Below are 142,064 nucleotides of genomic sequence, written 5' to 3'. Positions count from 1 at the left end.
CTGTCATCAACATAAAAATGTCTCACTACAAACTGCTTGGCATCAAACCCGTGTTCTCTCTCACCTTCAGATGCAGCTCGCCTCCAGATGCAGCTCACCTCAGGCAATAGATAGCAACAGCTGGTGAGGGACTATTTCCAAACACGTGAACTTTCATTCTGTAGTCACTCATGTTCTTGCTGAGGTTGTCATCTTCATGCCAAAGGAATCTGAGGTAGTCTTTGTGGTCTTCTTGTACCACAAAACAGTAAAACATTTGCTGTACATCAGCTGTGCATGCTACAGACTATTTTCTGAAATGTAGGAGAACCCTCAGAAGGGTGTTATTTAAATCAGGTCCACTGAGAAGCACTTTGTTTAAAGACACTCTGTCATATTCGGCACTCAAATCAAACACCACTCGCAACTGATCAGGTTTTTGGGGGTGGTATACACCAAATGATGGTAAGTACCAGTGTTCTTTATGTTGCTCCAATGGAGGAGCAGGCTCTGCATGGTCATTTTCAAGCATTTTCTGCATGAAGTCAATGTACTGCCGCTTTATGTCAGGTTTTCTGTCCAATGTTTTCCTAAGAGAAAAAAGACACTTCAGTGCTTGGTCTCTATTACTTGGAAGTCGCTGTCTGGGGGAGCAAAATGGTAATGGTGCCACCCAGCTATTTCCCTCATCTTGATAAACTTCTCTCTCCATTATGTCAAGAAAAGCTTGATCATCAACTGAAAGTGCTGGCTTGTCATCATCCTTAATCTTCTCAAAAACTGCAGATCCCAGCTTGTCTGTGTTCCCCAGAAGGTGGTCTTCCTTAGTACACAAAGCTGGAGAGCAGCTGAGATGAGAAAATATGTGATTGAGATTCTCCTTCACCAGGATTTTGTTTGGGCGTGGGCGGAGGAACAATGTACAACCATTACTGAGCACAAGGGTTTTCAGCACATTAACACTTGCTGGCTTGTGTGTTGTCCCCAGGCAGGTTTTGCCCACAATGACCCACCCAAGGTCAAGCTGCTGCGCGTAAGGAGCACTGTTAGGTCCATTAATTTGCTCCCTCACCTTGTGCAGTTGCAGTATATCTCGACCCAAGAGCAAGAGGATGTAAGCATTTGGATCCACAGGTGGAATCTTGTCTGCAATTTGGTTTAAGTATGGGTGCTGATGTGCCATTCAGAGATTCCATCTCAGGAGATAGACTCTCTCTCCGGTCATTGGGAATCATGTCACATTCAATTAAGTTTGGGAGGGGAAGTCATATTTTGCCATCCTGAGATTCGATCATGAAGTTTGCTGCTCTTCTGCCCCTAGTTGTGGTTACTCCAGATCAGGTTTTCAGCATGTATGATTCTGCTGAGGTTGTGATGTTGAAAAGATGAAAAAACTCAGATTTGGCAGGTGACTTATTACTCTGCTCATCAAGCAGGGCATACATTTTCTTTGCTTCCTCCCTCTTTCCGGTAGGATACACTTTCACCAGGATGATTTTAGAGCATGAGCATTGATTGTCTGCATTACCGAATCCTGTGCATTTGGATGTGACTGGAGTGACTGCATTGTCACTCACCTCCCCGCCATCATGTTTTTTAGCTTTGCTGGTTTCTTGTTTAGTGGAAGGAGGACTAGGATGTAGTGCTGAAATGTGTTTTTCACTGCCACACTCCATACACTTAATTGGCTCTTTGCAGTCTTTTGCCACATGCCGAGTTGACCCACAACACCTGAAACAAATGCAATTCTTCTTCAGGAATAACGTTCTCTCCTCCACAGGCTTAGCTCTGAAGTTCCTACATTTTTTGAGTGGATATGGCTTTTTATGTATGGGGCATTGTTTGTCTAGACTTTCTATCCTCTTCTCAAAAGAGTCACTCTGGATGGTTGAGGACTCCTGTGGAACATCAGTTTTGTGTACATTAACAGAAGCTCTGTTGCCACTTTTTGTGTATTTCTCAGTTTTTGAGCTCTGGTTGCTAGGGGATGTAAAGGTGAAACTGGGGTCATTTCTTACTTTTGCCTGTTATCTCACAAAGCTGGCAAAGAACCCGAAAGGTGGAAATGCAACTCTATAATCCTCCTTATATTTGGCTCCCACAGCAATCCATTTCTCCTGTAAGCTGTACGGTAACTTGTCCACGATGGGATTTACCCCACAAGCTGTGTCCAAATAAGACAAGCCTGGTAGATATCCACCTTCTTTTGAGCAATCTATCACCTGAAAAATGTCCCCCAACTCTCATAGCTTGACATTATCTTTGTTAGTGAGTTTAGGAAAAGATTCAACCTTTTTTAGCAGTGCGTGTTCAACTACTTCTGGTGACCCATAAAATTCTTCTAGTCCTTGCCAGACTAGGTAGAGAGCTGCTGCAGGGTTGAATACATGCATAGAGTGAATTCTCTTTGCTTGCTCTGAAGACTCTGAATCAAGCCATTTTGTTATCAAATCTAATTCCTCTCAGGCTGAAAGGTTGAGATCCTTGGTAGCACTTTGAAATGATGCCTTCCATGACCAATAGTTCTCAGGGCTGTCATCAAATTTGAAGAAACCTGTGCTCAACATTTCCTGACAAATTAAATATTTTGTTATGTCTTGTACCCCCTGTGGCTCAGATGAATGCTCCCGTAGAGGGTAGAATGACTGTCCTGTAGATCCTGAGGAGTACCCTTTATCTTGTAATTCCTGTCTTTGTTGTTCTTGTTTGATATTAGCTTGTCTTTCATCAGCATCTCTGTTTTTGTCATTGCCTTGAGTGGCTGGTTCATTTCTGGTCATTGCACTTTGCTCATGCACCATCTTGTAGCCGCTTGGAGGATTAGCCTCAAACGATATTTCCCTTAAGTGTGCCTCTGAATGTTGCTGGACATAATCAGAGGTGCACTGGGCTGAAGTAATAGGTAACTCTGATAAGCCGAGACTGAATTCGCTCCTATTAGATTCATCAGTTTCCTCATAGGCAGCAGCTTCAGCTGTAGCAGCAGCAACAGTTCTTTGACTTTGCAGAATATGAAGCTTTGCTTCAAGGTCGGCTTTCTGCTTTATGATGCTGGCCTCTTTCTCTGTGTAAGAAAGCTGAGCATGGGCAGCCTCTGCTTTAGCATGAGATTTTAACATTGAAGAACTAGATGAGGACACTCGACTTGACTGCTTTGATGACCGAGAATACACTGACTGTGGATGGGCATCAGTAATTTGCTTAGCCTCTTGCTGATTTTTCCACTTCCTCATCCTTTTACTGAGGAGCTTGCTGATACTGTTTGGCTGACCGTTGACTGATTGTTGCTGCACATTGTCTTATCTCATTCAGTTGTGCTCACTGTGCTGTTGTCCTTTTGCTATACTGCCCTCGCAATAAGTGTCCATTTTCAAAGCTAGTCAACTTACATTTGATGTCCCTCAATAAATCACCAGATGGAACTTCTCTAGAGAATCTTAAGGATCCATCAATTTATTATTTTTTGTAAAACAGAAACAAGCACAGAACAAACACTAGTCTTAAAAAAATTGCTGCATCACATAGCAAGGCAGGCTAGTTAACATGCTAATCATCAATTAAATCCACTTTAAGGTAAAACAACTATGTAGCAAACAAATTATGGATTTAACAAGAAAATATCAATAAAACAAATACTTATGGACAAATAGTGCCCAATGCAACAACATTGAAACAAATAGTTGCAGAAACTCAAAGTCCTTTGGATGCCCCTGATGTGTCCTTACTACTGAGGCACATTTCCTGCTCTGCTACTTCTGTGGTCAATTTACCAATAGGGGGCACTGCAGTCCACAAAACGTATTAATTAACAACTGCCATTAAAATCAGAGGGCAGAACACTCCCCACCTGGTACAATACAATTGTACCACTAAAACACAGAAAATGAGAAACAACCATAAACATGTAAGACAGTCCATTTCCTATTGTCCCTCAGACAAAAGGACAACCATATCAACCATTAATTAACAACTGCCATTAAAATCAGAGGGCAGAACAGGGGCCTTTCTGTGTGGAGTTTGCATGTTCTCCTCATGTCTGCGTGGGTTTCCTCCGGGTGCTCCGGTTTCCCCCACCGTCCAAAGACATGCAGGTTAGGCTGATTGGAGGCTCTAAATTGACCGTAGGTGTGAATGTGAGTGTGAATGGTTGTTTGTCTCTATGTGTCAGCCCTGCGATGATCTGGTGACTTGTCCAGGGTGTACCCCTCCTCTCGCCCATAGTTAGCTGGGATAGGCTCCAGCTTACCCAAGACCCTGTATGAGATAAGTGGTTATGGATAATGGATGGATGGATAAGCTTTACAACTGCAGTCTTATTTTTATGCTTTAATCATTCATAAATTTCATCAACCCATTCAGATCTAAGGGTAATTAAACTTAGCCAGTGACTAAAAACCATGAATGTGTGGGTGCAATCAGTTAATTATTGAAATTAAGTGATCAATCTCGTTAAATCAGTCTCATTAAATTTTGAAGGTTAATAATTAAAATGAATCAATCCCATTGAATCATTTACTTTGACTCGTTTGAATTGAATCATACCATAGAATCAGTCTCAGTGAATCATTTAGTGAATCGTTCAATGAATCGTTTAGTGAATCATTTGGTGAATCGTTCAATGAATCATTTAGTGAATCATACCATTAATCCTGGTGCTTAATAATAAATTACCAAACAGCTAAATTATGGTATATTTCCAAATTATTACAATCACTTACCACATTACATAACTTTTATATGCACCCTTTTGAATTCGAGGGAGATTGGGGACTTCATGTATATATTGTTGTTCACACAAATAAACACAGTTTGTTTAATAAATGAATTTATTATACAAAGATAAAAAGAAAAATAATAAATCAATATATACAAGCAGTGAGGTGTGTGTGTGTGTGTGTGTGTGTGTGTGTGTGTAGGACTTGACCATGTGTTTAGCCTCGTGTAGCTAACTACACGTGGTGGAGGCCTAGCTTGTTGGTAGCTAAACAAAAGAATGTTATCTAAACAGAACAAAGGATTAGCTCTGTGCTTAGCCTTGTGTTGCTAGTGTGAGTTTGCTAAAGGCCCTATGGCCTAGCTAAAGTGTGTTTGTTAGGCCTGGTGAGGCCTACTGAGCACGTGTTGCTAAAGACAAGGGTATTAGCCGTAGCTAACTAAAAGCTAGCTTGTAGATTTCTAGCTGAGGTGTGGTTTATCAGGCCTGATGGCCTGCTGAGCACATGGTAGGCCTTGATTAGCTTTGTGTTGCTAAGCAGACAAAAGGGAAGCTGTAGCTAACCCACTAGCTCATAACCATACTGAGTCCACTGAAATCTTGAGATCAAGATGTATAATAAGAGAACTGTATGTTAGTAGTAAAGAAAAGCATGCACAGCCTATCTATTAAAAAAACAATTGAGAGAACATAGAACAAAAATCAACACGCTGCGTGTCTAACAGTGTAACAGATAAACCTGGGTTTAAATTCACACTATTTCAAATAAAGCAAATTCCTAAGACTATCCTAATTATGCCCAAATGCCAAAATCTTACTTAATCCTGCCTTTAGCAAGATATGAAGAACTATTCGCCGGTGTAGCTTCAGGCCTCGCCGTGGGAGCACGTGAGCCGCTCGTGATGGAGGCATAGAAAACTTTCTGGTCCAGCGGAGCACTTGGGTGGTTCCCGTGGAAAGCAGAGGATTCTTGGTCCGAACCTCAGCGTTCGTGAGGAAAAGTCTCTGATCAGAATAAGATGCACAGCGCTTTTGAGTTAAAAAGGATTCAATCGCTTCTTAACTTTTGACTGCCTGGGCTGCAGTCGTGACGTCACTTCTAATGCAAGTAAACCGGTTGTAACTCGGGTTGAGTTTAAAGATCGCGCGACTCTAGAGTTCACCTTTGCCAAGGGTAAGAAAGAAAATCGCGCTAAGTGATGGATCTTGCAAGAAAGAAGACGTCTTTTTGGGGTGGAGAGCGCCTCTTTATACGTCCAGATTCAGCGGAAGCCAGACGAGAGAGACAAAGATGGTGGAGCTTCCGCTTGGATTTATGCGTGCATGGCAGACTGGCGTAGATGATCCCGCCCACGTGTGACGTAGGTCACACGGAAGTTGCCTGGGAATTGTAGTTCTGACACAAGATGGCGGCATGATACCTACAAATGGCATGTTTCATTCCATTCTATGGAAATGAAGCCAAAATTCCTCCAGTGTTGTGTCAAATTTAGATCCAGAATCTGTGCAGTAGATACAAGAATCAAAGTCAGGTACCCTCTCATTTGGTAGCCTGGCCCCTTCGATCTATATCAATGTCCGGCATGTCACCAAGGCTGTCAATCATTTAATTCCAAAGTGTATCCACACCTTCTTATGATATACAGTAGTAGAATAATGATTTCAAAACTAATTTCTGGGAGGAAATGTGCAGATATCAGCATTGAGAAAATTCACTTTTCAATTAGACACTGTAATTCAAGATAAGACAATTTGGATGAAAAAATTACATAGAAAACAAACTCTTTTGTTATTGAAATACATAAGGCTAGTGGACAACCGGTGGTGCTACAAACCATTCATTCCCTCCGTTATCATGGGGAATGTGAACTCGCTGCCGAATAAAGTCGACAAGCTTTCCGCTCTGAACAACCAGCAGATTTATCGGGAGAGCAGCTTATTTATCTTTACAGAGACATGGCTAACACACTTTGTACCAGATGCTAACGTGGACCTGTGGGGATTCACTGCTGTGAGAGCCGACAGAGACACTAACACATGCGGGAAAAGCAAAGGTGGGGGACTCATTTATGTTAACAACCACTGGTGTAACCCGGGACATATCTCCGTAAAGACAGTTTTATGTTGCCCGGACTTGGAGCTGCTAGCTGTTAGCCTGCGGCCATATTATCTGCCGAGGAAGTTCAGTCACGTGATCACCATCTGTGTTTGCATCCCTCCGAGGCCAGACACAGCCGCTGCATGTGAGAAGATTCACTCTGTCACAGCAAGGCTGCAGACACAGCACCCTGAGGCATTTATCATCATTTCTGGGGACTTTAATCATGCTACTTTGGACTCTACTTTGGCTGCTTTTTACCAGGCTGTGGATTGTCCAACAAGGAACAACAGGACAATTGACTTGCTGTATGCTAATGTGAGGGATGCATACAGAGTCACACCCCTCCCCCCACTAGGGAAGTCTGACCACAACCTGGTTCTTCTACAGCTGAAGTACACCGCCCTGGTTCAAAGGCAGCCTGCAACAACTAGCTCCATCAGGAGGTGGTCCCCTGAAATGGAAGATGCCTTCAGAGACTGCTATGACATCACGGACTGGGATGTGCTGCTTAGCCCACACTGTGAGGACATAGAGGGGCTGACACACTGTCTGACAGATAACCTCAACTTCTGTGCAGACATAGTCTCCCCGCTAAGACTGTACAGTGTTACCCTAATAACAAGCCATGGGTAACACAGGAAGTCAAAGCTGTCCTCAACAGGAAGAAGGCCACCTTCAGGAGCAGGGATAGGGAGGCGATGAAAGCAGCACAGCAGGAGGTGAAACGCTGCATAAGGGAAGCTAAGGACAGCTACAGGAGAAAGGTGGAGCAGAAGCTGAAGGAGAACAGCATGAGGGAGGTCTGGGAAGGTGTGAAAACCATCACAGGCCACAATTCAAAGACCAGAGTTGTTGAGGGGACAGTGGAGAGGGCGAACAAGTTGAATGACTTCTTCAATCGGTTCAACCAGCCCACGTCCCCACCCACCGTCTCCCTCACTGCAGCCATCTCTCCTTCTTCCTTCAACACACCTCCCCCCAGTCATCACAGCAGCCCCCTCCTCCCCCTCCTCCCCCACCTCAACACAGACTCCTCTATGCATTACTGCAGACCATCTCAGAGGTCAACTGAGGAAGCTTCACCCCAGGAAAGCAGCAGGCCCGGACAAGGTGTGTCCACGACTACTGAAGACCTGCGCTGCTGAACTGGGTGAACCACTCCAATGCATCTTCAACCTTAGCCTGCAGCTGGGGAGAGTGCCAACCCTCTGGAAGACATCATGTATCGTTCCAGTTCCCAAAAAGAATCGGCCCAGCGAGCTGAACGACTTCCGACTGGTGGCACTCACTTCACATCTGATGAAGACGTTGGAGCGGCTCTTCCTCAGCCTCCTCAGACCCCAGGTACAACATGCCCAGGACTGTCTGCCGTTTGCGTACCGGGCAGGTGTTGATGTGGAAGACGCCATCCTCTACCTGCTACACCGAGCCCGCTCGCAACTGGATAAGGGAAATGGCACAGTGAGGATCCTCTTCTTGGACTTCTCGAGTGCCTTCAACACCATCCAGCCCCTACTGCTTCAGGACAAACTGAACAGGATGCGAGTGGACCCCTGCCTGGTCACCTGGATCTCCAGCTACCTCAATGACAGGCCGCAGTACGTCAGGCTGAAGGACATCACGTCTGACACTGTAATTAGCAGCACTGGAGCACCCCAGGGCACGGTGCTGGCCCCTCTTCTCTTCACCCTGTGCACCGCGGACTTCTGCTACAACTCGGAGCTGTGTCACATTCAGAAGTTTGCCGATGACACAGCCATTGTTGGGTGTATCAGTGATGACAGAGAGGAGGAGTATAGGAGCCTGGTGAGGGACTTTGCTGTGTGGTGCAACAAGAACCATCTGCAGCTCAACACCTCGAAGACCAAGGAGCTGGTCATTGACTTTGGGAGGTCCAGACCAAGGTCACGACCAGTTCTGATCAAGGGAGATGAGGTGGAGGCTGTGGATTCCTACAAGTACCTTGGGCTGTGGCTGGACAGCAAGCTGGACTGGACTTGCAACACCAATCACTTATACAGGAAGGGACAGAGCAGGCTATACTTCCTTAGGAGGCTGTGGTCTTTTAACATCTGCAGGAAACTCCTGTGGATGTTTTATTAGTCTGTGGTCACCAGTGTCCTGTTTTACGCTGTGGTGTGCTGGGGGGCAGCACATCCAAGAAGGACACATCCAGGCTGGACAAACTGATCAGGCGGGCCAGCTCTGTGGTTGGCATGAAGCTGGACTCTCTGGTGACGGTGGCAGAGAAGAGGCCTATGGACAAACTATTGAACATCATGGACGATGCCAGTCACCCTCTGCACACCGTCATCAGCAACCAGAGGAGCCTGTTCAGTGACAGAATGCTCCTTCCCAAGTGCAGGACGAACAGACTCAAAAACTCCTTTGTCCCTCATGCCATCAGACTGTACAACTCCTCTCTGGGGGGGAGGAGGGGTAACAGGAGGACAGAGGATGGGAAGGAGCAGTAGCCTAGCCTAACAATAAGCAATACCGGACAATGTGCAATATAATGTGCAATATAAAGTGCAATATCTTTCCTGCTTACCCGCCACACACACACACACACTTACCCTAACCCCACTTCTTCTCCCCTTCCTCTCTTCCCCATATCTTATTCTTTTATATTTGTATATGTAAATACTTAATTTATTTTAATTTATCTATAAGTTTTCTCTATTTCTTTTCTCTGTTTATCTGTAATGATGCTGCTGGAATCTTAATTTCCCTGAGGGAACCCTCCCAAAGGGATCAATAAAGTTTTATCTAATCTAATCTAATCTAATCTAATCTAATCTAATCTAATCTAATCTAATCTAATGAGGATAGGTGGTGCTATAGATTATACCACCACCCATCGGGGGCGCTAGATCCATGGTTGTTTCACTTTTGGAGACATTACATTGTGTCCTTTTTTTTGGAAGGAAACCAGAGAACCCAGAGGAAACCCACATGGACATGACACTTTGTCAGTTTATGTCCCTGGTGATATTTAAAACTAGACAGCCTTTCGATTTCACAAAATCGGTGAAATTTCGTTCCCTTTGAAATTTGGTCAGTGTGATATATGTTTATTTCTGTAATATCTAAAAAAAAACCAGGCCATTCTGTGGCTGGGAAGTTATTTAACTTGAGGGGATTCCCTAGCAAATAATGTGCATGAAATCACTCACTTCTTGCAGTCAAGCAGACAGAGGAAGTCCGTGTGCGGATGCACACGCTTACCTTCGTCTTCTTCATCTTCTGGGTTTTACGGCAGCTGGTATCCAGTGTTGCATTACTGCCATCTACAGGTTTACCTTGACCATGCACTGACAGTTACATCATTCTGTTGCTAAACGACCAGCTGATCACACCGAGGTGCTCGCTGACTGCCAATATTTATTGGTTTGGTCCTGAGTTTCCTTTCCTTCGCAACATAACATCTTTTCTTCTCACTTTCTGTTATCGGTCTTTCCAGTTACATTTGCATCCTCCATTGTTCTCTCCTGTTTCAAATTTTATCTCACAATGCCTTGCACAGATAGGGAAAGCAGTCTTTCACTTGGAAATGCATGTACATACAGTGAGGGAAATAAGTATCCAACACATCAACTATTTTTCTATGAAACATATTTCCAGTGCAGCTATTCACATGAACTTTTAAGCCGACATTCGTGTTAATGGAATACAACTTCACATCAAAAGAAATCATAATATTCCCATCCATGAAAAGTTATGTGCAATAAAGTGGAACGATACAGGAAAAAAGTATTGAACAGTCTCATCTCATCTCATTCTCGTTATCTCTAGCCACTTTATCCTGTTCCACAGGGTCGCAGGCAAGCTGGAGCCTATCCCAGCTGACTACGGGCGAAAGGCGGGGTACACCCTGGACAAGTCGCCAGGTCATCACAGGGCTGACACATAGACACAGACAACCATTCACACTCACATTCACACCTACGGTCAATTTAGAGTCACCAGTTAACCTAACCTGCATGTCTTTGGACTGTGGGGGAAACTGGAGCACCCGGAGGAAACCCACACGGACACGGGGAGAACATGCAAACTCTGCACAGAAAGGCCCTCGCCAGCCATGGGGCTCAAACCCGGACCTTCTTGCTGTGAGGCGACAGCGCTAACCACTACACCACTGTGCCGCCCAGTATTGAACATACTAACTAAAATGTATTATACTAAGATAATACTTGGTGGAGAAGCCTTTGATTGCAATGACAGCTTCAAGATGCTTCCTGTATGAAGAAGGTTTCAGTGTGGCAACTGACTCGGCCATTCCAACACCTTTATTTTTTTCCTGTGGAAACAAGTGAGCATCTCTGTAGCAGTTCGGATGGGTGGGTGGAGCACAGAAGGATGGCAGGCCAGAACTGAGTTCACAAAACTCTTTTATTTTCACTTTTCAGCGTACTTTCACTCTCTCAGCCACACACGCGCACACACACACTCCAGTCGTCTGGTTGGGGAGAGAACTCCTGCTCTCGCTCTCTCTCCTTAAATAGGGCGCGGTCACTGGGGAAGACACACAAACACATTAATTAACCTCAGGTGCAGTGATTCTGCCACTTACCTTCCCTGACTCTGCCGTCCCGGTCACAGACCGACGCTTGGCCACGCCCCCATTGCCACATACCCCCGGCCTGCAGCCGACTCCCCCCCCTTGACGGGAGAGGAAGTCCGCCACAACCATCTGCGCCCCCGGCCTGTGGATCACCTTGACGTTCAAGGGTTGGAGTGCCAGATACCAACGGGTGATCCGCGCATTGGCATCCTTCATGCGGTGGAGCCACTGGAGGGGCGCGTGGTCCGAACAGAGGGTGAAAGGGCATCCCAGCAGGTAGTAACGGAAAGCGAGGACTGCCCACTTGATCGAAAGGCACTCCTTTTCAATGGTGCTGTAGCGCCCCTCACACACCGACAGCTTCCTACTGATATACAACACTGGGTGATCCTCCCCCTCCACCTCCTGGGACAAAACAGCCCCCAGCCCTCTGTCCGACGCATCCGTCTGTAACATAAAGGGGAGAGAAAAGTCAGGGGAGTGTAAAAGTGGCCCCCCACACAGTGCAGCCTTTACCTCAGAAAAAGCCCGCTGGCATTGCTCCGTCCACTGGACCGGATCTGGTGCCCCCTTTTTAGTCAGATCAGTCAGCGGGCTGGTGACATCCGAATAATTAGGTATAAACCTACGATAATAGCCAGCCAGCCCCAGGAACTGTCTCACCCCCTTTTTGGTCTTGGGCCTCGGGCAGGCCGCAATTGCCGCTGTCTTGTTAATTTGGGGATGCACCTGCCCGTTGCCCAAGTGGAAGCCCAGATACCGTACTTCCACCCGCCCAATTGCACACTTCTTCGGGTTGGCTGTGAGACACGCTCGCCTCAGCGACCTAAGGACGGCCCTCAGATATTGGAGGTGCCTCGGCCAGTCATTACTATAGATAATGATGTCGTCAAGGTAGGCAGCCGCATAGGTGGCGTGGGGGCAGAGGACCCTGTCCATCAGCTGCTGAAACGTAGCGGGTGCCTAGTTGATCGAGCAACTCATCAATACGAGGCATTGGGTACGTGTCGAATTTAGACACCGCATTGACTTTCCTATAGTCTACACAGAACCGGACCGACCCATCGGCCTTGGGTACCAAGACCACCGGGCTGCTCCAGTCACTGTGGGACTCCTCAACAATGCCCATTTCGAGCATGGCCTCGAGTTCTTCCCGAACCACTTTTTTCTTGTGTTCGGGTAGCCTGTAAGGGCGGCTACGCACTACCACCCCCGGGGGCATCTCAATGTGGTGCTCTATGAGGTCGGTGCGGCCGGGCAGGGGCGAGAACACATCCGAAAACTTGGTCTGCAACTGGGCAACCTCCGCGAGTTGTGTCGGGGAGAGATGGTCTCCACAGGGGACCGGAGAGGTACGTGATGCCAATGTTCCCTTTTGAACCTCTGGCCCCAGCTCCGCCTTCTCTGGAACCACCAACACCAATGCCACGGGGACCTCCTCGTTCCAGAGTTTGAGCAGATTGAGGTGGTAAACCTGTAGCGCCCCACCCCTGTCCGTTGGCCTCACCACATAGTCAACGTCCCTGACTCGCCGTGTGACCTCAAAGGGTCCTTGCCACTTGGCGACTAATTTGGAGCTCGATGTGGGCAACAGTACGAGTACTTTATCTCCCGGTGTGAACTCCCTGAGGCTCGTACCCTTGTTGTACAGGTGGGTTTGTCGTTCTTGGGCCTGCTGCAAATTCTCCTGGGTTAGGTGGGTGAGTGTGTGGAGTTTTGCGCACAGGTCAATAACGTATTGGATTTCATTTTTACTTGGTGAAGGTCCCTCCTCCCAATTTTCCCGCAGCACATCTAGAATGCCGCGCAGCTTACGCCCATATAACAATTCAAATGGGGAGAACCCCGTGGAGGCTTGGGGGACCTTTCGCACTGAAAACAACAAGGGTTCGAGCCACTTATCCCAATTACTTGCGTCCTCACTTATGAATTTTTCAATTATATTCTTGAGGGTGCGATTGAACCGTTCAACTAAACCGTCCGTTTGTGGGTGATACACGCTGGTGTGGATCGGCTTAATGCCCAACAACCCATACAGTTAATTTAGTGTACGTGACATAAACGAGGTGCCTTGGTCAGTCAGAATCTCTTTCGGGATTCCAACTCGGGAGATAACGCGGAAGAGCGCTTCCACAATACTGCGTGCTGAGATATTGCGAAGAGGCACCGCTTCCGGGTATCGTGTTGCATAGTCCACCAGAACTAATATAAAGCGTTACCCTCGTGTTGACCCATCTAATGGCCCGACGAGATCCATCCCAATTCTTTCGAATGGGGTCTCGATTAATGGGAGAGGGCACAAAGGCGCTTTTGGAATGGCCGCTGGATTTCTTAACTGGCATTCGCAGCACGCCGTACACCACCTACAGACATCGCCGCGAATCCCTGGCCAATAGAACCGGGCCATTATTCGGGATAGTGTTTTATCCTGCCCTAAGTGTCCAGCCATGGGATTAAAGTGAGCCGCCTGGAATACCAGTTCCCGGCGGCTCTTCGGAATCAAAAGCTGTGTGACTTGCTCTTTAGTTTGAGTGTCCTGCGTCACTTGGTATAATCTATCCTTCATAATTACGAAGTAAGGGAAGGACGGGGTGGCGTTTGGCTGGAGCATTTGACCATTGATTACTCTCACTTGGTCAAATGCATGCCACAGAGTCTCATCTCACGACTGCTCTAATGGAAAATCCGCTAGGGATTCCCCAGTAGAGAGAGGATGAGCCAGCGGCTCCTCACTCTGACGCGGAGATGATGTAGACGGCTCTGTGACAGCTGCTCCCACCAACGCTACACCAGGACCTCCCCTTATTAAACTACAGCAGGACCCACTCTTCACTAGATGACTCATTAATTCCCCAAATCCTGGCCAATCCGTCCCCAAAATTATCGAGTGGGTAAGGCGAGGATTAACCGCCGCCTTCACTATAAATTTTTCCCCTCGAAAAAAAATGTGGACCGACACTAAAGGGTAGTTGTGAACATCCCCGTGCACACACAACACCTTCACCAATTGTGCTCCCCCCAATGCCTCATCTTGCACCAGGTTTTGGTGGATTGATGTCTGATTACAACCAGAATCCACCAACGCCTGATGTGTATCCCCTTGGATACTCACTGGTATGCGATATGCTCCGGCCCGATCGAGGGCGGCTCCTGGTGCATCGAGGATCCGAACCACTGTGCCCACCTCCATTACTGAGCACTGCTGTTGGAGGTGGCCCGGCTCCCCGCAGCACCAGGAAACCGGCCCGGGCTTCCTCTCCGCACTGGTTCTCTAGGGCTCACTCACCTGAGGGGGGGGGGAGAGACAGACACAGAAGGGAGAAACGGGAGGGCACCGCGGGTGCAGTGGGCCAGCTGGGGTGGGGCCGGCCCCCGCCTCCGCGGTGGGGGAATGGGGCAAGGATGAGACACAGGAGGAGAGGGAGAGAGAGAGAGAGGGGAGAAGAGGTTGTCTGCTGTCCTGCCATTGGGACAGCCGCAAAATGGTCCTCTGCCAGCTCGATTGCCTGATCCAGCGATGCCGGGCAGTGGCACTGGATCCACTCTGCAGCTCTGGCTGGTAGGATGAACTGCTCCAGTACCACCTGGTCGATGATCCCCTCGGCGTCACGGTTGTCAGCCCTCAACCACTGCTCGCAGGCGTCCCGGAGTTGCTGGCCAAACGCGAACGGCCGGCCGACTTCCTCCAAGCACAAAGCGTGGAAGCGCTGCCGTTGTTGCTCAGGGGTGCGCCCCACATGCTGGAGGACAGCCCGGTGAAGGTCCGCGTAGGCCAGCCGGCGGTCGGCGGGGAGCTGTAGCGTGGCCAGCTGCGCCTCTCCCATTAGCAGGGGGAGGAGGCACACCGCGCGCTGTTCCACCGGCCACCCCAAGGTCTCTGCTACCTGCTCAAAGAACGTGAGGAAGGCCTCAGAGTCGTCCTGTGGGCCCATCTTCATCAGGGTGATGGGGGACGGGCCCGCGGTGGTGGACCCCGCTGACGCGAGGAGGTGCCGGAACGCCTGTTGCTCTTCCTGCTGAGCCAACACCAGGCCCTCGAACCACTGTTCCTGCTCCTTCTGGAGGGCGACTAGCGCCTCGTGCTGGCTTTGCTGGGCCATGGCGAGGGCGTGGACCAGGTCGGCGAAAGGGGAGGACTCCATGGGGCTGTTCTGCTTCTGCGCTCCAAGTCCCGGGTTTTGGCACCACTGTAGTAGTTCGGATGGGTGGGTGGAGCACAGAAGGACGGCAGGCCAGAACTGAGTTCACAAAACTCTTTTATTTTCACTTTTCAGCGTACTTTCACTCTCTCAGCCACACACGCACGCACACACTCCAGTCGTCTAGTTGGGGAGAGAGCTCCCTCTACTCTCGCTCTCTCTCCTTAAATAGGGCACGGTCACTGGGGAAGACACACAAACACATTAATTAACCTCAGGTGCAGTGATTCTGCCACTTACCTTCCCTGACTCCGCCCTCCGGTCACAGACCGACGCTTGGCCACGCCCCCGCTGCCACAATCTCCTTTGCATTTTGTTTCGGATCATTGTCCTGCTGGAAAGTATCAGCAGTTCTCAAGAATTTTCCAGTATGTGACTCTGTTCATTTTCCCTTTGATAATTTGGATTCTGCTGGTACCACAAGGAGAGAAACATCTCCTTGTGGTCCATGACACGTCCACCTGTAGGTATGTTATCTTTAGGGTCATATGCAGAGCCAAATATAGTGCTTTGAAAAAGATTTTTGTCTGTCTTTTTTTTTTAATGTGGAAGAAAAGTCTCCTTTTACCATGCAAGGACTTTAGACAACCACCCCAAAGCCTAATTTATTTGTACGAGACAAGATGTTTACTTTCTCCTGTGGCCTATTAGGTCAAACTGGATAAAAGTGAGAAGGAATGACGGACTTTCTCATCGATTACAAATATCTGGTGTGATGTTTCAGGGGTGGCTGAAGGCCAATCAGTGGCACTTTCCAATCTCATACTGTAAGTACTATAGTTAGTGAGTTTCTTGTTGGAGTGGCAGTTTATTTCTGCTTAGAATAAACCTCACATCAATACACTTGTAAGCACCGAGTGGAAGCTGTCACATTCATATACCTTCATGTGTGAATTTTTGCAACTGATTTTTTTCCCTCTAGATGATCTGAGTGAGGAAACTGAACAGTTATCTATGTAACCTTCCACAGGTAGTCTAGTGTGAAGCTCTTGACAGCTGTGCATACTTATTTTCTGCTCGAGTAATTACACGCTCTTTGTGCACGATGCTTTGAATTGATATTACAGCCTTGGAATTTGCTTTTGGAATCATCAACCAAATTTAGATGAGCGTGCTGGTGCAATCAAATAAAATATATCATTAGTAGTGTCATGCGGGGTTAGGCTTTCATTGCAATAGTATAGTATTAACAGTTAGGAAAAAGGAAATCTCAACATGTGCAAGGGGTGCTGTTTCTATAACTGGAGAAAAAAAAAGAGAGAGAGAGAGAGAGAGAGAGAGAGAGAGATAGTTTTTTAAACTACAATGCCACCACCTGGACAAATGTTTCAACTTTCAACATCAACTCAACTCAAGAATTAAATGGATTTGATTTGAGAACAGCTACTACAACAGCATCAGCTACTGTTACAGGTGACCTAATAATTGTACAACATGAAAACTGTTGCATTTTATTGATATTGGAATTACTTTCAGAAAATATAATGAAATAGGATATTGCAGAAGTGCTATGGGTGCTGTGTTTCCTAGTTTCCTTATCCAGATGTGCCTTTTTATGCTCACATGTTCATTTTATATGTAGTTTTCAGACATTTTAAATAATATAGATATTTTGGCACTGCCTACAAGCAGAGCTCCGGATGAGTGTATGAGCAAAATATTTGCAAGGGCACAAAATCAACTTGATTCTAATAGTAATAATAATATTATAGAACCATAAACGAACCATCGAATTGTGTAGTGTGTATTTCATGTCAATAAATTGCTGCATTGTCTTGTCACAGTGATACCAATAATGAGATGTGCATCGCAGTTACGAAAACATACTTATTCCTTTCTTTGACACCGCATGTCATGTGACAGAAACAACACCATGACATTTATTATGGTGTAACTCTGCTGGATGCCTGGTGGACAGCGGTGAACCAGCGTTTTCACTTTACATCATTACTGTATAATTACTATCCAATATCAAACTTGATATGTCAAACAATTGTCTGGTTACACTGGTCATGTCCACACAGGCGCACTCATGCAGGGCCATTAGGACTAATTACCATGCACCTGTTCCTGATTAGAGTGCAATCACAGCGCATACATATAAGAACCCTCAGTAACACATAGACTTTGCAAAGTGTACACTCTGTATCCTGTGTCTGACATTACCAAGCCTTGTATTTTGTATTGCTTTTCTGGTTTTGACCCTGTTTGTGTTTCTGGACTGTGAGTATTGTATGACCTCTGATATCCTGTCTGTGCCTGTTTTTTGGCTCTGCCTTTGGCTACACTTTGGATTTGTTTGCTAGCATGCTTTCAGTAAAACTCTTCCTGCACTTACGTCTATCACCCTTACATGACCGAAACTGTCAACTGTCCAACAAGCTAGTGGACTAATAAAACTGTTTTAACTAGTTTTACATGAAACTGTCGTGAATATTTTCCGTAAAATGTGTTAGTAAATCATCCCATGTTTGTTTGTTTTTAAAGCTAATTAAAAATAAGCACTGGATAAAAACCCATCTATCTTATGTGAATAAAGATACATACTTCGTTGTTCGGTGGTCAAGTGTATATGAGATATGTTGCCTTGCACTTATGATCAGGTTCCCTGTGGTGGCACACGTTTGTACTTACAGACGTTGTACAGTCAAGCCATCAAAAATCAGGTCAGTGTGTTCTCTTAACTATGGGGCTCCACTCCATGTGCTTTGTGTATGGGGAGCTCCGCTATTACATCTTTCAAATGTGATTTTTTTTCCAATGAGTCATTTACATTCACATGATATTTTTTGCATTTGTGTAGGATGGTGCCGTGTTGAACTCCAGCGTTGGATCCTAAGCTTCTGTTACTTCTGTTATATAACCGAGCACTCGTGGGCTCAACAGTAGCATCTTGGTGGTGCTGTGATCTGAACTTTTGATCACTAGCCCAAAGCCTTACGCTCTGACCATATTACTCACATAGTCACATGGGACAGATGTATGATCATCTCTGAAATGTATGCAATGCTTCATGTCTAAGGTAGTTAAAGGAAAACTCCTTGAAACATGTTAAATATGTTAACATTGAAATATATTTGTATATTTATGTATTCTGGTTCTAGTTTGCTATTGAGCCATTAGCTGGTTAGTGATCTATGAGATCATAAGAGAAATACTGTTGAAGCTTTGGTAGCTGATGTGTTTGAGTAAAGTGGAGAGAGCTGGACAGAATAAAGGACTAAAGTGCCGCTGCAGCGATCTCTTGAGATAAAATGAGGGCAAATTCTGCTTTATAGTTGCAGGGGCTCCATAAGGCTCCTTATGGACAAGTTATTTGTCTTGTGGGAACAATATATTTTTAATCTTGTGCACACAATTATCTCATCTCATCTCATTATCTCTAGCCGCTTTATCCTGTTCTACAGGGTTGCAGGCAAGCTGGAGCCTATCCCAGCTGACTATGGGCGAAAGGCGGGGTACACCCTGGACAAGTCGCCAGGTCATCACAGGGCTGACACATAGACACAGACAACCATTCACACTCACATTCACACCTATGGTCAATTTAGAGTCACCAGTTAACCTAACCTGCATGTCTTTGGACTGTGGGGGAAACCGGAGCACCCGGAGGAAACCCACGCGGGCACAGGGAGAACATGCAAACTCCGCACAGAAGGGCCCTCGCCGGCCACGGGGCTCGAACCCGGACCTTCTTGCTGTGAGGCAACAGTGCTAACCACTACACCACCGTGCCGCCCTGCACACAATTATCTTGTGACAATAATTTATTATGTTGTTTGCATGAGATAGTTGTCCCAAAAAGTGATTATTTTTTATCTCATACACACAAATTAATTATCTTATGGAAACAAGTTATTATCTTGTGCACACAAGATAACTGTCATGAAAGGTGATTCTTTTTTTAACGTGTTCCCACAAGATAACACACAAGATAACAACTTGTGCACAAAAGATTAAAAAATACCTTTCAGGGCTTTAGGGGCTCCTTATGTATAAGTTATTTGTCTTGTGGGAATGCAAAAGTTTGGGCACCCTTACTGAAAATGTCTGTTACTGTGAATAGTTAAGTGAGCAGAAGATGAACTGATCACCAAAAGTTATAAAGGTAAAGACGAGACATTTCTTTTCAGCATTTTTTGCAAGATTTGTGTATTATTTTTGTTTTGTACAATTGGAGAGTGAAAAAAGGAAAGGAACACCATACGAAAGTTTGGGCACCCCAATACATTTGAGTTCTCAGGTAACTTTTACCAAGGTTCCAGACCTTAATTAGCTTATTGAGCTGTGGCTTGTTCAAATTCTTCGTTAGGAAAGGTCAGATGATGCAGATTTCAAAGCTGTATAAATTCTCTGACTCCTCAAACTGGTCCCTAAAATCAACAGCCATGTGCTCCTCTAAGCAACTCCCTCGCATTCTGAATAATAAAATAATTGATGCTCACAAAGCAGGAGAAGGCTACAAGAACGTAGCAAAGTGTTTTCAGGTAGCTGTTTTCTCAGATTGTAATGTTATTAAGAAATGGCAGTTAACAGAAACAGTGGAGATCAAGGTGAGGTCTGGAAGATGAAGAAAACTTTCTGAAAGAACTGCTCGTTGGATTGCTAGAAAGGCAAATAAAACCCCCTGTTTGACTGCAAAAGACCTTCAAAAAGATTTAGCAGACCCTGGAGTGGTGGTGCACTATTCTACTATGCAGTGACACCTGAACAAATATGACCTTCATGGAAGAGTCATCAGAAGAAAACCTTTCCTGCATCCTAGCCACAAAATTCAGCATCTGAAGTTTGCAAATGAACATCTAAATAAGCCTGATGCATTTTGGAAACAAGTCCTGTGGACTGATGAAATCAAAATAGTACTTTTTGACCACAATGTGCAAAGGTATGTTTGGAGAAAAAAGGGTGCCAAATTCCAGGAAAAGAACACCTCTCCAACTCTGAAGCATGGGTGTGGATCGATCACGCTTTGGGGTTGTGTTACAGCCAGTGGCACAAGGCACATTTCATTGGTCGAGGGAAGCATGGATTCAAATAAATACCAGCAAATTCTGGAAGCAAACATCACACCATTTGTAAAAAAGTTGAAATTAAAAAGAGGATGGGTCCTACAATAAGACAATGATCCAAAACACACCTCAAAATCTACAATGGAATACCTCAAGAGGCACAAGCTGAAGGTTTTGCCATGGCCCTCACAGTCCCCTGACCTAAACATCATTGAAAATCTGTGGATAGATCTCAAAAGAGCAGTGCATGCAAGACAGCCCAAGAAACTTGTAGAACTGGAAGCCTTTTGCAAGGACGAATGTGTGAAAATCCCCCAGGTAAGAACTGAAAGATTATTAGCTGGCTACAAAAAGTGTTTACAAGCTGTGATACTTGCCAAAGGGGGTGTTACTAGGTACTAACCATGCAGGGTGCCCAAACTTTTGCTTCGGGCCCTTTTCCTTTTTTGTCATTTTGAAAATGTAAAAGATGAAAATAAAAAATTGTTTTTGCTTAAAATATAAAGGGAATGAGTCATCTGTAACTTTATGCCTTTTGGAGATCATTTCATCTTCAACTTGCTTAACTGTTCACAGTAACAGCAATTTTGACAAGGGGTGCCCAAACTTTTGCATACCACTGTATATTTTAATCTTCTGCACACAAGTTGATTATCTTGTGCACTCAAGATAATTGACCCAAAAGGTGATTTATTTATTTTTTTAACTCGTGTGCACAAGATAATTGTCCTGTGGGAATGAGGGATTACTTGTTCACAATACATGAAAACAAAAACACCTTTCAGGACATAAGGGGCTTCTTATGCACAAGCTATTTGTCATATGGGAGCAATATTCTTTTTATCTTGTGTGCACAAGTTGAGCATCTTATCAGAACAAGTTCTGCACAAGTTAATTATCTTGTAGGAGCAAGTAATTATCTTGTACACATGAGATACTTGTCCCAAAAGGTGATTCTTTTTTTATCTTGTGGGAACAAGTTATTGTCTTGTGTGCACAAGATAACGGTCATGAAAGGTGATTTTCATCCTGTTCCCACAAGATAATAACTTGTACGCAAAGATAAAAAAAATTACCTTTCAGGGCTTTAGGGACTCCTTACGCACAAGTTATTTGTCTTGTGGGAGCAAAACTTTTTATCTTGTGTGCACAAGATAATTGTCCTGTGGGAACGAGTGATTACTTGTTCAAAAAACATTTTTAAAAAACACCTTTCAGGACTTTTGGCACTCATTATGCACAAGTTATTTGTCTTGTGGGAACAACATTCTTTTTATCTTGTGTGTGGAAGTTAATTATCTTGTCAGAACAAGTTATCATCTTGTGCACATGAGATAATTGTCCGGAAAGGTGATTTTTTTTTTAATTGTGTGCACAAGTTAATTATCTTGTGGAACAAGTGATTACTTGTGCACACAACAAAAAAAAAAATCACGTTTCAGGTTTTTAGTCACTCCTTATGCCAAGTTATTATCTTGTGCACACAAAATAATTGGCCCAAAAGGTGATTCGTTTTTATCTTGTATGCACAAGTTAATTATCTTGCCGAAACAAGTTATTATCTTGGGTGCACAAGATGACGGTCATGAAAGATAATAACTTGTGCGCAAAAGATACAAAATTACCATTCAGGGCTTTAGGGACTCCTTATGCACGAGTTAATTATCTTGTGGGAACAAGTTATTATCTTGTGCACACAAGATAATTATCCTGAAAAGTGATTATTTTTTATCTAGTATGAACAAGTTAATTATCTTGTGTGCACAAAATGACTGCCATGAAAGATAATAACTTGTGCACAAAAGATAAAAAATTACCATTCGTGGCTTTTGGGGCTCCTTATGCACAAGTTAATTATCTTGTGGGAACAAGTTATTATCTTGTGCACATGAGATAATTGTCCCAGAAGGTGATTCTTTTTTTATCTTGTACGCACAAGTTAATTATCTTGTGGAACAAGTGATTACTTGTGCACACAACAACAAAAAAAATCATGTTTCAGGTTTTGAGGCACTCCTTATACCAAGTTATTATCTTGTGCACATGAAATAATTGGCCCAAAAGGTGATTCGTTTTTATCTTGTATGCGCAAGTTAGTTATCTTGCAGAAACAAGTTATTATCTTGTGTGCACAAGATGACTGTCAGGAAAGATAATAACTTGTGCATAAAAGATAAAAAACAAGTTATTATCTTGTGCACACAAAATAATTGTCCCAAAGGGTGATTCTTTTTTATCTTGTGTGTGCAAGTTAATTGTCCTAGGGGAACGAGGGATTGCTTGCTTACTCACACAACCTTAAAACACACCTTTCAGGAATTTAGGCGCTCCTTATGCACAAGTTATTATCTTGTGCACACGAGATAATTGTCCCAAAATTTGATTCTTTTTTTTATCTTGTGTGTGCAAGTTAATTTTCCTGTGGGAACGAGGAATTGTTTGTTCACGCAACATTAAAACACACCTTTCAGGACTTTAGGCGCTCCTTATACACAAGTTATTATCTTGTGCACATGAAATAATTGTCCCAAAAGGTGATTCTTTTTTATCTTGAATACGCACATTAATTATCTTGCAGGAACAAGTTATTATCTTGTGTGCACAAGATGATTGTCATGAAAGATAATAACTTGTGCACAAAAGATAAAAAACAAGTTATTATCTTGCGCAGATGAGATAATTGTCCAAAAAGGTGATAGTTTTTTTTATCTTGTGTGCGCAAGTTAATTTTCCTGTGGGAATGAGGGATTGTTTGTTCACACAACATTAAAACACACCTTTCAGGACTTTAGGCGCTCCTTCTGCACAAGTTATTATCTTGTGCACACGAGATAATTGTCCCAAAATGTGATTCTTTGTTATCTTGTATGCAAAAGTTAATTATCTTGCGGGAACAAGTTATTATCTTGTGTGCACAAGATGACTGTCATGAAAGATAACAACTTGTACACAAAAGATAAAAAAACAAGTTATTATCTTGCGCACACAAGATAATTATCCTGAAAGGTGATTCTTTTTTATCTTGTATGAACAAGTTAATTATCTTGTGTGCACAAAATGACTGCCATGAAAGATAAAAACTTGTGCACAAAAGATAAAAAATTACCATTCATGGCTTTAGGGGCTCCTTATGCACAAGTTAATTATCTTGTGGGAACAAGTTATTATCTTGTGCACACTAGATAATTATCCCAAAGGGTGATTCTTTTTTTTATCTTGTGTGTGCAAGTTAATTGTCCTGTGGGAATGAGGGATTGCTTGCTTGCTCACACAACATTGAAACACACCATTCAGGACTTTAGGCGCTCCTTATGCACAAGTTATTATCTTGTGCACACAAGATAATTGTCCGAAAAGGTGATTATTTTTTATCATGTATGTGCACAAGTTAAATATCTTGCAGGAACAAGTTATTATCTTGTGTGTACAAGATGAATGTCATGTCATGTGCCCAAAAGATAAAAAACAAGTCTTGTGCACACGAGATAATTGTCCCAAAAGGCGATTGTTTTTTTATCTTGTGTGTGCAAGTTAATTGTCCTGTAGGAATGAGGGATTGCTTGCTTGCTCACCCAACATTAAAACACACCATTCAGGATTTTAGGCTCTCCTTTTGCACAAGTTATTATCTTGTGCACACGAGATAATGGTCCCAAAAGGTGATTCTTTTTTATCATGTATGCACAAGTTAATTATGTTGCGGGAACAAGTTATTATCTAGTGTGCATGAGATAATTGTCCCAAAAGGTGATTCTTTTTTATCTTGTGTGCACAAGTTAAATATCTTGCGGGAACAAGTTATTATCTTGTGTGGACAAGATGACTGTCATGTCATGTGCCCAAAAGATAAAAAACAAGTCTTGTGCACACAAGATAACTGTCTCAAAAGATGATTCTTTTTTATCATGTATTCGCAAGTTAATTATCTTGCGGGAACAAGTTATTATCTTGTGTGCACAAGATGACTGTCATGTCATGTGCCCAAAAGATAAAAAACAAGTTTCGTGCACATGAGATAATTGTCCCAAAAGGTGGTTCTTTTTTATCATGTTTTCGCAAGTTAATTATCTTGCGGGAACAAGTTATTATCTTGTGCACACAAGATAATTGTCATAAAAGGTGATTGTTTTTTATCGTGTGTGCAAGTTAATTGTCCTGTAGGAATGAGGGATTACTTCAACATTTTAAAAAAACACATTTCAGGACTTTAGGCGCTCCTTTTGCACAAGTTATTATCTTGTGTACACCAGATAACTGTCCCAAAAGGTGATTCTTTTCTAATCATGTATGCGCAAGTTAATTATGTTGCAGGAACAAGTTATTATCTTGTGTGCACGAGATAAGGTGATTCTTTTTTATCTTGTGTGCAAAAGTTAAATATCTTGCAGGAACAAGTTATTATCTTGTGTGCACAAGATGACTGTCATGTCATGTGCCCAAAAGATAAAAAACAAGTCTTGTGCACATGAGATAATTGTCCCAAAAGGTGGTTCTTTTTTATCATGTTTTTGCAAGTTAATTATCTTGCGGGAACAAGTTATTATCTTGTGTGCACAAAATGACTGTCATATCATGTGCCCAAAAGATAAAAAACAAGTCTTGTGCACATGAGATAATTGTCCCAAAAGGTGGTTCTTTTTTATCATGTTTTTGCAAGTTAATTATCTTGCGGGAACAAGTTATTATCTTGTGTGCACAAAATGACTGTCATATCATGTGCCCAAAAGATAAAAAACAAGTCTTGTTCACACGAGATAATTGTCCCAAAAGGTGATTCTTTTTTATCATGTTTTCACAAGTTAATTATCTTGCGGGAACAAGTTATTATCTTGTGTGCACAAGATGACTGTCATGTAAGATAATAACTTGTACACAAAAGATAAAAAAACAAGTTATTATCTTGTGCACACGAGATAATTGTTCCAAAAGGTGGTTCTTTTTTGTCTTGTGTTAACAAGATGACTGTCATGTCATGTGCCCAAAAAATAAAAAACAAGTCTTGTTCACACGAGATAATTGTCCCAAAAGGTGATTCTTTTTTATCATGTTTTCACAAGTTAATTATCTTGCGGGAACAAGTTATTATCTTGTGTGCACAAGATGACTGTCATGTAAGATAATAACTTGTACACAAAAGATAAAAAAACAAGTTATTATCTTGTGCACACGAGATAATTGTTCCAAAAGGTGGTTCTTTTTTATCTTGTGTTAACAAGATGACTGTCATGTCATGTGCCCAAAAGATAAAAAACAAGTCTTGTGCACACGAGATAATTGTCCTGAATGGTGATCCTTTCTTTTTGTCTCGTGGAAACACGTTATCTTGTGTGCAGAAGATAAAAAAAAGATCATGGGGCTCCGTAGGTGATTGTTAAATTGGACACTAGATGGTGCAGCGACTCCACTTCACATTTCACAGGTTTAGGAAACAGCAGAAATCTCCGGGTCGGCGCGAGCTGCGTTTAAACCCAACCTCCGGATTCACTCGGGTCCGAACACCGCGGTTTCAGCTGCTCACTGATTTCTTCTGTAAGGTAGGATGCACTTTGTAGTTGCACTGGCTCCTCCGGTCTGTACTGATCTCTCCTGCGGGGCATTTTCCCTCCAGCCTTTCAGTCCACGCTGTTTATTGCGCATTTAGTTATTCTGCAGGCGCGCGTGCAAGTCGGATTTCCTTTTCTGTTATGATGTAATGTGCAGATTTGTTGGGATGGAAACCTGGAAACACTAACGACTCATGATTTCTTTTAATATTATGGGATGTTCCAAAAAAAAAAATCAACAAATAGATCATGCGCCACTTTTGGGATGTGAACACGAGCGCACGTGATTCTTTAACAGGTTAATGATCAGCGGCTGTTTCTGTTGGTTTAGGGTTTAAAATGTGTTCACAGCTTGAGCTGAAAATATTTTGTGTGTGTGTGTGTGTGTGTGTGAGATACTGTACGTAAACAAATAGGCTGTTCCACACTAGTGTTGCTAACTATTTTCAGGGGAAAGTAGCTGATGCATGCCCAAGAAGTCACCAGATGACGTCATTGGACACATATTGCATAATTGCGTCGTTTCATGTGACATCACATCCACCTCAAGAGTTATTCAAAACTTTATAGGGTAGTCACACTAGAGCTGGAATGCTGTCGGAATGAAAATTCTTCGTATATTCCGGGATATTCGAAGAGCATTCCAAACATTCGAGCCCATTCTTGTGGCCGACCCGAATGTTTTGCTCATGCTCAAAGCGTTCGAGGTGCGTTCAAAGAGGAGAAATATCGAACGGCATTCGAAGTGTATTCTGACTGCATTCTAAATATTCTTATGGCATTCCAGCAGCATTCGAAACATTCTGATCGCGTTCGAGGGAAAAATTGAAATGGCAAGCCACTTCAAATCCTGCCCGAATGTCCCAAACATGCCTCGAATGAGCCGGGATGCTGTCGGAATGAAAATTCTTCGTATATTCCGGGATATTCGAAGAGCATTCCAAACATTCGAGCCCATTCTTGTGGCCGACCCGAATGTTTTGCTCATGCTCAAAGCGTTCAAGGTGCATTCGAAGAGGAGAAATATCGAACGGCATTCGAAGTGTATTCTGACTGCATTCTAAATATTCTTACGGCATTCCAGCAGCATTCGAAACATTCTGATTGCGTTCGAGGGAAAAATCGAAATGGCAAGCCACTTCAAATCCTGCCCGAATGTCCCGAACATGCCTCGAATGAGCCGGGATGCTGTTGGAATGAAAATTCTTTGTATATTCCGGGATATTCAAAGTGAATTCCGAACATTCAAGCCCATTCTTGTGGCCGGCCCGAATGTTTTGCTCATGCTCAAAGCGTTCAAGGTGCCTTCGAAGAGGAGAAATATCGAACGGCATTCGAAGTGTATTCTGACTGCATTCTAAATATTCTTACGGCATTCCAGCAGCATTCGAAACATTCTGATCACGTTCGAGGGAAAAATCGAAATGGCAAGCCACTTCAAATCCTGCCCGAATGTCCCGAACATGCCTCGAATGAGCCAGAATGCTGTCGGAATGAAAATTCTTCGTATGTTCCGGGATATTTGAAGTGCATTCTAAAATTCTGACTGCATTCTGAGTGCATTCCAAACATTCAAGCCCATTCTTGTGGCCGACCCGAATGTTTTGCTCATGCTCAAAGCGTTCAAGGTGCATTCGAAGAGGAGAAATATCGAACGGCATTCGAAGTGTATTCTGACTGCATTCTAAATATTCTTACGGCATTCCAGCAGCATTCGAAACATTCTGATTGCGTTCGAGGGAAAAATCGAAATGGCAAGCCACTTCAAATCCTGCCAGAATGTGCCTCGAATGAGCCGGAATGCCGTCGGAATGAAAATTCTTTGTATATTCCGGGATATTCGAAGTGCATTCCAAACATTCAAGCCCATTCTTGTGGTTGGCCCAAATGTTTTGCTCATGCTCAAAACATTGGAGGTGCATTCGAAGAGGAGAAATATCGAACGGCATTCGAAGTGTATTCTGACTGCATTCTAAATATTCTTACGGCATTCCAGCAGCATTCGAAACATTCTGATCGCGTTCGAGGGAAAAATCGAAATGGCAAGCCACTTCAAATCCTGCCCGAATGTCCCGAACATGCCTCGAATGAGCCGGGATGCTGTCGGAATGAAAATTATTCGTATGTTCCGGGATATTCGAAGAGCATTCCAAACATTCGAGCCCATTCTTGTGGCCAACCCGAATGTTTTGCTCATGCTCAAAGCGTTCGAGGTGCGTTCAAAGAGGAGAAATATCGAACGGCATTCGAAGTGTATTCTGACTGCATTCTAAAAATTCTTACGGCATTCCAGCAGCATTCGAAACATTCTGATTGCGTTCGAGGGAAAAATCGAAATGGCAAGCCACTTCAAATCCTGCCAGAATGTGCCTCGAATGAGCCGGAATGCCGTCGGAATGAAAATTCTTTGTATATTCCGGGATATTCGAAGTGCATTCCAAACATTCAAGCCCATTCTTGTGGTTGGCCCAAATGTTTTGCTCATGCTCAAAACATTGGAGGTGCATTCGAAGAGGAGAAATATCGAACGGCATTCGAAGTGTATTCTGACTGCATTCTAAATATTCTTACGGCATTCCAGCAGCATTCGAAACATTCTGATCGCGTTCGAGGGAAAAATCGAAATGGCAAGCCACTTCAAATCCTGCTCGAATGTCCCGAACATGCCTCGAATGAGCCGGGATGCTGTCGGAATGAAAATTATTCGTATGTTCCGGGATATTCGAAGAGCATTCCAAACATTCGAGCCCATTCTTGTGGCCAACCCGAATGTTTTGCTCATGCTCAAAGCGTTCGAGGTGCATTCGAAGAGGAGAAATATCGAACGGCATTCGAAGTGTATTCTGACTGCATTCTAAAAATTCTTACGGCATTCCAGCAGCATTCGAAACATTCTGATCGCATTCGAGGGAAAAATCGAAATGGCAAGCCACTTCAAATCCTGCCAGAATGTGCCTCGAATGAGCCAGAATGTTGTCGGAATGAAAATTCTTTGTATATTCCGGGATATTCAAAGTGAATTCCGAACATTCAAGCCCATTCTTGTGGCCGGCCCGAATGTTTTGCTCATGCTCAAAGCGTTTGAGGTGCATTCGAAGAGGAGAAATATCGAACGGCATTCGAAGTGTATTCTGACTGCATTCTAAATATTCTTACAGCATTCCAGCAGCATTCGAAACATTCTGATCGCATTCGAGGGAAAAATCGAAATGGCAAGCCACTTCAAATCCTGCCCGAATGTCCCAAACATGCCTCGAATGAGCCGGAATGCTGTCGGAATGAAAATTCTTCGTATGTTCCGGGATATTTGAAGTGCATTCTAAAAATTCTGACTGCATTCTGAGTGCATTCCAAACATTCAAGCCCATTCTTGTGGCCGGCCCGAATGTTTTGCTCATGCTCAAAACATTCGAGGTGCGTTCGAAGAGGAGAAATATCGAACAGCATTCGAAGTGTATTCTGACTGCATTCTAAATATTCTTACGGCATTCCAGCAGCATTCGAAACATTCTGATTGTGTTCAAGGGAAAAATCGAAATGGCAAGCCACTTCAAATCCTGCCAGAATGTGCCTCGAATGAGCCGGAATGCCGTCGGAATGAAAATTCTTTGTATATTCCGGGATATTCGAAGTGCATTCCAAACATTCACGCCCATTCTTGTGGCTGGCCCAAATGTTTTGCTCATGCTCAAAACATTGGAGGTGCATTCGAAGAGGAGAAATATCGAACGGCATTCAAAGTGTATTCTGACTGCATTCTAAATATTCTTACAGCATTCCAGCAGCATTCGAAACATTCTGATTGCATTCGAGGGAAAAATTTAAATGGCAAGCCACTTCAAATCCTGCCAGAATGTCCCAAATGTGTCTCGAATGAGCCGGAATGCCGTCAGAATGAAAATTCTTCATATATTCCGGGATATTCGAAGTACATTCTAAGTATTCGAGCTGCATTCTCTTTGAATTCTTGGACATTTGAAATATATACGGCCGCTATTCCGGGAGCATTCTGACTGCATTTGAGGTGAATTCGTACAGCAATCGAGGCACCTTCCGACCAGACTTCGGGTGGTATTCGGGCAGCAATCGAACCGCACTCGTACGGCATTCAAAGTGCATTCTTAACATTCTTACTGCATTCTAACAGCATTCTAGGTATTCCTACTGTGTTCCAACTACATTTGAACTGCATTCGAAAGCTAATACACCTGGAATGTGCAAGAATCATTCGAGGCGGGTTCGAAGTGCATTCTAAGTATTCGAACGGCATTCTTACAAAGCTGTAATAATGTTGGTCAGTTTGAAATTCCTGCCCGAATGTGGCACAAATTTTTTGAAAATTTTTTCATTCCGGCTGGTTCTGCTTGATTCCTGTAATTCTGAATAAGTGTGACAAGGCCTTTAACTGGTGGTCTATCAAAGCTCAGTTGGCAAAGCATTTATACAGAGAAGGTGCATTGCTCGCATGAAAAACCCCTTCCGCTTGCATTGTTTTAGGTTGTTCGAATTGATCAAACCGTGAAACGGATAAAAGTTTCTTCAGGGTTCCGCATGAACTAATAAAAAAAGGGCGAACGAACTCACAAAAAGACATTGAGAAAGATGGCTTTTGAACCTCTGACTGAAATCGAAGGGAGCTGAGTCGAGTTTGCAGTGATCACTTGAAATGTTTGTATCTCCCTCTCAGCTCTGTCCTTAGTGTTTTCCAAGTACTTTTCTTGCTATGTGTCATTATTTTACGGTACTTTTTTTTTCTATTAGTCACGAAGCACTAAAGTCCCCAGCTGTTTCTTTGTTCACTCCTCACAAAGTCCATATGCATGAAGGTCGCGACAAGATTCTTCCCCAGTTACAATGCGCCTTGATCACTTCTCTGTCTTGTTTAACTAAGATCCAGGTCTTGAAAGGGGTTTCTGATGATCTTTTGCCCCTTTTCCACCAAAGCAGTTCCAGGGCTGGTTCGGGGCCAGTGCTTAGTTTGGAACCAGGTTTTCTGTTTCCACTGACAAAGAACTGGCTCTGGGGCCAGAAAAACCGGTTCCAGGCTAGCAACAACTCTTTGCTGGGCCAGAGGAAAGAACCGCTTACGTCAGCAGGGGGGGATGGAGTTGTTAAGACCAACAACAATAACAAGACCGCGAAAGATCGCCATTTTTAAGCGACGAGAAGCAGCAGCTGTACAAACGTGAACTCATCCATTATTATTGTTGTTGTTGTTGCTGCTGCTGCTGCTTCTTCCGTGTTGTTTTTGCTTCGATATTCACGCGAAGGTTTATGCAAACATAGCGACGTAACTGATGTACACAGCGACATAATGACGTGGCTTCCCTTAGCACCGCGAGCTATGGAAAAGCAAACTGGTTCTCAGCTGGCTCGCAAGTTGAACGAGTTGTGAACCAGCACTGGCCCCAAACCAGCCCTGGAACTGATTTGGTGGAAAAGGGGTATTTGTGAATGATTTAGCCAAGAGATAAGAGCCAACACAAGTGAGAATCAAGCCAACTGTTGTTTGTTTACACTTCAACTTGCAGCACTTTGTTGTAAAGACACAAACGAAAATCTTAAAAAAAAAACATATTTACACGGGCAAAAACAATACAGGATTCATTCGGCAGCGACTTGATAGCGAGGTCCTTTACCCAGCCACATAGAAAAAAAAGTTGTAAGCCTCCATACTCTTCCACACTTTCATCTGTTTTGCGGTGTAGAAGGACGTCTGCAACAACAGATAGTTCGAGATGTCGGGGAACTCGACTGAAGGGTAGTTTTCAAGATCATATGACAAATCCTTCTTTCCCAGACTGTAGGGGTCGATTCCATTGCATATGGATATATCTTCTGAATATATCTAAAGCGAGCAGTGGCTTCTAGATTACGAGCATACTCTGATAAATTATCGTTAGTTGTTTGCACTATGGCAGCCGTTTAGACCACCAACTATTTCACTTCTGGTAAAACAGCTAAGGAAAGTCACGTGACTGAGACCCAGCAATACACTTAGGCCTTGTTCACACCTGGCATTACCATGAATCGTCAGATCACTGATCACAAGTGGTCAGCTCTAAGTACAGGTGTGAACAGGTCAAACGTGTCCCGAAGGCGCAATGAGATCCAGTCGCTTGGACCACATTCGGAGGTGGGCCGGGCTGCATTCTTCATGGCCACATTTGTTCAGTAGTGTGTACTTGAAGGAGTCCTGGGCCATGTTGAGGGACCGCCCACTTAACTCTCATGCTCTGCGTAAACGGAAGTATGTACGTACTCATTTGTGCATCAGGAGCGTCATATTAAAGTGTGATATTATGAACTTTTGATTTGTTCTTCTGGCGGCACGGTGGTGTAGTGGTTAGCGCTGTCGCCTCACAGCAAGAAGGTCTGGGTTTGAGCCCCGTGGCCGGCGAGGGTCTTTCTGTGTGGAGTTTGCATGCTCTCTGGGTGTGCCGGTTTCCCCCACAGTCCAAAGACATGCAGGTTAGGTTAACTGGTGACTCTAAATTGACCGTAGGTGTGAATGGTTGTCTGTGTCTATGTGTCAGCCCTGTGATGACCTGGTGACTTGTCCAGGGTGTACCCCGCCTTTCTCCCGTAGTCAGCTGGGATAGGCTCCAGCTTGCCTGCGACCCTGTAGAACAGGATAAAGCGGCTAGAGATGATATGAGATGAGATTTGTTCTTCTTTTAGATTCCAGCAGACTGCTGCCTCCCATCAGTTAAAACCAACAACGCATTTGGTATTTGCAAACGGAAATTATGTATGTGTTTATTTGCATATAGGGCGGGCAAGCGAGACCAAGTTTACATTAGACCGTATCTGTCTCGTTTTCTTCGCGGATGCACTGTCCGTTTACATTAAAATGCCGGGAAACGGGAATCCACCAGCGTCCACGTATTCAATCCAGATCGTGTCTGGTCCGGTGCTGTGTAAACATTGAGAATACGCGGATACGCTGTGCTGAGCTCTAGCTGGCGTCGTCATTGGACAACGTCACTGTGACATCCACCTTCCTGATTCGCTGGCGTTGGTCATGTGACGCGACTGCTGAAAAACGGCGCGGACTTCCGCCTTGTATCACCTTTCATTAAAGAGTATAAAAGTATGAAAATACTGCAAATACTGATGCAAATACTGCCCATTGTGTAGTTATGATTGTCTTTAGGCTTGCCATCCTTCCACTTGCAAGTGGTAAGTGACGCGCATGCCCGACATGCACTGAGATCACACACACAGCGGCTCAGTCCCGAATTACTGCTCGTGCACTTCACTCGCGCGCTCTGTGAGCTGCGCAGGGCCGGAGTGCGCACCCTCCAGAGGGCACTCGCTGTTCAGGGCGGAGTGATTTGGAGTGCAGGATGCCTGCGGAGCCGAGCGTATCCGTGTATTGGCGTTGCTTGTGCAGGCGAATCGTGTATTGGTGTTGCTGTGTGCATGTTAATCGTTTTAAAAACGTTAATCTGATGATCCGCTGATACAGTCTAATGTAAACCCCACCCGAGATCCGATTACAAATGGTCACTTGAGACATGTACTAGTGCCAGGTGTGAACAGATGGACTTTGAGTTGTCAACTTGTGACTTGATCACCCGGGACGCAGGTTAATACCAGGTGTGAACTGCCACTTAGTATAGCATAGAATTGTGTACTTTTTTTTTAAAATCAGAATAGAAAATAAGTGTCATGAAACACTTGGAGGCATGCTATTGTAGGAAAAGCATCTACACCATTGTGTGTGATGGATGCGGCCTCGTGTCAAGAGGAAGCCTCTTTACAGAAAACCTCATCATGTTGACATGTAGACGTTGTTTTTTTTAAAAAGCACTTTTTATTTATTATTAGGTTGCACAAGTTGTTACTGAATACTTGAATGTTGGATACTTGGCAGTCAAGAGCCTATTAGAGACTGTTTAACGTTATAAATGTTAATTTAAGCCTGTTGCGTTTGCAGGCGGAATCGATTTACGTTAATTACAGTGTACAATGCTGGTCTTTAATTCAGAAGAAAGGACATGATGGATTCAAAGAGTGTTAACCCACTTCACATGGCGCTTTCCGTGTTTAGCGGGTGATGGCTTTTATGTGTGAGACGATTGAGGTTTTCCTGTTCGACGAGGCTCTTGACCACAGTCAAAACAGTGCAAATAGCACCTGGTGTGTGTGCGAGTCTGTTAAGAAAAACACAGCAAGCTGAAGTGTTTCGTTTTGGATTAGATGTGCGGAAGCCGGTTCATGTTACGGATCTCTAGGGTAAAGTGCAAACCGAGATTACAGTAAGAACACGTATGGTCACACACACAAAAAAAATCAATCTGTATCAAATGCAGTCATGTTCATGCATGAGCAGTTGGTTAACTAAAATAACATTTTTCTTTATAGTATGGAAAATGTTTGGCCGAATACTGTTATGCCTGTGTTTACATAAGCACACAGTGATGGTGCTTATAATTCTTTTGCAGTTTTGTAACAATGCATTGGAAGTATATTTAGAAACTCTTCCGACACGTCGTTCAAGGACTAAAACATGACATCATGTGTCTCATCTCATCTCATCTCATCTCACTATCTCTAGCCGCTTTATCCTTCTACAGGGTCGCAGGCAATCCCAGCTGACTACGGGCGAAAGGCGGGGTACACCCTGGACAAGTCGCCAGGTCATCACAGGGCTGACACATAGACACAGACAAACATTCACATTCACACCTACGGTCAATTTAGAGTCACCAGTTAACCTAACCTGCATGTCTTTGGACTGTGGGGGAAACCGGAGCACCCGGAGGAAACCCACGCGGACACGGGGAGAACATGCAAACTCCGCACAGAAAGGCCCTCGCTGGCCATGGGGCTCGAACCCGGACCTTCTTGCTGTGAGGTGACAGTGTTAACCACTACACCACCGTGCCGCCCTACATCATGTGTCGTTACAGTAAATTAATCAACCACGGTGTGGTGTGTTGCAGCAATCATTGCTGCTACTGTAACTTTGATTATTTTTATTCCCCTTATACTACAGCATTTTCTCACCATTTTCTACTATTACACCTTTTGCTTATTTAAAAATAGTTGAGCATTCAAAATTTAGTGAGACCTAATCATAAGTATTCACCCCCCAAAGTCAATACTATGTAAAGTCACCTTTTGCTGCAATTACAGCTGCAAGTCTCTTGGGGTATGCCTCTATTAGCTTAGCACATCTAGCCACTGGGATTTTTACCCATTCCTCAAGGCAAAACTGCTTCAAGTTAGATAGGTTGCGTTGGTGTACAGCAATCTTTATGTTATGCCACAGATTCTCAAATGGCTTGAGGTCTGGGCTTTGACTAGGCCATTCCAAGACATTGAAGTGTTTCCCTTTAAACCACTCCAGTGTAGCTTTAGCAGTTGGTTTAGGGTCATTGTCCTGCCGGAATGTGACCTTTTGTCCCAGTCTCAAACCTCTGGCTGACTCAAACAGGTTTTCCTCCAGAATTGCCCTGTATTTAGTGCCATCTATCTTTCTTTCAGTCCTGACCAGCTTTCCTGTCCCTACAGCTGAAAAAACATCCTCACAGCATGATGCTGCCACCACCATGCTTTACTGTAGGAATGGTGTTCTCAGGGTGTTGGGCTTGCACTACACATGGCATTTCCCATGATGGCCAAAAAGATCAATTTTAGTCTCATCTGACCAGAGAATCATCTTCCATGTTTTTGGGGAGTCTGCCACATGCTATTGGGCAAACTCCAAAAGTGTTTTATTATTTTTTTCTTTGAGCATTTTTTTCTGTCCACTCTTCCATAAAGCCCAGCTCTGTGGCATTTATGGCTTAAAGTGGTCCTACGGACAGATACTCCCATCTCTGCTGTGGATCTTTGCAGCTCCTTCAGTGTTATCTTTGGGGTCTTTGTTGCATCTCTGATTAATGCTCTCCTTGCCCGGTCTGTGAGTTTTGGTGGGTGGCCTTCTCTTGTCAGGTTTGTAGTGGTGCCATATTCTTTCCATTTTGCTATAATGGATTTAATGGTGCTCTGTGGGAAATTCAAAGTTTGGGATTTTTTTTATAACACAACCCTGATCTATACTTCTTCACAAAGTCTCAGACCTGTTTGGATGCTCTTTGGTTTTCATGTTGCTTCCTTAGTGTTGCAGAGTCAGGGTCCTTCCAGAACAGGTTGATTTATGCAGACATCATGTGACGGATCATGTGACACTTTGATTGCACACAGGTGGAACTTAATCAACTAATTATGTGACTTATGAAGTAAATTGGTTGGACCAGCTCTTATTTAGATGTTTCATATGAAAGAGGGTGAATACCTCTGCACACTCCAGATTTCTGTTTTTTCATCTTAATTATTGTTTGTGTCACAATAAAAAAAAAAAACAATGTGCACCTTTAAAGTGGTAGGCATGTTGTGTAAATCAAATGGTACTAACCCTTCAAAAATCCATTTTAATTCCAGCTTGTAATGCGACAAAACAGGACAAACACCAATGGGGATAAATACTTTTGCTAAAACATTCCCCACCATGACCTTTATGGGGTTCTGTAGTTCTCTGCTTGTAGGTTTAAAATTTTCAGGCAATAGAACAAGACTTTGCAGCTGAGCTAACCCTTAAAATGTTTATATGTTTTTAAGAGCTATACAATGATTAGCATTTAAAATGCTATCACTGAATCCGTCAAATAACATAAGAAATGTTAGAACGTCCTAGAAAAAATGAAACCTTGTATCAAGGTATTAAAATTGTGTCAAATTGCAGCTAATGTGCAATTTGGAAACATTTTGTCGATCACTAATGTTAGCTAGGTTCGCAAGATTAGCTCGCATGCAGGTTCTGCAAAATTTGTTTATTTAGTGAAGTATAAAAGTACACTGTAATCCCATTCTAACAAACTCTTTTACGATGAACTTTTGCATATGACAAACTAAGTACATGTCCCCTGCCTTGAGTGACAATGAGTCAATCTTAAAAAAAAATCACTGAGTCATACTTCCTCTTCCCACCAGAGATAAACAATAAGTAATCAAATCTGCAGTCAAGTTAACAATACGCATTCACGCCATACAACAAAGTCTTAACTAGCCTCGCTTGGGTGTCCATCACTAACAGTTATCGAGAACGACAATCATTGACTTCAAAAAAATCCCTTAAAAGGACTTTATTTTATGAGCTAAAAGCAGTTTTACTGGAGTCTGTACTCCATAAGCATTATTGTCATGGGTACTCATAAACGTAAGACACTCTCCATCTGTCAGAAAATCCAGGCGATAGACAGATATAAATCACTGGAAGAGTTTTATGTAAAACATGCTGGCAAATCAGTGATCAAAAGTGTGCGCTGTGATTGCACACTAATTCGGAACAGGTGCATGGTAATTAGTCCTTATGGCGCTGCGCGCGTGTACGTGAGGAGCACTTTGAGCACAAACAAAGGACGTGACTCCATCAAAGACAAACTTTATATTCTGGATGGTCTAAAGCGTGGTCAGAAAGCAACAAATTAGTATAAAGAATATGGTATCCAAAAAAATTCAGTTTCATCTTTTGAAGCAGGAGAAAAAAAGCATAGAGACTTCATCTATAACTGCAATCAATATGATGGGCTGAAAAGAAAGAAGATACGGCAAGCAAATGACAGTGAGTATGGCTTATTTCCTTTACTTAAGAGTGACTTGTTCCCTTTACTCAGCGTAAATATAAATTAAATACAGTTGCAGTGTTTTCCCCAGAAAAAAATTAAAGCCCTAAATTCTGGCATGATAATACACAGACAATTGAGCGCCAATGGTGTGAAAGCAAGCGCCAAAGGTGCGAAGCAAAACTAGGGGGGTCCAGGGGCATGCTTCCCCGGAAAATTTTTTGAAAATAGATGCTCTCAGGTGCATTTTCAGGGTCTCTGAGAGGTTTTAGATCCATGATTATAGGATAGATTTTACCAGTGTTTCAATGATTTCTAATCTAAATAGTATTAATGTATACACATTTGAAATTTCACCTTAAAGTTCAGCATGCAAGTTAAACTGTTTTGTTATAGATTACTGAGGTCTATGATAGATTGAAAATCTATGGGGATCCCTTGATTACCTATGATCAAGTAGTGTTGTAACAAAAATGTGCATGAAAATATGAACAGTGGTTTGCTCCATCTTATGCAATCCAGTGAAGAGAGTCAATCATCATGACCTCCTGTTGATCACAAAGGGATCTGAACCTAAGACCTGCCACCTTAAAATAAGTTGCTGTATTACTATAACTGTAATGATTTAGAATGTTTCGGATGCAATTACCGTAATATATGTATAACTAAGATGCACTGAAAAGAAAAGTAAGGCAACTGCATATTATAAAGTTTACATTTTGGCACTTTATTAAATGGACTAGATTAAGATTAAAACATATATTTAAAGGAAAAGAAAACTTAATTTCTACAGTTTAAGTTTGCAGAAAGATTATGTGCTTTTAAACACATTTCATGAAGGGAATTTGTCAAATGCAGCATAATTGCGAATAATAATGATAAGCATATTTGGCAGTGTGATGTCACTGTGATCCTTTAACAAAAGAATAATCCGGAGCCTTCTTTTGTTAAATGGATCCCAGTGACATCACACTGCCAAAAATGCTTATGATTATTATTTGAAATTATGCTATATTTGACTCATTTGGACAGCTTCACTTCGTGAGAGTGTTTATAAGTACATAATCTTTCTGCAGTGCAAACCCAAACTAATGAATTAAGTTTTCTCCTCCTTTAAAGCAGATTAATTCTCCTTGGCTTTTGCTTGTCCCAATGTTGGGCAGCCCTCTCATAGTCCATCTCGCTGTCATCCATGCTGATGTGGATTAATTTGTCCAGCGAGTCTTCTCCTAGCTGATTAAAATCAGTCGGCTTTGTCCGTCCGGTGGGGGACAACATCGGCAGCCAATGAGATCGCCTATAATGAATCGGAAACTTCCGGGATGTCTGACGTTTGCTTTCGATATTTTTATTGGATGGTTTGAACACGTGATCTTGACACAGCCAACAGATTAGTTTGTTTACATCATACCACGCGGACATATTACTTTGACAGAATCAGCACAAACATTGGAAAAAAAGGCCGCTTGTTTAACACAAATATCAATCAGTATGTAAATGGATCTGTTATTTGCTCTCCTATGTATCTAGTTACTTGTGGGTAGGAAATTTAACATATCGGTATAAATTTAAGCGTATCGGATTTTAACTAAAGCGACTAAGCGTATCGGCAGGCAGAGCAAGCGTATCGGGCCCGACACACTAAAACGCTTTGGGGAAAACCATGAGTTGGTCTTGTTTTACGTAAATGAGTGTTTGGTGTGACAAGTGGGTCCATTTCCCTATTGCGAACTTTTCGGTATGACGAACTATTTGGACGCCAACGCCCCTCCCCCCCGGGAGTTTGTTATCGTGGGTTTGCAGTGTCTCTACAGACGTGTCCGTTTTAATGATGTGACGTCACTGCTGTAATTATTCAAATACCACCTTTTAATGCAACCTGCACACCCTGAGAATCAAGCAAATTAATTCAGTTACATGTTGCACCATGCTTATAAGTCATCAGTGAATTAATTAGTGTTTTCTTGGAACTTTCTGAAGTATTATTATGATTTATAAAATCATTACAAAGCATTGCTACCACATTACAAAGAAGTAAGCACCACTGTAAAGATTAATAAATAGTGGCTTTATATTCATAAGAGGTGCGAGGATTACTTTTTCTTTCGCTTCTTGTCTCCTTCTGTCTGGGCTTTAATCCACAGGCCTCCAGGCTGTTTATCACTTTCCTGTAATATTTTTCTTTGCCGTCCTCTCCCATGTCAGATCTTCCTTCCTGCCATTAACCTGTGGTGGGTTTCCCAAAAGCCTCTTAACACTAAGAGCATCTTAACTAGGAGAGGGTGTGTTCATTGTGCTGCTTGCTCTACCATTTAACAATGATCTGTGTGCCACGATGCTTTTGGGAAACTCGGCACTGGTTAGTCCACTTTTTTTTAAACAACTCCAAGAAACCATCACAAACATTTGCTAACATGCTTATTTGCTACAGAAGTAAAAATGAGTGTGACGTGGGACACAAGTGATATTTGCTGGCTGTATGAAAAACTGGGCAGAGCAGAGATCTCACTGTTCGTTCATGGTTGTGTGTGTGTGTGTGTGTGTGTGTGTGTGTGTGTGTGTGTGTGTGTGTGTGTGTCCGCTCGCCCGCCCATGTCACCACGTCTGCCAGTTTCAGAGAACAGAACAGGCAAACAGTGGCTGTAACTCCAGGCTTTAATGCGAGATCAAGTGACATCTCCTGACATGAATGGCAAAGGACTTGTGTGTGCGCGCGCGCGCACATAGAGATACAAAAACCCAGGCTGGAGAGTCAAATACCTGATGATGAGTTCACAATACAAGTTTTTTTAACACCTCCACAGTCAAAAACATAGACTGATAGCACTTGAGCTAACCTGACAGGATTTCTGTGAGAATTTTTAAGTCACGTGCATAAATGGTTATAACTTTCACTATTAACCCTATCAGCAAGTAAACCTGAGCTAAACTGACAGGATTCCTGACAGATATTTTAAATTTATATTCATAACCGTTAATAACACTTCATTCGATTTAACTTGGAAGTGGGAACTCGGACTTGTATCATTATTCGGGCTTGGTAGCCTACATTCAGGCTACAAACTACAACCCCGATTCCAAAAAAGTTGGGACAAAGTACAAATTGTAAATAAAAACAGAATGCAATAACTTACAAATCTCAAAAACTGATATTGTATTCACAATAGAACATAGACAACATATCAAATGTCGAAAGTGAGACATTTTGAAATGTCATGCCAAATATTGGCTCATTTGAAATTTCATGACAGCAACACATCTCAAAAAAGTTGGGACAGGGGCAATAAGAGGCTGGAAAAGTTAAAGGTACAAAAAAGGAACAGCTGGAGGACCAAATTGCAACTCATTAGGTCAATTGGCAATAGGTCATTAACATGACTGGGTATAAAAAGAGCATCTTGGAGTGGCAGCGGCTCTCAGAAGTAAAGATGGGAAGAGGATCACCAATCCCCCTAATTCTGCGCCGACAAATAGTGGAGTAATATCAGAAAGGAGTTCGACAGTGTAAAATTGCAAAGAGTTTGAACATATCATCATCTACAGTGCATAATATCATCAAAAGATTCAGAGAATCTGGAAGAATCTCTGTGCGTAAGGGTCAAGGCCAGAAAACCATACTGGGTGCCCGTGATCTTCGGGCCCTTAGACGGCACTGCATCACATACAGGCATGCTTCTGTATTGGAAATCACAAAATGGGCTCAGGAATATTTCCAGAGAACATTATCTGTGAACACAATTCACTGTGCCATCCGCCGTTGCCAGCTAAAACTCTATAGTTCAGAGAAGAAGCCGTATCTAAACATGATCCAGAAGCGCAGACGTCTTCTCTGGGCCAAGGCTCATTTAAAATGGACTGTGGCAAAGTGGAAAACTGTTCTGTGGTCAGACGAATCAAAATTTGAAGTTCTTTATGGAAATCAGGGACGCCGTGTCATTTGGACTAAAGAGGAGAAGGACGACCCAAGTTGTTATCAGCGCTCAGTTCAGAAGCCTGCATCTCTGATGGTATGGGGTTGCATTAGGGCATGTGGCATGGGCAGCTTACATATCTGGAAAGACACCATCAATGCTGAAAGGTATATCCAGGTTCTAGAGCAACATATGCTCCCATCCAGACAACGTCTCTTTCAGGGAAGACCTTGCATTTTCCAACATGACAATGCCAAACCACATACTGCATCAATTACAGCATCATGGCTGCGTAGAAGAAGGGTCCGGGTACTGAACTGGCCAGCCTGCAGTCCAGATCTTTCACCCATAGAAAACATTTGGCGCATCATAAAACGGAAGATACGACAAAAAAGACCTAAGACAGTTGAGCAACTAGAATCCTACATTAGACAAGAATGGGTTAACATTCCTATCCCTAAACTTGAGCAACTTGTCTGCTCAGTCCCCAGACGTTTACAGACTGCTGTAAAGAGAAAAGGGGATGTCTCACAGTGGTAAACATGGCCTTGTCCCAACTTCTTTGAGATGTGTTGTTGTCATGAAATTTAAAAATCACCTAATTTTGTCTTTAAATGATACATTTTCTCAGTTTAAACATTTGATATGTCATCTATGTTCTGTTCTGAATAAAATATGGAATTTTGAAACTTCCACATCATTGCATTCCGTTTTTATTTACAATTTGTACTTTGTCCCAACTTTTTTGGAATCGGGGTTGTAGGAAAAGAATAGGCACATCCATGAAAGTATGTTTTGTTTGCACAGAGCTAGCTAGCTAACATTAGTGATCATGTGTTCATAATGTGTAAATATATTTTCTCAAAACACATGAACTGCATGGCCAGTGTTATAGATTTGATCAACTGTCTGTCAATTGATGTCAATAAAGTTGTAAATGCTACTATAATTTGGATTAGAGACATTTGTTTTTGTTTGTTTGTTTGTTTGTTTGTTTGTTTGTTTGTTTGTTTCAGTTATATTTTATTTACTGTTGTTGGTCGGTTTCGGAAACATTCTCAACTTTTTGTGCAGAAATGCTAAGTTGAGGGGATGTTTTCCCCGAGGATTAGTTGAACACAGCGTTTCACCATCTTTGTCACTGCTAATACTAGCTAACAGGCTAATCTGACAGGATTTCTGACAGGAGATTTAAGTCCTATTCATAAATGTTTATCATTTTAACTTCTAACACTATCAAAAGGCAAACATGTGCTAATATGACAGGATTTCTCACTGAAGATTGAAGTCATATATACATTGTTTTAGATTCTTTACTCCTAATGTTTGCTATTGCTGACATAACAAGCTAAAGTACTATATGGCTAAACTGAACAATTTGCCCTGGGTTTCTTTGGAAATATAACGCACAAAAGTTGTGTTACAGAGCAAACAGCAGAAAATCACTAATGTGAACCATTTCATGTTCGACAATGTTATGCACACATTTCAGAATTATAGAAACAGAATAACTGCAGTGTTTGTGTTTTCAGATACAGAGGGCTGTGAGATGTCGTAAACCGCACATTGATATCTGCAATAATAAAAATTTGACGGCAATGAATGTGGGTCAAAATTGCTACAATTTCATGGATTTTGTTTTTTTTTTTTGGTTCAGGGCTGTGAAAAATCCGCGGATCCGCGGAATTCCGCAAATTTGGCCGCCAAAAATATAATTTTAGTAAATCATCTAATTTTGCAATAACAAATTGGGGGGTGGGGGGCGGCACGGTGGTGTAGTGGTTAGCACTGTCGCCTCACAGCAAGAAGGTCCGGGTTCGAGCCCCGTGGCCGGCGAGGGCCTTTCTGTGCGGAGTTTGCATGTTCTCCCCATGTCCGCGTGGGTTTCCTCCGGGTGCTCCGGTTTCCCCCACAGTCCAAAGACATGCAGGTTAGGTTAACTGGTGACTCTAAATTGACCGTAGGTGTGAATGTGAGTGTGAATGGTTGTCTGTGTCTATGTGTCAGCCCTGTGATGACCTGGCGACTTGTCCAGGGTGTACCCCGCCTTTCGCCCGTAGTCAGCTGGGATAGGCTCCAGCTTGCCTGCGACCCTGTACAACAGGATAAAGCGGCTAGAGATAATGAGATGAGATGAGAAATTGGGGGGTAGGGGTTGTTGTCTACCAATCGCTAGTAGTCTCGTACAGCGAGTGTCACCGAGCCGGCGAGTCTGGGAAAGAGCCTACTGCAAATTGTTCTTTCTGTAACGACATTGTAATTTTTTTGGTATCTTTTTTCATTTGCGACAATGACAGACCAGTTTACTGCATTTGTGCCATGCTTACAAACCATGGCGCGAATCTTGTGTTCTTTTCGTTTTACCATTGTGCTCTTTAAACACGCTTTCGATATCAACGGTTTTGAAAAGGAGAATTTCGCGGTATGTCCACGTCACGGAGGGACATCGTTCAGAGGGAGGACGGTGAGACTGACGATGTCAAAAACATTGACAAGGAAAACGGCATCAAAAATCCATGGAATTGGCGATGGCTGGAGTTTAAAGCCGGTAGTGAATATCTCCATGAGCACATACGGAAGATAAAAGAACCAGGGAAAGCTTACTGCATCTTGTGCCATCAGGATGTGAAGTACGGTTCCGGTGGAAGAACACGTTTGGTTGACCATGTTAAAGGAAAAAAAACATGCGGAATTGGTGAAATTGAAGCTGTTGAACTATAGATTACCAGGTAGACCATCTTGTTCACATTTATTATTTATGTAGTTTTAACTTGTTATTGTTCATAATGTTCATTGTTATCATGAATATGTAATGAAAGAGAGACCAAAAGAGCAAGGAAAAGCCATATAGAAAGTCAGAAAGAAAAGAGTAGGCTTTCTAAGCTGAAGAAACTGCTAACAAAGAAAAGGAAATAAATATAAATATTGACTTGTAAATAGTTGTATATAGTTTTTGACTAGAATCTGTCTAACATGAACAAGAAAGACATTTTGGTATTGAATCAGTTCAAAAACAAGAACATTAGTGACTATTATTTAATAGTCAGTCTAGAATTTCCCCCCTGGAAAAGACATTATGGTACCCAATGAATTGATACAAATCAACACAAGAATATGAGTGAATTTACACTATGAGGTATGTTATTGATATATTTTCATTCTTCAAGTGAACCCTTATCAGTTAAAAGGTAAATCAGTTCAAATTGTATTATTTCAACATAATAATAACAGTTCAAATTAAATGGCATGGTTGAGAAAATATTTGCTTTCAGGAGATGCTTCAAATCTATCAATATACACAAAATCTGTTCAGCTTCTGGGGCCCTGCGGCCCCCAGGCCCACGGCTCCTGGGGAGCTGCGCCCCCCAGACCCCCTGCTAAAATTGTTTCCTCGGATTTTGTCATTTCTATTTCACAGTCCTGTTGGTTTCATTCTTTCAATGAGGAAAGTTGTACATCTTCTGTATTGTAATATAATATGATTTCAACTTATTGGATGCACTGTTTGTGCTAGTGTATCATATTTCTTCATCTTTCAGGCTGAAGTACACCATTTTGTTGCAAAATACGCATCTTGTTGGACCACGCATGAAATGTCTGCAGTATTTTCTGTCAAATTTATCAAGCTCATGTCAAATTTGCATTTAATATCTGGTTTATAATGAATTTCTCATCTACAAAGTATCCAGATGGGAAAAAAGCCAAACATGTTCACAATATAATTTCCTAATACTACTGAGGTATGATTCAAAATGGTATGTCAAAATGACAAAAATCTCTGTAGTGTCCATAGGTCCCCCTGTACACAATGCTGAGAGACATACAATGAGCTCAGTACAATAACTATGAAGGGTCTTTAGTAACAACACAATATGTCTATATAGTATTGGAATGTCTTGCTGAATTACAAAATGCAGGACAATGAACTCACTTGTAGTGTCTGTAGCCTACCTGTAGTGTCCGTAGGCCCCATGTTATCTCATACAAAGAGCCAATTACATAAAAAGGTATAGGCAACTTATTGAAGTAATCAGGAAAAATCATTCATTTTCTCTGTATTTGACACAGAAACAAATACACAAGGAACATTCTTCATGATATTTGGAAGATTTAGTTACAGTTCAAAACACCACATGCCGAGAGTTCTGATCTTGCGAGAGTTAAAACAAAGTATTGGGATAGTATTGCTTTTTCATGGTAGCCGCGGGGTCTTAAAAAAGTCTTAAATTTAATATTCCAAAATTAAGGCCTTAAAAGGTCTTAAATTGCTTTGCCCAAGTCTTAATTTTTTAAACAAAGGTCTTAAATTTACTCATACTATTCTACAGTGCGAAAACGTGGGTTTTGCATAACATCAGTGAATTTCTTGGAGTATGCGCAAAGAAAGAAAGAAACAATATTGATACATTTTCACGCCGGCGCAATCGTCGGAGTCCGTGGTGGAGAGGAGACTCCGCGAATCGCAGCATGAGGAAGTGTCGTTTTAATCAGCGGTGGCTTTCAGATGAAAGATCTCGTGGTTGGGTGAGGGAGGTTCCTGGAAGCGACGTTGAAGCAAGATGCTGTGTTTGTCGAAAGACCTTCAAGTTGTCCACTATAGGTCATTTCGCTTTAGAGTCTCACATGAAGAGCTCAAAGCACATTGCATCTGCCCTCCACCAGCCCATCACTCAGTTCTGCACGGTTCAATCTCCGAATGCACCTGGAGTTGGCACTAGCACCACTGTCGAACGTCAGCAGCATCAGTCAAGCCAGACATCATCGGCAAGGCTAGCAACAACACAAGGGCCGAGCAGTGGCATGATGGGTGTCGGTGGAACCCCGACACTTCGGGCAGAGGTGCTCTGGATTTTAAAAACAATGACGGAACACCACTCGTACAGCTCAAATGAGGGCATAAGCGAACTCTTTAAGGCTGTGTTCCCAGACTCGGAAGTCGTTACAACATTCTCCTGTGGAAAAAACAAAATGTCTTACATAACAAAATTCAGTCTTGCTTGTCTTGAATGTGAAGATTCGACAAGCAATGCACATAATGACTTTTAAGTATATAACTTTTACAATAAAAGTATTTTTACTTGAAACATTTGTCATTATTGGGAATTTGATCTGGTGTTCTACAACCGCATAATGGGTGCGATGTATGTCTTAATTCTCATTTAAGTGGTCTTAAAAAGGTCTTAAAGTCTTAAATTTATGGTGGTCAAACCTGGGGGAAACCCTGTTTTTAAAATTGTAGACATGAATATTGTTAGTTAATCAGAACATGAAAGGCATATATCACATGTACAAAGTAATGTGGCAAAATGTAGTGCCCGTAGGCCCCTGATAGTGCCGTAACTTGAATGTCTCATCTCATTATCTCTAGCCACTTTATCCTCTTCTACAGGGTCGCAGGCAAGCTGGAGCCTATCCCAGCTGACTACGGGTGAAAGGCGGGGTACACCCTGGACAAGTCGCCAGGTCATCATAGGGCTGACACATAGACACAGACAACCATTCACACTCACATTCACACCTACGGTCAATTTAGGCCCTGTCCACACGGCAACGGATTCAGGTGAATCCGATACAATTGTTTATCGTTTAGGCCTGGCGTCCACACGGCACCGGCGTTTTGGGTGCCCCAAAATGCAATCTTTTGAGAACGGGTCCCAGAGTGGAAAGATCTGGCAACGTTGCCGTTGCGAAGTCGTCTGGATGAGTAGAACGGATTTGTTTACGATGACGTCACAACCACATGTGCTTCACGCCGGGTAGAAGTGTAACGAACTCGATGCGAGTTGTCAACAAATCCTATAACTTGGTTCATGAAACGCGCTTACAAAATATTTTCACTGTGAATATTTATTGTGTAATGGTGCAAAGTGAGAGAGAGAGAGAGAGAGAGAGAGAGAGAGAGAGAATAGCCCTTAGGGCAGAGTCAATCCCGCCAGCAAAAATAGGGAAAAAAAGGAGCGATCTCACCTCTTCAGATGTTGGTTTAAGTCCTACAATACATTCCTCAAAAAGGGCGTAGAAGAACAAATTAATCCATCAATGTGTAGCATTCAATTTATTCCGGACCATTAAAGACGCCGCCTTCTGCGTAGAATCATACGTCATCCTCGCCGCCATATTGGATGGGTCAAAGCATAAAGATGCCTCATTCATGTGCTGCGTTTAACTGTACCAACAGGTTTGCCGTCCAAACGAGATTACATGGGATTACCTTTCACAGGTGAGACTGGAAAAATACTTTTCATTGTATTTGGTCATTATAATGTAATTTTACGAACAGATTTTTCTGACTTTGTGGCTAATATGAAGTCTCGCGCATAATAGTTTATGCGCATGCGTCCTTACTTCTATTGTTCTGGTGTCTCCGAAGGGACCGTCTTACAGCGCCCCTAGAGGTGTGGCATGTGTATTGCATCGTTTTCAGCAAGTGTTGCGTTGCCATATGGACCTGATAGTTTACTGATCGTTGCCCATGTGGATGCGATATTTTTTTTAAATAACATCTCGTTGCCGTTGCCGTGTGGATGTAGCCTTAGAGTCACCAGTTAACCTAACCTGCATGTCTTTGGACTGTGGGGGAAACCGGAGCACCCGGAGGAAACCCACACGGACACGGGGAGAACATGCAAACTCCACACAGAAAGGCCCTCGCCGGCCACGGGGCTCGAACCCGGACCTTCTTGCTGTGAGGCGACAGCGCTAACCACTACACCACCGTGCCGCCCTAACTTGAATGTATGTAACTTTTTTTGCCATTGAAAATTAGTGAGAAAAATTTTACAGGTATATATTTGACATAATTTGTGGCAATATACCATAGGTTTCTGCTGGAAAGAACATGGTCAATTTTTGGCCCTCAGTGAGACACATTTGGTGCGCATTAGTGATTTTCTGCTGAAAGCAAGACCATATCCACAAATTGTTTTTGATATCATTGATTTTACATTTCTGAAATACGAGAAATAGATATGACTAATTGTGTTTACATTATATACATTATTTCTACTAAGCACAGTGCTACTGACTCATAGCAGGATGTAATTTAAGCCCCTCATACACCAAATTCAGGTGTAGATCAGCTGCCCTGAAGCATGAAAACAAATCACAGAATTACACAATGGAGACTATAAAGATGGAAAGGCCTTCACATGGCTTTTGTCATCAGGTGTAACACAAATCGCAACGCTGCATGGACCTTCAGAATAGAATTTTTATGTCCGCCAACTTTGTTGGAGGTTTTGCTTTCACCTCCGTTTGTTTGTTTGTCTGATCTCAATGTAACTCAAAAAGTAGTGAATGGATTTTGATGAAATTTGGAGGAAAGTTGGGCCATGGGCCAAGGAACAATTGATTTATATTTTGATGCAAATCCAGATATGTACGTGGATCCAGGATACAGCTATGTATGTGGATCCAGGAATTTTTTTTTTAACTGTTCCCAACATAACTCAAAAAGTAGTGAACGGATTTTGATGAAATTTGGAGGAAACGTGGGCCATGGGCCACATAACAATTGATTATATTTTGATGCAAATCTGGATATGTATGTGGATCCGGGATTTTTTTTTTCTGTTCCCAATGTAATTCAAAAAGTAGTGAATGGTTTTTGATGAAATTTGGTGTCCAGCTTTACTATTATCCTAGGTTCAAGTGATTTTGATTCTGATGTTGATTATGTGGCTTGGCAGAGGTATGCACTCTACCAAGTGCCCTTCTAGTTTCAAGATGTTTCAAAACCAACCAAAAGCTGAAGATAGGTTGTCTTTTCCATTTTCCCTTTTTTTAATCACCATTGTTCTGTGATATTCTTAAGGAAAATTTGATTATTATTTTTAAGGATTACACACCTTATCGTTTAACACTTCATGTCTATCATTATCCTGTTCTACAGGGTCGTAGGCAAGCTGGAGCCTATCCCAACTGACTACGGGCGAAAGGATTTATTTATTTATTTATTTATTTTTGTTAAATCTGATCTTTTGTGCATTTGGTGGTTCACATTTGCATGTCCTGAGTGTGAACGCAACGCACCTCTGCCCTGAACTGACATATTCCAGGAGTGATATGAGAAAATGACCTGAAATGATGTGGGGGGGAAAAAAATCCCCACGTGAATTTCAAGTTGACTGTTGTCATTAAGGTTGTGCAACCTTCTATCAGATATGTATCTAATCTAGGACTATATCTGCAAGGGGTTCAAATCAGATTTTTGTGTTTCTGTACAACTAAATCAGATTACAAATGCATTGTTATAAAGCATACATAATACTCTAAAATGCAACAAGTCTTAAAAAACATTTGTGAATAATAGAATTCTGTAATTATATCATTTTAACTATTTACAGTTCATGTTGTGCAACATCCATGAAACAAGTCAGTTCCTGTTATCACTTGCATTATAACTCATGTTCTAGCAGTGCAGCTTGGCGTGATGATTTAGTTTGCAACATAAACAAGATGACAGTCGTCTATATCCCCCACCCTATATACCAAGTTTCAAGATATTATTTGTTACATTTTTCAAGTTTTGCTGCAGGAAACCAACCCTACCTCTTTACACTGACCTCAGCAGCCCATGGCATAAACCCACTGGACCTTTGGTCCAGGTGAACTCATCTCATCTCATTATCTCTTGCCGTTTTATCCTGTTCTACAGGGTCGCAGGCAAGCTGGAGCCTATCCCAGCTGACTACGGGCGAAAGGCGGGGTACACCCTGGACAAGTCGCCAGGTCATCACAGGGCTGACACATAGACACAGACAACCATTCACACTCACATTCACACCTACGGTCAATTTAGAGTCACCAGTTAACCTAACCTGCATGTCTTTGGACTGTGGGGGAAACCGGAGCACCCGGAGGAAACCCACGCGGACACGGGGAGAACATGCAAACTCCACACAGAAAGGCCCTCGCTGGCCACGGGGCTCGAACCCGGACCTTCTTGCTGTGAGGCGACAGCACTAACCACTACACCACTGTGCCGCCTCCAGTTGAACTAAAAATTAAAATTTCTCACATTTCTTAGTATCAAAAGGCACATATACATTACTTAATCAACACCTATACCAACTTTCAAGACCATACCACTCATAGTTTTCAAGTTCTGCTCCAGAAACAAAGCCTACCCCTAAGACTAACCTGAGAGACTAAGTCTGAAATTGTTTCCATGGGAACATCTCATCTCAGTACACAGCAAATTCCTCAGTGTTGAATTAACACTTTCAGAGTTAATTTGTGTCCAATTGGACCTATATAAACACAGTTGGGTGTTAAATCAACACTCTGGGTGTTAATTCAACACTGGGGATTTTGCTGTGTATCTCTAGCCACTTTATCCTGTTCTACAGGGTCGCAGGCAAGCTGGAGCCTATCCCAGCTGACTATGGGCAAGAGGCGGGTTACACCCTGGACAAGTCGCCAGATCATCACAGGGCTGACACATAGACACAGACAACCATTCACACTCACATTCACACCTATGGTCAATTTAGAGTCACCAGTTAACCTAACCTGCATGTCTTTGGACTGGGGGGGAAACCGAAGCACCCGGAGGAAACCCACGCGGACACGGGGAGAACATGCAAACTCCGCACAGAAAGGCCCTCGCCAGCCATGGGGCTCGAACCTGGACCGTCTTGCTGTGAGGCGACAGCGCTAACCACTACACCACCGTGCCGTCCTCCATGGGAACATGAAAAATTAAAATTTCTCAAATTTCTTAGTATGAAAAGGCACATCTACATCACCTTGTTAACATGTATACCAAGTTTCAGATCCGTATCATGAATAGTTTGGGATATACAGTTGTGGTCAGAAGTTTACATCCAGTGACGTGAATGTCCTCTTGGATATGAATGTCATGGCAATATTTGGGCTTTCAGTAATTTCTTTGAACTGTTCTTTTTCTGTGGCAGAATGATTGCACAGCATACATCTTTAAATAAAATTTAAAAAACACTAGAATTTGGTGCACAAGTTTTAATTTTCTTTGGGTTTTCTGAACTCAACAAATGGTCAAAATTATATATACACAGTCAAAAATATACATACGGCACACCTAATATTTGGGTAAAATGTCTCTTTGCAAGATTCACCTTGATTAAACATTTTTGTTTACCATGAACAAGCTTCTGGCAGAATTCTGGTTGGATATTTCACAACTCTTCATGGTGGAATTGGTAGAGTTCAATTAATTAAAAAAAAAAAGTTTTTTTTTTTTTTTTCTTGGCATGGACTCGACTTATAAGCACAGTCCATATATTTTTAATAGGGTTGAAGTCAGGACTTGTTTGAAGCTTAATGTTAGCCTGCTTTATCCTCCACAACCAACTCTGATGCGTGTTTGGGTTCATTGTCCTGTTGTAACTCCCAAGTTGTGTTCAAGTTTCTGATGGTTTATGCTGAAGAATTCTGAGGTAGTCTTCCTCCTTCATTATTCCATCCACTTTGTGCAATGAACCAGTTCCACTGGTAGCAAAACAGCCCCAGAGCATGATGATCCTACCACCACCACCACCAGCTGGTACAGTGTCCTTCTGTACATGGTGGTCATTGTGGTCAGACAACTCAATCTTTGTCTCATCTGACCATACAGCTATCCTCCAGAAGGTTTTTTCTTTGTCCATGTGGTCAGTTTCAAATTTTAGTTAAGCTTGAAGGTGTCAGCAGGGAGTTATTTCTTGGATAGCAGCCTCTTGGTCCATGGTGATCTGAACTGTAGACAGTGATCCATCAGCTTCCAGTTCATGGCAGGGCTGTGCCATGGTAGTTCCCAGGTTGTTCCTGACCATCTCCTCTCATTATCTCTAGCCGCTTTATCCTGTTCTACAGGGTCACAGGCAAGCTGGAGCCTATCCCAGCTGACTACGGGCAAAAGGCAGGATACACCCTGGACAAGTCGCCAGGTGTTCCTGACCATCTAAACCAATTTCCTTTCAGCTGAGGGTGACAGTTTTGGTTTTCTTGAAGCAAAGTGGCTTGGCAAAGTGACTACACCTCACATTAACTTGGATACAATTGTTTGAACTGATCTTGGAATTTGCGGTTGTTTAGAAATGGCTCCAAGAGACATTCCGGAGTTGTGTAGATCTGCGATCCTCTTTCTCAGCTCTGCACTGAGCTCCTTGGACTTTCTCATTTTACTGTGTGTTGGTCAATCCAATGAGTGCTGTAAACAAACCCTTTTTATGAAGGCACAGAGAAGCTACCAGCTGTAGTCAATCACGATCACTAACAGGAAGTTAAGAGACCTCGACCTTGGCAAGATAAGAGACATTTTGGAAGTTTCAGCACCTCTGAATTGATAATCCAAGTGAGCATATGTAAATTTTTGACCCTGTGTTGATTTCAGGAAACCCAAAGAAACTTGTGCACCAAATTCTAGTGTTTTCTTTTTAAATTAAAGATGTATGCTGTACAATAATTTTGCCACAGAAAAGACCGGTTCAGAGAAATTACTGAAAGCCCAAATATTGCCATGACATTCGTATCCAAGATGATGTCACTGTATGTAAACTTCTGACCACAACTGTATGCTCCAGAAATGAACATTGCTCTTAGAAACTAAGTCAAAAGCTATTTTTTTAATGTAAAAATTTGAAAAATCTTTTTTTTTTTAAATCAAAAATGGTAAAAGGCACCAGTTCACATGTTGCTTGATTGTATACAGGGTTTCATGAAGATATCTTCAGTAGTTTTAAAGTTATGGCCCAGAAACGAAAACGCAGACGGACGGACTGACGGAACCCGTTTCTATATCCCCTGCCAAACTTCGTTTGGGCGGGGGATAATAAGCACAGAAAAGGTGCGGTTTGAGAACCCCTGATTTATTTGTCCACTAAATACATACTGAAGCTAGTTGATGATGTATTATGTAGTAAAGAAGCATGGCTATGCAATTGTCACCGACACTGACTCCGCTTATTCCAGAAAACCAGAATATTTTTATTACTGCTGAGATGCACCAAGGGGAATTACCATCAGCAGATAAATTGTAATGTAGATATTCACCAGTTATAATCTCATTCCGCCTGATTCATCCTGATATTCTACTTTCTGCATTTCTGACTCATCATCTGCAACTGTAGATGGTCCAACATGGATGAAAATTACAGTTTATTCCCGACTCATCCTTGTTTCAGTGGATAATCTCACCTGGAGACTTGTATCCAAGTTAGCCTTTACTCTTCTACACTCGTGATGAATTGTAATTCCACTATCTCTTGTGTACGATGGCGTATTAGGGTCATTGTAGGTAAAAGAAAGAAATACAAAGCTGAGGGAGGGGGTAATATTCAGAGAAAAAAGATTAAAGTCACAAATTTGTGAGGAAAAATCTCTGATATTCTCTGAGATTATAAAGTGATTTGTTTGGCATGCTCGCAGCTTGTTTTGTCTAGTTTCAGTTAAATCCTTGAAACTTATCTTTGCTCCCACATCTGCTCTCCTCTGTTTTTCATGAGTCTATCCTGCTCAGTAATTTTCCATCACCTGTTGAAGCTACCCTGTCACACTCGGCCAACTCCGCTTCCTGAAATTACATTTTCCAATCGTATTGCTACACCACACTCTTGAATGTGGATATATGTTATTCACGTTTGTCTTTCAATAAACTGAGGAACATCTCTGAACTGTTCTGTGTCCGTGATTGTTGCTCCTGGATATCTGTGAGACAGAATCTCCAAGGTGGGAGAGGACTTAAATTTCTAGATCACTCGTACTTTATTTGTTCAACTTTCTTCATGATTAGACAAATCAAAATCTATCAAGTCGTATATTTGTGAGAAAAAAACGCGGAAAAATGGTGTTTTGGGTTTTATTTTGTTTTTTTGGTCAAGTACCACAATGCAAGGTTGGATCATCACACCAAAGACTCCATGGCTGAGCTGAGAATTATAGGAAATGCAGTCTTTCCTCCTTGATTGCACAATATAGAAGAATAAAGCACTAAGAGATTTTCAACTACATTCCCCAGAATGCACTGCAGCCAGGAAGCATGTGATTGTTGTAAATTTGTGATTTTTTTTTTTTTTTTTTTTTAATATTACCACCCTTGGCACTGTCTCCTCACAGCAAGAAGGTCCGGGTTCGTGCCCAGCGGCTGGCGAGAGCCTTTCTGTGTGGAGTTTGCATGTTCTCCCCGTGTCTGCGTGGGTTTCCTCTGGGTGCTCTGGTTTCCCGCACAGTCCAAAGACATGCAGGTTAGGCTAATTGGTGGCTCTAAATTGACCGTAGGTGTGAATGTGAGCGTGAAATGGTTGTTTGCATCTCTGTGTCAGCTCTGTGATGACCTGGTGACTTGTCCAGGGTGTACCCCGCCTCTCGCCCATAGTCAGCTGGGATAGGCTCCAGCTTGCCTGTGACCCTGTAGAACAGGATACGTGGCTACAGATAATGGATGCATGGATGGATATTACCACTCTCCCTCAAATCCCAATTTTTTTTTTGAGTCTGGCTCCACTCAAGGTGGAGTCAAAGTCCTCATGTCCAGTCAAAGGTCAAAATCCCTCCCACACCAGGATCTGGTCTTCCCAGGTAGTCTCCTGTCCCAGTACTAACCAGCTCTTGAGGCGCATGGGTGCAATGCCGAACTCCGTTTCTATAGCCCTCAGCCTCTCGCCTATCACCAGGCTTGTAGTACTTGAATCCAGGACTCGGACTCGAGTCCGACTCGTGCCCTAATTTTAAGGACTCCTGACTTGACTTGGACTTGAGCACTGATGATTTGGACTTCTGCATTAACTGCATTCGGACTCGTAAATTGGAGACAAGGACTCAGATTTTTTTTCTTTAGCATTTGTAACATGCCATAATAATTTGGCATAAGATATTTACAGTATATCTACATAAATTTTTGTACTAATTTCGTGCAGGAGTATCGCACCTGCGCACCTTGACGCGTGCATCGGATAGACTCTCGGGTGCGCACCGGACAGCACACACACCAAGCAGACTCTCGCTCGTGCCGTAAACGGTTTCACAGAAAGGCAGCAACAGTCACTGTCAAATTAGGCATATCAGATATCAGACGCTCACTGGCCGTACTGTGAAAATTGTTCATGCAGACGCTCATCTAAGTTTCCAAATCTGTCACTGCTTAACTCTTGAATATTTTCTATCGTGAATACATTAAAAAGCTTATCTCTGCTTTCCAAAGAAATACATTTCATTAAGATCTGTTCAGTACTTTGGGAGTAATGGCAGGTTGAAGTTGGTACAACAGAGTTCACTATCTGCTCGCGTGATGTCGGGAAACTGACTGTGCTTTTTGAGTCACGGGAATGCAGTCAGTCTTTCTCTCTCTCTCTCTTCTGATCGGTTTCCAACTGGATTGCTCGTGAATATCAATCAGATAACTTTTATAGGGATGTTCTCTCGCTCTCACTGTTTCTGATGAAGGATTCAGCAAAATTTTCCATCTGCTAGTTTTGACGTTCTGCTTCACGGGAGACTTTTGAAATCAGTTTTCATAGTTTTACCTACTTATTTTTTTCAAATCAAACTGATTCATGTAAATAACTATTTTAGAATATAACTGCGGTTGTTTTGATAAAAAATATTGAGCTCATAGTGGTCGGAATATTTAAAAAAAAAAATGAAGTCAGAAACACGAGTGTCAATTTCAATTCAATTAACTGGAATTGTTTATTGGATGTGGCTCACACAGTTTTTTCAAGGTTTGCCTTGAAAACTGTGAATATTAATCAAAATAATAATTTGTATTCTTTCATGTAAACACTAATAGGCCCTACTTTTGAGAAATACAAAGGCCTACAGAGCACAAAGAGGGGATTAGAAAAAAATGTTGATTCCTTTTTTTATTTTGATAGAGAATGATAGATGTGAATGACATTCAGTGCTTCATCTCATCTCATCTCATTATCTGGCAAGCTGGAGCCTATCCCAGCTGACTACGGGCGAAAGGCGGGGTACACCCTGGACAAGTCACCAGGTCATCACAGGGCTGACACATAGACACAGACAATCATTCACACTCACATTCACACCTACGGTCAATTTAGAGTCACCAGTTAACCTAACCTGCATGTCTTTGGACTGTGGGGGAAACCAGAGCACCTGGAAGAAACCCACCGGACACGGGGAGAACATGCAAACTTCGCACAGAAAGGCCCTCGCTGGCCACGGGGCTCGAACCCGGACCTTCTTGCTGTGAGGCGACAGCGCTAACCACTACACCACTGTGCCGCCCCATTCAGTGCTTATTTATGCATATATTATAATTAACATTGATTTCTCCTTCTTTGTGATGTACAACCCCGATTCCAAAAAAGTTGGGACAAAGTACAAATTGTAAATAAAAACGGAATGCAATGATGTGGAAGTTTCAAAATTCCATATTTTATTCAGAATAGAACATAGATGACATATCAAATGTTTAAACTGAGAAAATGCATCATTCAGAGAGAAAAATTAGGTGATTTTAAATTTCATGACAACAACACATCTCAAAAAAGTTGGGACAAAGCCATGTTTACCACTGTGAGACATCCCCTTTTCTCTTTACAACAGTCTGTAAACATCTGGGGACTGAGGAGACAAGTTGCTCAAGTTTAGGGATAGGAATGTTAACCCATTCTTGTCTAATGTAGGATTCTAGTTGCTCAACTGTCTTAGGTCTTTTTTGTCGTATCTTCCATTTTATGATGCACCAAATGTTTTCTATGGGTGAAAGATCTGGACTGCAGGCTGGCCAGTTCAGTACCCGGACCCTTCTTCTACGCAGCCATGATGCTGTAATTGATGCAGTATGTGGTTTGGCATTGTCATGTTGGAAAATGCAAGGTCTTCCCTGAAAGAGATGTCGTCTGGATGGGAGCATATGTTGCTCTAGAACCTGGATATACCTTTCAGCATTGATGGTGTCTTTCCAGATGTGTAAGCTGCCCATGCCACACGCACTAATGCAACCCCATACCATCAGAGATGCAGGCTTCTGAACTGAGCGCTGATAACAACTTGGGTTGTCCTTCTCCTCTTTAGTCCAAATGACACGGCGTCCCTGATTTCCATAAAGAACTTCAAATTTTGATTCGTCTGACCACAGAACAGTTTTCCACTTTGCCACAGTCCATTTTAAATGAGCCTTGGCCCAGAGAAGACGTCTGCGCTTCTGGATCATGTTTAGATACGGCTTCTTCTTTGAACTATAGAGTTTTAGCTGGCAGCGGCGGATGGCACAGTGAATTGTGTTCACAGATAATGTTCTCTGAAAATATTCCTGAGCCCATTTTGTGATTTCCAATACAGAAGCATGCCTGTATGTGATGCAGTGCCGTCTAAGGGCCCGAAGATCACGGGCACCCAGTATGGTTTTCCGACCTTGACCCTTACGCACAGAGATTCTTCCAGATTCTCTGAATCTTTTGATGATGTTATGCACTGTAGATGATATGTTCAAACTCTTTGCAATTTTACACTATCGAACTCCTTTCTGATGTTGCTACACTATTTGTCGGCGCAGAATTAGGGGGATTGGTGATCCTCTTCCCATCTTTACTTCTGAGAGCCGCTGCCACTCCAAGATGCTCTTTTTATACCCAGTCATGTTAATGACCTATTGCCAATTGACCTAATGAGTTGCAGTTTGGTCCTCCAGCTGTTCCTTTTTTGTACCTTTAACTTTTCCAGCCTCTTATTGCCCCTGTCCCAACTTTTTTGAGATGTGTTGCTGTCATGAAATTTCAAATGAGCCAATATTTGGCATGAAATTTCAAAATGTCTCACTTTCGACATTTGATATGTTGTCTATGTTCTATTGTGAATACAATATCAGTTTTTGAGATTTGTAAATTATTGCATTCTGTTTTTATTTACAATTTGTACTTTGTCCCAACTTTTTTGGAATCGGGGTTGTATAAATGAGAGTTAAGATCAGATTTATATTGCACAAATAAAGCCATTTGTTGAAACTTTGAAGAAAAGAGTGCACTGATTTAACTTTTTTGTTTTTTTACTAATTTTTAAACTTTGTATTCAATATACAGCAATCTATGTGCCTGCCAATTTCCATGTAAATATCTTGAAAAATAAAAAAAATTATTACGAAAAAACATTTGATCTCATTGGTTAATGAGGCCCATTTTGGACCATGTGATCCTCATACAGGATATTATGGCAGTTTTCGAAAAAATTAAGCCGTTTTTTCAATCTTTGATTTGTAATATCTCAAGAACGAATAAGCATATTCTAATTCTGTAAAAAGTATGATGTTCTGCATTCAATTCTGAATTCAGTGAGACCAATTTTAAGTGATTTGGATTGAATTAGATTTTTCACCTGATATGCCTAGTCACATGGAGCGGTTGGAGTCTTGTTCTCGGACTTGACTTGAAATTTTCTTTAATGATTTGGACTTGACTCGGACTTGAACACTGGGGACTTGAGACCGGACTCAGACTCAAGGTTTAGTGACTCGACTACGACACTGCCTATTACAAAGCTAGGGTTACAGTGGGGGGCGTGTCCTCTGGTAACCACGAGAGTTTGACTCCCTCCTCGCATCTGTATTGCAGCGTGCCTTGCCAGATTGCTGTAGGTACCATTTTTATGATGGTCTTTGGTATGACCTGACCGTGAATAGATCTCCCAGTTGAGAGGCGGACATTCCTCATGTAGTTTCAAGATATTCAACTAAATCTCTATCCAGAAGATTTCTCTAAAGCTGCTAAGCAGTGATATCGATTGTAAAGAAAAAAAACCTGGATAAATAAAAATGACTTGAATTGAATTGAATGGTTCAGTTTACAAGACTGAATTGGTTTTCTCAAAAAATATAAAGTATGTTCCACTTGGAGCTTTGTTTTTATTGTGTTGTCATTAGGGGTGTTCACACGGCAACTTTTACTCCGGTGTAGCACCGGGGCTGCCCTGGTAGAGCGTTCACACGGTACAGTTATACCGGTGTAGCCCCTGAAAGCTGCTTAAACCGGTGCAAATCTAACCCTGCTCGGGAGGTGGTTTAAGAAATTTACTCCAGAGTAAATGCTAGTTTGCGGGGCAGCACCGATATAAAATGGGACGTCTGAACGCTACTGGGGTAGACTCTCTATGCGTGAGGAGAGTTGATTACATACGGGCATTGCATAATTTGCATCCTGGTATTTTGCACTTCCAAAATGGCGAATATCAACAACAACAGAACTGCGTGTCTTCATCCACGTTGTTTTCCCGGCGCTTGGTGATGCCATGACAACCGGGAAAAGGAAGTACATTTTCACGCATGCGCATATTTCATTTCCGCATTATTACTATCGTATAGCACGGTCGCAAAAACTGCCGTGTGACCGCAAGTGGGGCTGCACCGGTGCTAACACGCTTCTCTCTGGTAAGCAGGTTTGTGACGTGTGAACGCTCCACAAAATTTACACCGGTGTAAGATATATCGCAACAAAATACATCGGTTCAGCATTGATGCAAATATGTGCCGTGTGAACACCTCTATTGTCAAGTTGATAGGCCCCTGCACAAAGTCTACAAGCCCTGAACTGAACCGGGATTAAGTAGTAGATTCTGTAGCCGCCTCAGTGGAGACGAGGACGGCCGGAGCTGGAGTGGCGTAATTTCTAAACCTTTCAAACAGACTACCAGAACTACATTTGCACCTTCTCAGGAGAGCCTTTCTGAACGACCTAACCTCTATCTGACCTCCGTTGAGATGACCATACACAGGCTCTTCTCACCCTGCCCTCTAGCATCAGGACACCTTTTAGAGCATTTGATGTACAACCAGAGAAAAGTTGTTAAAAGAAGACTTGTGGCCATCTTAGCATTTTCACGTAATTGAGGTTAATGTTCCATTATGGTTTTTTTGCACCAAATTCCAACCAAAGAGATTCTCATGCACGCTGAGAGACCTGTGGCGGATGGTATGTAAAATGTCAGGATGTAATATAAGAGTTGTGTGTTTTGTTTTGTGCTTGTACATGTGTACGTGTGTGTCAGCGCAGCAAAAGGCAGAGCCGGAATTTATGCGTCCGTAGCAGACAAAGAGAACACGGGTGCTCATGTGAAAGCCGGGACTGGGGGAGCTGACAGACGGCTCATTAATTCATTGGGCTGTAAGGAGCTGCCAGTCAGCCTGTAGATATGCTAATGCTGCATGGCAGGGAATAGGACAAGAGGAACCGGCTAACACACACACGCACATACATCCTCCCCGTTCCCAGATCACAACCAGAGAGGACACTCCACGCTTTCTCTCAGAGGCATGTTGTGGATCTGTGAACAAGCCTGAATTGGATTTATTAGGTGTTATTTTTTGGATTAGGAAGACCCTTGGCAAAGATTGCGCTTCAATCAGTGATGAAGCTCCAGCTGTTTTTACAGGTAGGAAAGTTCCGTTCTTGTCTGTCTGGCCTCTATACGTCTCCATGAGTTTGTTATTTTAGTTGTTTGGGGTGGGGTTTTTTCCCCAAAAAAGTGGCACAGGTGATAATGGTGCATGATGATAACCACCAGATTCTTGGAAACCCTTCTTCTGCCACATGAGAGCAAGAGTGTAAGAGAAGTCGTCAGCTGCTCAGGGCTCATTAACACGAAGAGCTGGCCGTGCACTGAAAATCCCTGAGGATCCTTGAAGCCACGGTTCAACACATTGTTTGATTGATTGCTTTATTCACGGCTTATTTTGACTCTGAGGTAAGTGTATTTTAAATTACTGCGAAATTTCCATTATCGCTTTAAATATTTAGTATGTTATGTATTGGCACGTTCTGTTTTTCATAATTTTTATTTTTTTACTCCCACAGAAAGAGCAAGCATTAGCAGTAGTACTAGAGTGGATATAAAAAGTGTACACACCCCGTTAAAATGATAGGTTTTTCTGATGTAAAAAAAATTAGACCACAATAAATAATTTTAAAACTGGCTGCATAAATGTGCACACCCTTAAACTAATACTTTGTTGAAGCACCTTTTGATTTAATTACAGCATTGTCTTTTTGGGTCGGAGTCTATCAGTCTGCCACATCTAGACTTGGCAATATTTGCCCACTCTTACTTGCAAAAGCACTTCAAATCGGTCAGATTGCGAGGGCGTCTCTTGTGCACAGCCCTTTTCAGGTCACCCCACAGATTTTCAATTGGATTTAGGTCTGGGCTCTGGCTGGGCCGTTCCAAAACTTTTTTTGGGGTCATTGTCGTGCTGAAAGATGAAATTCCTCTTCAGCTTTCTAGCAGACACCTGAAGGTTTTGGGCCAAAATTGACTGGTATTTAGAACTGTTCATAATTCCCTCCACCTTGACTAAAGCCCCTGTTCCAGCTGAAGAAAAACAACCCCAAAACATGATGCTGCCACCACCATGCTTCACCGTGGGTATGGTGTTCTTCTGGTGGTGTTTCTGCACCAAACATACCTTTTGGAATTGTGGCCAAAAAGTTCAACCTTGGTTTCATCAAACCATAACACATTTTCCCCACATGCTTTTGGGAGAGTTGATGTTTTTTTTTTTTTTTTCAAAATTTAGCCGGGCCTCGATGTTTTTCTTTGACCCTACCCCATAGTCCAGACATATGGAGAATACAGGAGATTGTTGTCACGTGTCGTACACAACCAGTACTTGGCAGAAATTCCTGCAGCTCCTTCAGTGTTGCTGTAGGCCTCTCGGCAGCCTCCCTGACCAGTTTTCGTCTTGTCTTTTCATCAATTTTGGAGGGACGTCCAGTTCTCAGTCATGTCACTGTTGTCCCATATTTTCTCCACTTCTTGATGACTGTCTTCACTGTGCTCCATGGTGTATCTAATGCTGTGGAAAAAAAAATTTGTAACCTCCTCCTGACTGATACCTTTCAACAATGTGATCCCTCTGATGCTTTGTAAGCTCTCTGTGAGCCATGGATTTTGCTGGAGGATACAACTGAGTAAATGTCTGAACTTTATTTGGGGTTAATCAGTCATTTTAATTGATGACAGGTGTGAACCCAAAAAGACTGAATACTGTAATTAAATCAAAAGGTGCTTCAGTAAGGTCAAGCGAGGCACAAACAGAATATCGTAGACAGAAGCAAGGTCAAAAACGAGGAACAGGAAACAGAAACCAGGAAATCAGTCAGGAAACAAGGCTCGGTAATGCGTCACAACACAATACTTCGCAAAGTAAGTCTGCATTCTGAGTCCTTATCCAAGTGTGCTGATTGTACCTTAATCCTGTGCAGGCGTGAGTCAGCTCAGAGCATGCGCTGTCCAGAGCGCACCTGAGACTATAATATAATGTTATGGTCTAGTGTGACTTCTTGGTCAGTTTGTTTGCATTTCTCCATAAAAACTATGGCAATGTAGTATTAGAAAAGGAATCAAAATAAAGTAGTGGCTAGTTTATTGCCTGTTTTTATTTAAAAAAATGTACCTGCTTATCTTCCATCTGTTTGATGCGTGACACAGTATGCTGTCGTGCGGAATCCTACGTCACACAGTGCTACCCTCGTTTTCATCTCCTAATACATCCATCCAATGTATCTGGCTATTCCTGTACCAGTATGACCACAACGGACTGATGTTACAACTTTAACACGTTTTTTTAAGCTAAAGTCCATTTAATTTTTTTTCATCTAGGACATCTTGTATTAATGTATAATGATGACATTTCAGAACCCGGTAATTTCAAAGTTTCCTGATTAATCGCTTTAAATAACCAAAAAAAAAAGTATTTCCTCTCACTGTGTATATAGGCTTTAGAAAACCGCATATTAAAAGTATAAAAGATTATTATCCATACAGAACACTTTTTTCGATGGAATAAAAAAATGTGTTCTATTCCCTTCTAGTGGGTTTCATTCATTTGGTTTGATAGCGTGCAATATTGTTAGCATATCGCTTATCCTACATGTATTATGTCGTTCTACCCAATGGAGAATGAGCGTTGAATATGGTTTACAATATTCCATTGAGGTCAAGACAACATGACGTCACACGTCGGAGCTGATATGAATATTCAATGAGAGAGTTTTCTGCTGCGCATGCGCGGAAGCATTTCTTTGTTCGTCGGCAGTGAATTGAAAATGCCATAAGATGCGTATTACACGTAAAACTTCCACGCTAGCAAGCGACTGTGACAATTTGTAAACAAGCATGGCCACCAGGTTTGTTCCATCGAATGTGTATGTATAATAAATAATAATAATATTGGCTGGCTTTTTTCATGGTATATCAAATATATTCCATTCAGCTACTCGTCTTCGATTTGTTCAGTGTCATTCTAGTTGAATGGAACATATCTGATTTACCACAAAAAAAAAGCCAGCCAATGTTATCTAAATAAACCACTAAGAGATTTGACTACATTTCCCAGAATGCACTGCAGCCAGAAAGCATGTGATTGTCGCGCTGCTTGGATGCAACGGGCGCCAAAGGTATAAATCAACAGCTTGTCCAGCTTGATCTGTGTGCTGTTTGTAATTGTATAATTGTTGTGTAGGAGTTTCCCATTACTTTCAGTGCGTAGATTCTTCTCATTAGCCCAAATTTCTGTCACTTAGAAATGGCTGAGCTGAAAGTTATCGGAAATACAGTCTTTATAGTCCGTGTGCTTCCTTGACAAATTGTGGCTGGGTTTTTTTTTTTTTTCAGAATTTTATTTCTTGTCAATTTGTGAATTTTATACAATCTCTGAGAATATCTGAGGGTTTTTTTGTTTTTTAATAACTTCAATCTCGGAAATTCTGAGTTTTTTCCCCAGAATATTGCCACCCTCCCCCTACTCCATAATGTTTTTTTGGTTCAACAGTCATTTCGTTGTTGTTGTTGTTTTTTACCTACAATGGCCCTAATATGCCATCATACAAAAAGTAACGCTTGCGGGGACCTGAAGTCATTTTTAAACTTGCTTTATTTCTTAATTAACGTGTTATTCAATTACATTTTCGGTTTTAGTAACCTTATATCGTGACTCATATTGGCAACTAATTGCAATTAAATATTATACTTATCGGCCTATTCGGTTTTTAGCCATGTTGAATTTAGTTTGTTTGGTCCACGGCAGGCGTCGCTTATCCGCGCGATCTTCACGGGACTTGTGCGAGACTTCGAAACGTGAAGTATCAGCCAGGTGTCAGTGCCGCCATTTTGAAAACTGCTTTCCAAACGAAATATTGCACAAAAATGAGTTTAAATGACGATTACTGCCTACTTTTTTCAAAGTTTCCTGATTGCTATCAAAACGAACAAAACTTCCGGCTTGCTTACATCAGCATTCGAAAGAGGGCGCGCGCGTCTTTTGACGATGGTGGCAGATGTTGGTCGCTTTGATTTCCGCGGTACGTTTTACTTCCGTTCTACGATGTCTCGCACAGGTCTCAACGAATCTCGTTTATGGCCATTGCTTTGACATATGGACTGATATATTACAGAGCATATTTCAAACACTCATAACTTGCTCTAGCAGTGACAAAATAGCGATCAAAAATGCGTTCCTATATTTAATAAAATGAGAGAAATAGAATTTTGAGAATAAAAAATTTGCCTTCAGTTCTCCTTTAAGTAAGCCACAAGTCGCATACAGCAGTGTAAATGATATTTATTATTTACATATTTTAAAGCTGCATATTTTAGCTTTAGTTTGAGCTGTTGGGTTCGATTCAGTCATTTCAGGCTTCTGCTTTCAAGAGGTGATGTCACACAGATGGGAATTAGATCAGTGCTAAATTGTTCAATTTGTCCTCTGATTTTCATCATGCTCAAATTTCCATAATCGAGTAAAAATGGTTTCGATATAGTCTTTCTTATGCAGTATGCCATTATATGTGTGTGTGTGTGTGTGTGTGTGTGCGTGCGCGCGCGCGCCTATCTGTCTGGATATACTATTTCCATGTTAGTGCGTTATACTCCCTGCTCTATTCTCTGGAGACCTGATTAGTAGGTTTAAAGTTCAAGGAGCACCAGGTGTGTAATGAGCATCTAATGGTTTCATGATGGATGGTAACGGATGCAAGAGCAGAAGGTGCATTACAGTCCCAAAGCACATCATCACATACATGCTACAGAGATGGCTGTGCTGATTGGAGTGTCTTCTGCTTGCTGGAGGGTGACCGTTTTTCCAGAGGAGCGATCGTTTGCCACTCATTTTGCTTCACAGCGAGGTTCAGGCCCTGTCCACACGGCAACGGATTCAGGTGACTCCGATACAATTGCTTATCGTTTAGGCCTGGCGTCCACACGGCACCGGCCTTTTGGGTGCCCAAAACGCAATCTTTTTGAGAACGGGTTCCAGAGTGGAAAGATCTGGCAACGTTGCCGTTGTGAAGTTGTCTGGATGAGTAAAACGGATTTGTTTACGATGACGTCACAACCACATGACTGTGAGTGCTTCACGCCGGGTAGAAGTGTAACGAATATCACCAGGAAAAATCCTTACAGAGCACTAGTGAGAGTGAAACACGAGCTTGGATATTATTATTATTATTATTATTATGTTCAGTGTTAGTTCACAGTAGTAATGCAAGAAGCAGAATAGTGACAGTAATAGTGAAGCAAAAACATGCAATTGTACAAACACTGCAGCTCTACAGCAAAATATTCATTTATGAAATGGTCTGATTCTTAACACCAGTAGTGCCAATGAGCTTCTCATTGCGATGCGAGTTGTCAACAAATCCTATAACTTGGTTCATGAAACGCGCTTACAAAATATTTTCACTGTGAATATTTATTGTGTAATGGTGCAAAGTGAGAGAGAGAGAGAGTCAATCCCGCCAGCAAAAATAGAGAAAAAAAGAGCGATCTCACCTCTTCAGATGTGGGTTTAAGTCCTACAATACATTCCTCAAAAAGGGCGTAGAGGAGCAAATTAATCATTATTTAATTAGCATTCAATTTATTCCGGACCATTAAAGATGCCGCCTTCCGTGTAGAATCATAGGTCATCCTCGCCGCCATTTTGGAGAGGTCAAAGCGGAGAATAAAGATTAGCTGCGTTTAACTGTACCAACAGGTTTGCCATCCAAACGAGATCACATGGGATTACCTTTCACAGGTGAGACTGGAAAAATACTTTTCATTGTATTTGGTCATTATAATGTAATTTTACAAACAGATTTTCCTGACTTTGTGGCTAATATGCATCCTTACTTCTTCTATTGTTCTGGTGTCTCCGAAGGGACCGTCTTACAGCGCCCCTAGAGGTGTGGCATGTGTATTGCATCGTTTTCAGCAAGCGTTGCGTTGCCATATGGACCTGATATTTTACTGATTGTTGCCCATTTGGACGCGATATATTTTTAAATAACATCTCGTTGCCGTTGTCGTGTGGATGTAGCCTCAGTCAAAGAATTGTAAAGTGTACTCAATTAACTTGAATGTTTTAGTGATGGTTTGTAGTGAAGTAGGAATTCGACATGTTTGGGTCCTTTTATGTGGAGCATTCGCCATGAAGGTTCTTATGTTAAAGCGAGGCGGCCTTTCGATTTCATAAAATTGGTGAAATTTAGGCTACGTCCACATGACAACAGCAACGAGATTTTTTTTTTTTTAAATATCGCGTCCACATGGGCAACGGATCAGTAAAATATCAGGTTCATATGGCAACGCAACACTTGCTGAAAACGATGCAATACACATGCCACACCTCTACGTGCGCTGTAAGACGGTCCCATCGGAGACACCAGAACAATAGAAGTAGACGCATGCGCATAAACCCCTTCTTCTGTAGCATCAGCCACAAAGTTTTGATTATTAGTCAGTAGCGTAAAATAGTATCTATTGTCTAAGACACTTATTTATATTTCATATTAAAACATCTATGTAAATTAATATATAGAAAGCCTGGCCAGATGCTGAACGTTCTTCTGCCTTCACTTTAAGAGAAATTCAGGGCGAGCATGAGCCTAGGTTCTTCCCTGTCACTCACCCTGTCACTGTCACACGCACACACCTTCTCACTCCCTGTCCTATGGCTATAGTCCCTTTAAATCACATGCTCGTTTTTTGAATGGAGACGCGGAAAGAGGAATGAACGGGGGTAGATGGAGAGCGAGAGGAATGAACGGGGGTAGATGGAAGCCGGTATGCCAACATTCTGATATCCTCCAGAATTCTTTAATGGTCCGGAATAAATTGAATGCTACACATTGATGGATTACTTTGTTCTTTTACGCCCTTTTTGAGGAATGTATTGTCGGACTTAAACCAACATCTGAAGACATGAGATCGCTCCTTTTTTTCCTATTTTTGCTGGCGAGATTGTTTTTGCTTTTGGAAAGTGCACGGGCGGTGCGCAGTTTGGTACTGCTTCCGCAGTGTTTGGACTAAAGACTCTGCCCTAAGGGCTATTCTCTCACTCTCTCTCTCTCTCTCTGTCTCTCTCTCTCTCTCTCTCTCTCTCTCTCTCTCTCTCTCACTTTGCACCATTACACAATAAATATTCACAGTGAAAATATTTTGTAAGCGCATTTCATGAACCAAGTTATAGGATTTGTTGACAACTCGCATCGAGTTCGTTACACTTCTACCCGGCGTGAAGCACTCACAGTCATGTGGTTGTGACGCCATCGTAAATAAATCTGTTCTACTCATCCAGACGACTTCGCAACGGCGCCGTTGCCAGATTTTTTCACTCTGGAACCTGTTCTCAAAAGATTTCGTTTTGGGGCACCCAAAAGGCCGGTGCCGTGTGGACGCCAGGCCGAAACGATAAACAATTTTATCAGATTCACCTGAATCCGTTGCTGTGTGGACAGGGCCTTAGTTCCGTCTGAAATGTGGTCGTTGTGATGTATGTTTATTTCTGTAATATCTCACAAAATATCAGGGCATTCTGTGGCTGGGAAGTTCTTTAATTTGAGGGGATTCCTAAGCAAATAATGTGCATGAAATCGCTCGCTTCGTGCCGTCAAACAGACCGACGAAGTCCGTGTGTTCTTTTGGGTTTTACGGCAGCTGGCATCCACGTTCTGTCGCTAAACGAACAGCTGATCATGCCGAGGTGCTCACTGACCGCCAATAGAGCTGTAATGGTACTCCGCAGACCACCGAACTCCGTGGTTTAAACCTGCGGTTCGGAGCACGATACGACAGTGACATTTTTCGGCTCGGTTCAAAGTTTAGACATATTCCCGCCAGTTTACTATCCTTTCTTTTTATTGGCTAAATCGTTTACCGTAATCCAATCAGATCGACTGTTACAGAAAATCAGTCGGCACTTTTTACAAAATGGCTGATACTCCTGATAGTAACGAATCTGAATCAGCAATAAAGATTAAAGAGGCCCCAGCAAAATTCAGATCGCAAGTTTGGAATTATTTTGGCTTTCGAGAAGATGCAGGCACCAAACAGCAAACGATTTGCAAACTGTGTCACTCAGCTGTTAGCTATAACCAGTGATGGGAATAACGGCGTTAGAAATAAACGGTGTTACTAACGGCGTTACTCTTTTTAGTAACGAGTAATCTAACTAATTACTTTTTACATCATTATAACACCGTTCCCGTTACTTACAATAAAATACTATGCGTTACTTTATTAAAGCTGTTTTCATCTGGCACGCTGCTCGTTCAGCCTTTATTTACTCTGCTTTAGTGTGGGGTGGCGAGACGCAAGACAACGGCACAGTAAGCCAATCAGAGTAGATTTGGACAACATGCACTACCGTTCAAAATTTTGGGGTCACCCAGACAATTTTGTGTTTTCCATGAAAAGTCACACTTTTATTTACCAGCATAAGTTGTAAAATGAATAGAAAATATAGTCAAGACATTTTTCTGGCCATTTTGAGCATTTAATCGACCCCACAAACGTGATGCTCCAGAAACTCAATCTGCTCAAAGGAAGGTCAGTTTTATAGCTTCTCTAAAGAGCTCAACTGTTTTCAGCTGTGCTAACATGATTGTACAAGGGTTTTCTAATCATCCATTAGCCTTCTGAGGCAATGAGCAAACACATTGTACCATTAGAACACTGGAGTGAGAGTTGCTGGAAATGGGCCTCTATACACCTATGGAGATATTGCACCAAAAACCAGACATTTGCAGCTAGAATAGTCATTTACCACATTAGCAATGTATAGAGTGGATTTCTGATTAGTTTAAAGTGATCTTCATTGAAAAGAACAGTGCTTTTCTTTCAAAAATAAGGACATTTCAAAGTGACCCCAAACTTTTGAACGGTAGTGTACGTAGGTAGGCCATGTCTACTGCACTACTGTGCACTCTTTCAATCAGAAGACACAGCGATGGCGAGCGGTCAGCCCAACACTGCGTTTTCACATTGGAAATACAGCCATTACTTGAAATAAAAGGCAAAAATGTCTACGTGCAATGCACGTTATGTCGAGGAACAAAGCATTTGTCCTCGTCAGTGGCCAGTAATTAGTAACATAACAATTTTAATAACTACAAAAATATATTAAATTTGATTGATGTCTTATCTCACATTGTCCCACAAAAATATTAATATAGTGTAGATAATGTTACTAATTGGTTCTGTTTCCATTTCAGTCATTAAACACATTTAACATTCACTTTTATTATGATTACACTAATTGAATTTGATTTTTTTTTGGGGGGGTAATAAAATGTAACGGAATAATTACTTTCCCTGGTAATTAGTTACTTTTATGACAACGTAACTCCGTTACTAACTCAGTAACTTTTTGGGAAAAGTAACTAGTAACTATAACTAATTACTTTTTGAAAGTAACGTGCGCAACACTGGCTATAACATAGTTTTGTTGTTTAAGGGTTGTTGTTTAATTTAAATGTTTTCTGTTTTCACAAAAAATATCATTATATTTGTTTTGTTCGTTTCACCACTGAGATATCAGTTATAAATGTTTTTTTTTTGCACCATTTAAGTTTTATTGAGCAGATACCATATTGGCGTGTTAGGTTTATCTCAGAATTTCAGTAAATGCAGCTGTCTGTTAGAACAGAAACTCATTTATGTCTCACATTGTCTAGTCAGTAATTGTATGATTGTTTTATTGTTAAGCATAATAAGCAGTATTATACTTCAGGTAGAAGTTTATTTTGAGATGTTTTTATTGTTAACTATTGTTTAAGACTTATTTTAAATAAAAATATTTAAGTTTATATTCAACTTTTTGTGCCATGTCACTTTGCATAATATCGTATCGTAAATAATTGTATCGTGTTGAGAAAGTACGATACGTATCGTGAGAGGCGTATCGTTACAGCTCTAACCGCCGATATTTATTAGATTGGTCCTGCATTTCCTTTCCTTCGCAACATAACGTCTTTTCTTCTCGCTTTCCGTTACTGTAGTCGGTCTTTCACGTTTCATTCGCACACTCACGTCCTCCATTTTTCTCTCTTGTTTCAAATTTGTATCCCACAATGCCTTGTGCAAACGGGGAAAGCCCACCACGTCATGCATGACGTAGTATCTTGTATTGGGTCATGGTGAAGCAGGAAAAAATAGCGGAGAATTTAGGGCCATGTGGGCCTAAATTCATTAATTGTTCTATTTAAAAAAAAAACTAATAAAATTGGAAGTCTGTGATTCGAATTCAATAGCTTTCAGTCCACTGAACAAAAATAACTGGGTGTCGGGGAAAATTCTTTTTATGACCTCCACTTGAAAAATCTGAAAGGCAGTCTACCTTTAACTGTTACTATAGAAGGCTTTCAGTATGGCAAAACCCAGTGTTGTGATAACAATTAACAAATGATATATTGTGTGGTCTGACTCTACAGCTGGCTCAACAGGCCAGCATTTCTGTGCTTTTTTTTTTTTTTTTAAATCCATCTGGAGTTTTTGTACTTTTAGAGAAAAGCCTGGTTGCCTAGCTGCACCCAAGAGCCTGTTTGCTATTGTATGAAGTTGTGTTCAGGGCAACAAGGGCGGTAGAACATCTCCTTCAGTCTTATTCGTTTTTCTTCTGGTCAGGAAGGGGTTTGTTTCAGTCTATTACCCCAGTTTTGTTTTGTTTTTTGGTCTGATATAAATGGATTCTCAGATAAAAGAGAATTTGTCTTTTGAGCTGTTTTGAATTCTGGGGTGGTCTAGATGAGTGAACTGATGGCTCAGCTTTGTTTTAGAGATTTTATCCCTGCTCAGAAACTAACATCTCAGCCAGGCTTTGTTTCATCGGGATGGTTTAGGAATCTGAGCATGTCTTGTGCGATCTTTCTTGGCACAGAGACAAGCCCTCCTCTGGGATTTCACCCGTTCAGAGTCCGAAACTGCTGAAAATGTTCTGCAATGCTTTGACAATATACATTTTGTAAAAGGGTTCAGTCGTAGCTAGTAAGCTGTTGGGAGTAAATCTTGATTCAATTCAGTTTGTCTATTGTCCAGTTTTCCTCACCCAGAAGATGGTGGCATGGTCTGGATTCTAAATATCTATCAATCCCCCAGTGGTAGAGCGAATGCGTCTCTGTTGCAACACCACCATGGGGGAGGCCCTTAAGGGTGTCCAATTGCATGAACGCTCCAACTCGCTGATGTGTAACTCAAAAGGACACCTAGGGCTTCTTCACGCCTGAGGTTTATACCCAAACCGGAGATTATGTGCTTGGAGAATTTGATATGTGTGGTCAAGTGTGAAAGCTAGAAATAAATCCCAGATCCACCAGGAAAAGCCAGGCATTTCCATTTACAGCATTTAGCAGACGCCTTTATCCAGAATGACTTACAGAAGTGCTTTGTGGTCTCTATCAAAACCATATCCTTATGCTAGTTCACTAAATCTGGGCCTAAGAATACCATCAACCTAAAAGCCTGTTGATACGTTCATACAGCATGAAAAGGAACCACAGTGCACCTAATCACTCATAGTACTGATTCAAGTGCTTGATGAAGCAGTAGTGCTTTAATCTTTGTTTAAAGATCGCCACTATTGCTTCAGGTGAAATCGGTGCACAACATATGAAAGATATTCATTTTCAGGATCTGGTGTCAGATAACCTGATTGGTTCATCTTGTTACTGGGTTACTGTCATCAGCACACCTTCCTGGCAAGTGTTCACACCAAGAACGTTAGATAAACACATACCTTCTGAAATCTTGCAAAAAATCTCATGCAAGGATGGCCCGTGCATGGACATGCAATGGATGGTATCAGGACTAAATGAACAACACTGCAAAAAGTGCACGTGGCATATAGAACTGCAACAGCAGTTTGCATGGAATTCATTTGTGTGAAAACAAAGTAGCATTAATGATGTCCGTCCTAAAAAAAAAAAGAGCCATCCATCCATGGAGCCATCCATCCATGGAGCCAGCCATCTGTCCGCTATACTGCTTATCCATCAAGATCATAGAGGGAGCTGGAGCCAAACCCAGCTGACTGATAGGTCACCAATCTATCACAGACACGAGCATCCATTCACACTCACATTCACACCTATGAGCAATTCATCCAGTTAACCTAGGCTACATCCACATGACAACGGCAACGAGATGTTATTTAAAAAAATATCGCGTCCACATGGGCAACGATCAGTAAAATATCAGGTCCATATGGAAACGCAACGTTTGCTGAAAACGATGCAATACACATGCCACACCTCTAGGGGTGCTGTAAGACGGTCCCTTCGGAGACACCAGAACAATAGAAGAAGTAAGGACGCATGCACATAAACTATTATGCGCGAGACTTCATATTAGCCACAAAGTCAGAAAAATCTGTTCGTAAAATTACATTATAATGACCAAATACAATGAAAAGTATTTTTCCAGTCTCACCTGTGAAAGGTAATCCCATGTGATCTCATTTGGACGGCAAACCTGTTGGTACAGTTAAACGCAGCACATGAATCTTTATCCTCCGCTTTGACCCATCCAATATGGCGGCGAGGATGACGTATGATTCTACGCAGAAGGCGGCATCTTTAATGGTCCGGAATAAATTGAATGCTACACGTTGATGGATTAATTTGTTCTTCTACGCCCTTTTTGAGGAATGTATTGTAGGACTTAAACCAACATCTGAAGAAGTGAGATCGCTCCTTTTTTTCCTTATTTTTGCTGGCGGGATTGACTCTGCCCTAAGGGCTATCTCTCTCTCTTCCTCTCTCTCTCTCTCTCTCTCTCTCTCTCTCTCTCTCTCTCTCTCACTTTGCACCATTACACAATAAATATTCACAGTGAAAATATTTTGTAAGCGCATTTCATGAACCAAGTTATAGGATTTGTTGACAACTCGCATCGAGTTCGTTACACTTCTACCCGGCGTGAAGCACTGACAGTCATGTGGTTGTGACGTCATCATAAACAAATCCGTTCTACTCATCCAGACGACTTCGCAACGGCAACGTTGCCAGATCTTTCCACTCTGGGACCCGTTCTCAAAAGATTGCATTTTGGGGCACCCAAAACGCCGGTGCCGTGTGGACGCCAGGCCTAAATGATAAACAATTGTGTCGGATTCACCTGAATCCGTTGCCATGTGGACAGGGCCCTAATCTGCACGTCTTTGGACTGTAGGCGGAAACCAGAGAACCAGGAGGAAACCCATGCAGGCACTGGGAGAACATGAAAATTCTGCACAGCAAGGCCCCAGTCAGCTGCGAGGTTCAAACTTGGAACCTTCTTGCTGTGAGGCGACAGTGCCATGTATAGATTTTTCAAGGGTTGGGGGTGAAACGCTAAATGACCATGACTTACCATTTATGGTGTTCATTGCTCACATCTATCGATCTGTAAAAGGCTCTGTTAAAATGGGGCTATTCTGTGGTTCTGAGGTTCTTTCTTTCTGATTCCAGGGCAAAAGCTTTGAATGGCGATCTACTCACTAATGAGCAATAGGACCAGCATTTCTCAACCACTGAGCTGCGGCCCATTGGTGGGCCGCGAAGTGCCATCTAGTGGGCCGCAATTTTTTTTTTTCAAGTTGAAGCTAATTTTTAGTTGGGTACAGAGGCCTTTAAAGTGACGTCATCGCAACTGCGGATTTGTTTATGTGGCCATGTTGCCGGGCAAAGCTTTGTGTTTGCCAGCGACTGGCACAAGTGTATGTGAGTGATCGTAAGCCAAATTCAGTAAACATTTCCAGATAAGCTTGAAATTACATCTGAAAGAACAATTCCAGAGACCTGTAGTGCTTTTGGATGTAATAACAGATGTGGAGATAAGCCTGGTTTAACTTTTCACCACTTCCTGGTGAACCCAGAAAGATGAGAAAAATGGTGAGCTGCAGTTAAACTGGATGCCAACAAAGCATTCCTGTATGTGGACACTTTGTGTCAGGTTAGTGTGAAAAGCTCTGTGCAGCGTGAAAATGTATATCTGGATGTGGGCTTTAGACATGATATATTTTATTAGACTGAACGCTTGGCTCGACTAGCAGCATGTTTGTGATGTACTGATAATGTAGACTCTGCTAAACACCATAAAATATGCTAGATGTAGGCCCTGGCTTGTTTATTACTATTAGAAGTCCATGTTTGAGCTTAACTTTGTCATAGTAAGGTATTTTTCTTTATCAGGAGTTTCCTGTAACATTCTGGCATGCACGAAACCTGCCTCAAAATATTGGTAGGCATCTGTATTTTTGTTTGCCTTTAGCATCCTAACCCTAACCTGGTATTTAGAAGTCCAAATACTAAATAGTTCAGGATGTCATAGTGTCTCAAATCCGGGAGCTGGTTTGCCGAACACTTCAAGTGGAATAAATACATCCATCCATCCATCCATCATCTGTAGCCGCTTATCCTGTTCTACAGGGTTGCAGGCAAGCTGGAGCCTATCCCAGCTGACTATGGGCGAGAGGTGGGGTGCACCCTGGACAAGTCGCCAGGTCATCGCAGGGCTGACACATAGAGACAAACAACCATTCACAGTCACACCTACGGTCAATTTAGAGCCACCAATTAACCTAACCTGCATGCCTTTGGACTGTGGGGGAAACCGGAGCACCCAGAGGAAACCCACGCAGACACGGGGAGAACATGCAAATTCCACACAGAAAGGCCCTTGTCGGCCGCTGAGCTCGAACCCAGGACCTTCTTGCTGTGAGGCGACAGCGCTAACCACTACACTACCGTGCCGCCCTGGAATAAATATATTTGTGGGTAAATTAAGAAGAAGAAGAAGCCTTTATTTTTGTCACATGTACACTCAAGCACAGCAAAATTCCTCCTCTGCATTTAACTTGCGCGCGCGCACACACACCAAGCACAAACACGCAGAATAAATAAATACTTTTGTGGGTAAATTATATGGATCTGTGATACCTCCTGGAAGAGAAGAGCAGGGAGGATTGAGAATCGAGAGGCTGTGGTTAGTTTACACCCGATACTAAAACTTGTAGCGTCCTAGCAATCATCACAAATTTGCGTACAAAGCCCAGAAATTCTCCCTTACCCAGTCAGAAATGATACAGGATTTATATTGCTGTCCTGATCCCCAGATCTTTAACCCAGCCACATGTTAAAAAAAGTTGTACTCCACACTCTTCCAAGTTTTCATCTGTTTATTTGTGTAGAATGATGTCTGCAGCACCAGGTAGTTTGAGATGTCCAGGAACTCAAGGGATGGACAATTTTCCAACTCCTAAGAAAAATCCTTCTTTGTGAACGTGTAAGGATCTCGCCCATTGAGTGGTTTCTATATCCACTTCTTTTGAGTGTACTTCTTGGTTTTAATAACCTGCTTGTTTGCTGTACACAAACATGGCAATAAGTTCTTGTGTTAATCAACCAGACTCCACTTTTGGATCATTAATCCCTTTTGACTGAGAATGTCCTGCATGCATGGTTTTATATGCACATCCATACAGTTTTAAATACAATACCTACAATTAAAAACAGTTAGTTTTTACTGTATTTATTTAATTCCTGGGCTCCCATCTGGAACAGGGAATGATGTTGCATCCCATTAATACGCTTTACCATAGATAGATTTTAATAGAATGGATGAGGCAAAATAATTGGGGATCTTTTTTAATGAGCCCCAGCTCGTTACAAGTATGAATAGGTGGGCCTTAAAGTAGAAAAGGTTTAGAACCCCTGCAATGCACTAACTAAAGAGCATTGGCCTCTCTTAAATCCTGAGCTTCATCTCCTTGGTACTGCATGTTTCTCAAACTTCAGAGAGTTTAGCGCAGAAAAAACCCCACCAGCCTGTGAGAAAAATGTGTGATTGAACAACATGGCCTCTGAGGTTAAAGGATAACACCAGCATAGGAGTGTTGTGGTGAAGGTTTGTGCCCTCAAGATCCTCTAAATCTGACAAGTCAAAGCTAAAATTATGTGAAGAATTCGCATCGGAGAGAAATGTGTTCAGGCTTCTTTAGAGCAAGCAATAGCAGTACGTTTATGCCTGGAGATTAAGGAGGTATGTGAAGCTCTAAACACGTCGAAAGCCTTATCATCACAGATGTGATTTACTTCCATGTGTGACGGAAGGGCAACAAAATCAGATATGTAGGTGAGCCTCTAAAACGCAGCTCACACATACACAGCTTGTAGCACTAGTGCCTCCTTTTGGCATGGAAATCTTTGTGAAACAATTACGAGCGAAGCCTTGCAACATCAACAGCAGTATATTAAGGCCTGAAGTATATGCCATAATTACAACTCTTTACATGCTGCCTCAGACTCCATAAATAGAAAATTAAGGGATTAAGCACACTGGGGTTTGGGAGGTGCCTGTTGTGAATTACACATGAAAGACACAAAACACCAATGGCAATTTCCTTGTACGTTTATTTCTTTACAATGCTCATAATGTAATATTAACAGCTGTGTTACAAATGGTATGACAAGATAAATGGCTAAAATGGTAATTAGTCATTTTGGTCACAATTATTTATCACACTTACAAAGTAGTCTTGATGCGTGTAATACCACAGTATTATACCAACTGCCGTGGTATAAAATGAACAAACACATTAGGACAGTAGTTACAGGAAAATAACTGGAAGGGCACTTGGACAGCGCAGCCCTCTGCCAAGGACAATCGTTGACTCTTGGAAATCTGATGCATGCAAATCTTCATCTGCAACCACTTTTATATGTCTGGATACATTTCCAAAATTATTCCACTTACATGTGTATCCCAGAGGATTGCTGGTATCCGTAAATGCGGATTGTGATATGGCGTCATCATATTTCTACATTGGTTATGTTTTGTCACTGTTGAATTCTACGGTCATCTGCTGGATTGTAAGATGTATGGCAAATGTCATACCTTGCAACGTTAGCAAATAGATCATGGAGCTGCTCCGTGACCCATATCCACTAAAGAATTTAACAGGTTCTTCCTTGGCCAATGCTGCACCCTTCCACCAAGTTTCATGGAAATCGGGTTGGTAGGTTTTGCGCAATCCTGCTTAGTCAAACAGACAAGCTGAACTGAAAACCTCCTTGGAATTGTTATCCCCCGCTGGCCGAAAGGCCCAAAGGGGGATTATGTCGTGGCGATATCCGTCCCAGGAAGGGTGCTCACCTTCTGAAATCAACTCCTCTCTAGTCTGGTTAACACCAGACCATATCACAAGTGAAATATGGTCTGGAATCCACCTATTGAATTTCTCGTAGGGGAGGTGTGGTTTACGATTGCCAACGGCCGTTTATTGGATGTTGCGAATGTCTATCATTTGGCGTATACGTAGCCCATGGCCAATCATGGCAGTTGTACCCGGTGACGTAGTTAGAGCGACAAAGAAGACGAAGAGGCGAAGAAGAGAAGGAAAGAGAAAGAGAAGGCAAAACAAAAATAGGAAAACAATGGCACTGAACGATTACTGCCGTTTGTGCAAGACAAATATGAGAGAAGCTGGACCCTCCGTATTTGGACATTCAACGCCATGTTAAATGTGATCCGTAAACCGTCCCAAATAAACTACAAGCTTCCGTTTGTCGAGTAGTACGCGTCACCGTCTTTCCACCCCTCCCCACTCTCTCTGATTGGCTCCCTAACTCAGGCGAGCCTTTAGACCATAGTTTCCATGCTGTCTTTTCAGATCGGAACGATTGTGCAAAGCAGCATGGGATTTCCCAGGCTAACTCCTCTCACAATTTTTGGAGGAATTTCACGAAATGTGGCAGGATTCTTTGTTATATGTTGGTAGTACGCGTATTGCAATTTCGTTCAATTCAGTCGCATTTTACCACAGTTACAGCGCGCATCCTGGCAACGGTCGGTTTGTTTACAAACATGCGAAGGGGTCTATATGACTATTATATGCATATTGAAATTGTTTAATTTGGGCAAATTTTTACCAGAGTTATAGCCTTGATTATTAACAAACTTGTACTTTGGCAATTTCATCAAGGTGTGCTTGCTTTCTGAAATCAACTTCCCTCACAATTTTTATCCCCCGCTGGCCGAAAGGGGGATTGTTTTGTGGCTCTGTCTGTCTGTCTGTCTGTCCTGGGAAGGGTACTCACCTTCTGAAATTAACTCCTCTCGCAATATTTGGAAGAATTTCACGAAACTTGGCAGAATTCTTTGCTATATGTCGGTAATACGCATATTGCAATTTCGTTCAGTTCAGTCGCATTTTACCAGCGTTATGGCATAGTTGCCAGCGGGGGATATTGTGCTCTCTGAGCATTCTTGTCTACCCTTGGTGTAGCACAGTCTTCTGATGTATAAGAATACCCTCTCCTTAGATTCCTTAGCTCCATCATGCCTAGTGTTTTTATTCACCCTGTTCTGGCCAACTCATTAGACAAGCTGATGGAGTGTTGAAACCTACATGTGTTGTTAGAGTTGTGTGTGTAAATGTTAATACTTTTGAATGTTCTTCTTGGTTCTGTATCATGTATGTATGTTTAGAAATGTTGACTAGTAACCCATTTGAAAGTATTTTAAAGTGCGTATCACGGGTAAATTCAGGAACAAGATCAATGTAATTCTCCTATTTTATATTAAACTTTGGTCAAATATCTGTAACATTCTGCATTTTGTGCAATTTTTTTACCTTGTGCAATACCAGAAAAATTCAATTGAAATCAAGCCATTTGAGGCGAATTGGTCCTCCTCTGAAAAAACTTTGCATTTGGATTTCCCGGCAAACATTGATTTTCGTGACATCATCTGCGGGACGCCTCCTTCTGAATCCTACGTCAGCGCTGGTTTGTTTATGAGAAAACGACCTGGTTGTTTTCTGCAAATTTCTTCAACGTTATCGCGTAATTATTAAAATGGTTAACAGATGTATCGTAGGAGGGTGTAGCAACACCAATCTTGATGGGATTAGTACTCATCGTTTTCCAAAAGACCGAACAATGAGAGAGAAATGGGAGCGCTTGGTCTATACAGGCTGTGCACTTAAACCTTGCAAAGCTCCAGAGGCGATTCTAGAGTCTGTTGTGGCCCCAAGCAAAAATTTCCAGGGGGCCCTTCTGACCAGTGTTCATCACCAATATGTTATAAATAATCTGACACCAACGAAAAATGTATGAAACCAAAGTTTTTTTAAATTCCAAATGTGAAAATACAATGGTAAAGAACAATAAAAAACAAAATAAATAAGCCCTTGGGCCCCGACTCTCAGGGGGCCCCAAGCAGTTGCCTGTTCACAAGCTGTGCGTCTGCAAAGCTCGCACAGCCTACTCGCGCTTCCGCAGATAACGTCACGATTCTGGCTCCAGACTCCTTTGGGATTTTTCCAGACACGTTTTATTTTATTTTTTTCTGCTGTAGACAGATGGCCTTGTGCAAAATTACCCTTCTGGGTGAGTGTGTAAAGGGACATACTTTTATATTTAAAAAAAAAACGAAATTGGTCCAGAATATGCCCTTTAAATCTGCTTCCAGGTACTGGGCTGGTGGAGATAAAAAGATATGCTTGGTGGTGTTGTGTTTGCCTTAGGTATTACTTGGGTTAGTGATATACTGTATGTTTTTTATGGTTCTCTGCCAACTAAATGTTAAGTTAGTGTTTTTTGTTTTGGGTTCTTTTTTTGTTGGACTTCCTGTCTTTTTCTTGGTATGACAGTGCTGAGAGATGAATGGAAGTGGGTAATATGTCGAAACAGCTCCTGTCATTAGAATTCTAACAAATCTCCTTCACCCTGAGCACGGCGTTGAGTGGCTCCAGGCTGTTATGGGGTTGTCTGTGGTGAGGTGTATTGTATTTCAACAAGTTAACATTATGTCGCTGTTATTTTTGCCCTTTAGGAAGCCCCTGGTTGCTCAGTCATTGTTTAAGATACTTTTAGTGTAAATCTAGTTGTGTTTAAATTGCTAAGAACAAAAATGCAAAAAGGATTTCATGGCAAACTAAATTATATTTATTTTATAATACTCGTTATTAGAAAAAAAAATTGAGCTTGGGAGTCCACATATTGGCCCAACGGCCACCACTATATTCTCGGACATGAGCGCACACACACGTCATACAGCCTTCCTGTTTTCCACCTCTTTTCACACTCTCACGTTTTTGCCCCATGTGTTTCCTTTCCGTCCACAGGCCCCAATTGGGGACATGCCGCTTCCATTGCTCTAACATCTATAGTGCCTCTGCTCTATCTTGACTCTTTGAAGATGAGTTAGATTGGTCACGGTTCACCTCTGCTTCATGAGCCAGCAGGATGCGGCATCGGTACGTGCACTCTCTGAGCGTCTCCTGGTAGCGTCGCACAAGGGCCAGGCTGAAAATGTGGTGCAGCTGATCAACAAGGGCGCCAAAGTTGCCGTCACCAAGGTGAGCAGAGTCGCCAGGCTCTGGTATGTTTCTATAAAGAGCTTTGTTCAGTGGAGACTGAAAGATGGGTTTTGTAACAGGCATTGCTCAGTGTGCGTACTGTGTGTGGGGGGATTTTTTTTTTTAGATTCCTGGAACAGGATTTGCTATCTTTTACAGCATGGAAAAACCTGTTGGATGTTGCTGTAGCAGAATTCTGGCAAAAACAAAAATGAAGAATCAGATTTTGTTTTTCAATAATTTTCTTCCTGATTATGACATACTTTGATACTTCGACTTTAAGAAACCATAAATATATTTCACCAACACATTGTAGCACCAACACATTGACAGACAGATAAAAAACGCGTATTATCGCATATTACGCACCCTAGATTAGGCTCTGGACCTATCAAAAAAAAAAGCACTGAATAATACCATTTCTCAGATGATGTTCTAAATGGTAAGCTTCTGATAAAAAGGAAGGCAGCTATCCAGCTTCACACAGTAAATGTCACTCTTTAAACAAGCCACTGGATAGCTGCCTTCCTTTTTATCAGAAGCTTACCATTTAGAACATCATCTGAGAAATGGTATTATTCAGTGCTTTTTTTTTTTGATAGATAATACGCGTTTTTTATCTCTGTCGCACATCCACTTTTTGGGCGCGAGAGTGATATCGCGTATCTATTCATTTTGTCGCGCATTTATAAGTAGAGAGCGTGTAGTCGCGTTTGACTGAATCTTGTGTGTATCAATTTGTCAGTACCAGCTAGCAAGCACTGCGCTAAATATAGCGTTGTTTACACACCAATCGGAAAATATCGGAAAGGACCGAAGTATTCCGAATGGTTTATTTAGCGGGTAAAACAGTTTTGTGAACTATTATATCATTGGTCACTGAACCGGAAGACAGTGTATCTCAACCAATCGTGTGAAGTGTTTTAAAAATTCCCAAAAGCACATGGCATATCGTTCTGTCTCATCCAAACATAACAATGTCAAAACGCGTGGTCACGTTGAAAAACCTTTGGACGAAAAAAGGAAACAAAACGAAGACACAGAAGTGAGTATTATGTTATTAATCATATTCAAATAGTAAAGGTGCTTAGTTGATATATAAGACATATATATAAGTTTGTGTACAAATATGATCTTAGAGTAATTATGACAGTGTGAAGACATACTAAGTCATTTGATTCTGATTGATAATGGTTTTTGAAGTTTGAATTTGATATTATTTTCCTAATGCCAATATACAATTAGTTTGATAATGTTTGGTATTATGTAAGTTTTATTTAAAAATATTATGAAATATATTTAATCTGTTCTTGTGTGATTGTAGGTACCGTAAGATTGTAAATGATAGAGATTATATACTTTTTAGGAAGTCTGAATTTTGAGATTATCTCCAGTCGTTTATGTCAAAATCTAGTTTAACCATAGGTAGATTGTTTAATGTTTTTCACTTTCATGAAAGGTGGTCTGAACAAAACAAATATGATTAGCATTTTTAAATATTTGGTAGTGATTTTATTTTATTCAGAAAGTCAGATTTTTCATCTTATTATTAATTAATAGTGGCAAGACTACATGGATTTTAGACTTAACTATATCAAATGATGTAATATTAACCTAGTCATATTTGAAATGCAACATTATACTACTGGTGGTCAAATTGGTAAAAATCGGCTAGTCACATGATTTATAGTAAAACAGTAATCTAGTCATATAACAGAAAACTAGTCATATTTGTAAGGTTTTGCAGTATATAATTCTTCATATAGTTTTTGATCTAAAATCTTTACATTTTTGAAGTTCAGATCTGATCATAATGTTTGTGCAATACTATAAACTGTGGATAAGTGTTTGCTGATATGGTTTTCATATCACTGTATTAAAGGATATGTATAGTTCCATAATTATATTATATAGATCAACATCTGATACGAATGTTTGTTACATGTATTTAGTTTTATTAATAAAACTGTTCTGCTTATAGATGTACTCTTGAAAATATCTACCAATGTATTACTTATTTTTCTGTCCCCTGTTTCTACAACTAGTGAGGGATCTGTCCCCTATTTTCAGATTCCTAGATTAGGCTCTGTAGGTCTTGGATTTCAGTTGCTTCCTGCTAAGAAAGGGTGGTGGAATGTATGAGTGATAATAACATAGTGAAACCACTGTAGTGAGTAGGAGTGAAGTAATGAAAATGGATCAGGAGATTTCACAACTCTGACTAAAGGCAGGTACAAGGCAAGATCTGGAGCAGAGCCATAACCTTAAACAGCTTTCGTCTTTATGGGGTTTGACGAATGAGGCATAAAGCCAAGCAGTTCATCAAAGAACTGCTGCTTATCCATTCATCAGCACTAGGTACTCCAAGTAAACTTGTATTATACACCTGCTGCAAACTCCAGGTGGTGGTATTAGAGCCAGGAAATAGATCTAAATAGAAATAGATATAAATACTATATTGTGGTCTTTTCCATCATATTGGATCTGATTCGTAAAATGCACATTTGACTCATTTCTCTCATCAAGTTAGTTATTAATTGCCTAAATGAGCTCACTATAAGATTTTTAGGAATGTAGTTTCAAGAGATCAAAGAGAGGCAAATGGCACTGTGTGTGTGTGTGGCTGCAGGGCAAATACAGGATGGACTGAGATAATGTTCCGTGTCTCAGTGTTGGGGGTCACGCCAGGTCACATTGCTGTAGCTATGGTGCCTTTGTCCTTGGAACCCGCCAGGGGCCTCCACCTGAAATACGACAGGTGAAAATGGCAGCCCTCCAAAGCCAGGTCAAGGAAAACCAAACCCAGGAGACCAAACTGCTCTTGCCACACCTTGAAACCCCACACAGTATGACCTAATACATTTTTAAAAAAAAAACAGTTTTTCTATTCAAGAGTAAACCTTGGATGGATATTTCACCAATGCTTCTACAACTCCGATTCCAAAAAAAGTTGGGACAAAGTACAAATTGTAAATAAAAACAGAATGCAATAACTTACAAATCTCAAAAACTGATATTGTATTCACAATAGAACATAGACAACATACAGTATCAAATGTCAAAAGTGAGACATTTTGAAATTTCATGCCAAATATTGGCTCATTTGAAATTTCATGACAGCAGCACATCTCAAAAAAGTTGGGACAGGGGCAATAAGAGGCTGGAAAAGTTAAAGGTACAAAAAAGGAACAGCTGGAGGACCAAATTGCAACTCATTAGGTCAATTGGCAATAGGTCATTAACATGACTGGGTATAAAAAGAGCATCTTGGAGTGGCAGCGGCTCTCAGAAGTAAAGATGGGAAGAGGATCACCAATCCCCCTAATTCTGCACCGACAAATAGTGGAGCAATATCAGAAAGGAGTTCGACAGTGTAAAATTGCAAAGAGTTTGAACATATCATCATCTACAGTGCATACAGTAATATCATCAAAAGATTCAGAAAATCTGGAAGAATCTCTGTGCGTAAGGGTCAAGGTCGGAAAACCATACTGGGTGCCCGTGATCTTCGGGCCCTTAGACGGCACTGCATCACATACAGGCATGCTTCTGTATTGGAAATCACAAAATGGGTTCAGGAATATTTCCAGAGAACATTATCTGTGAACACAATTCACCGTGCCATCCGCCATTGCCAGCTAAAGCTCTATAGTTCAAAGAAGAAGCCGTATCTAAACATGATCCAGAAGCGCAGACGTCTTCTCTGGGCCAAGGCTCATTTAAAATGGACTGTGGCAAAGTGGAAAACTGTTCTGTGGTCAGACGAATCAAAATTTGAAGTTCTTTATGGAAATCAGGGACGCCGTGTCATTCAGACTAAAGAGGAGAAGGACGACCCGAGTTGTTATCAGCGCTCAGTTCAGAAGCCTGCATCTCTGATGGTATGGGGTTGCATTAGTGCATGTGGCATGGGCAGCTTACACATCTGGAAAGACCATCAATGCTGAAAGGTATATCCAGGGTCTAGAGCAACATGCTCCCATCCAGATGACGTCTCTTTCAGGGAAGACCTTGCATTTTCCAACATGACAATGCCAAACCACATACTGCATCAATTACAGCATCATGGCTGCGTAGAAGAAGGGTCCGGGTACTGAACTGGCCAGCCTGCAGTCCAGATCTTTCACCCATAGAAAACATTTGGTGCATCATAAAACGGAAGATACGACAAAAAAGACCCAAGACAGTTGAGCAACTAGAATCCTACATTAGACAAGAATGGGTTAACATTCCTATCCCTAAACTTGAGCAACTTGTCTCCTCAGTCCCCAGACGTTTACAGACTGTTGTAAAGAGAAAAGGGGATGTCTCACAGTGGTAAACATGGCCTTGTCCCAACTTTTTTGAGGTGTTGTTGTCATGAAATTTAAAATCACCTAATTTTTCTCTTTAAATGATACATTTTCTCAGTTTAAACATTTGATATGTCATCTATGTTCTATTCTGAATAAAATATGGAATTTTGAAACTTCCACATCATTGCATTCTGTTTTTATTTACAATTTGTACTTTGTCCCAACTTTTTTGGAATCGGGGTTGTAATAAGAAATCCCAGTTAATGGATATTGACGAGCAGAGGTGCCAAAATTTCAGAAATTCTTGAAGTAAAAGTGCAATTTAATATACACAGATAAAAACTAGAAGGGCAATCTGTAAAGTGTATACCTTCACCAAGCCACAAATTTGGATTTGCAACAAAATCTAATCAATTGTTCCTTGGCCAACGGCCCACTTTTCTTCCAAATTTCATCCAAGTCCATTCAGTACTTTTTGAGTTACCTTGGGAACAGACCAAAAAAAACAAAAAAAATCCTGGATGCGTATACATACATATCCGGATTTGCATCAAAATCTATTCAATTGTTCCTTGGCCCATGGGTCACCTTTCTTCCAAATTTCATCCAAATCCGTTCAGTACTTTTTGAGTTAAGTTGGAAACAGACAAACAAACGGAGGTGAAAACATAATCTCTTCCAACAAAGTTGGCAGAGATAAGAGGTAATAAGTACTCTGGTAAAAACTGAGGTACAGCTTCAAACTCAGTAAAAGTATAAGAAAGTTTCACAAAAGAAAAAAAAACATTTTGCCTCAAATCAAATCACATACTGATTTTAATTACTGATGGTAAATTAGTGTCCCTTTCACGAAGAAACCGACATGAAGGCTAGCTAACAGTAGCTTTATTTTTAATTCCAGTTTTGGCGAGAATATTGACACAAAAATGACAATAATAATTTAGCTGAATGAAACTAGTTAGCTATCTGTAGTGGGTATATCAGCAGACGGGTGATCAGCTAATGCAAATGCTAGGGGGTTTCATTTTTATTTATTTATTTATTTTATGATTTTTTTTTACACAATGTCAAAGATATTCCAGCACAGTTCCAGTATCAGTAAGTCTCCATGTTCACGTAGATAATTTGCAAATCTACAGCATGGACCACTGAACAGTGTTTGATGGCGTATTCACACCTATGTTGTTTGGTCCGGACCAAACGAACCAAATTTCCCTTGATCCGGACCTTTTGGGTTGGTCTGAATACAAACCACCAAACTCTGGTCCAGACCAAACAAGTGGACCGAGACCGAGCTGCAAGGTCGGACTCGGTCCGGACCAAAGGAACCCTGGTGCAGATCTTTTGGAGGTGTGAAAGCAGACCGGACCTAATCCGACAGTTTTGCTTTTTTGTACCTCGGGAGCTTCCGTCATTTGTCGAGCATTATGGGAAACAGAGTCTTGACACTCCACCGCAAAGTGCAAACACTGTTGCGGTTGTCAAGGGAGCCTTACAACAGTCGTTCAGTCATTCAGACCAGTGGTAGGCTAGACTACAGAGTACAAAAAATGAGTAGGGGGAAAACGTGGGCCGAGGAAGAAACGCGTACCCTTGTGGATATATGGGCAGATGTCCACATATCTGAGCTTTTGGAGAGAACACACAAAAATGCCGACGTGGTTGCTGTATTCAGTGAGAAAATGAAGGAGAAGGGGTTCACGCGCTCCCCAGAACAATGTCGGCTAAAAGTGAAGAAACTCCGTCAGACCTACATTAAAATCGGACATTCTTTCAAAAAGTGGCGGTACTAGCGACGCAAAAAAGAAATTCATCTATTGCGTGAAGAGCCAGAACTGTCACAACATGATGTGCGCTCATCTGCGCTATCCTCCGTAGCCACCTTGCCCTTTGTCGTCGTCGTTGATAAATTACTTGTACAACAGCATAGTAATCGCACAATTGTGAAAACAGTAAAAACTGGAAAAAACATATAGCTTTGATGACATTAAAAAGAATAACAGCACGGAAAGCCTCCATGACTACTTTTGAACTTAACGCTTTGTGTGCATGTCGTCTCTGACCAATAGCTGAACGACCTCAGGGCGCGTGGCTTTGTTGACAGATTTTGGTCCGCTTACTAAAATGTACAGTGTGAAAGCGAACCGCACCAAAATGAAAAAATAAAAAAAACATTTGGTTCGGACCAAAGCAAGTGAACTATCGAACTATCCTGGTCTGAATACACCCTGAGATTACACAGACAGAAGTGATACAATCTCTTCCTGATTGTTTTGACTGAAGAAGCATTAGCATAGCAGCTAATCTTGTGAAAGATCAGATCTAGCTCAACACCCTGATTCTTTCTGAATGCTTTTTCTTTCAATTCATGTTCTCGTGATTTTATAGAAATACATTTTACCCAGTTTTCTACCAATTTAGTTGAAGTAGGGGTGCATCATGATTTTCAAATGTTATTATTAAATGTCCTGGTAGCATCATACAGCCATGAGGACACTTCATGAACCTGTTCATATATGCATCTGCCATTTTAAAGATGATTCTTTTACCAATAATATACTTAAATATAACGGTGTTTAAGAGAAAAGACAGATGGGAAATCTCAAACTGAATTAAATCAATGACTTGGTGATAGATTTTGATTTGTCTATACCAGTGTTGTAGTCGAGTCACTAAACCTTGAATCCAAGTCCAGTCTCAAGTCCCCAGTGTTCAAGTCCGAGTCATTTAAAAACAATTTCGAGTCCGAGAACAAGACTCCAACCGCACCATTTGACGGTGGCTGCTTTAGCACCATTAACATTAGTTTGTTCCTGAACATGATGTATGAACAGGTGAATGTGCATTCTCTTTGTCAGGGAGTGCAAAGTATTCCATCAGAGATGGTTGGAAGACGGCTGTAAGTGCAGAAGATGTGTTTATTAATACAAATGAAGACAGGTAAACAATCCAGAATGGTAGGTAAAATTGTAAAACGGTGAAACAGGCGATAGGTCGAGGGAGGCACAAACAGCCTATCGTAGACTTGGCAGAATCAAAGACGAAAAACAGGAAATCAGGGATCAGGAAATCAAACAAGGAAATAAGGCTTGGCAATGTGTCAGCAACGCAACTCAATACTTCGCAAAGTAAGTGTGTTTTCACAGTTTTTATATAGGCGTGCTGATTGCGCCTTAATCCTGTGCAGGTGTGAGTTGTTCACGGCACGTGCACAATAGTCCGTTTGGCGCGCCCGAGAGTCTATCTGATGCACACGCCAAGGCGCGCAGGTGTGACACTCTTGCACGAAATTAGTACAAAATTAATGTAGATGTAAAAATGTTATGCCAAATTATTATGGCATGTTACAAAAAATAAAGAAAAAATCCAAGTCCTTGTCTCCAATTTCCAAGTCCAAATGCAGTTCATGCACAAGTCCGAGTCATCAGTGGTCGAGTCACAAGTCGGACTCGAGTACTACAAGCCTGGTCTGTACTGAAGAAAGATGAATTGATGACGTATGAGTGATCTAGAAATATAAGTCCTTTGTCACCTTGGAGATTCTGCCTCACAGAAATCCAGGAGCGCCAGTCGCTGACTCGGACACATCTGTCCAGAGATGTTTCTCACTTTATTGGAAGGCAAATGTGAGTATACACCATTCAGCCATAACATTTAAAACCCCTGACATGTGAAGTGAATAACATTGATTATCTCATTACAATGGCACCTGTCAAGGGGTGGGGATATATTAGCACAAACGGCTGACAAAGTTCATGGTGGCAAAAACAGAAAGGTGAACTTTTTCAGCAGTTTGCGCTACAGTAACTCTTCTATGGGATCAGACCATATGGGCTTGCCTTCGTGCCCTATGCGACTCAGTGAGCCTTCGACACCCATGATCCTGTCGCCAGTTCACCGGTTGTCCGTCCTTGGACCACTTTTGGTAGGTACTAACCACTGCATACTGGGAACGCCCCACAAGATGTACCATTTTGGAGATGCTCAGACCCAGTGGTCTAGCCATCACAATTTGGTCCTTGTCAAAGTTACTCAGATCCTTACGCTTGCCCTTTTTTTTTTTCTGCTTCCAACACATCAACTTCAAGAATTGACTGTTCTCTTGCTACTTAACATACCCTACCCTTTGATAGGTGCCAGTGTAATTAAATAATCAATGGTATTCACCTCACTTCACCCCTTTTTTTTTTTTTTTAAATGGCTGATCGGTGTATATCCGCCTTCAAGAGCGTGTCATCACGATATGATTTGGAAAATGTAATTTCAGGAAGCCGAGTTGGCCGAGTGTGACAGGGTAGCTTCAACGGGTGATGGAAAATTACTGAGCAGGATAGCCTTATGACAAACAGAGAGCAGGTGTGCAAGCGAAGGTACATTTCAAGGATTTAACTGGAGCTAGACAAAACAAGTTGCAAGCATGCCAAACAAATATCACGATCACTTAGCATGCTCACACAGTGTAGCATAGCTTAGCATTGTTGGCATAAATCAGTGTTTTAATAACACAAAAACATCTCATCTCATCTCATTATGTCTAGCCGCTTTATCCTGTTCTACAGGGTCGCAGGCAAGCTGGAGCCTATCCCAGCTAACTACAGGTGAAAGGCGGGGTACACCCTGGACAAGTCGCCAGGTCATCACAGGGCTGACACATAGACACAGACAACCATTCACACTCACATTCACACCTACGGTCAATTTAGAGTCACCAGTTAACCTAACCTGCATGTCTTTGGACTGTGGGGGAAACCGGAGCACCCGGAGGAAACCCACGCAAACACGGGGAGAACATGCAAACTCCGCACAGAAAGGCCCTCGCCGGCCACGGGGCTCGAACCCAGACCTTCTTGCTGTGAGGCGACAGCGCTAACCACTACACCACCGTGCCGCCCACACAAAAACATGTATACAGGTAAATGACTGGCCTGAGGATTTACTGCAGCTATATTTGAAGTATGTTCAAAATGGCCATCTTCAACTCGAACCTCCCTTTATTATGTGATGGACGCCATTTTGTGAGCGTAAAAGATGCTTCTGGACACTTAGATATTTGTGGCATTTGTAAGCCCAAGCCCATATATTCATTCATTCATTCATTCATTATCTCTAGCCGCTTTATCCTTCTACAGCGTCGCAGGCAAGCTGGAGCCTATCCCAGCTGACTATGGGCGAAAGGCGGGGTACACCCTGGACAAGTCGCCAGGTCATCACAGGGCTGACACATAGACACAGACAACCATTCACACTCACATTCACACCTACGGTCAATTTAGAGTCACCAGTTAACCTAACCTGCATGTCTTTGGACTGTGGGGGAAACCAGAGCACCCGGAGGAAACCCACGCGAACACGGGGAGAACATGCAAACTCCGCACAGAAAGGCCCTCGCCGGCCACGGGGCTCGAACCCAGACCTTCTTGCTGTGAGGCGACAGCGCTAACCACTACACCACCGTGCCGCCCACACAAAAACATATATACAGGTAAATGACTGGCCTGAGGATTTACTGCAGCTATATTTGAAGTATGTTCAAAATGGCCATCTTCAACTCGAACCTCCCTTTATTATGTGATGGGCGCCATTTTGTGAGCGTAAAAGATGCTTCTGGACACTTAGATATTTGTGGCATTTGTAAGCCCAAGCCCATATATTCAGAAGTGGACAAATTATAGATTTATTAACTAACTTCTTGTCTCACCTGGTTTTAGGGTGAGGTTTAGCTGTAGATATTTCAAGGGAAGTACTCCACAAATATATTAATAAGACTGTGTGTGTGTCTGCAGTATGGCCGGACTCCACTGCATTTGGCCGCCTATAAGAACCACATCGAGGTGGTGAAGATCCTTTTGAGAGCCGGCTGCGATCTGGACATTCAGGATGACGTGAGTACTCCAATCAGTAAACTGCTTGAAAAATATGTTTCAGCAATCATCACCACTTTGTTGGTGAAACTACTACTGATGGGGACTTAAAGCAGATACGCAGAACCATGGCCTCACTTTTTTTTTTTTATAAATGCCTTGAGACCTCAAGAATGGCACAGGAATTGTTTTAAGCATTACCAATAAATCTAATATCATCATTTTTACGATTAAAGTGATTCATATAGGTAGCGGTCTGAGTAACGTCTATAACGTCACAGCAGGAAGTCTGTCAGTCTCGTCGCCATTTCCGCGATACTAAAAAAACAGAGCTGACTGCAACTCTGATCCTCCATTTTGAGCTAATTTATCGCCATGCCACGTAGATGTGTTGCTGGCGGGTGCAGCAACACGACAGAAGGTGGATTTACGTTGCATTCATGGCCCAAGAATGTTCAAACTGCAAAGATTTGGATGCGTTTTGTGAGAGGTTCACGGGCACATTGGGCGCCTACGAAGTGGTCTCTCCTCTGCTCTGCACATTTTACTGAAGACTTGTACGAAACCTCTGATCTGTTGAGGAGTGTTGGCTATAAGCCCGTATTGAAAGAGGGTGCAGTACCAACAATTAAAGGAAAAGAAAGCTACAAGAAAAGGAAAGTAAGTTCAGTTGCACCAGTTCTCCCGGAGTGTGAGCCAAGGGTTTTGGTAAAACCCAGGATGGAACGGGATGTGACACATTATCGCTCGGGCAGTGACCTCCCCGCGGTTGTTGCTAAAACCGGTGACGTCCCGTCCCGGGTTTTAGTAATTGCCTGAGCTGAGGAGTAATGGCGGAGTACTCAGTATGGAGAAAATGGAGAATGAGTGGACCAGCTGTCTGATTTCTCCGCTGGATATTGCTGCCATCTCGCCCTTACGTGGAAGAAGTGAATGAATGGAGAACTGAACGAACAACTGAAAGTCAGACTGTTTCAAAACAATCGGCCACAAGATTGGCCTTCAGGAAGCGAGAACACAGACGGGTAAGCTCTGACTCTTATTTGGATACAAAACAACAAAAACAACACACGTTGTTTACCTGCATTTAGATTAATACATGTAACTTGTATTGTGTGTTTAAGTTACCGGTATAAGATTATTTAATTTGCTTCAGAATGTGATTGTCTCAGTTCATCTGGTTATTTAATTAGCCTTTTACGTTTTATCAGTGAAAATGCATGCATGTACATGTATGTTGCATAAGTTATAACACCCATCCTGTTTTAATGAGAGTCAACCCACAATCAATGAAGTCAAATCAGTCTTAGTTGAGCAAGTCGGTAACGGTATTTCTTACTTTCACCATACATTTTTATTTATATGACTTTTGGTCTATAGCTGTAAAAGGCCTCGGCCTTAAAACCGGTTACTGCAGTGATGTCACGCACTCAGGGCTGGCTGGCTCAGCGGGGCAGCTCAAATGCCAACGTTGTGGTCGATTTTAACTCTGAAAAATATATATTTTTTATTCCCATTTATGCAGCATACAAGAGTCAAGGATGGAGATACTATCCACTCAGAAATTTATTTAAAAATAAAGGTTCTGCGTATATCCTTTAAGAATCTTTTTTCTGTGCCAGATTGTCTTCCGATTGTCATGTATATGACTCGTTCCAATGTAATGATAAAACAGACCGATGACATGAATTGTTTATTATTCAAAAACTAACCTTGTACTCGTAGAGTCTGGTTCGAGTCTGGCTTGTTTTTTTTGTTGTATTCAAAGAGCATGAACCACTTTTGCATTTCGTGCTTTGCATGGTCTAGCAAATGTGGTTGGCTGTGGTGTTCTTGGCTGGTTTGTACATGTTATTTGGTGACGTTATATTAATGCCTGCAAGTAGGGCTTAATTTAGTGCTGGCTATTGCACAGTTCTGGAAGCATGCCTTAAAGCATACCTCGCTCAAAAGATTTGCCCCGATTCTCAGCTATAATCAAAACTAAAACCAGAACCAGCAGTCACTGTCTAAAAACTTTAATTCCTGGCTCGGGCGTATCGTTCCTATCCAATCTATGATCTCTCCATTGCTGTGGAGGAGGGATGAAAACAAGATAGAGGAGTATGCTGATGAATATTTTCAGTCATCCAGTTTATTTTGCAATAATGATAATAATTAGTTAATGCTATCAGAGCTCAGTGGGACGATCTACACCTCATCTCTCATTTCCAGCAAGTCTGCTTCAGGTTATCTTTGTAATGTAACACCAAAGAACAAAACGGCTGTACGTGTTCAACCAGTTCCTGGTTTGATGTAATTATTCCAAATGTTTTGTTAAATTGATGATGTAAATGTTGGTCTGTTGTCACCAGGGCGATCAGACAGCATTACACAGAGCAGCTGTGGTGGGAAACAGTGATGTCATCACAGCGCTCATTCAGGAAGGGTGTGCACTGGACAGGCAAGACAAGGTGAAACACGCACACACGTTTCAAATTTTTCTGCTTCATTATTGTTTCGAAAGGCTGTAACATAAATTCAGGATAACGTGCAGGAATCCGAACACTTTCTAATTACACCACGGTAGTTGCATGCATTGATCCATAACCATAGATGCACATGAACATTTATCTACTTACACACACACATGTCCAGATTTGTCCTGATATATTACTGTTTTGTTTTTGTTTTGGGGGTTTTTTGCACCCGAGATGCATCATTTACACAGAATCCTTACAGCATTTTTCTTCCGTTTAAACGGACAGGATGGAAACACGGCGCTGCACGAGGTTTCGTGGCATGGCTTCAGTCAGTCTGTCAAACTATTGGTTAAAGCCGGGGCTAACATCCATGCAAGAAACAAGGTACTTTTACAAATCGTGCCGTGATTTACTAAAGGTTTACGTGAGTTCAAACACCCACAATTAATGTGCAAGACTTTGGCAGCAAGGGTCATCTGGTTTTGCATGTTTTCCTTAAGAATACACGAGGTATTTCTAAATAAAAGCACAACGTACAGCATGGGATCTATACTCCTACTATTACTACAAGTAATAAAAATAATTTATACCACAGTGCCGTTGCATTCTCAAATCTGATTGGTCAGAAGCTGTTTATTAATTCACACAGCTTTAATATTAATACAGTGGTGCTTGAAAGTTTGTGAACGCTTTAGAATTTTCTATATTTCTGCATAAATAGGACCTAAAACATCATCAGATTTTCACACAAGTCCTAAAAGTAGATAAAGAGAACCCAGTTAAACAAATGAGACAAAAATATTATACATGATCATTTATTTATCAAGGAAAATGATCCGATATTACATATCTGTGAGTGGCAAAAGTATGTGAACCTTTGCGTTCAGTATCTGGTGTGACCCCCTTGTGCAGCAATAACTGCAACTAAACATTTCCGGTAACTGTTGATCAGTCCTGCACACCGGCTTGGAGGAATTTTAGCCCATTCCTCCGTACAGAACAGCTTCAACTCTGGGATGTTGGTGGGTTTCCTCACATGAACTGCTCACTTCAGATCCTTCCACAACGTTTCGATTGGATTAAGGTCAGGACTTTGACTTGGCCATTCCAAAACATTAACTTTATTCTTCTTTAACCATTCTTTGATAGAACGACTTGTGTGCTCAGGGTCGTTGTCTTGCTGCATGACCCACCTTCTCTTGAGATTCAGTTCATGGACAGATGTCCTGACATTTTCCTTTAGAATTTGCTGGTATAATTCAGAATTCATTGTTCCATCAATGATGGCAAGCCGTCCTGGCCCAGATGCAGCAAAACAGGCCCAAACCATGATACTACCACCACCATGTTTCACAGATGGGATAAGGTTCTTATGCTGAAATCCAATGTTTTTCTTTCTCCAAACATAACACTTCTCATTTCAACCAAAAAGTTCTATTTTGGTCTCATTCGTCCACAAAACATTTTTTCCAATAGCCTTCTGGCTTGTCCACGTGATCTTTAGCAAACTGCAGATGAGCAGCAATGTTCTTTTTGGAGAGCAGTGGCTTTCTCCTTGCAACCCTGCCATGCACACCATTGTTGTTCAGTGTTCTCCTGATGGTGGACTCATGAACATTTAGCCAATGTGAGAGAGGCCTTCAGTTGCTTAGAAGTTACCCTGGGGTCCTTTGTGACCTCATCGTCTATTACACGCCTTGCTCTTGGAGTGATCTTTGTTGGTCGACCACTCCTGGGGAGGGTAACAATGGTCTTGAATTTCCTCCATTTGTACACAGTCTGTCTGACTGTGGATTGGTGGGATCCAAACTCTTTAGAGATGGTTTTGTAACCTTTTCCAGCCTGATGAGCATCAACAACGCTTTTTCTGAGGTCCTCAGAAATCTCCTTTGTTGGTGCCATGATACACTTCCACAAACATGTTGTGAAGATCAGACTTTGATAGATCCCTGTTCTTTAAATAAAACAGGGTGCCCACTCACAGCTGATTGTCATCCCATTGATTGAAAACCCCTGACTCTAATTTCACCTTCAAATTAATTGCTAATCTTAGAGGTTCACATACTTTTGCCACTCACAGATATGTAATAGCGGATCATTTTCCTCAATAAATAAATGACCGAGTATAATATTTTTGTCTCATTTGTTTACCTGGGTTCTCTTTATCTACTTTTAGGACTTGTGTGAAAATCTGATGATATTTTAGGTCATATTTATGCAGAAATATAGAAAATTCTAAAGGGTTCACAAACTTTCAAGCACCACTGTAAGTTGGCATTTCTTTACTAGAGGCTTGTATGAATGGAGCTAAAAATGATATGATGAAGTTTTCCCGCAGGAGCATGCCTTATTTGTTAGCTAAATGCTTATTTGCATCAGATTTACTGCATTTTGTCAGCTTTAATTCAGGGCATCACCTTTACTGTGTAGCTCTGGGTGTGGCGAAAGGATGTTGAAATGCCTCCAAGGAGCTGTAATAAATCAACTGCATTTAATGAGAGTCATTTAGCACAACGCACACATGCACGTATATGCATGCGCACACACACACACACACACACACACCAGATACTAAGGTTTCACAAGTTTTACTTACATGACATGCAGGCACTGATGTAATGCTTATAAATGCAATGAAATGAATTCTTTTTTTTTTTTTAATGGTGTACTGTTTGGGTAAGGGGCATGGGTGTATGTTAATTTTTTTTTTTTTTATTGTAGATATCATACAAAAGCCATACTCACTTTTGTATGATATCTGGTACCAAACTTCAGCTTGGGGTTCTATGGACCTTGTGCACCAACGTCATAGGTCAGAGGTCAAGTTTGTTTATCCGCCATATTGGGTATCAAGCCGCAGCTCACTTCACACGCGGAAATTTTTGGAGATTGATTAAAATTTTCAGTCAGAATGGCTTGCTGTGTGGCAGTAGGGTGCTCAAACAGAAAAAGCACGAAGGGTTTATCATTTTACCGGTTCCCCGCTGATCAAGAACGAAGGAAGAAGTGGATTGCTGCCGTTAAACGTGTTGACTGGGAACCAAGCGAACACTCGAGATTGTGTGCCCAACATTTCGTGTCAGGCAAGTGGCTTCTACCCCTGTAACGTTAACTGTTTCAGTATAACGCGTAAATAATATACATTTCTGTAATAAACATGATACGCTTGTGCATTTTCAATTTTTATGTTTCCTAAATCCCTGACTCGTGGCATTCTACATCGCCATTACTAAAACTAGTAGTAGGTCTAGTAATATCTATAGAGAGCGTGCACGTGACATCACGAGGTCACGTGATATTTGTTTATCAGCCATTTTGGACGGCAAGGCCGCGCATAGAACTTGGACAAACCCGTTCTAATTATCAAGTGTGTGGGAGTAGATCTTTCGAGAATGGTTATATCTTGTTCAGCATTTGGTTGTACCAATAGACAGGGCCAAAAGGAGGGCCTGTCATTTTATAGATTCCCCGCAGACGAGGAGACGCGCAAAATGGGTGTCCGCTGTGTGAAGAGAAAACTGGAACCCCAGTTCTACCAGCCAAATTTGTAGTGAACACTTCATATCAGGTAGGTGTAATCTTCTAATTCAATACTCCTAATACATCTAAGTTGATTTTCGGATTGAATGATAACTGCATACTTAGAAACTAGACAGAACAGTGTTTGTGGCCGTCAGTCTGTTTGATCTCTAACGTTTAAAATGGCTATGCCTAGCCCTACTACCCTGGCCTAGTCTATGACAATGTTTTATCTTTTTGGCTCATATATGCCTTTGAAAGGCCAATCCATAGTAGGGATGGCGAAAACTAAAAAAAATCTTGACTGACCACCGAGCCTCATTAGCCGGTTAAAGTCGGTTAACCTATGAGTTTAAACAGGGATGCAAACGGCGGATGCCGCCTTTTTCATGGCTGAATCGTGCAGATCCGATTTTTTTTTAGGGGGGGGGGCGTTGGAGTGTCTGAATAATTTCATCAGAGTAAATTCTGTATTAAAATTACTAAATAAGCAAATGCCGTTACAGTCCATGAAACATAGGAAGTATGAGAAGAAAACAGTAAATCAGAAAGCTGCGCACGTTTTCGCGGAAGCTGCGCAAATGTGCGCAGCTTTCTGATTTACTGTTTTCTTCTCATATCTGGAACTGAGTTTAGATTTCGAACATTCTTACGATAAAACGTCCTGCATAGTCTCTTTATGATAAACGTCTTAATGCCACTTACCCGTGAGGTTATCAAGTAGACATTCTTCTTCGGAACCTTCCAGAGGTATAGTTGGGATACCCATCCCGCAACAAAATATTTATAAGCTTCCAGGCTCTTGTAAGCTTTGAGGGCTTTGCCAGTGTAACACGATTCACGATTAACAAGAAAATTGTAAATGTCGTGGTAGGCCAGATCGGGCAAATCGCCGGCACCGCAGCTCCGAATTTCCCTGAACAAGGATTGCGGCAAGTTGTACGGATCTGCAATCCCCAACCTGGAACACTTTTCCATGTAACGCTGCCTCACATAACCTTCAAGATGCTGAACAAACTTGGACAAGTTATCGTGCGATGTAGATGGGGTATTTTCCGAATTTCCTTGGGGATTACTCCCTGGATCCATTACGCTCACGCAAGGTAAACAATCCTGAAGCCGTCCAATATGGCGGAGTAAGCACGGACGGGTCACGTGACTGCACATCCTCTATACATAATAGTTAGTACTACTACTAATTAAAAAACAGTATCATGCTACATGATTCGTTGTATCACGCCATAATGATGGTATAAGTTATAACATGGTGATGTAAATGATTTTATGTAAAGAATAGATTTTAAAAATTACGATTTTAAAATGGACATTGTTCGTATGTTTCGTTTCAACATCGATAATAGCGATATGCAAATAAGATCGATTCTGAAAAGTCAACGTATGGTACGCACCTGTGAAGAAATAACAAAACGCTTTTCACGCATATGAACTAGCACGTTCCGTACTCATCCTGAGGAGAAACATCTGTACGCTTCTAGTGACTGACCACTGTAACCCCCTGGCGTGTTGATGAGATAATGATATACATCGGGGTAACTTATGTCTGGCAGCTCATTACTTGAACAATCAAGTGCAGATTTGGTTTCACTCTTACTAATCATATATGGGTCGACCCCTAAGACAGCAATCTTATCTCTATAACGATTTTTTGCTGTGATATCCAGGGATTCAGCATAAGTCGAGAGGCAGACTTGAGAAGAAGACATCGCGACAGTGGGTATCACTATCAAACTTGCGAAAGCGTGATCCCCAATATGGCAGTGTAAACAGATAATCACGTGACTGTGACGTCACGCGCACAAGGTCCATACCATGTATTCCATTTTCAGGTCTGTCGCACATTGACTTCCTGTTTACTGACTGAATGTATTTATGAAACATATTTACAAAATTTTCATCACACTTTTCTCAGCAACTACAAATCAGAACTGCTTGATATTTGGTACCGAGCTTCAGCTTGGAGTTCTATACTGTGTATACCGTTTTCAGGTCTGTCGCACATAGACTTCCTGTTTACCGACTGAATGTATTTCCGAAACATATATGGTGGATTTTGACGCTATTTCAAAATGACAGTTTACCAGGATGCTATTTGAAATCCTTGGAGAGAACACTGCTCTTTACTTACTTGTTTCAGGGTTAATTATTTGTTGAAGTCAACATTCATAATAAGTGTCCTTTTCCTTCGATTGCTTGCGTTCTGATCTAAGCAAGAGCGGGGGGATACATACGTGAGCAGTAGCTCACAACTGATCTTGTTATTTACGATTATATAACAGAACTGTCGATCTTGCTTCTAACTGGTCAAACGGTGTTGACGTGTTGCTTTAGCATTTTGGGAAGGAGTCTAGTGTCTGCACTTTGAAGCATTTCGATGTAGTGTTGTAAGTTTTCAGGACAGACGGCTGTGTTGTTTCTCGCTAACAAGACAAGCAGCATTTTTGTCTTATTAGTTTCAAGAATGAGAGAAAAAGAGAGGCTATAAAATAAGTGACAGCAGGAATGAAGTCGTTTCTCAGACATGACAAACATGGTGTTTTATTCTGGGCAGGTCTTACAGCATGTGAGGTTTGATGACTGAATATCTGGGGTCTTGGATTTTCAACATTCATTGCGATTGTCTAAATCTTAGTACATGATGTACAGTCAGCAAAAGAGAGTCTGAAGGGTTTCTTGATTGTTTCTCCTCGCTTAAAACAGTTTCTCTCTTAAAACGGGTTGCACTTGGGACTATCCAAAAAATCCTTGAAAGAACCCATTAACCTGTTCCAAAGACTGTACAAGGTGTGGCTATGAAATAAGGAGACAAATGGTCTAATACAGTTTTAATTAAAATTTTTCTTCATTTCAATTCCTTTCCCCTTCTGCAACTACATATCACTGCATCATGGTCTTCCATTGAACCTTCTTCCGTTAGTTTTGTTGGTTGTCTCAAAAGCTCTGTCATTTTCTTCTTCTCGGCACGGTGGTGTAGTGGTTAGCACGGTCGCCTCACAGCAAGAAGGTTCTGGGTTCGAACCCAGCCGCCGGCGAGGGCCTTTCTGTGTGGAGTTTGCATGTTCTTCCCGTGTCTGCGTGGGTTTCCTCCGGGTGCTCCGGTTTCCCCCACAGTCCAAAGACATGCAGTTAGGTTGACATGGGGCAGCCTTGGGCTGAGGTGCCCTTGAGCGAGGTAACGAACCCCTGACTGCTCCCCGGGTGCTGTGTGTGGCTGCCCACTGCTCTGGGTGTGTGTGCTTCAGATGGGTTAAATGCAGAGGATGAATTTCGCTGTGCTTGAAGTGTGCATGTGACAATTAAAGGTTTCTTCTTCTCTTCTAGAACAAACTTGAAATAGGTTGACTTGATTTTTAGGGAAAAGAAAAACATGGCATGGTGCCAGATCAGGTGAATAGGGAAGGTGGTCATGCACTGCAATGTGTTTCTTGGCCAAAACCTACTTCACTAAGAGCGCCGAGTGTGCTGGTGCGTTGTTTCTTCAATTTCACCAAAAATGTCAAATTGATTCATTGCTCGATATTTATTTATTTATTTATTTATTTATTTATTTAAACTTACCATTTTTACGACACGACAGAAGAACATGCCTACATCAAGTGATACGTAATCTTTCACTTTCATGGGTTCTTTATGCTTGCCAATCTATACCACATGGTTCATCCCAGTCTCCTGATTTAAAGGTGACATCATGTTTCTGTGAAGGTTCTCAGTCATCCAGGTCATCGTAATCCATAGGTGCTAAAGAACGCAACTGGACTTGTTTGAAATTCTTGAAGATGTTTCACCTCTCATCTGAAAGGCTTCTTTAGTTCTGTCTGACTAGTGGGGAGTTCCAGGTATTTATCCTGTAGTGGACCAAAAGCAACCCTAAGGAGAGTCGTTGAGGTCACATGGGTCATTGACCCTCCATCATCCTGCAAGTGTTGGGGTCACTGGAGGCCTGGAATTCAATGCTGTGAGGAATGCACAGACCTGTACGTTGGGGAAACGAAACAACTGCTTCACAAGCGCATGGCTCAACACAGGAGAGCCAGTTCCTCAGGCCAGGACTCTTCAGTCTATCTTCATCTCAATAACAAAAGACACTCATTTCAGGACTGCAGTGTACGCATTCTAGCCAGAGAAGACTGGTGGTTTGAAAGAGGAGTAAAAGAAGCCATCTTCGTCAACTTGAAAGACCATCACTGAACAGAGGAGGTGGTCTGAGACACCACTTATCAGCCACCTACAATGCAGTCCTTGGCACACTTCCCAAAAAACTAAATACACATCCACACCAAGGTGGTGTTTACATTAGACCGTATCCGTCTCGTTTTCATCACGGATGCACTGTCCGTTCACATTAAAATGCCAGGAAACAACTCCACAGGTGGAACAACTTGAATCCGCCAGGGCCCACGTATTCAACCCAGTTCGTATCTGATCCGGTGCTGTGTAAACATTGAGATACAAGGAAATGCAGTGCTGAGCTCTAGCTGACGTCGTCATTGGACAACGTCACTGTGACATCCACCTTCCTGATTCGCTGGCGTTGTTCATGCCACATTGGTCATGTGACTCAACTGCTGAAAAACGGCGCAGACTTCACTTCCTGCTATTGTTTCCGCCTTGTATCACCTTTTTGTTTTTCATTAAAGAGTATAAAAGTATGAATATAATGCTTTGCTTTGTCATTCTTAATGTTGTTCATGGTAAGATGCAAATACTGCCCATTGTGTAGTTATGATTGTCTTTAGGCTTGCCATCCTTCCACTTGCAAGTGGTGAGTGACTTGCGCATGCCCGATATGCACTGGGATCACACACACACACACACACAGTCAGTCCCGAATCACTGCTCGTGCGCTTCACTCGCGCGCTCTGTGAGCTGCGCAGGGCCGGAGTGCGCACCCTCCAGAGGGCACTCGCTGTTCAGGGCGGAGTGATTTGGAGCGCAGCCGCTGAGGAGGAAGCGCTGAGCCGCACTGACACATTTCAACTTACGTGCCGTCTAATTAGTCATGTGATTAGTGTATCCGTGTATTGGCGTTGCTGTGTGCACGCGAATCGTTTTAAAAACGTTAATCTGATGATCCGCTGATACGGTCTAATGTAAACACCACCCAAGACTCAGCTGACTTCAATGACTCACATGATAGCAGAGAGAGCCAACGACCCTCTAGGCTGCTAACACCATTCACACCTGGCCTCCAGTGATCCTAACACAGACAGGATGACCTGAGAGGGTCAACGACCCATGTGACCTCAATGACTCTCCTTAGGGTTGCTTTTGGTCCACTAGAGGATAAATACCTGGAACTCCCCACTAGTCAGACAGAACTGAAGAATTCTATTGAGAGGTGAAACGTCTTCAAGAATTTCAAGTAAGTCCAGTTGCCTTCTTTAGCACCTATGGGTGACATTATATTATATTATAACCCTTTTCCACACAGTTCCCTGAGGTCTTAATGAAATATCGGAGACGTGTTTTCATCAAAATACCACAAGAATAAAGCACCACAGCCCCGTTCAAAATGGCTAATTTGAGTACCTGTTCTTTTAAATGATAATGAGCCATTGCTCACCCCAACCCCTCTTACACCAGCCAGTCATGCAGCACTTTCCTCATTGATTGATTATTTGCAAAGGCAGTTCTCAAACCATGAGTGGAGGTACTCTGATGAGGGGGCGGGATTATTCTAATGAGCTCCACTTGCGATATGGAAACGGCTTGTTGAAGCACATGTATTCTGAATTGAGCAACACAAAAGAAACTGACCAGTTCATCTTATTTCAGTGTGTGCGGGTTGCCGGGCAGTCCAGATGCCTAAATGTAAAAGGTGAATTTTTAATATGATGTCCCCTTTAGTAGCTACACCTTGTATATTATGGCATGGAATACAGATGAAGGATATTTGTCTGTCTTTTTTTTTTTTGATGAATATTGTTTCGATTGAAAGAGTATATTATTGGGCTGTTTTTGAATACCTGTTGATGTATTGCTGAAAAATTTCATTGGGACATAGTTCAAGAGTGAACGGAGCATGACGTGACGCCTAATTACTTCCATTCTCTCTTGACGTTTTTCAGGCAGGGAACACGGCTCTACACTTGGCGTGCCAGAACGGTCACGCTCAGAGCACTAAAGTTCTGCTGCTGGGAGGCGCTCGTCCCGACAGCAAAAACAATGCAAGTGTTTGGGTTTTTTTTTTCTCTTTCATTTCATATCTTTCTCTACCTTTTCACTGTTCTGAGGATGTTTATGGAATCAATTTTGTGCCAAAATGTTCATACAATACTTTTGAAATATCAAACAAAAACGACAAATCAAAATACAAAAAAAAAAAAAAGTCAATTTTTTTAGACTGGCAAACAAATTATTCGTGTAATCGTGCAAAATATCAGTCTGTTACTCTTCAGAAACCTTTTATTTTTGTTCCGCGTCTTTCTCAGTTTTGTTTGACGTAATTTATTTTGGTTGCGATTCCAGCTTTCTCATTTGCGCTCCCTGACTTTTTGCTTGCAGTTTTGGCACAAACTTCCCGTGTGGGTGGGCTGTCCAGGAATGCATTCCTATTGGCTAACTTGTGTTTGAGTGACAGCTACGCTCAGCCATTCCCTGCTCGGATTCTGGCGGACTGTTTGACGAGTGACCGATCCATTGACGATAAACAAGGATCGAGTGGACTTCAGTGGCGACTATGATATTGAATTAATTCAACAAAGTGTAAGTACGGGACAAATGTGTTGTATGTGTTGCAGTAGTGCACATTATGCAGGCGTGTTTAACGTTAGCAAGACAGCTATTATATTGGGTAGTGGAGCTAAGGCTAACATTTGACTTGCCACAAAACACCTGCATAATGTGCACTACTGCAACACATACAACACATTTGTCCCGCACTTACACTTTGTTGAATTAATTCAATATCATAGTCGCCACTGAAGTCCACTCGATCCTTGTTTACCGTCAATGGATCGGTCACTCGTCAAACAGTCCGCCAGAATCCGAGTAGGGAATGGCTGAGCGTAGCTGTCAGTCAAACACAAGTTAGCCAATGGGAATGCATTCCTGGACAGCCCGCCCACACGTGAAGTTTGTGCCAAAACTGCAAGCAAAAAGTCAGGGAGCGCAAACGAGAAAGCTGGAATCGCAACCAAAATAAATTACGTCAAACAAAACTGAGAAAGACGCGGAACAAAAATAAAAGGTTTCTGAAGAGTAATAGACTGATATTTTGCACGATTACACGAATAATTTGTTTGCCAGTCTAAAAAATTGAGGGTTTTTTTTTTTTTTGTATTTTGATTTGTCGTTTTTGTTTGATATTTCAAAAGTATTGTATGAACATTTTGGCACAAAATTGATTCCACAGACGTTCACCGAAAACCTATCTTGATTCATTGATTAGCAGGACTGGAATGGAAAGTAAAATATCAAGTAGTGTGTCTGCAAGTGGCCAAATAATAATCCCTTCTTTCGTTCAGCGAGTTTAAATGCTTGTGCTTGCACACATAGTCCTGTTGAATGATCTATAATGCCCCGGTTCCTGTCTGTGCTGGTTGAGAGAGAGGTATGGCATGGTACTTATGCGTGCTTGTTTTCCTCAGGTAGGTGACACGTGCCTGCATGTCTCCGCCCGCTACAACCACGTGTGTGTTATCCGCATTCTGCTGGGCGCTTTCTGTTCCGTGGCTGAGAGGAATCAGGTAGGTTTCCTTAACTTTTCATCTTGGCTCAGTTCTACATGAAGCCATGAAAGGATGCAGAGACAGATGAACTGAAGAGAGAGCATGTTTAATTGTAATGCAGAATGCTCCATAAATACGTCATTTTCTACAGATATTAATAAAAACGATGCGTTCCTGTTGACTTAAAACAGCATTCTTGATAACTTGTAGCTAACCATGATCATTTTGTGAAGATTATTACATGCTGGTCATTACATAAGGATGAATAAAACACTTGGGGGCATGCCGTTAGAGTAAAATAATCAGCGACCCGGTGGTGTGATGTGGAATTACTTTCTTGTACGTAACAGCACGTCTGTATACACTCACCGGCCACTTTGATAAGAACTTGTTCTTGAGTCTAAGATTGCTGTTCTTGGCTGCAGGACTGGAACCCAGTGTGGTGTTCTGCTCTTGCATGCTGAGATGCTTTTCTGCTCACCACGGTTGTAAAGAGTGATTATATGAGTCACGATATCCTTCCTGGCCAAAAAGCTCAAACCAATCTGTCAATTTAGCTCTGACCTCTCTTATCAACAAGGTGTTTGTTTCCATCCACAGAACTGTCACTCACTCAGTGATTTTTGTTTTCCGCACCATTCTGTGTAAACTCTAGAGACTGTTGTCTAGGAGATCAGCAGTTTCTGAAATACTCAAACCAGTCCATCTGCCACAGTGAAAGAAAGTCACATTTTAAGATCACAATTTTTCCCATAAAACAGCAGGTGGATGTATGGGTGCTCCTAATAAAGTGCCTTCTTATCCATTTCTGTGTCTGTGTAAGGACGTGGTTATCACACTATACTGTATAACAGGTCGAACAGCTATAAACAGTCACTCCCAAACTATCTCTATCTCTTGATGTTAATAAGCGCTCACAAAGACAGTTACAGAATGCTGACACTGGAGACTCCTTACATAAATGTTGAAATAAATGTGTGTGTGTTGTGTTGGCGGAGTAGGCAGGAGATACGGCCCTGCATGTAACAGCTATGCTAAATCATAAGAAGACGGCACGTCTGCTGCTCGAAGCTGGAGCCGATAGCAACGTCCAGAACAATGTGAGTTCTCTTCCGCTCACTCACTCATTCATTCATTCATTCGTCCCTGTCTTAATCGGATCACTGCTTTGTGACTCGATTCACAGCTCTGCTGATTCAGGTTGATTTGATATACAGTTAATAATTAAATAATATTGGCTGGCTTTGAGTGGTATATCAGATATATTCCATTCAGCTAGCATGATATTGAATGAGTCGAAGACGAGTAGCTGAATGGAATATATCTGATATACCATGGAAAAAAGCCAGCCAATATTATTATTATTATTATTATTATTATTATTACACATTTGATGGAATAATTATAGATTTTACAAAAAGTTCAGAACAGGGCAGTAACTTGCCAATACTGAATGCTGATTCTGATCAAATGTAATTCAATGTTCTGTCAATCCAATGTGCTGTACAAAGTCAAAGTTCTAACAGTAAAAATGGTACAAGTCCAAAAAGCCTGAACAACAATCCAACTTATATACAAGCAATAACCAGGTCGACAGTTCAAAGTTACTTTTGGTCGGAGTCAATTGTTGCATTGCAGTCGTTCAAAACAAAAGGGCTTTGCTGAGTGAAGTCCACGAGTGAAGTCCTCTTGTATAAGTCTCCATCACTTTTCCTCACCTCCAAGTAGAGGTCTGCGCGGGACAGAATTTTCAGTCCCGCTCCCGCCCGCTCCCGCATTGTGCAGTCCCGCTCCCGCAAAGAATTAAGATTTTCAGTCCCGCTCCCGCCCGCAAATCCCGCATGATGCAGACTTTCGCGTTATTTCTCACGAAAGTTCTTGTCATTGGCTTGGGGAATTAAACATGCTGACCTTAGCTGAGCTCTCCACTGACCGATCCTTCACCTAGCGCACGTAGCGAGGGTGCGCGTTGCCAGGCGGCATGCGCAGCTGAGGCTTTACAGAGATACCCAACACACCTACCAAAATCTACAGTGGATATTAAGAATATTGTACATTGCACATAGCTTATATGTCTTGACTTTTTAATGGTAAATGTACCTCTTTTTAAAGCAGCACTTACTTCTGAAGCACTATGAGCTTCACTAGAGGAACTCTGCTCTTCTGCCATGATCGGAGATCTCAAACACGGAAGAGCGGAAAGGAATCGGAAATGTACGCGAGATTAGACCACATCCGCAAATTTAGGCATCTTAAAATGTTTTTATTAATGCCAAATAAAATATCCAGCACAAATTATATATGATAGACATAAATTAATAATTTATAAATTTTATTTTAAACACGTTTTTAGTTAGCGGGACTGCAGCTTATCACCTCTCCCACCCGCTCCCGCATTGTGCACTCCCCCTCCCACCCGCGCCCACAATGAGCTTTCAAAATTTGTCCCGCGCCGCACTGCTTTGCGTCGGGTCCCACGGGAGTGCAGGGCTCTACCTCCAAGTAAAACTTTGGCAACATTTCCACTACTGCTCTCTTTTCCAGTTTTTCGATGTCCGTTGGTATGTTTTTCTCTTGTAAATATGCATAATTTCAGCAGTTCAGCGCATCTTTCTCTTTCAAAATATATCTCCCGCTTTTAATGAAGCAAACCTCACGGCCATGTTTGTGTACAAGCTGTCAGTCACTCGCTGGCGCGAAAGTTTTACGTCTCCGACGTGTCTCTTTTCCAGTTTTTTGATGTCCGTTGGTATGTTTTTCTCTTTGTAAATATGCATGAAGAGTATCTAATGAAGTTTTGGTAGCCTTTCGGGTGTTCAGTGCGTCTTTAGTTTCAGTTTATTTTTTTAGTGCTTAATCCGAGCACTGGATTAGCCTCATTTTCTCTTTCCCGGACGACAAAGAAATGATTGTACGCATGCGCAGCAGAAAAGTTTTGTCATTGGAGCTTCGCATGAGCTATGATGCGTGACATCATGTCTTGACAACGTGCAATATTGTAACAATATTGCACGCTCATTCTCCATTGCGGAGAGTGGCGTAATACATGGAGGATAAGCGATATGATAATATTGCATGTTGTCAGTAAACCCACTAGAAGGGAACAGAATACATGTTTTTATTCCATGGAAAAAGTGGCCCAGATATATAATAACTTGTGATATACAGGCAGGAGAGACTGCACTGGACCAGGCCAGAGAGAACAACAACCCTGAAGTAGCACTGCTGCTGACCAAAGCACCACAGGTGACTACACATACACACGAGCAGTGTTATTTCCTTCCGATATTTTTACTGGCCATCCGTTTGCTGGAATAATTAACGATATTTGAATAATATTTACAATACTTTGCAGATGCATTGGCTTACTGTTATCAGGTATGGCTTTTCATCCCAACAGGCCAAAGATCACAGCGCAGACAGGAAACTGAAATTTAATACAAGTACAGACAGATGGAAGGCACACAGTGTGCCAGAAACCATAGACACACAAACGTACACATGCTGAAATCACAGTGTATTAAGTCTGTCAACTTTAAAATACATGTTTGGGAATCAACTCAGTAAAACAGTGATGTTCCAGCAAAATTGTGGTAATTGTGGTAAAAACATTCTTTTTGGCATTTACACACACACTTGTTCGTACCCTGGGGCACCTTTTTCCGAAGTATGACTCATGTATACGTGTGTGTGTGTTCAGATTCAGAGCTTCACTCGTGGGAGAAGCGTGAGGAAAAGGAGGGAAAAGTTGAGAGCTGAAGGACGAGCACAGTCAGTCCCACGCGATGACATGCTGCCGAGTAAGGTAGAAAGGAAAGGCCATACATGTATGCGCACCCACACACTTACTTAGCACTTATTCCAGGATCTATAAATGTTTACTTTTTTTTTTTTTAAACTGCAGACAAGCAGTATGACTCAAAACTGATGTATGGGTTAGAGGCATGTAACAGTATATCGTGCGACAATAAATCGCGATACAAATTTATGTCAATTCAAATCAAAATAAAAAATGAATTGTGATTCTCATCAGGCTGTGTAATTTCTTAGGTTTTTTTCGTAGCTGTAATTGTTTAAATAGCGGATGGCTACATAATGTACAATAGCGGGAACGCACGTGACTTCACTGTAGGCGGAAGTAACACAGGTCTAATGCTGCGAAAACACACACAAACATCTAAAATGGGAAAGAGGTGTTGTGTGATTCACTGTACAAACCGGTATAACAAGAAATCAGAGCCATCTTTTTACACACTGCTGAAAGATTAAGAAAAGAGAAGCAAGTGAAGGGAGTACACGTTTCTAAATGTTTAAGAAAAGGCCTATTTGTTACTAACTTCATGTTTATAAAATGAATATTTTAGTTAATAGGCTGGTTATATTTTACGCCATCCTTTACAGATGTGGGTAAATAACTGTTGGTTACTAAGAGAAGGAAACTTTTTTTTTTTAATTTAACAAAAGGAATATTTATAGCTAGACTCCCTTTGAGATTTTAAGTGTAGGTCATAAAAAGAATTTTCCCCGACACTCAATTATTTTTGTTTAGTGGACCGAAAGCTACTGAATTCGAATCACGGATTTCCAATTATGAGTTGTTGTTGTTTTTGTTTTTTTTAATGATTTAATGAATTTAGGGCCACATGGCCCTAAATTCTCTGCTACTTTTTCCTGCTTCACCATGACGCAGTATAAGATACTATGTTATGCATGACGTGGTGGGCTTTCCCTGTTCACCCAAGGCATTGTGGGATACAAATTTGAAACAGGAGAGAAAAATGGAGGACGTGAGTGTGCGAATGAAACTTGAAAGACTGACTACAGTAACGGAAAACGAGAAGAAAAGACGTTATGTTACATACAAAGGAAAGGAAACACAGGACCAAATTAATAAATATCGGCGGTCAGCGAGCACCTTGGTGTGATCAGCTGTTCGTTTCATGACAGAATGATGGAACTGTCAGTGCACGGCCAAAGGTAAACCTGTAGGTGGCAGTAATGCAACACTGTGGTTGGCAGCTGCTGTGAAACCCAAAAGATGAAGATGACGACGAAAGTAAACCTTCGTAAAAAAAATTTTTTAATATATTACAGAAATAAACATGTATCACAATGACCAAATTTCAAAGAGAACTAAATTTCACCGATTTTATGAAATCGAAAGGCCGTCTACTTTTAAGTTGATAAAGAATAGGAAAATAAATGTTGCTCTTTTTGCAATAATTTTTTTTTCAAAAGTATCAGAGGAAAATCGAATTGTGAATTGGGTGAATTGTTACATTACCGAATGTATCTTATATTTATGTGAACGTGATGCTTCTTGAATCTGGCGTGCTTGATATAAATCTCGTAAGATTTACAGAGGATCACATGACTCCGTTTGACTTCCAGGGAAGCGTATCTGCAGCGGAAGAAACTCCCAGCAGTGATCGTTCTGCGCAGAGACACGGGAACTGCAGGAACGGGTCACCACGTGGCAATCGGCAAAGAAAAAGCTGCGACCGGAGCCGCAGCGGAGTCAAAGAAAAGGTGGGGTCCGTGTTACTTTGTTATGTAATTCTGTCAGTTGAAGATGGAAAAACGTCCCCTGGTCTTTTTCCAGTCTTGCTGAGTCTGTACCCACAGGCTCAGATTGATTTTTTTTTTTTTTAATGTTTTTTTTTTCACCTCAGTGTTTGACTTGGTGTGTGTTCTGAAATGCTTTTCTGCTCACCATGGTTGTAAAGAGTGGTTATTTGAGATAGCATAGCCTATGTCAGCTTGAATGTGTGCGTTTGTTCGTGTTCTTGCAGCCTTCCCTGTCAGACCCTCTATCCAGCAGGGAGAATAAGTGTAAAGAGCAGAGAAAGAGGAGTAAAACGAGAGCTTCACCTCCTCGAGCTGTTCCTCCTCCGCACAGCTACAAGGCTTATCAGCTGTACACACTGTACAGGGACAAAGACGGCAAGGTCATGCAGGTAAACTTGGAAAACGCCATTAAAACACAGCGCTCTTGAATTCTCAAATCGGAGGTTCATATCAATGTTCTTGCTAATAATCTAAGATTAATAAAGTGATTTTTTTTAAAAAGAAAGAAATGTATAATCCATGATTATGGTGACATTTCTGTAAGGAGATGGAAGGAGTTGCCAGTGTTGGCGCTTTGTCAAAGTCAATACATTTTCCTTGACCTCCATGATTAAACTCGCACACTTCTTCCTGTTTCTGGTGCCGTTCAGTAAAAGCAGCATCTGGTGTAATACCGTTGTGTTACTCTCTCAAAGACCGACTTCCTGTTTGTGCTTCAGGCTCCTCTGAACGGCTGCAGGTGTGAGCCGCTTATCAGCAAACTGGAGAACCAGCTGGAGGCCACCAAAGAGGAGATGAAGTCTGAGATCCATACAGTCCAGGAGCTTATGAATAACAAGATGGGACAGCTGGACCGCAAGAACAAACACCAGGTCTATAGAACAGATGGGATATAATGAAGTATCTCCCCATAAGTACCCTTGTAGGTTTTTCCAGACACTTTATTAGTGGGAAGGTTTTGTTATTTACCACCACGCCATTACTGGTAGTGGAGGAAATAATGGAAAAATCGTTCAAATGATGATACAAGCATGAAACTTGGCATAAACAAACATTCACACTGAGGTACTCTTCAAATTTTTCTGATGAGCCAAATCCAAGAAAATTCAAGATGGCTGCCATTTTTCAAGATGGTCGCCAAATTTCTAGCCAAAATTCCATTCTTCCCCATATCTCTAAAGATTATTGATGGATTTGAGTGAATATTGGGTCTGTTAATAATTTTATTGACAGCCTTAATCTGATTTTGCCATTAATTATCACTCAAGAGACCTTTTGTGTCTCTAAAATTATTGCAATGTGTAAATATTCATATGGTTCATATGGCATACCACTTTTTCAGCATAAATTAACATTTAATTTTCTCTAGCAGGACAGGTACAAAATATTTTATGTGCAGTAATAAACTAAATTAATAGGTGGCGTTAAAATCTCATCTCATTATCTCTAGCCGCTTTATCCTTCTACAGGGTCGCAGGCAAGCTGGAGCCTATCCCAGCTGACTACGGGCGAAAGGCGGGGTACACCCTGGACAAGTCGCCAGGTCATCACAGGGCTGACACATAGACACAGACAACCATTCACACTCACATTCACACCTACGGTCAATTTAGAGTCACCAGTTAACCTAACCTGCATGTCTTTGGACTGTGGGGGAAACCGGAGCACCCGGAGGAAACCCACGCGGACACGGGGAGAACATGCAAACTCCGCACAGAAAGGCCCTCGCCGGCCACGGGGCTCGAACCCAGGACCTTCTTGCTGTGAGGCGACAGCGCTAACCACTACACCACCGTGCCACCGGCGTTAAAATCGGGCAACAAATACACAGGATGCATTTTAGCATGACAAGATTTAATCTTCATTCATTGTTACAATATACAATACAATAAATTTATTGGACGGAAACTTGTCATATGCATTTCAGCTTATGGCATTTGGACAGTTTCACTGTTCAATCACTTACTAGTTACATACAGTGGTGCTTGAAAGTTTGTGAACCCTTTAGAATTTTCTATATTTCTGCATAATTATGACCTAAAACATCATCGGATTTTCACACAAGTCCTAAAAGTAGATAAAGAGAACCCAGTTAAACAAATGAGACAAAAATATTATACTTGGTCATTTATTTATTGGGGCGGCACGGTGGTGTAGTGGTTAGCGCTGTCGCCTCACAGCAAGAAGGTCCTGGGTTCGAGCCCCGGGGCCGGCGAGGGCCTTTCTGTGTGGAGTTTGCATGTTCTCCCCGTGTCCACATGGGTTTCCTCCGGGTGCTCCGGTTTCCCCCACAGTCCAAAGACATGCAGGTTAGGTTGACTGGTGACTCTAAATTGACCGTAGGTGTGAGTGTGAATGGTTGTCTGTGTCTATGTGTCAGCCCTGTGATGACCTGGCGACTTGTCCAGGGTGTACCCCGCCTTTTGCCCGTAGTCAGCTGGGATAGGCTCCAGCTTGCCTGCGACCCTGTAGAAGGATAAAGCGGCTAGAGATAACGAGATGAGATGAATGAGATTTATTTATTGAGGAAAATGATCCAATATTACAGATCTGTGAGTGGCAAAAGTATGTGAACCTCTAGGATTAGCAGTTAATTTGAAGGTGAAATTCGAGTCAGGTGTTTTCAATCAATGGTATAACAATCAGATGTGAGTGGGCACCCTGTTTTATTTAAAGAACAGGGATCTATCAAAGTCTGATCTTCACAACGCATGTTTGTGGAAGTGTATCATGGCACGAGCAAAGGAGATTTCTGAGGATCTCAGAAAAAGCATTGTTGATGCTCATCAGGCTGGAAAAGGTTACAAAACCATCTCTAAAGAGTTTGGACTCCAACAATCCACAGTCAGACAGATTGTGTACAAGTGGAGGAAATTCAAGACCATTGTTACCCTCCCCAGGAGTGGTCGACCAACAAGGATCACTCCAAGAGCAAGGCGTGTAATAGTCGGTGAGTTCACAAAGGACCCCAGGGTAACTTCTAAGCAACTGAAGGCCTCTCTCACATTGGCTAATGTTAGTGTTCATGAGTCCACCATCAGGAGAACACTGAACAACAATGGTGTGCATGGCAGGGTTGCAAGGAGAAAGCCACTGCTCTCCAAAAAGAACATTGCTGCTCATCTGCAGTTTGCTAAAGATCACGTGGACAAGCCAGAAGGCTATTGGAAAAAACTTTTGTGGACGGATGAGACCAAAATAGAACTTTTTGGTTTAAATGAGAAGCATTATGTTTGGAGAAAGGAAAACACTGCATTCCAGCATAAGAACCTTATCCCATCTGTGAAACATGGTGGTGGTAGTATCATGGTTTGGGCCTGTTTAGCTGCATCTGGGCCAGGACGGCTTGCCATCATTGATGGAACAATGAATTCTGAATTATACCAGCGAATTCTAAAGGAAAATGTCAGGACATCTGTCCATGAACTGAATCTCAAGAAAAGGTGGGTCATGCAGCAAGACAATGACCCTAAGCACACAAGTCGTTCTACCAAAGAATGGTTAAAGAAGAATAAAGTTAATGTTTTGGAATGGCCAAGTCAAAGTCCTGACCTTAATCCAATCGAAATGTTGTGGAAGGATCTGAAGCGAGAAGTTCATGTGAGGAAACCCACCAACATCCCAGAGTTGAAGCTGTTCTGTATGGAGGAACGGGCTAAAATTCCTCCAAGCCGGTGTGCAGGACTGATCAACAGTTACCGGAAACGTTTAGTTGCAGTTATTGCTGCACAAGGGGGTCACACCAGATACTGAAAGCAAAGGTTCACATACTTTTGCCACTCACAGATATGTAATATTGGATCATTTTCCTCAGTAAATAAATGACCAAGTATAATATTTTTGTCTCATTTGTTTAACTGGGTTCTCTTTATCTACTTTTAGGACTTGTGTGAAAATCTGATGATGTTTGAGGTCATATTTATGCAGACGTATAGAAAATTCTAAAGTTTTCACAAACTTTCAAGCACCACTGTACATAAACATGACATGATTTATTCATCTTTCACTATTTTTAATATAAAAAACATTATGTAAAAGTGTAATGATAAAACAAAACTTTCAAATCCATTTAAACAGTTAAACCATTAACTTGTTAAACAGTTAAACTGTGTACTGGCAGCTTCTTGGAGCCATAGGTGAGAGTTAGGGTGTGTAATGAAGACCAGTGTCAGTAGCCCGTCTATAGGATGTGGCTGACTCCTGAAAAAGGTACTGTCTATTACTGCACCCCAAGTGAACTACAAATAAGAACTACTTACTACAACTGACATTGGTGTTTGACATAAAAATTTAATTTTATGGACCAAGTTGATACCTAAGAAGATGTTTATGGGTAACATCTGTTTCAGAATCAGAGGTGGACAAAGTACCCAACTTCATTACTTAAGTCAAAGTACAGATCCCACTGGTCAAATGTTACTCCGGTACAAGTGAATGTTGTACAGTCAAATTTTTACTCAAGTTAAAGTACTGAAGTACTTGCTTTTCAAAATACTTAAGTACTAAAAGTACATTTTGTCCATGCATTGTTGTATTATTGCCACAACACTGACAAAACCTAATGCCTCTGAAGCAACCGACTGGATTTACTAACTAACTTGTAGAACCTGTAGAATAAACACCTGGTAGAATGTTAGAAAATGAAACATAACTGAACTGAAAAAGAGCCATTGTTATTTTCTTTCTTTTTTTTTTTAATTGTAACACTCCTCCCCATTCCCACAAGGAAGTGTTCTGACCCAGCTCTGGCAGTGTGTGCACACATCAGTGTGTATGTTAATCAGGAAGACAGTGGAATAGTTGTAAATGCAGCTTGCTCAGAAAATAAAAATGACAATCCAACCTGATTAAAACCCAGGTCCACACCTCGAGCTTAATAACTGCCCAACAGCAAGACAAAAAAAATGCAAGACCATCATCTGACATCAAAACAAAAAAATTCCAGCAATTTGTTGTGACTGACTAGTACAATACTGTCCATCTCACAGGTCTCATGCACATGTGAATCTGCCTGTGGAATCATGCTAGTCAGTCAGTGAAGCTCCACTTGACATGCTAGCAAACGCTTTTCAAACTCAAAATCATATTGGGTAGCTAACGTTACGAGAAAAGAAAGATTTCTACATTTTGTTTATTTGGCAAGATTATGCTAAAACATTTCTGAAAACACTTCAGATAAGTTAACGTTATTCATGTTAGCGTAACTCCGTTTTTACATGCTAACTAACAGCGTCAAAGTTAACTAGCCATGTGTTAACGTTGGCCGTGGACAAGGCGACGGCAACTTGGCGGGCAAATCCATAGAAAGTCATTTGACTAACCAGACTGCATAGCTATTGCAGCATTATCGCTAGCTCTAAAAGCACAGACAAATTCATTGCAAGCTTTCTCTAGGAATAAAACGTTTCCATACCTCAATATGCTTCCGCAAGTTTTTGTAGGCTGTGATGTAGTCTGTTTTAGGCAAACAAAACAAACATTTCAAACGAAACGAATCCTTAATCCTTTCAGAAAACTGAAACATGGGGCCATGAGTGCATGCATTCCCCAGAAGAACCGCCTCCTTTCATTCTGCCATCAACTGATTGTGTTCAAATAACGCTGCGGAGAAATCATTGATCTTGATTTTATCCAGTCTATGGACGTGACCCCAGTGATTACTGATAGGCTGTCTCAGTGTCACCTGCGAAAAAACCAACCATGTTTTAGAAAAGAGAAAAACAAAAAAACCATCCAGTTTCAAAGCTGCTTCATAGTAACAAGTAACGAGGACCTTGATAGAAACGTATGCTGTGTTCACACTTATACCGGTACGAAAGTGGTATAACTGTATCGATACAAAGTATACCGGTACAGTTTAGTGCATCTGTCCACACTAGCGAGAAATGTTTGAGGTTTTCTTTCACGGTAGTTGAAATGCGCGTGCGCGAAATGTTTCCGCGGTTACCGAGTAACTTCCTTCCGAGAATATATGGCATCCGTTATTTTGAGATCTCGAGGAGAAAAAACAATTATTTCATGATCTCAGCTGGATCACTGTATCTCCGTCGGTAGAGACGAAGCCGGGCCAGTCTTCTGCGGAGGTGCCGCGGACTAATTTTGAAATTATCCCTTATTAAAAGACAATGCAATCTCTCCCTGTGTCAACCCCTGATCAAAATATTGCCTTATTAAGTGATCGATTATTCCAGACATTCTAATGACCAAAGTTACGTCTATACAGAATGAGAAATAGCCCCAAAGTCAGCATATCACAAGTCTCTTGGCGCACCTGAATGAACCATTTCTCAGCTGTTTACTCGAGATCATGAAATAATTTTGTTTTCTCGAGATCACGGAATAATTGTTTTGTTTTCTCGAGATCTCGAAATAACGGTTTTGTTTTCTCGAGATCTCGAATTAGTTGTGGTGTTTTCTCGAGATCCTGAATTAATTATGTCGTTATCTCGGGATAACAAGGTGAATAAAAAAAAGGATTATATGAAGGGCCTCTCTCGGCTTCCGTACAGATGAAACAACGCGTGTGTGCTTTTTGTTGTCAATGTACAGTCTGTATTTCTGGTGGTCATTTATTCAGTCGAATCGTATAAAACGCGCGAGGCAGTTGAGAAAGAAACAAACGAATCTCCGTTCTTCACTATTTTATTCAGCGAAGACATCGATTGAGGTGTGTGACTTTGCGCATGCGCATTATATTTGTATTGATACAGAGCCGCTTCATCTGTTCACACTACAGCGAAGCGCTACAGTACCGATACTGTACCGGTACGAAACCCATACATTTGTGGGTTTCGTACCGATACAGTTATACCGCTACAGTACAGGTATAGTTGCTAGTGTGGACAGGTGTTGCGGTACGAAAGTAGTTTCGTATCGGTACAAAATCCCTAGTGTGGACAGGGTAGTAGTGGAATGAAAAGTACGATATTTGCCTTTCAAACATGGTGAAGTTAAAGTCAAAAGTTGCCAAAAAATTACTCAAGTAAAGTACAGATACTCAAAGTGTACTTAATTGCAGTACTCAAGTAAATGTACTTCGTTACTGTCCACCTCTGTTCAGAATACTAAAAAAAAACATACGAATAGAAACAGTAATCATTCAAATATGTCATTTTCATATGATGTGTCAAATTTTGATTTTCGCCATCTTGGAAAAATGGCAGCCATTTTGGATTAGCTCATCAGCTAATTTTGAAGAGTGCCCCAATATGAATGTTCTTGCCAGGTTTCATGCTTTGTATCATCATTTGGTCAGCAGTTAGCTGCTTTACTATAGGGCCTGTCGCTGTGTCATGAAAGCATTGTTAAGACACGGCACGTCTGTAAAATACTGAGGAAATTCCCTGTGGTTGTTGCTGGTCTCAGATCCGAGCTCTGGATAAGATGACGGTAGAGAGAGTGTCCGCTGAAAGGATGGAGTGTTTACGTCGCATCGATGAGAGGACAAAACAGGAGCGTCTGGAGGGCGAAAAGAGACAGGTAAATGTTCACGTTACACAGGATGGAGCGCTAAACCATACTTAGTCATAACTAACCCATGAAGATGGCTGCAGTGAATCAGGTGTTAAGCAAATTGTTCAGGTGTGTATATTTATAATTTCAGTTATTCCACAAAATCGAGTCGTATATGAGCTGATAGCTGATGAGGCACGTAGCGCCGAGTCGGCTATAAGCCATGTACGACGAGATTGAGTGGAATAATTGTTTTATTCTACACACATTCACTGGATTTAAAGAAACTGAGTATTTTTTTTTTTTGCAAATTGGATCAATGAAAACTTTATACAACACGTCTAACAAAATCATTTCTGCTTTGGCGGAATTCTTAAAAACCTATCGATGGCTGCACAAACTGACTTTAGTGGGGGTTTTGTGTGTGTGTGTGTGGCTACTGCCTCATAGAGGCGAAGCGAGTCAGTAGCCACTATGTCATTGTGTTGTAAGAATGAGTGGAACAATAGTGCACTGCGGATACGATATGCATAAGCATTACAATCACCAGAACAGCTAATTGTGATCTCGAGATACGAACAGTTGATCTTGCGTTATCAAAGGTACACAAGAATGAGTGGTGAAGCCACTACAGTGGTGGTTGAAAGTTTGTGAACCCTTTAGAATGTTTTATATTTCTGCATAAATATGATCTAAAACATCATTAGATTTTCACACAAGTCCTAAAAGTAGATAAAGAGAACCCAGTTAAACAAATGAGACAAAAATATTATACTTGGTCATTTATTTATCGAGGAAAATGATCCAATATTACATATCTGTGAGTGGCAAAAGTATGTGAACCTTTGCTGTCAGTATCTGGTGTGACCCCCTTGTGCAGCAATAACTGCAACTAAACGTTTGCGGTAACTGTTGATCAGTCCTGCACACCGGCTTGGAGGAATTTTAGCCCATTCCTCCATACAGAACAGCTTCAACTCTGGGATTTTGGTGGGTTTCCTCACATGAATTGCTCGCTTCAGGTCCTTCCACAACATTTCGATTGGATTAAGGTCAGGACTTTGACTTGGCCATTCCAAAACATTAACTTTATTCTTCTTTAACCATTCTTTGGTAGAACGACTTGTGTGCTTAGGGTCATTGTCTTGCTGCATGACCCGGAGCAAGCCGGAGCGCGCTGCTTAATTTGAGGGGGAGCAAACCGGAGCGCGCTCCGGCAGCTATTTACACTGGATCCGGTGTAAATAGCTGCCAGATCATAATTACAGTAAACTAGTAAATCCAGTAAAGGAAAAACTTGAGACTGAAAGGTTTTAACAGTCATCCAAATGACTGAACGTAAACATTGCTACAGTAACATACTAGCTATGTTGTTGACATTAGCTAGTGCTAACAGCTAGCCGCTAGTACACTGCTACAACACAGACACCGACCCTAATAATACAGTTCTTGGTCATTGCCTGGTAACAGCAAATTTATAACGGGCCATGTCCCAACAGACTAAGAAGTTATTTCAATGACATTTAATAACATTTTGTTTATCCTGAGGACCGAAAGTAAATGAAAATGTGAACAAACCTTAGCTGTAATAAGATGGCGACCACCGGCTCCAGGGACGACCCGCTGATGTAGGCATGTTACCCAGCCTGACACAAAATATTTGTAGGCATCCAAACTCTTATACGCTTTCAGATCAATACCTGTGTATGGCGATGGGTTTTTAACGACATAGGTATACAGATCACGTGGGCCGAAGTCAGGTAAAGACGAGGGCTTCGTGTACTTCCGTACGTCAGTGAACAATCCTGGTGGAAGCAGGTAAACATCGTTCTGTAAGCCTGCTAACCTCAATTTTTGCAAATACCTCTCTCTCTGCTCGCCCTGTAAATGCCCTACGTCACTGGATAGTGAAGGTGTTTTCTGCATCTCGCTCCTTTTTCTTTTATGTTTTTCGTTTGTCGCCTTCCTCGCATTCAAACTGATTCGAGCCGTGACGTCCAAAATGGCAGCCTAACGATGCATCACATGACTTGGTCACGTGGGTGAAAAACCTCAATAGCCTTCTGGCTTGTCCACGTGATCTTTAGCAAACTGCAGATGAGCAGCAATGTTCTTTTTGGAGAGCAGTGGCTTTCTCCTTGCAACCCTGCCATGCACACCATTGTTGTTCAGTGTTCTCCTGATAGTGGACTCATGAACATTAACATTAGCCAATGTGAGAGAGGCCTTCAGTTGCTTAGAAGTTACCCTGGGGTCCTTTGTGAACTCGCCAACTATTACACGCCTTGCTCTTGGAGTGATCTTTGTTGGTCGACCATTCCTGGGGAAGGTAACAATGGTCTTCAATTTCCTCCATTTGTACACAATCTGTCTGACTGTATTGGTGGAATCCAAATTCTCTAGAGATGGTTTTGTAACCTTTTCCAGCCTGATGAGCATCAACAACGCTTTTTCTGAGGTCCTCAGAAATCTCCTTTGTTCGTGCCATGATACACTTCCACAAACATGTGTTGTGAAGATCAGACTTTGATAGATCCCTGTTCTTTAAATACAACAGGGTGCCCACTCACACCTGATTTCAATCAGTGGGATGACAAAAACCTGACTCTAATTTCACCTTCAAATTAATTGCTAATCCTAGAGGTTCATATACTTTTACCACCCACAGATATGTAATATTGGATCCTTTTCTTCAATAAATAAATGACCAAGTGTAATATTGTTGTCTCATTTGTTTAACTGGGTTCTCTTTATCTACTTTTAGGACTTTGTGTGAAAATCTGATGTTTTAAGTCATATTTATGCAGAAATATAGAAAACTCTACAAACTTTCAAGCACCACTGTATGTTATCATGCTGCAAGAATGAGTGTAACAATAGCGAAACTTCGTAACCAATCAGCACTTATCCTGATCAAGTTCGATTACTCGTTCTACTTCTTGATAAACCTCAGAACGAACCAGAAACAAAATAAGAGAAACCTCGTTATAACTTCGTAGTATCGGAAGATAATCGGCAGATAAAAAGATAAACGAAATTCACGTCGTGGTTCGCCAAGGCTATTGATTCGACATCAAGTAAGCGTCATTTATTTAAAAAAAAAAAACCTTACCTTTCAATTATCACAGCTTTTGTTTGGTCCTTCTGAAAGGTCAAATGAAAGGTTTTGGAAGGTTTTTTTTAGCTTTTTGGCAGATATATAGAGAAGCTGATATCAAACTTCTGCTATTCGCTTTCATTATTTTATTTTAGTCTTTACACTTGTGAAACAAAATGTGCTCGTTAGTACTAAATAATGCTTCGAAGACGATTCATGAACAAGTGCTTTCTTACGATTTTGAAAATGGATATAGTTCACAGCTCTGTATTTGGAACAATTTTATTTATAAGCAGGAGCCACATGGACCCATAGGGTACTTTTTTTGGGGGGAGAAAGTGCCATCTTGCTGTCGTGCCGAGGTATAGAATAGCTTTAGACATTTATTTAATTCTTCATTGGACATTTCAGTTCTGTAATTTTCAAACTTCTTTGAGCTTTGGAACCAGACTAAAAAAAATTCAACAAATTTTAAACACAAATCGGCGAATTGACTATCAATTTGTGAAAAATGCGATCATAATAATGCTTGAAAAATAAAAAAAGTTCTTATCGTCAAATACTTTCATTCCATATTTTGTTGCGCTTTTTTTGTATTTTTTGGGGTTTTGTTTTCAAGGAGAATTTTTATTTCATCCTCGGTTGGTTCAGCAACACGCGCCGCCATTTCGTTTCGTTTTTCTCTACTCACGGTATATGAGCTGATATCCTAGTAGTAGAGTAGCCAATCAAAGCGCACGATTGCTCATATCCGGTGAAAGTGGATACAGATCTTTATACACACTTTCTCAACTGAAGTTTATTTTGCTTTAGAATCACAAATAAGTACACACTTTGCTCATGAATCTACTTTTGAAGCTCATTTTATATGAAAACATTAGTCTCGGAGATCTTTTGGAAGGATATACAGCATTTTAGTCCTGTTCTCGTTTTAACTGCCTCACACACAGTCCTCGATGGTGAGTGAACTGAAGAACTGGTGCATGTCTAAGCTCCAGAAAATGGAGGTACGTCTGATAGCAGATGCACGCTGTGCCCCTTTGCGCCGCTCCTCCTCGCTAGACGGGTGTGTAACGCTGCAGGGTGACACGGTGGGTCCGTCTGCAAGCAGCGCCCACTGCCTGGTACCCAGCGACCCACTCGAGCCTGACGAGGGACGAGGGGGAGAGGGAGGGGCTACCGGAGAAGAGGACATGTTGGATAATCACTACTTTGTGGTGCAGATGGACAGCTCTTCAGGTTGGTTACGAACCTTGACGGACCTTCTATTGCCATAATTCTGAACGTCGATAATTAACGCAGTATCGGGCCTATATCTAGGTTTAGATTTAAACACCTGCATTTAAAAGGTTAATTGTGTGCTTTCTTTTTAAGATGGCAAACAGAACACCCAAGAGACATTCTTCCCCATGGCTCAGGATAAATCCGCACCGTCGTCTCCTCTCGTAGTACGACCAAAAGAGCGCACGCTGTTCTCCACTGACCCCTACAGGCCAGACAAAGAACTACACGAGGCCTCGAATTCAGGCCAATCCAAAAGCTTCTCGCCATCCACAGAGCGCCATAGCAGCGGCCAAAAGGACCACAAGCACAGCAGGCGTTCTAAAAGCAAGCACCGTAAAAGGCATTTTGAAGGGACGACTGAGGACCAAGATGGAACTAAGGCCCAAGAAGAGAGCTTTGCTCAGGAAAGGGCTAACACGCATGCGCTGGAGGTGACCCAGTGCTTCTTCGAGGCAATGTCCACGCAGATGGAGCGTTGGTACGAGCGCAAGGTCCAGGAGGCGAGCTGGCAGGCTGAGCGGCGAGCACGGGCTGATCGTACCACTCTGCTGGAGAGGATCAGCTGCCTGGAAGACGAACTAAGGCTCCTCAGAACCAGCAGACAAGAGGACAGCTAGCACACGGAAACAGCGGCTTGGTTACATATATGAAGAAGGTGGTATGAGGAGCGGATGACTGAGATCAAAATCTGTAAAACTGAACATTTTGTCGATGAAGGTTTTCAGTCATCCAAATCATTTCAGATAAATAGAAAGAGATAGTGGGAGTACGTCAAGGCGACTGGACTTGGAGTTTTAAATATTGGCTAAATAAAAAAATAAGCTAAATTGGTCTCAGGCACCATCAGTTTGAACGATTATAGAAATGTTTCAGATTGTAACACAAGTCCAACCCCCTTGACCATCTCTCTTTATATACAGTGCCTTGCAAAAGTATTCATCCCCCTTGGTGTTTGTCCTGTTTTGTCATGTTACAAGCTGGTATTAAAATAGATTTTTGGAGGGTTAGCATCATTTTTGATTTATACAACATGCCGACCACTTTAAAGGTGCACTTTTCTTTTTTAAATTGTGACACAAACAATAATTAAGATGAAAAAAACAGAAATCTGGAGTGTGCATAGGTATTCATCCCCTCAAACTCAATACTTTATAGAGCCACCTTTTGCTACAATTACAGCTGCACTTCTTTTGGGGTATGTCTCTATTAGCTTAGCACATCTAGCCACTGGGATTTTTGCCCATTCCTCAAGGCAAAATTGCTCCAACTCCTTCAAGTTAGATGGGTTGCGTTGGTGTACAGCAATCTTCAAGTTATGTCACAGATTCTCAATTGGATTGAGATCTGGGCTTTGATGAGGCCATTCCAAGACATTTAAATGTTTCCCTTTAAACCACTCCAGTGTAGCTTTAGCAGTCTGTTTAGGGTCATTGTCCTGCTGGAACATGAACCTTTGTCCCAGTCTCAAACCTCTGGCCGAGACAAACAGGTTTTCCGTCAGAATTGCCCTGTATTTAGTGCCATCCATCTTTCCTTCAGTCCTGACCACTTTTCCTGTCCCTGCAGATGATAAACATCCCCACAGCATGATGCTGCCACCACCATGCTTCACTGTAGGAATGGTGTTCTCAGGGTGTTGGGTTTGTGCCACACATGGCATTTCCCATGATGGCCAAAAAGTTCAATTTTAGTCTCATTTGACCAGAGAATCTTTTTCCATGTGTTTGGGGAGTCTGCCACATGCTGTTGGGCAAACTCCAAACGTGTTTTCTTCAGCAATGGCTTTTTACTGGCCACTTTATGGAAATAAAGCCCTGCTCTGTGGAGGGTACGGCTTAAAGTGGTCCTATGGACAGATTCTCCCATCTCTGCTGTGGATCTTTGCAGCTCCTTCAGTGTTATCTTTGGTGTCTTTGTTGCATCTCTGATTAATGCCCTCCTTGCCCGGTCTGTGAGTTTTGGTGGGCAGCCTTCTCTTGTCAGGTTTGTAGTGGTGACATATTCTTTCCATTTTGCTATAATGGATTTAATGGTGCTTCCTGGGATATTCAATTTTTGGGATTTATTTTTTTTTTTATAACCCAACCCTGATCTATACTTCTCCGCAACTTTGTCTCTGACCTGTTTGGAGGCTCCTTGGTTTTCATGTTGCTTGCTTAGTCGTGTTGCAGAGTCAGGGTCCTTCCAGAACAGACTGATTTATACAGACATCATGTGACAGATCATGTGACACTTTGATTGCACAATCAACTTATCTTAATCAACTAATTAAGTGCCTTTATGAAGTGAATTGGTTGGGCCAGCTCTTATTTTAGGGGTTTCATATGAAAGGGGGTGAATACCTATGCGCACTCCAGATTTCTGTTTTTTCATCTTATTGTTTGTGTCTCAAAAAAAAAAAAGTGCACCTTGAAAGTGGTCGGCGTGTTGTGTAAATCAAATGGTGCTAACCCTCCAAAAATCCATATTAATTCCAGCTTGTAATGCGACAAAAGAGTGCAAACACCAAGCGGAATGAATACTTTTGCAAGGCACTATATCTCTATCAATATACAGTGCCTTGCATAAGTATTCACTCCCCTTGAATTTTCCATATTAGGACTGTAAATCATAGTAAACCACGACTCCACACAAAATAGCCCATAATATTAAACTGGACTAAAATTATTATAACATTTACCGCTGTTAATCTGAAACCCCTCAATCAGCTTCTCAGATCTGATGAGAACAAATATTTTGGGGCTACATTTGACAACTCCAGCACTGATCCTCACCCTCATCAGTGAAGCATGGTGGTGGAAGCATATTGTAGAAGAGGTTGCGTCTCTGACTACTCCACTCCTTAGCTGGTCAGTATCATTTACAAAACGTGAACACTTAACGCAAGGTAGTGTATATGATCTACAGTCCTTTTGGGTGCTCCGTAACATCAGTTCATTCTGGAGTTCATGTACTCGAGGACTCTTTACACTGGACAGGCACAGATGTGCTTAAAACACTGTTTACATTGAAAAAAAAATGAATAAAAAGGTATACGCTGGCTGTCAATCAAATTTTAAAAGCTAAGAAGTTATACAGTATAAGCTGTTAGAGAAGTGGCTATTTCAAAGTAGAGGTTAGAAGAATTGCACCATGCGCTACTGCCTGTCTCATACTATTCACCACTTACTGATTTTTGGTGCCAGTAGGAGTTAAAAATGATCTATGCTCCTGTTTAAACATGCGTAACTTTGTTTGCTTTTATTACACAGGCACAGAGGATAGAGCAAAGGAAGATGACTCGCTTAGAACAATAAACTGAAGGCTTTACAGCTGAAGCCGTGTTGATTCCTGCTCTGTTTTTGTATTTTTTTTAATACAATGTCTCTTCTTTTGTCTGTATTCTATAGCATTTGAAATCATCAAAAGGCGAAATACAAAAGCAGCTACCGTGACGAAACGTCATTTTTATCCAGCTAGTGTTCGGGCTTCTTTCGTTCCCAGGCTCAACCTGCTTTGAGACTTTTAAAGGAGAACTGAAGTCATTTTTTTAAACTTGTTTTAACATGTTCTTCAATTACATTTTCGGTTTTAGTAACTTTATATCGTGACTCGTATTGGCAACTATTTGCAATTAAATATACTTATCAGCCTATTTGTTTTTAGCAACGTTCAATTTAGTTCATTTGGTCCACGGCAGGCGTCGCTTATCCACGCGATCTTCACGGGACTTGTGCGAGACTTCAAAACGTGAAGTGTCAGCGCCGCCATTTTGAAAACTGTTTTCCAAACGAAATATTGCACAAAAACGAGTTTACATGACGATTACTGCCTACTTTTTTCAGACTTTCCTGATTGCTATCAAAACAGAAAACTTCCGGCTTGATTCGAAAGAGGGCGCGTGCGTCTTTTGACAACGTTGGCAGATGTCGGTCGCTTTGATTTCCGCTGTACGTTTTACTTCCGTCCTACGATGTCTCGCTCAGGTCTCAGTGAATCTCGTTTACTGCCATTGCTCTGACATATGGACTGATGTATTACAGAGCGTATTTCAAACACTCATAACTTGCTATAGCAGCGACAAAATGGCGATCGAAAATGCATTATTTTGTTTAATAAAATGAGAAATAGAATTTTGATTAAAAAAAATTTGCCTTCAGTTCTCCTTTAACAGAGTTCTCTCACGTTTGCATTAGCGTACGACGTTTTGATCTCTCTATTCAGAATTGTCCAACACTATGAACCCATGGACTACCCACTTATTCACACCTGAGGCTGTGATCCAAGTTGCATACATCACTCTGCACACTAAACCCTACCAGAAATCTCCTCTGATTTATTTAAATATTATGTATTTCTTTGTGTTCAATAAATGAGTTTATGGTTGACTTTGTGTGTACTAATTTACTTACGATGCACTCCTGTACCAAGCTTAAGACTACAACTGCGTCAGTATTGTAGTCCGGTCACTAAACCTCCGGTCCAAGTCCGAGAACAAGACTCCAATGGCACCATTTGATGGTGGCTCTTGCTGCCTTTATGTGAAAGCGTCTCTGCTACTATATTGGACTGACGTTCCTGCTTGACCGCCCCATTTTAGTTAACAGGCTACACATAAGCTTGTCCATCGCTCAGCAAGCCACGCCCACTATCAACAGGGCAAATAACATGAGAGAGGGTTAACACTAGCTAGTTCATCGCTCAGCAAGCAATCCCCGCTATCAATGGGGCAATGAACACAGCATGTCACTTCCTTCTCTGGGTGGAGTCTTACCAAATGACGATTGAAGTTCGAGGTCGTCCCCTCGATAGTTCTTCTACATATGGAACACATAGCAGTGCATTTTTTCCCCCCACTGCACCAGAAGTCTGTATAAGCAAAGCGGACAATCCTAGGGGCTTCTCTCCAGGCATTTTAGCACCATTAACGTTAGTTTGTTCCTGAACATGACGTATGATTGTGCATTCTCTTGGACGAAATTAGTATAAAAATTAATGTAGCTATAAATATCTTCTGCTAAATTATGGCATGTTACAAAAAAAAAAGTCCTTAAAATTAGAGCACGAGTCAGACTTGAGTACGCTACAAGCCTGGTTAACTTCGTTGTGCTTTGTGTATTTTTTTTTTTTTGTACAGTTCGGTAACAATTGCACAAACTCTTCTGCCATCATCACTAGCCATACTGAATCTGTATATTATCTGCTTTCCTGCTATTTCACATCCATTTTGTAGAACGTTGCAGGATCAGCTGTGAGCTACCGCTCTCGCTTATATCAGAACGCAAGCAATCGAAGGAATAGGACACTTCTTATGAATGTTGACTTCAACAAATAATTAACCCTGAAACAAGTAAGTAAAGAGCAGTGTCTCTCCAAGGATTTCAAATAGCATCCTGGTAAACTCATTTTGAAATAGCATTTTGCTTCTTAAAATAGCATCAGGAATCCATGCTATATGTTTTGCAAATATATTGTCTGTAAACAGGAAGTTGATGGGCGACAGACCTGAAAACGGTATACGCGGTATAGAACCCCAAGCTGAAGCTCGGTACCAAATATCAAGCAGTTGTGATTTGTAGTTGCTGAGAAAAATGTTAGGAAAATATTTTGTAAATCTACACTAACATTTTTCTCAGCAACTACAAATCACAACTGCTTGATATTTGGTACCGAGCTTCAGCTTGGGGTTCTATACCGCGTATACCGTTTTCAGGTCTGTCGCCCATCGACTTCCTGTTTACAGACAATGTATTTATGAAACGCAGTGTAGATTTACAAAATTTTCGTAACATTTTTCTCAGTAATCACAAATCATCGCCACTTGATATTTGGTACCAAGCTTCAGCTTGGGGTTCTATACCGCGTATACCGTTTTCAGGTCTGTCGCACATCAACTTCCTGTTTACAGACAATGTATTTACGAAACACATAGTGTAGATTTACAAAATATTTTCCTATGTGTTTCGTAAATACATTGTCTGTAAACAGGAAGTTGATGTGCAACAGACCTGAAAACGGTATACGCGGTATAGAACCCCAAGCTGAAGTTGGTACCAAATATCAAGTGGCTATGATTTGTGATTACTGAGAAAAATGTTACGAAAATTTTGTAAATCGCCACTATGTGTTTCATAAATACATTGTCTGTAAACAGGAAGTCGATGTGCGACAGACCTGAAAACGGTATACGCGGTATAGAACCCCAAGCTGAAGCTCGGTACCAAATATCAAGTGGCTATGATTTGTGGTTGCTGAGAAAAATGGTGTTTCGGAGGTAAACCAGTAATAATTAGTGTTGACTCCGTTTGAATGAAATACAACCTCCAATTTATTCGGCTTGCTTTTATTGAAAAACACGTTTACATAAAAACTAACAGCGCGATTTCTCCATTCGAACGTAAAAACACGATCAGGTAACAAAGAGCAAGGAACATCACGACGCAGCAGTCTGCACCATCGGGCGATGGAGGCCATGTTCTCTGCCCGCGGCCCATGCCTTCAGCACTGCGAGTCCTCCCGTCAGTCCAGGTTACTCATGCAGGAGCCTGCATTCGCAGCTTTTCACCGTCCAGCCAAAGCGAGAGATCTCTTCAGCTCCTCAAGGTGATTGTTGGCCTGTGTGATCATCATCCGGATGGCGTCCTACAGGAAGCAGTCGCAATGTCATGTTATCACTTACTTTACAGCATCTGTAATGAAGGACTCATCTGTACATGCGTTAAACAAACGTCTCTGCACGTACGTGCTTTCATTAATTACGTCAGTTGTCCTCCATACAAGCAATTAGTCACCATAGAAACAATATTACAATGAGTATTTATATAAAAAGTGTGTGACTGGAATTACGGCAAACAGACAATCGACGCCTCTTTTTCTTTTGATTATTACCTCCGCCAACTTTGTCTGCTCTCAACGTACCTCAAAAACTAGTGAACGGATTTGGATGAAATTTGGTGGACTGCTTTAGGATTATCCTAGATTCAAGTGATTTGATTTTGATGTTGATAATATGCAGCTTGGCGGAGATATGCACTGTACCGAGTGTCCATCTAGTATTTAAACGCAGAACTGAAACGATACTCAGGATCAGGTACCAGATCCACTTTTGGGGGGGGATTTTTGATTCAATCCTGCAACTAATGGAAAAGAATTGGACTTTAGAAAACATTTTTATTTCACACTTTGTCATGTTTAATATATTTGTAAGTGATTTTCTGTGGAACGCTTGAAAGAAAAAAAAAAACACATTAGCGATGTATTTTTCTCTGTGTATTGTGTTTCCCTCGAAGGGAAGTACTTCAGTTAATAACATTTTAAAGCCAAGGTATAAGGCCCACTTTACACGGGGACGGTCTGAAACAAAAACGCAAAAGTCCGTTTTCGTTCTCACTTTTTTCCGCGTCTACACGACCATTTTCAAGGAGGAAATCTGCGTCTATACGGTGATGCATAAATGTGTGGAATTCAATTGGATGTGCATGCCAGGTGGCTAGGTGTTGCTGTGAAAGACCTCCGCTATGTCTGCACGCATGCGCAACGTCTTCCGTCTTGTCTGATCTGCACATCTGCGCCGTGAAAACTTTGACTACTCTGGCTATGGTAAGTAAGAAAGTAAGAGCATACTATACCCGCCTCTGTTCATTAACAGTATATGTGCAGATTCGGTATAGATGTTCGAAGGACTCCTGGACGTTTATTAAAGCTGCCAGAGCAGCTTGAAGGTCCGTTGGATCGATGTAATCAGACATGCTCTTACTTTTTTACTTACTTTCTTACTTCCCAGGCTGGCATGTACAGTATATGACATATGTATGACGTAAACGCGTACCCGACGTGAGCAGATCCGAGCAGTTTCACGTATTGGGTAGTTTAGAACAGATATGCAACGGGGGCTGTTTTTAACTTATCCGCTCTGGAAGGCGTTTTCAATTTTTTCCGTTTTTCAGCCTCGGAAACGCCGTCCCCGTGTAGACGAAAGGCACTTCCGATAAAATATTTAGTCGTTTTTACCCGACAGCGTCCTCGTGTAAACGGGCCCTAAATCTGACTCCAAGCCAAATGTTAAAAATTCAGACTTTCACTGGCTAAATTTCCATGACCAAGAATGAAGGGAAAAATAGTTTGCCTTTGTGCAGAGCAAAGTAGAGCGGCGGCTACAATTATCGACACCTTAACGATCTTTTGGCCGTTGCAAAAGTAGAAAAGACTTTCAATGCGTAAATTGTGCAGGAATAATTACTCAAACTTCCACTGGAAAAAAGTGAGTTGATTCCCGATTACTTAGCTTATCAGATCATGTGACACCGTTCCACAATTATCGACACCCAGATGATTATTTTTATATATAAATAAAATGTGGTATTAAAACAGTTTAAAAATTTGTTTTACATAGACATATTTAGTACAAAACCTCTTTTATATAAATATACTGATGTCAGTGTTTACGTAAATGAATTTGTAACCAGTCAGAAAATTTTTGTTCCACTTTCTAACCGCTTTCAAAGTATTTTCATACAACCCCGATTCCAAAAAAGTTGGGACAAAGTACAAATTGTAAATAAAAACGGAATGCAATAATTTACAAATCTCAAAAACTGATATTGTATTCACAATAGAACATAGACAACATATCAAATGTCGAAAGTGAGACATTTTGAAGTTTCATGCCAAATATTGGCTCATTTGAAATTTCATGACAGCAACACATCTCAAAAAAGTTGGGACAGGGGCAATAAGAGGCTGGAAAAGTTAAAAGGTACAAAAAAGGAACAGCTGGAGGACCAAATTGCAACTCATTAGGTCAATTGGCAATAGGTCATTAACATGACTGGGTATAAAAAGAGCATCTTGGGCCCTGTCCACACGGCAACGGATTCAGGTGACTCCGATACAATTGCTTATCTTTTCGGCCTGGCGTCCACACGGCACCGGCGTTTTGGGTGCCCAAAACGCAATCTTTTTGAGAACGGGTTCCAGAGTGGAAAGATCTGGCAACATTGCCGTTGTGAAGTCGTCTGGATGAGTAGAACGGATTTGTTTACGATGACGTCACAACCACATGACTGTGAGTGCTTCACGCCGGGTAGAAGTGTAACGAACTCGATGCGAGTTGTCAACAAATCCTATAACTTGGTTCATGAAACGCGCTTACAAAATATTTTCACTGTGAATATTTGTGTAATGGTGCAAAGTGAGAGAGAGAGAGAGACTCTTCGCAGAGTCAATCCCGCCAGCAAAAATAGGGAAAAAAAGGAGCGATCTCACCTCTTCAGATACTGGTTTAAGTCCGACAATACATTCCTCAAAAAGGGCGTAGAGGAGCAAATTAATCCATCAACGTGTAGCATTCAATTTATTCCGGACCGTTAAAGACGCCGCCTTCCGCGTAGAATCATACGTCATCCTCGCCGCCATATTGGATAGGTCAAAGCGGAGAATAAAGATTAGCTGCGTTTAACTGTACCAACAGGTTTACCGTCCAAACGAGATCACATGGGATTACCTTTCACAGGTGAGACTGGAAAAATACTTTTCATTGTATTTGGTCATTATAATGTAATTTTACGAACAGATTTTCCTGACTTTGTGGCTAATATGAAGTCTCGCGCATAATAGTTTATGCGCATGCATCCTTACTTCTATTGTTCTGGTGTCTCCGAAGGGACTGTCTTACAGCGCCCCTAGAGGTGTGGCATGTGTATTGCATCGTTTTCAGCAAGCTTTGCATTGCCATTAGGGTTGGGCGGTATTACGGTAAGAAGGTATCCCGAGGTATCCAAAAGTACCAACGGTATCGGTCTCATTACCGTCATTTAAAAAAAATATATAATATCTAAATAAATATGGAGTACATGAGGTCATAATATAAAATAATAAATTGAAGATCATTCCGAATAACTGTGTGATCGTATTTTCACTAATTCTATCAATTTCCTAAAGAAGTTTTCATCGCGTGCAGGGTTGTTTATGTCGTTACCATGGCAACCCTGCGTGACATTTTGGAGTCTGACAGAAAGCTTCGCAAGAGACTGAGACCGGGGGTGTCATGGCTCAGATGGCTAAGGCACCGTACCATAAATCCGGGGACCCGGGTTCGATTCTGACCCGAGGTTATTTCCCGATCCCGTCTCTCTCTCCCCCGCTCATTTCCTGTCTCTCTATACTGTCCTATCTAAAAAAAGAGACCGCGGTTGAAAGATGGCAAGTCAAGATAACGAGTTAGTGGCAAAAAAAAAAATACAACATCGGCAGTGTGGCAGTATTTTGGTTTCAAACCAAACGAAAAATCTAATATGTCCCCTAAGGCACACCATAGCCTGGGGTACTCCACTTCCACGAGATCTCTCCAATGAGTTGTGTTTTGAGTAGGTTACATGAGTAACAACAAGGTAAAATAATATAACGTATGACATTTGGGATGTGGGTAATAAACGTTTGAAATGTCATCTACTGAAGAAACGGAAGAAAACATCGTAGCGTAAACTGTTAGGTTTCTGGTGGGAATTAGCAATGCGCTTGCTATCTTTGTTGGGTGTGTTAAACCGTATGGATTTAAGTGGAATAACTGGAAGGAGTTATGTGATCAAGACAACGTTTTAAGCAAGGTAAGGCCATTTGATTATTAATTTCCCCGCCATGGCATGACGTGGGCCCATATGATTTTGCCTTGTGCAGCTATCACGCATTTGAATTAGGTTCGCCTCATTTGCGCTGAAGAATATGGTTTATCGCGCAGTCTAAACGGACTTGGGTGTTGGTTGATTCTTTTTCTTTTCTTTATTTCCCATGCTTGAAAGGGTATGATCCTGCTCATCGTGTACTTTTTTTTGATGGAGTAGGTGAAATAGTGCTGCAAATGGCGTTTCAACGCAGACATGTGTAAACGACAGTTGAATGCTATTTTCAAGATGAAGGAAGAGTTGCGTGATGCTTTGAAATATCTCTTAATCCATTCATCAATGCACAAAATTCGCTTTGCTGCTTAATCCATACCACAATGCACACAATTCGCTATGCTGCTTTTAAATAGTACATTTGAGGCATAGGCGCAGGTCTGGACAAGGTCCGCCGGTATAGGCGCACGTTACACAGTAGGCCGAAACAAAATATTTTTTTCTCGGTAATACCGAATACCCCGGGAAAACACAGAGACGGTTTAAAGGTATCAAAATTTGGTTACCGCCCAACCCTAATTGCCATATGGACCTGATATTTTACTGATCGTTGCCCATTTGGACGCGATATATTTTTAAATAACATCTCGTTGCCGTTGTCGTGTGGATGTAGCCTTGGAGTGACAGCGGCTCTCAGAAGTAAAGATGGGAAGAGGATCACCAATCCTCCTAATTCTGCGCCGACAAATAGTGGAGCAATATCAGAAAGGAGTTCGACAGTGTAAAATTGCAAAGAGTTTGAACATATCATCATCTACAGTGCATAATATCAAAAGATTCAGAGAATCTGGAAGAATCTCTGTGCGTAAGGGTCAAGGCCGGAAAACCATACTGGGTGCCCGTGATCTTCGGGCCCTTAGACGGCACTGCATCACATACAGGCATGCTTCTGTATTGGAAATCACAAAATGGGCTCAGGAATATTTCCAGAGAACATTATCTGTGAACACAATTCACCGTGCTATCCGCCATTGCCAGCTAAAAAACTATAGTTCAAAGAAGCAGCCGTATCTAAACACGATCCAGAAGCGCAGACGTCTTCTCTGGGCCAAGGCTCATTTAAAATGGACTGTGGCAGAGTAGAAAACTGTTCTGTGGTCAGACGAATCAAAATTTGAAGTTCTTTATGGAAAATCAGGGACGCCGTGTCATTCAGACTAAAGAGGAGAAGGACGACCCAAGTTGTTACCAGCGCTCAGTTCAGAAGCCTGCATCTCTGATGGTGTGGGGTTGCATTAGTGCGTGTGGCATGGGCAGCTTACACATCTGGAAAAACACCATCAATGCTGAAAGGTATATCCAGGTTCTAGAGCAACATATGCTCCCATCCAGACGACGTCTCTTTCAGGGAAGACCTTGCATTTTCCAACATGACAATGCCAAACCACATACTGCATCAATTACAGCATCATGGCTGCGTAGAAGAAGGGTCCGGGTACTGAACTGGCCAGCCTGCAGTCCAGATCTTTCACCCATAGAAAACATTTGACGCATCATAAAACGGAAGATACGACAAAAAAGACCTAAGACAGTTGAGCAACTAGAATCCTACATTAGACAAGAATGGGTTAACATTCCTATCCCTAAACTTGAGCAACTTGTCTCCTCAGTCCCCAGACGTTTACAAACTGTTGTAAAGAGAAAAGGGGATGTCTCACAGTGGTAAATATGACCTTGTCCCAACTTTTTTGAGATGTGTTGTTGTCATGAAATTTAAAAATCACCTAATTTTTCTCTTGAAATGATACATTTTCTCAGTTTAAACATTTGATATGTCATCTATGTTCAATTCTGAATAAAATATGGAATTTTGAAACTTCCACATCATTGCATTCCGTTTTTATTTACAATTTGTACTTTGTCCCAACTTTTTTGGAATCGGGGTTGTAGATCACATTTTGTTCATTCGCTGTTATTTATATTAATTTCTAGTTTTGTAGTTTACCAATAAACATCAACAGGCAATTGACATTGTAACCACAGAGAATCCAGGTCAAAAGGTCGCATGTCATTCCTCGAACCAAAATATAAAATGTCGACTGATATTGTAATCTCATCTCTCATTATCTGTAGCCGCTTTATCCTGTTCTACAGGGTCGCAGGCAAGCTGGAGCCTATCCCAGCTGACTACGGGCGAAAGGCGGGGTACACCCTGGACAAGTCACCAGGTCATCACAGGGCTGACACATAGACACAGACAACCATTCACACTCACATTCACACCTACGGTCAATTTAGAGTCACCAGTTAACCTAACCTGCATGTCTTTGGACTGTGGGGGAAACCGGAGCACCCGGAGGAAACCCACGCGGACACGGGGAGAACATGCAAACTCCACACAGAAAGGCCCTCGCCGGCCACGGGGCTCGAACCCGGACCTTCTTGCTGTGAGGCGACAGCGCTAACCACTACACCACCGTGCCGCCCATATTGTAATATGTGGTAGATATTTACAACAAACTGCAAAAAAAAATTTGAATATTTCAATCATGTAATTTTTTTTTTAATATGCTAGGAATTTAATTCTGGTCTAATTCTATTTATTACAATAGGACTCTAAATACTCTATAAACATCCCATTCTCTTATGGATCAGAAAAAAAAAAATTATAAAATCACAGCACTTATTTATTTTTTTAAAGTACTTCATCTTCAACAATGTTACATAAAGATCGATCCATAACAGTTGTAAATGTCCCTTAATTCCACAGGGTGTCGATAATGGTGGACACTGGTGAAAGTGATCACTATTATCGACACCTCACGTGATTCTTAAACACGCATTTAGATACAAAACGGTGACTGTCAAATGAAAAAGTAAGGTTTCGACGAGGAGATCATGAAATATCGGCGAGTTTGAGAAGTAAAAACATGTCCATGATCTTTCCACCATGCTTACCTGCGATCATAACGTCCGGGTTTTCCTCAAATTGCTGATCGTGCGGAAAAAATTCCATCTCAGGTCATCAGACGGCAAGATCAACGGGCGAGGCGGGTCTTCCGGTTGATTAATTAACCAATAATAACTGTTGTAACTGAAACTAAATCTGAAAAGGTGTCGATAATTGTAGCCGCCGCTCTAGTGTAATTTAGAGATGGCACGATACCACTTGTCTCTTCTGATCGTGATACTGAAACCTTGAGTATCAGACGATATTGATGGAATTAAATTTTTTTTCTGATTCATAACAGAATGGAATGTTTTAAAGAGTATTTGGAATCTGACTGTAATAAACAGAATTAGACGCCATTTTATATTTTGGTTCGAGGAATGACATGCGACCTTTGACCTGGATGTCCATGTGGTTACAGTGTCAATTTCCTGTTGACATTTATTGCTAAACTCCAAAACTAGAAATTAATACAAACAACGAATGATAAACAAAATGTGATCTACGGAACTACTTTGAGAGAGATTTTCTGACCCAGGATTTTTCTCCTCATTTACGTAAACACCGACATCGATATATTTATATACAGTGGTATGCAAAAGTTTGGGCACCCCTAATCAAAATTGCTGTTACTGTGAACAGTTAAGCAAGTTGAAGATGAAATGATCTCCAAAAGGTATAAAGTTAAAGATGACTCATTCCCTTTATATTTTAAGCAAAAACAATTTTTCATCTTTTATATTTTCAAAATGACACAAAAAAAAAAGGGCCCGAAGCAAAAGTTTGGGCACCCTGCATGGTTAGTACCTAGTAACGCCCCCTTTGGCAAGTATCACAGCTTGTAAACACTTTTTGTAGCCAGCTAATAATCTTTCAGTTCTCACCTGGGGGATTTTCACACATTCGTCCTTGCAAAAGGCTTCCAGTTCTACAAGTTTCTTGGGCTGTCTTGCATGCACTGCTCTTTTGAGATCTATCCACAGATTTTCAATGATGTTTAGGTCGGGGACTGTGAGGGCCAGGGCAAAACCTTCAGCTTGGGCCTCTTGAGGTATTCCATTGTAGATTTTGAGGTGTGTTTTGGATCATTGTCTTATTGTAGGACCCATCCTCTTTTTAACTTCAACTTTTTTACAGATGGTGTGATGTTTGCTTCCAGAGTTTGCTGGTATTTATTCGAATCCATGCTTCTCTCGACCAGTGAAATGTGCCCTGTGCCACTGGCTGCAACACAACCCCAAAGCATGATCGATCCACACCCATGCTTCAGAGTTGGAGAGGTGTTCTTTTCCTGGAATTTGCCACCCTTTTTTCTCCAAACATACCTTTGCACATTGTGGCCAAAAAGTTCTATTTTGATTTCATCAGTCCACAGGACTTGTTTCCAAAATGCATCAGGCTTATTTAGATGTTCATTTGCAAACTTCAGACGCTGAATTTTGTGGCTAGGATGCAGGAAAGGTTTTCTTCTGATGACTCTCCCATGAAGGTCATATTTGTTCAGGTGTCGCTGCATAGTAGAACAGTGCACCACCACTCCAGGGTCTGCTAAATCTTTCTGAAGGTCTTTTGCAGTCAAACAGGGTTTTTATTTGCCTTTCTAGCAATCCAACGAGCAGTTCTTTCAGAAAGTTTTCTTCATCTTCCAGACCTCACCTTGATCTCCACTGTTTCTGTTAACTGTCATTTCTTAATAACATTAAAATCTGAGGAAACAGCTACCTGAAAACACTTTGCTACGTTCTTGTAGCCTTCTCCTGCTTTGTGAGCATCACTTATTTTATTATTCAGAATGCGAGGGAGTTGCTTAGAGGAGCCCATGGCTGTTGATTTTAGGGACAAGTTTGAGGAGTCAGAGAATTTATACAGCTTTGAAATCTGCATCATCTGACCTTTCCTAATGAAGAATTTGAACAAGCCACAGCTCAATAAGCTAATTAAGGTCTGGAACCTTGGTAAAAGTTACCTGAGAACTCAAATGTATTGGGGCGCCCAAACTTTTACATGGTCTTCCTTTTCTTTTTTCACTCTCCAGTTGTACAAACAAAAATAAGACACAAATCTTGCAGAAAATGCTGAAAAGAAATGTCTCGTCTTTACCTTTATGCCTTTTGGTGATCGGTTCGTCTTCTGCTCACTTAACTATTCACAGTAACAGACATTTTCAGCAAGGGTGCCCAAACTTTTGCATGCACATGGCAAATTTACACATGACTGAACTGGACTATTCTTTTAATCGCAGAAATTTTCCCAAGACTTTTTTTTTTTTGGCTCTAGTTTGTACCATCATCTTACAGCCCATGTCCACTAAATTTAAAACATTTCCTGACTGAATTAAAAGGTTTTCTTCAAAGTGGACATATATGAAAAAGGTAATAGATTGAGCGAGTGACGTGAAGACATATTTAACCGGCATTATTTTGAGCCGGATGATGTGGACAGAACCAACGATGCAAGCCTGCGACTAATAGTCACAGTCGTACGGCATTAGCAGGATTACTTTGATGTGATTCCCACTAAAGTGCGCAGAGATGTGAAGATTGAATATACGGTCCCTAACTATTCACAGTAACAGACATTTTCAGCAAGGGTGCCCAAACTTTTGCATGCTACTGTAAAAGATATATTTTGTACTACATAAGTCTATGTCCAACAAATTTGAAATAAAAACTGTTTTGTTAACTTAATACCACATACTGATTTTTTTTTTTTAAAGAAATAATTATTTATTTAAAAAAAATTAATAAAGGGCACCTCAGCCCACTGGGGAACAATTTTTGTTGAGTTAGGTCTGACAGCTGTTTTTAACTAATTTTGGGGGCGGAATCCAAAACTGATCTCAGTTTTTCTCTATCACGTCAAGTTTTTGAACTATAGGATCCCCGTTTTCTTAAAAAATATGAAAAATACTATACTTAACAGATATGTGCTTGTTTTATAAAAATTTACAAATAATGACAATGAAATATGAAAAACAGGCATGACTGCAATGTTTATTTAACACGTTTTTACAAAGGATATGGCTACTGTAATTATAATTGTGTGCATGCACAATTAATATAATTGTGTACATGCACACTTCAAGCACAGTGAAATTCATCCTCTGCATTTAACCCATCTGAAGCAGTGAACACACACAGAGCAGTGGGCAGCCACACCAGAGCGCCTGGGGAGCAGTCAGGGGTTCGGTACCTTGCTCAAGGGCACCTCAGCCCAAGGCCGCCCCACATTAACCTAACCTGCATGTCTTTGGACTGTGGGGGAAACCGGAGCACCCGGAGGAAACCCACGCAGACACGGGGAGAACATGCAAACTCCACACAGAAAGGCCCTCGCCGGCCACCGGAACCCGGAACCTTCTTGCTGTGAGGCGACCGTGCTAACCACTACACCACCGTGCCGCCCGTGCAAGTAGTTAAAGTGCTGATGACACGTTTTTGACATCTTTGGCGATGTTTTATAACATAAAAAGTAATTCCCGATGATCCATATATTAATTCACGAAGGCGCCTATTTTACAAGTTATGATAAAAAACTCGGCTATTTTGGCAAATTTGACGGGGCTGCAGCACCCAGGAGACGAAGGAGGAGGAGGAGCTATATGACGTCAGCGAAAGAACCTTCCTCCTAACTTACCAGTTTGTTGTTGATGTGACAGGTGTTCAGTTTATCATTATTAGTATTTTTATTAGACATTTTATATATATATATAAAAAATATCAAAAGTCAAAGTCCTTCCCACGCCTTACAGTACCTGGTATTCCTAGGCAGTCTCCCACTCAAGTACTAACCAGGCCCAACCTGTATGTGGCGCATCGGGCGGCGCCGATCTCCGTTTCCATAGCCCTCGGCCTCTCGCCTATTACATAGCTAGGGTTACAGTGGGGGGCTAGTCCTCTGGTAACCACGAGAGTTTAACTCCCCATACACATTTGTATTGCAGCGTGTCTTGCCAGATGGCAGTAGGTACCATTTTTATGATGGTCTTTGGTATGACCCGACCGTGAATAGAACTCACGATCTCCCGATCGAGAGGCGGACACGCTACCACTAGGCCACTAGTCGGGGTGTGTGTGTGTGTATATATATATATATATATATATATATATAGATAGATAGATATATATATATAGATATATATATATAGAGAGAGAGAGAGATATTATGCCTTCGCGTTGTGTTGCCGGCTTTTGCTTCAAAACCCACAAAGATGGGGTAAGTTTATTCAAGTTTCCCAGAGATCCCGAGCTGCATGCGAAGTGGGTGAAGCAAGTCAGGCGCACTCGTGACAAGTGGGAGCCCTCACCAACATCCGTCCTGTGCCCTGAACACTTCGATTTGGATTGTTTTGACACCCTTCCCAGCTTAAAAGAATCTCTTGGATGTTCAGTTCAGCACAAACGTGTGTTACTACCATCAGCAGTGCCTACACAGTGTTGCCAGATTGGGAGGTTTCCTGCCCAGTTGGGCGGTTTCAAGTGCATTTTGGTGGGTTTTGAACATATTTTGGGCTGGAAAACATCAGCAGTATCTGGCAACAGATACTGCTGATGTTTTCCAGCCCAAAATATGTTCAAAACCCACCAAAATGCACTTGAAACTGCCCAACTGGGCGGGAAACCACCCAATCTGGCAACACTGCCAGTATTCCGGAGGGGGTCTAACTAGTAGCTATGCCGGATCCAAAGACAGTCCTCCTGTCAGAACATGTGTTGTGAAATGACATAAGATAAAGGTACGTAGAGCTATAGATTCTACATGATAATCATAAATGTAATCATAAAGTCGGCGTGATATCAGTCATGTATTTGCTTGTGAAAGCTTGCGGCTTTCATGTAACTGCCGCCTAGCAACGCGAGGCAAAGGGTAAAGAGGGTAGGCTATCATAGATTCTATTCGGAAGAGATCAACACAATTCTAGACTCCCAGAAGAGGAAGAGCTAACACTAGAGAGTTCACCGGCGTTTTCATGCGCCATTTCCATTGAGTAGAACCAGAGTAGAACAGCCAGTGAACCGCAGCGTGTTCTTCCGCTGACGTCGCAACATGGCCGCGAGCCACGGACCCAGTTTTCTTGCGCTGTGCAATTAAAAGTTGGATATTCGCGTAACAACAGCTTCTTTTCACGTAATTATAACAGAAATCTAACATGTTTGCCATGTTGTATAGTTTATTTAAGAAATTGCATAGAGTCATGTTCGTGTCATCAGCCCTTTAAGGTAAAAATTTACGTTTATAGCTCTTTCTGGAGTGTTCAACTTGAGGACTATCGCATTTGATGCTCCAACAATAGTCAGCCATCATATGTACATCCCATCTAACTGGTTCCTCAAATTGCACCAGTGAACATCCAGGGTTTGGACATCGAGATTGTGGAGGAGTACAAATACCTGGGCGTTCACCTCAACAACAAACTGGACTGGACTAACAACACAGATGTCCTGTACAAGAAGGGCCAAAGTCGTCTCCACCTCTTGAGAAGACTGAGGTCTTTTGGTGTGTGCAGGACACTGCTTAGGACTTTTTATGATTCTGTGGTAGCATCAGCGATTTTCTACGCTGTGGTCTGCTGGGGCTGTGGAAGTTCAGAGAGGGACAGGAAGAAACTTAAACTGGTCAGAAGGGCTGGCTCAGTCTTGGACTGTCCTCTGGACTCCATTGAGGTGGTGGGTGAGAGGAGGATATTAGTCAAGCTGACCTCAATCATGGATAATCCCTCTCACCCCCTACAAGAGGCTGTGGGGGCTTTAAGCAGCTCGTTTAGTAGTCGACTGCTACACCCACAGTGTAAGAAGGAGAGGTACCGCAGGTCATTCATACCTGCTGCTGTCAGACTGTATAACACCCACAACTTGTAACGTAGCACCAATAACCTGTTTGTCGTTTAATTTGCACTACTTCACCACTACTACCTCTGCCATCTCTCATCGATGCAATTATTATGTGCAATAATATAGGCCCTAAACCAGGGGTCACATTGTCGTTCCTAACTGTGATGGGGGGCCGGGGTCGGGTCAGCTATATAACATAGAATTGTATGACCCAGACAAATATGACCACCAGCAGGCCTCGTTGTGTAGTAGAGATTACTAG

The 142,064-nt window shown here is 41.8% G+C and overlaps 2 protein-coding genes across 4 annotated transcripts in view; one reads left to right on the top strand and one right to left on the bottom strand.

The window, feature by feature from the left end:
- Positions 1 to 26,015: 26,015 nt before the first annotated feature.
- ankrd6b (ankyrin repeat domain 6b) lies at positions 26,016 to 123,408 on the top strand. Of its 2 annotated transcripts, none has more exons than XM_060913971.1 (16): positions 26,016 to 26,100; positions 80,970 to 81,203; positions 91,282 to 91,380; positions 93,714 to 93,812; positions 94,107 to 94,205; positions 103,427 to 103,525; positions 104,948 to 105,046; positions 106,030 to 106,128; positions 108,197 to 108,274; positions 108,729 to 108,833; positions 110,420 to 110,557; positions 110,821 to 110,985; positions 111,316 to 111,468; positions 117,962 to 118,075; positions 122,096 to 122,384; positions 122,520 to 123,408. In XM_060913971.1, exons 2-16 carry the CDS (start codon positions 81,078 to 81,080, stop codon positions 123,044 to 123,046), a joined length of 2,289 nt encoding a protein of 762 aa, XP_060769954.1. In that variant the 5' UTR covers positions 26,016 to 26,100; positions 80,970 to 81,077; the 3' UTR covers positions 123,047 to 123,408. The 2 variants fall into 2 exon arrangements, with proteins under 2 accessions (XP_060769954.1, XP_060769955.1); XM_060913972.1 differs by lacking the exon at positions 26,016 to 26,100 and adding an exon at positions 61,266 to 61,294.
- A 5,327-nt stretch (positions 123,409 to 128,735) lies between these two features.
- The window catches only part of lyrm2 (LYR motif containing 2), an 18,742-nt gene continuing 5,413 nt past the window's right edge, over positions 128,736 to 142,064 (bottom strand). The window contains exons 3-4 of one of the 2 annotated variants that reach the window (XM_060913973.1): positions 138,072 to 138,113; positions 128,736 to 129,050 (exon numbers count right to left, since the gene is read on the bottom strand). In XM_060913973.1, the coding sequence (XP_060769956.1) occupies positions 128,970 to 129,050; positions 138,072 to 138,113 (123 nt within the window). In that variant the 3' untranslated portion in view covers positions 128,736 to 128,969. The remainder of the gene's footprint in view (positions 129,051 to 138,071; positions 138,114 to 142,064) is intronic. The other variant, XM_060913974.1, reaches the window with a different exon arrangement.

The sequence above is a fragment of the Neoarius graeffei genome, chromosome 2 (genome assembly GCF_027579695.1).
Source record: "Neoarius graeffei isolate fNeoGra1 chromosome 2, fNeoGra1.pri, whole genome shotgun sequence".
Lineage (NCBI taxonomy): Eukaryota > Metazoa > Chordata > Actinopteri > Siluriformes > Ariidae > Neoarius > Neoarius graeffei.
The sequence above is the reverse complement of the archived record's forward strand: the minus strand, read 5'-3'. Positions and strand labels throughout refer to the sequence as shown.

Coding starts and splice junctions, on each gene's coding strand:
- ankrd6b (XM_060913971.1), top strand. CDS start 81,078: ATGAGCCAGCAGGATGCGGCATCGGTACGTGCACTCTCTGAGCGTCTC. Junction 105,047..106,029: donor CCGTGGCTGAGAGGAATCAG/GTAGGTTTCCTT, acceptor TTGGCGGAGTAG/GCAGGAGATACGGCCCTGCA. Junction 106,129..108,196: donor ATAGCAACGTCCAGAACAAT/GTGAGTTCTCTT, acceptor TGTGATATACAG/GCAGGAGAGACTGCACTGGA.